Source organism: Lissotriton vulgaris, chromosome 5 (assembly GCF_964263255.1).
Source record: "Lissotriton vulgaris chromosome 5, aLisVul1.2, whole genome shotgun sequence".
NCBI classification, from domain to species: Eukaryota; Metazoa; Chordata; class Amphibia; order Caudata; family Salamandridae; genus Lissotriton; species Lissotriton vulgaris.
In genome coordinates, this window is record NC_141693.1 from 1,831,341,719 (window position 1) to 1,831,461,951 (window position 120,233).

The window sequence follows — 120,233 nt, forward strand, 5'->3', positions numbered from 1 at the left end:
TAGTTGCACATTAGATCACTGTAGTAAAGCTACTGCTCACCAGGGACGTCTGCTGCTGGTATTCAAAGTGCATGTTTCAGTCTGCATGTCAGAATTTTTTTAATGAAATAGAAGAGGATTTGAGAAGTCACTCAAAATGATCCCTAATTTTTTTTTCTGAAGCACTAATCATACTTTCTATGGCAAAATTAACCCCCTCATGTTGTTCCTTTTTAAATTGAGTGTTTTCAGACTTACCACTTCATTCCAATCAAGATGGCTTCTGGTGTGCCATACTTTTGTCATAAGTAAGACTGTTAGCGCTCTAGTTGTTCTTTAGAACACTCTGGGACATTCTGTCATTGGGCTATACTTGTTGTACATCTGGGGGATATTTGGGCTACATTTAGGCTCTTTTGTCTCTGGTGGCCATCTTGGGAGACTGTATGTCAGAATTTTTTAATGAAATTGAAGAGGGTTTGAGAAGTCACTCAAAATGTACCCTAATTTTTCTTTCTGCAGCACTAATCATAATTCATATGGCAAAATATACCCCCTCATTTTGTTCCTTTTTAAATTAAATGTTTTAAGAGTTACCACTTTATTCCAATCAAGATGGCTTCAGGTGTGCCATACCTTTGTAATAAGTAGGACTGTTAGCGCTCTAGTTGTTCTTTAGAACACTCTGGGACATTCTGTCATTGGGCTATACTTGGGCTACATCTGGGTGATATTTGGGCTACATTTGGGCTCTTTTGTCTCTGGTGGCCATTTTGGGAGACTGCATGTCAGAATTTTTTAATGAAATAGAAGAGGATTTGAAAAGTCACTCAAAATGTGCCCTAATTTTTCTTTCTGCAGCACTAATAATACCTTCTATTGCATAATATACCCCCTCATTTTGTTCCTTTTTAAATTAAATGTTTTAAGAGTTACCACTTTATTCCCATCACGATGGCTCCAGGTGTGCTATACCTTTGTAATAAGTAGGACTGTTAGCGCTCTAGTTGTTCTTTAGAACACTCTGGGACATTCTGTCATTGGGCTATACTTGGGCTACATCTGGGTGATATTTGGGCTACATTTGGGCTCTTTTGTCTCTGATGGCCATTTTGGGAGACTGCATGTCAAAATGTTTTAATGAAATAGAAAAGGATTTGAGAAGTCACTCAAAATGTGCCCTAATTTTTCATTCTGCAGCACTAATCATACTTTCTATGGCAAAATATACCCCCTCATGTTGTTTCTTTTTAAATTAAATGTTTTAAGTGTTACCACTTTATTCCAATCAAGATGGCTTCAGGTGTGCCATACCTTTGTAATAAGTAGGACTGTTAGCGCTCTAGTTGTTCTTTAGAACACTCTGGGACATTCTGTCATTGGGCTATACTTGGGCTACATCTGGGTGATATTTGGGCTACATTTGGGCTCTTTTGTCTCTGGTGGCCATTTTGGGAGACTGCATGTCAGAATGTTTTAATGAAATAGAAAAGGATTTGAGAAGTCACTCAAAATGTGCCCTAATTTTTCATTCTGCAGCACTAATCATACTTTCTATGGCAAAATATACCCCCTCATGTTGTTTCTTTTTAAATTAAATGTTTTAAGAGTTACCACTTTATTCCAATCAAGATGGCTTCAGGTGTGCCATACCTTTGTAATAAGTAGGACTGTTAGCGCTCTAGTTGTTCTTTAGAACACTCTAGGAGGCTGCAGTAGAACACAAAGGAATCAACTGACAGTCTCTGTCCTTGTTGGATGTACATGTTTTACTGAGAATGTCAGACTTCATTTTCACATGACTGAGAAAGATAATGTGAATTTACAGAAAATATGCTTTCGGTTTAGCTTATAGATCCCCTTCCAAACCACTGTGGGAAAATCATGAGATATTAGTTTTCTTTCAAACAATATTCATGATATCACAGCAGAAGGTTTTTTCATATGGTAAAATCACCTTAGAACCCACCACAATTCCTAAAACGAGTATGGTACCATCAACAAATGATTTATAATGTAACTAAAGTCCTAAAACCCTCTATTAACTACAATGCTTTTTAATGAGGTGCTATCATGTATATTGGTCCCAAGATGGCTGCCAACACTTCTTGGATGAAGTGCTGACAGCCAATCAGATCAGATGTGTGGTTAGGCTCCGCCCAGATATATATCTTTTTTTGAACCTAAATTACTCAAAATCCACTGGAGCACATATATTGAGACCTAGCAAAGGCACATCGGGCTAACAGTCCCTACAATTTTGCCAAGTTTCGTGCAAATCCATTCAGCGGTTCGAGCTAAAAGTGAGGCCAACCGCCCTATGGAAATTAACATGGGAAAAACGCGTTTTAGGACCCCCCTTTTTTCTCGGCCCCCCCTTGATGAAACCCCCCCAAATTGTCAGGGGCTGCTCAGAAACAAAATGTTCCATTTTCCTGAAAATTTCAGCCAATTCCGTCCACAATCGCCAAAGTTATTAGACATAGAATTTTCAAAAATCCCATAGAGAAAAAATCCTAACTATATATACCTACTGGCGACCGCCAGTAGGTAATATATATATATATATATATATATATATATATATATATATATATATATATATATATATATATATATATATATATATATATATATATCGCTACACGCTCGCTCGCATCCAAGGAAGCAGACGGCACTCGGAGCTGGATGTTTTCTTCAGTTTATTGACAGACCCCCGTCACCCCATCAAAAGACAAACGCGTTTCGCCGTGAAACGGCTTCCTCAGTGTCAATTGTGCATGGTAAAAAGTCGCCATTTAAACTCCAACTCTTATCAACAATAGAAAGAGGACTAAGCCAAACAGTACATAAAAATAGCGGCAGACATATTGTAAAGTGCAAATGCTTACTGCTTCTCTATGCAACATAGGAGAAATGGCGATCAATAAAGTGCTTGTGCGTTAAAAAAAACAAGAAGGCAAAAACTTCCCTCGTGATGTGTTTAGACATTCTTTGGCTCACAAACAACTTAAAGAGATAACGTTTTTGACCGATTTAAATCATAATATGTACAGTTATACATTATATCAATATAAATGTATATGTATTGTGATACTTTTAAATTTGAGATGTTGATAATAAATATCATTGAGTGTCCCCCGCGAGGTGATCTATAAGGGGAACCACTTAATTCACTGAAGGGAAATATAGATGTAATTCTACCTTCTTTACACAATTATATGTCAAAGTGCATCATGTACATTTGGTCTATCTCTTACATATTATTTCATACATGTATGTGAGTCCTAAAGTTGCTATAACGCCCTGAATGGGCATGTTTGTTTTTTATTATTATACATCTAGCCCTGTATGGGCATGTGACTCCCTGATGAAAGTATATTGTTGACATATATACTATGTGCAGGGATGAATGCGGCAGATGATGTTATCATATATTGTTTTCAGAAGTTGCCTAATATTACTTGAACAGAGACACCCCTATTGATCAATCCAGATGAACCCAAAGTTCCTCATCATTATTCAGACCTGTCGGTTTCATTGTTTGGAGGTCTATGATGTATTTGGATTCCATAGCCCTGAGGGTTCTGATCTTGTCGCCACCTCTTTCTTGTCTCCCAAGTTGATCAATTAAATAGAATGACAAGAGATCCCTGTTGCTGTTATGGTGGGTCTCGAAGTGGCGTGCCACCGGATAGTTCTTATCCCTGTTTGTGATGGCACGCATGTGCTCCAAGATACGCTTCTTCGCTGGATTGATGGTACTACCAACGTATCTCTTGGAGCACGGACAAACCAGAATATATACAACGAATTCCGAGTTGCAATTCAGGAATTTCGTGATATTCCTGGTTGGTCGTGGATCTTTCGGTCTACCCTCATATTTGGTCTTCTTCTGGCTATACTTGCACGCTTTGCAGTGCATGCAAGGATAAAAACCTTGTATGGGTTTGGATCTTGGCGTTATAGGGGGCTCAGTATAGTGACTCCTGGTCAAATGATCACCGAGTGACTGACAACGTCTGTATGTGATCAAAGGTCTGGGCGATATTCTGTTCTTCAAGATGTTGTCTGTAGTCAGAATATGCCAGTTGTTATTAAAAATTTGGACCAATTCTTTCGATCTCATATTGTAAGTTGTTATCATCCTCGTTGTGGATTCTGTCTCTACCTGTTTGTTCTTGGTTACCAGGAGGTCTTTTCTATCTTTCTGTTCCACTTTCTTTGAGGCTGCTACTAAAGATGTTTTTGAGTAGCCCCGTTCTTGGAATCTAGATATCGCTGCCTTTTGTGCATCTAGGAAATCGCTGGTTTCAGAGCAATTCCGTTTAATGCGCAATAGTTCGCCATATGGGATGTTTTTCACCATTGATTTAGGGTGGTGACTGGCAGCGTGAAGTACAGCATTTCCTGCCGTAGGTTTGCGGTAGAGTTTAGTTTGTATACTACCCCCTGCCGAAAAAACCTCTAGATCTAGATAGTGGACTGACCTCTCACTTATTTCACTGGTAAACCTCAGGTTTAGACTGTTGTTGTTGAGCGTTGCCACAAACCTCTCAGCCGAGGGTCTGTCGCCCTGCCACACAACAAACAGGTCATCTATGTACCTTGTCCAGACCATGATATGGTCAAGGCAGTACTCGTTGGTCCCCCCCCAGGCCACGTGCTTCTCCCACCAGCCCACGAATAGGTTCGCGTAGCTGGGGGCGAAGCACGTGCCCATGGCGGTCCCCCTGATTTGGCGGTATAATGTACCTGCAAACAGAAAGATATTGTTAAAGAGACAGAATTCAGTCATTCTCAGTAACATGCGATTATGTTGGTGAAATTGCATGTTCTTCTTTTTTAGGAACCATTCGATCGCTTGGAGTCCATCTTGATGTCCAATGGACGTGTACAAGTTTGCAACGTCTAGATTAATGAATAACATCTCAGTGTCCCAGTGTATCCCATCAATTATCCTCAGGAAATCTTGTGTATCCCTGACGAAGGACGGAAGATCCTTGACGAATGGAGAGAGGTAGTTATCAATGAATCTAGAGGTTGCTTCCAAGAGACTGCCAATTGAGGAGACGATTGGTCTTCCTGGAGGGTGCCTGATGTCTTTGTGCACCTTCGGCAGGTGGTAGAATGTGGGAATGATTGGATGTTCGCAATATAGGTATTCATATTCATTTTTGCTCAACATACCGTCATCTCGCCACATTTTCAAAAGTCCATGATATTCAAGGATACATTGCTCAAATTCTTTCTTATTAATCGTCTCATAGCAGTCTCTGTCCTCCAGTTGTCTGAGGGCCTCTAGTTTGTATTGATTTTTGTCAAAGATAACTATGTTCCCTCCCTTGTCTGAGGGTTTGATCTCTATTGAGTTATCTTCCTTGAGCGATCTTATGGCTTGCCACTCCATACTTGAGATGTTGGAATTTTTACTTGAGATTTCCACTTTTTGGGCAGCTAATTTCTCCAGGTCCTGTAAAACCGCATCATTGAAGACATCAATGGCGTCATGCGTGGCATGAGGTAGGAATCTCGACTTTTTCTTGAGGTTGCTAGGATCCCGTTTTTGTGTAATTTCTTCCCTCCTGAAAACCTCACTTGAGCTCGGTAGGTCTTCAGTGCCGGCTAAGGAGTGTGTAATCTGGAGGAGGGACAGATCTTCGTCCCTGAGATCGTTGGTTGTTCCATCCATAGAGTCAGTTTTCTTCGCTTGGTCTGGTGATGGACGATTGGCATGGATTTTGTCCAGTTTTAATTTTTGAACAAATTTGAAGATATCAATCCTCGTCTCCACGGGGTCAAATTTGGCAGTTGGACAGAAAGTCATACCCCTGCTCAGTACTCTTTCCTCATAGGTCGTGAGTTTTCTCTGAGAGAGGTTTATTATGGTGTTTTCGTTCTTTAGCGTCTTCCCCTCCTGCCCCTGCTTCGGGTCATCATGGGTGCAGTATCTTGGGCGACCCCTTCTGCCCCGTCTGGTTTTCCTCCTTTTTTTGTAGATTTTTTCGCCTTCTGAGGTGGGGGGCGCTGTCTTGTCTCCTGCATGACCTGAAATTCGTCTAAAAAAGGCTCCTCTTGATTGGGTCCCGTGTTTTGTAGCCCGCTTGTTCTGGGCGCCTCATCTTCAGATGCCGAGACCTCAGATTCAGAGGTAACATATTGTTTTGCCTGTTGGGTTCCCTGGGCCAGCCTTTTTCGTGTTGCGTCGAATTTCTTCGCAAAAGTAAGTATCCTGCCCGTAAGATAGTCTTGCTCGTCCCTTTGGAACTTCGTTTGCTTCCTCTTTTTGATTCCGCCCTCATATTCTTTCAGACGCTTTTGCATGATTGCACGTAATTCTTCGGTGCTCTTTGTGTCTTTCTCTTTTGCGATTAGGTCTTCTATTTTCTGTATTTCATTAAGGGCTTTGTCCCTATCGCTCCATGCATACTTAATGAGCAACAGTAACATGCCCTTGCTTGAATCAGCTGTGTAGGCTGCCCAGTCTTTTAACAGCTGGGGATCTGGATTTTCATAGGAAGGAATGGTGAAGATGCGTAGGCCTCTGGGGACCCTATTGCAGTCTACATATCTCTGTAATGACGTCGCTTCCCACCACTTCCTAATTTCTCGTTCTTGGATTTTTTCAAGTTGGTGAAACAAAGTCTGTAAGTTATTCAATGGTGCTTGGGACGACTTTGCGGTTTCAGATCTTTTTGTGACGGTATTCAAACTTTTGAAAACATCATCCGCCTCCTTCTCCCTATCCGCAATCAGGGACATAATGTCGAGGGAGTCCGTGGCACTAGCGTTGACCGCTGTGTTACTTTCAGCGATATCTTGGTATGGGGTTACTAGAGAGTCTCAAGGGGGGTCTGTCAGGTATGCTCACAGCGGGACTGAGGGAAATAATCAAAAGAACATTCTCCGGGTACTTGTGCAAGCTGCTCTTACCGTCTTCCGACGTCCGCGGCGGCTGGCGGCACTCCGCGGTCACACGGATTTGGGCAGGCTGCTCGCAGGTTCCTCCGTGGTTCCTACGTTCTCGTCGGTTTCCGAAATGCTGGCACCGTGATGAATCCTTGTTCCCTCGGGGCGGACGGCCAAATTAATATATATATGGAAGAAAAGGTTGCCCCTAGTTAGACTTGCACTCACAAGAGGCATCCACTCGTTGCAGGCAGCTTTCATGCGGCTCCCAGCCCCTCATTGCACTGCTGACGCGTTTCAGGCTGGAACACCCTTCCTCATGAGCAGTTTGAAGTTTCAATGACAGACAGCAAAAACACTACCAGTGTAATTCCCTCTTTTATTTCCGTTATAAGGCACGTCATAGCCCACAGAATTATGGGACTGATTGTGAGCATCCTTCCCCATGTGGGTCTAACTAGGGTAACCTTTTCTTCCATTAATTAGTGGCCAGTCCGGTCACGGACTAGCACCACCGTGCGACTGTTGCGGGCCGCTGCTGTTCAAGTAGACAGTACGAGTGTTGTTGTCTGTACAGTTGTCCAGAAAAAAGAAAAATATTATTTTCCAGGTAGAACTCTACCATTTCTAGAAGCATGTGGTTGTGTCACTAGAATTTTAATGGTCTATTGTCTAAAAACCACTTAACTACATGAAGACCCTGAGTGTGGTTGATACAGGTATACAGACCAGTGATGTTTAAGGTTATTAACATCATGCCTTCTTCCATTATAATCCCCTCAATCAATCTCAAAAAGTCCTGAGTATCACGCACATAGGATGCTAAATTCCAGAACAAAGGTGCTGAAAACAAATCAATATAAATCGAAGTGTTCTCCAGAAGACTCTTTATCTCTGCCACAGTTGGTCTTCCTGGAGGATTGGTCAGGTCTTTGTGGACTTTTGGAAGGTGATAGAATGTGGGCAGAACTGGATTCTCACATAGAAAGAAGAGATATTCGTCATGTGTCAACATCCCTCGCTTTCCCATTTTAGGAAACATTGGTGGAAAACGTGTATACAGTCTACATATTCAGATCGCTTAGTGTTGGGATGTAACATTTAACATCGTCGAATTGTCTTTTAGCCTCTTTGTAGTAGTGTTCTTTATCAAAGAACTATATTTCCCCCTTTGTCAAGGGGCTCGAAAACCAGAATGTCGTCTCTCTTTAATGCCTCCAACAGTCCCCATAGTTCCCGGTGAGATTAAACTGCTTTTTTTATGCTTCCTATTATTCATCAATATATGTAGATCTGATATGATTGCCTCTTTAAAAACATTGATAGCGTCATGCAGGGTTTTAGGTATGGTCTTTGATTTCATTCGTAGATTACTTCTCCCACCGGACTAGGTAATTCCAATCCTATCCTCTCCAGATAGCTGTCAATCTCTCCCAAAACTCCTGGATCACCACTCTCACTGGCGGATTCCAGAGATTGTAAGATCTTTAATGTTTCCAAAGCATGTCCAGTGAGAAGATCTATATCTGATCTTGTACCCCCAATGTTCTCTGAAGTTCTACTGGGTTGAAGCACGTGAATTTTCTGACATCAAAGAAGGCTTTACGCCATAATGCATCTGTCGGTGCGGGGGGTGGGGAGGGGCCCACATTAAACAAATATTGAAATACCAACCAGAGAGTGCGTCCATTTTTGGCTCGAACCTTGCTAAAGTGGAGGAATTTATTGTGGCTCACCACCACATGGGCGGCACCCGAGACGAGTGGTGCGGCCACGGTGACTGAAGTTGTTGGAGGTGTATATATATATATATATATATGTATATACACACACACACACACATATATATATATATATATATATATATATATATATATATATATATATATGGAGAGAGAGAGCGAGAGAGGGGGAGAGAGAGAGAGAGAGAGAGAAAGAGAGAGACAGAGAGAGAAAGAACGTATTGGCATACATGAGGCTGGTGATACAACCAAATGCGTCTCTAGGCCTGACCTGAAAGAACATAAGCGTATGCCTAATTGTAGTGGCTACATGTTTGCAATTAAAACAAGCATTGGAAATGCAATAGGTCTCACATTAGGAAAGTTTGAGCGATTGGTATTGTAAATGACACTTTTATTTATGTGTTGGTTTTGAAAATAGCAAAATTAATAGCTTTGTCAGATACAATGTCAATAGTTTTAACTTTCGCAAATGTGACACCTATAGCATTTGTAATGCAATGTGTGTTGTATTTACGTGACTTAGATGTATTGATATTACAAATAACAATGGCTTTTAATTTTGTAAATAATTAATACTTAAATAAAAGTGATTGTAATTTATAATGGCAATAGCTTAAACGTTTGTAAATAACTTTTGTGAAGATTATGTTCAGAGTATTTTATTGTGACGAAAATCCAAGAACATTGCATTTGCACCTACACACACACACACACACATATAGATGTGGTGGTGGTGGATGTGGTGGTGGATGCAGTGGTGGATGTGGTGGTGGTGGATGTGGTGGTGGTGGATGTGGTGGATGCAGTGGTGGAGGTGGATGCGGTGGATGGATGCGGTGGTGGTGGAAGTGGTGGTGGATGTGTTGGATGTGGTGGTGGATGTGGTGGTGGTGGATGTGGTGGTGGATGTGGTGGTGGTGGATGTGGTGGTGGTGGATGCGGTGGATGTGTTGGATGTGGTGGTGGTGGATGTGGTGGTGGTGGATGTGGTGAAAGTGGTGGTGGATGTGGTGGTGGTGGATGCGGTGGTGGTGGATGCGGTGGATGTGGCGGTGGATGTCATGGTGGATGTGGAGGTGATGGTGGATGTGGATGTGGTGGTGATGGTGGATGTGGTGGTGGATGCGGTGGTGGTGGATGCAGTGGTGGATGCAGTGGTGGTAGTGGATGGGGTGGTGGTGGTGGTGGTGGATGGGGTGGTGGATGTAGAGGTGGTGGGTGTGGTGGATGTGGTGGTGGTGGGTGTGGTTAAAGTGTTGATGGATGTGGTGGTGGATGTGATGGTGTATGTGGTGGTGGTGGATGTGGTGGTGTATGTGGTGGTGGTGGATGCGGTGGTGGATGTGGTGGTGGTGGATGTGGTTTTGGTGGATGTGGTGGTGGTGGATGCGGTGGTGGTGGAAGTGTTAGATGTGGTGGTGGTGGATGTGGTGAAAGTGGTGGTGGATGTGGTGTTGGATGTGGCGGTGGATGTCATGGTGGATGTGGAGGTGATGGTGGAGGTGATGGTGGGTGTGGTGGTGATGGTGGATGTGGTGGTGCATGCGGTGGATGTGGTGGTGGTGGATGCAGTGGTGGTGGTGGATGCAGTGGTGGTGGTGGTGGATGGGCTGGTGGATGTAGTGGATGTGGTGGTGGTGGGTGTGGTTAAAGTGTTGGTGGATGTGGTGGTGGTGTATGTGGTGGTGGTGGATGCGGTGGTGGATGTGGTCTTGGTGGATGCGGTGGTGGTGGTGGAAGTTGTGGTGGATGTGTTGGATGTGGTGGTGTATGTGGTGGTGGTGGGTGTGGTGGTGGATGTGGTGGTGGTGGATGTGGTGTTGGTGGATGCGGTGGTGGTGGTGGATGTGGTGGTGGATGCTGTGGTGGTGGATGTGGTGGTGGATGTGTTGGATGTGGTGGTGGATGTGGTGGTGGTGGATGTGGTGAAAGTGGTGGTGGATGTGGTGGTGGATGTGGTGGTGGTGGATGCGTTGGATGTGGATGGGGTGGATGTGGATGTGGCGGTGGATGTCTTGGTGGATGTGGAGGTGATGGTGGAGGATGTGGTGGTGATGGTGGATGTGGTGGTGGATGCTGTGGATGTGGTGGTGGTGAATGTGGTGGTGGTGGATGCAGTGGTGGTGGTGGATGGGGTGGTGGTGGATGGGGTGGTGGATGTAGTGGTGGTGGGTGTGGTGAGGGATGTCATGGTGGATGTGGAGGTGATGGTGGATGCGGTGGATGTGGTGGTGGTGGATGCGGTGGTGGTGGTGGTGGATGCGGTGGTGGTGGTGGATGGGGTGGTGGTGGTGGTGGATGGGGTGGTGGATGGGGTGGTGGATGTAGTGGTGGTGGGTGGGGTGGATGTGGTGGTGGTGGGTGTGGTGGATGTGGTGGATGTGGGTGTGGTGGATGTGGTGGTGGTGGGTGTGGTTAAAGTGTTGGTGGATGTGGTGGTGGATGTGGTGGATGCGGTGGTGGATGTGGTGGTGGTGGTGGATGTGGTGTTGGTGGATGCGGTAGTGGTGGTGGATGGGGTGGTGGATGTAGTGGATGTGGTGGTGGTGGGTGTGGTGGATGTGGTGGTGGATGTGGATGTGGTGGTGGTGGTGGATGTGGTGAAAGTGGTGGTGGATGTGGTGTTGGATGTGGCGGTGGAGGTCATGGTGGATGTGGAGGTGATGGTGGATGTGGAGGTGATGGTGGATGTGGAGGTGATGGTGGAGGTGATGGTGGATGTGGTGGTGATGGTGGATGTGGTGGTGCATGCGGTGGATGTGGTGGTGGTGGATGCAGTGGTGGTGGTGGTGGATGGGGTGGTGGATGTAGTGGTGGTGGGAGTGGTGGATGTGGTGGTAGTGGGTGTGGTGGTGGTGGATGTGGTGGTGGTGGATGCGGTGGTGGATGCGGTGGTGGATGTGGTGTTGGTGGATGTGGTGGTGGTGGTGGAAGTGGTGGTGGATGTGTTGGATGTGGTGGTGGATGTGGTGGTGTATGTGGTGGTGGTGGGTGTGGTGGTGGATGTGGTGGTGGTGGTGGATGTGGTGTTGGTGGATGCGGTGGTGGTGGTGGATGTGGTGGTGGATGCGGTGGTGGATGTGGTGGTGGAAGTGGTGGTGGATGTGTTGGATGTGGTGGTGGATGTGGTGGTGGTGGATGTGATGAAAGTGGTGGTGGATGTGGTGGTGGATGTGGTGGTGGTGGATGTGGATGTGGTGGATGTGGAGGTGATGGTTGAGGATGTGGTGGTGATGGTGGATGTGGTGGTGGATGCTGTGGATGTGGTGGTGGTGGATGTGGTGGTGGTGGTGGATGCAGTGGTGGTGGGTGTGGTGGTGGGTGTGGTGGTGGATGGGGCGGTGGATGTCATGGTGGATGTGGAGGTGATGGTGGATGTGGTGGATGTGGTGGTGGTGGATGCGGTGGTGGTGGATGCAGTGGTGGTGGTGGATGGGGTGGTGGTGGATGGGGTGGTGGATGTAGTGGTTGTGGGTGTGGTGGATGTGGTGGTGGTGGGTGTGGTTAAAGTGTTGGTGGATGTGGTGGTGGATGTGGTGTTGGATGTGGTGGTGGTGGATGCGGTGGTGGATGTGGTGGTGGTGGTGGTGGATGTGGTGGTGGTGGATGCGGTGGTGGTGGTGGATGGGGTGGTGGATGTAGTGGTGGTGGGTGTGGTGGATGTGGTGGTGGTGGGTGTGGTGGATGTGGCGGTGGATGTGGCAGTGGATGTGGCGGTGGATGTGGCGGTGGATGTGGCGGTGGTGGATGTGGTGGTGGTGGATGTGGTGGTGGATGTGGTGGTGGATGTGGTGGTGGATGTGGTGGTGGTGGATGTGGCGGTGGATGTGGCGGTGGATGTGGTGGTGGATGTGGTGGTGGATGTGGTGGTGTATGTGGTGGTGGTGGATGCGATGGTGGATGTGGTGGTGGTGGTGGATGTGGTGTTGATGGATGCGTTGGTGGTGGTGGATGGGGTGGTGGTGGATGGGGTGGTGGATGTAGTGGTGGTGGATGTGGTGGTGGTGGATGTGGATGTGGTGGTGGATGTGATGGTGGATGTGGTGGTGGATGTGGAGGTGGATGTGGCGGTGGATGTGGCGGTGGATGTGATGGTGGATGTGGTGGTGGATGTGGTGGTGGATGTGGAGGTGGATTTGGAGGTGATGGTGGATGGATGCACACATGGATGGATGCAAATGTGAATGGGTGGGTGAATGGATGCATGGATACGTTTATAGTTGATAGGTGTATACTTGGATGAATATATGGTTAGATGGGCCTGCCTGCATGCGAGGGTGGATGGATAGGAGTGGCAGCACACGGAGATGGATGAAAGTATGAATGGGTGGATTTATAGAAACTGGATAATTTCAGATACAATTTATAATAAGAGGCGCTTTGCAGGCAGAGAAGGTAGCATTTTCAATTGCCTCAGAAGACATGGTTGATAAGTAGGTCCATCGCACTAGTGTTAAAATAATTTTGAGGCTTAATATTTTTTAATAGATCGGTTGGGAAATTCATCCATCTATAATACCATGGAACGGTGTAATCATTCTAAAATCTACAGTTCTTTTTTTAAGCTAACAAATCAGCCACTCATTAAAATGCACTTCCTGTACATTTTACATGTCTCAGCAATTCGAAATAGGAAGAAAGCAGGGTGGCAGAAAAAAATTACGTTTTCTATCCCAGAGTCTGTCTGTAAAGGTGTTAATTGTATAGCAAAAACGCCTGACTACAGTTGCGAATTGCATTAGAAACCTGGTATGAAAAAGCCATCGGAGCAGTTCTCAAACGACCCTCCCAGAAAAAAATATATATACTTTCGAATTAATTGGTAAACACAACAAGCGTACACATGGCGGAAACAAAGTTATCGAGGTAAAGCTTTGTAAATAAAGGGTGCAGTCTGTAACACTTACCTCGAAAGAAACAAGACGGAGGGCATTGCTGTGGGGAGGGGGGAGGAGAAATGCGACACGGCCGCAGCAGAGGGCGGAGCAGGGAGAGCGGCCTTTGAAGTGCACTTTGCACGCCCGGCCGGCCTTGAAAGCCTTTGATGATGTGCAAAATTCCACATGCAAGAGTACTTACAGTAATCAGGTAATGCATTAGCGAGGTGCTGCTCAGCTGTCAGGCCGCAGGAATGCTAGCACGTGGCAAGAAAAGCAAAGAAACGAAAAAAAACATAAAAATCACGAGCCGGGGGCATCAGTATGAAATTACAGTTGCCATTCCTGTATGGAGATTGGTTGGTAGCTCATTAAACAAATAAACTATTCAGAGAGTGTCACAGCCCCACCCTCCCCAAATGGGTTTAGGGATTTGAGTGTTTTCCGCGCCTAGAACATGCACCGAAAAAAAACAGGCACTAGGATCTGTCCCTGGCATCCATTACACCTAGCTGCGACGAACCTGGTGGTACTTGCAGATCAAGTGTAGAAAGTCTTGGATGCCAGCTGGAAAAGCACGTTTTCTTTCCAAAATAATAATGGACGGCAGAATGGGGAAAAGAGGAAGTGCGGGCCCCCGTGAGGGTGGAAGAGACGGTATAGATGGAGAAGATAGGCCCAAAGGAAGGAGGGGTGTGGAGTGACAAGTGAATGCATTAAGGAACTGCACCATTCAGTTAGTCTTAACTTTATTCGATCAACAAGGATCATAAAGTACAAACAAGTACATATAAAACGTGTAAAACATCATGGTACATCTAAAAAGAATCTACTCCATACATCCTGGGCAAGAGGACACGGGACACTGCAGTTAAATGAGCAATAAATGTTTCACACCTGTAAGCTTTCCGTCTGAACATTGCAAACAAGCAAAACAAGTCAAATAAGGAGACACGGCCGGCCGAGCGGCAGTGAAACTGAAAGCCCGGCCGGCCGGCCGTGAAAGCCTTTGATCCGGCAGGGGGTGGAGCGGCACCAAGCCGGGCAACAGATGGCTGGCGATTTGATGCTGTGCACGCGCATTTTAGGTCAATGCGCTTGCGCATTGACCTAAAAGCGCACGGTCACAGCACCAAATCGCCAGTTAGTTAAAGTTTGTTTAAAGCCCTATAGTCTCGCTTCTCTATCAATGCGCATGCGCATTGATAGGTCACGAGACCTAAAACTGTGGGTTGCGACCCCTTGGTAGGTTGTGAGCTGATTTTTTTTGCATCACGAAAATCAAAGCAATAAATTAAGGTCCTTTCAGATTCAGTATTTATCTTGTCACATTTGCTGTGCTTCAATCACAGAGGTCGAATGTCAGGCCATGTCTTCTGACAAATTGGTGCTTATTTTCACCATTGGATTGGTGTTCACAAACTCCTGCCACTTTTGTATTCAGAAAAAGAAAAGTCAATTATGTAAGAATCTTGCTGCAGCACTGGGAGTTTGAAAGGAGTGTGTCATTTTTTTGACACAGAACAAAATACTTGTAAATGAACAGTACACATTCAGTAGTTAGGAAAGAAAAAAGAAGCACAATATTTTGTAATTCTGAACTGTAATGACAACAAAGATTTTAAAAGGATAAAAACAAATCAAGACACTTCACTTGGTGATGCACAGATGATGAATATTCACTGAAACCTGATTTCCACACATTATTTGGGTGCAATATTGTTTTATCAGTAAAACTGCATGTTTGTGCAAATTTAGTGGCCGTTTCAATGGAAAATGTGCCCTCTGTAAATGACAGCGCACTACAACATGATGCTTTAGTTACATTAAAACAAGTCGCCTGCCTCATGTCCATTAAAGCTAAATGGGTCGCAAGAGTTTGTCGTTCTAAAAACTGGGGTGTGAATCAGAAAAGTTTGGGAAGCAGACTAGACATTTCATCTTGATTAGCAGCCTTCTAGGGTCAATGAAGGGCCCTGTGACTTGTTTAGCACAGGGCATGTTAAAGAGTGTTTAAAGCGAAAGGGCACATTTAAGAACTTTGAAAAAACGGGAACACCTTGTAAGTACCTGCTTGGTGCTAGTGACGTTGATCTTCTGGCCAAATATGATGTACAAAGGGGGCTACAACATCGGACCTCCACTACAACTAATAGGTGCGAGCCCAAACGGCATTGCCGTTGGCTTGGTATTTTGAATTGCACCAGGAGCCAGGGAGGGGCATTGAAAAGTCAAAGAAACCTGGCTCCAACTGTGAATGGTGGTTGGGTGCTGCGGGGGACAGCTTAGTGAAGTAGTGTGGCTCACTGGTTAGAGGCGGCAGACCCGAGAGCAGAGGACGGCCCGGGACCAGGGTTCGATTCCCGGCGCGGCAGGTTTCTGGACCAGGGTCAGCGGACTCGATAATTCTCTCGCCTCGGTGCCCACTCTGATCAGCGATCACACTCGGCAACTCTGGGCATTAGCTTGCCTCATCTTCACTAACGGCCCCACCAGACCGCTGGGGATGCCTGGTCTCACCCTGGAGATACTCATTAAGGGACCATCTCTCAGGGAAGCCAGGAAGGGTTTTGCAGCGGTCGAAGCGCCTTGGGACCCTACGGGTAAGTAGTGCGCTATATAAATGCCTATACATACATACACATACAGGGCACCAGGGCAGTCAGCATTTAAAGTTGAAGGGCCCGGGCAGTGCCCTCGTTTCACCTGCCGGGGCACCCTGCAGCTCACCTTGGCCCGCTGCTCTGGAATTGTTCTCTTTTGTTCACCCACCCTTTGATAACTAATGCCAACTGTTTGATGGGCCCAGGAGTCTTATGTCCTTTATACCGTTGTTGTTCTGTCGTATTTTGCGGGGTAGTCTCTTTAGTTGGCCACAATGCACGTACACACCCAGGCATCGGGCACTCACTGCAGTGGTCAAGAGGAAGATGGGAGTGGGCACTACAATGACTGTCCTTACACCTCAGGGGTGTTCCATAGCACTGCTTAGGGGAGGCAGGGAAAATGATGTTTGCACCAGGGGACCAGGTATTGCCTAGTTACCCAGGCTCATCTCTCGAAGGGTGCCAATGTGGGAGGCATGGTCCTAACTAGGGGTGAGCGGAACACACGGATCTGCGGAATTCCAATGAGTTACAGAAAAACTCTGCGAGATTCGGCTGAATTAACCAATGGGTGGAAAATATAGAACTTGCACTACAAAGTAGCACTGGTAGCGTTGGCAGCGCTGAAAATCATCGCGAACAGCACTGTGTTGTGCGAGAGCGTGCAGCCATTTCTGCTGATTTTGCTGCCGTTCAAGTAAAGAATCTATTCAAGCGTAAGCAAATCTGCTCGAACTGCAGCCCTCTAACCACAACAGCTCATGAACGCCGACAACAGCCCACGTTAGAGAATCACGCTAGGGGATGCCAAATCTTGCCCATGCTGGACAGCTCCCATATTCTGGAGCCTTGCAGGAGAAGAATTCCGCCATGCGGCAATTTGCAGAATTTGGCCAGAACTCTGCGTTAATGAGTGACGCGGAGTTACCAAAGTTTTTAATTCAGCGGGCAGTATGGAATGTTTTGCCCACCCCTAGTCCTAACATGGTGTGTTTCTAGAGATTAGCTTACTAGATTGGCAGGGATCTAGTTTTGGGCACCTGCATAACAGCAGAGGAGTTTCCACAAGAATAGAGAGGGAGGCAATACACCAGCCCACACCACTAGGGAACCTCTCCTATATGGTCATGCGACATGGGTCAGGTGGCTAAGCCTTCAGGCAGCTCAACTGGGGCTCAAAATTTGTAATAACGATCTTGTTTCTTACCTGTACCATGAGATGTATAAAGTGTGAGTCACTCCATAACATGCTTAAATTGCCAGAATACCCGCATACACCTGACATACTGTATTATTGGCACAAATAAAATTATGTATCATGTGCAACTGAACGGGAAAAAAACTCTCAATAAAGAAATGTTAAACTTAAAAAAAACAGCAGAGGAGTTTCCAGGCATCACAGGGCAGTGTTTCTCATACAGTCAGTAGGATTTACTCCTGGGAAAGTAACAGTTAGCAGGATGTAACTTTTGGCACAGGCAGCAAAAAGCACATTTAGCACCAGCAGCACTCTTGGTACAAGCAGAAGCAAACACTCTTGAAACAAGCAGCAGGAATATCTCTTGGTGCAGGTAGCGAAGAGCTCTCTTGGCAAAGGCGACAGGAGGCACACTGGATGCAGGCAGCCAAAAGCACTATTGGCACAGGCTTCTCAGAGGAACTCTTGGCACAGGCAGCTGGAAGCTCTCTTGGGTAAGCAGAGTGATTTCTCTAGGCACAGTCAGAAGAAAGCATTCTTGGAACAGGCAGCTGGATACACTTTTGGCACTGGTAGCTCTCTTGGCACAGGCGGCAGAGAGCACTTTGGCACAGGTGGCAGAGAACACTGTTGGCACAGGTGGCAGAGAGCACTTTGGCACAAGCAGCAGAGAACACTTTTGGCACAAACACCAGAGAGTACTCTTGGCACAGGAAGCAGACAACACTTTTGGTACAGGCGGCAGAGAGCACTTTTGGCACAGGCGACAGAGAACACTGTTGGCACAGGTGGCAGAGAGCACTGTGGCACAAGTGGCAAAGAGCACTTTGGCACAAGTGGCAGAGAGCACGTTTGGCCCAGGCAGTAGACAGCACTTCTAGCACCGGCGGCAGAGAGCACTTTTGGCACAGGTGGCAGAGAGAACTTTTGGCACAGAAGACAGAGAACACTTTTTGGCACAGGCGGCAGAGAGCACTTTTGGCACAAGTGGCAGAGGGCACTTTTGGCAAAGGCGGCAGAGAACACTTTTGGTACAGGCGGCACATAGCATTTTTGGCAAAGGCAGCAAAGAATATTTTTGGCACAGGTCCAAGAGAGTACTTTTGGCACAGGCAGTAGACAGCACTTTTGGCACAGGAGGCAGAGAGACCTCTGCACAGGCAGCAAAGAGCACTTTGGTACATGCAGAAAAGAGCACTTTGGTAAAGGCAGCAGAAGGCACTTTTAGCACAGGCGGCAGAGAGCACTTGTGGCACAGGAGGCAGTGGGCACTTTTGGCACAGGCAGCAGAGAGTACTGTTGGCGCCGGAGGCAGAGAGACCTCAGCACAGGCAGCAGAGAGCACTTTTAGCACAGGCCACAGGAAGCACTTTTGGCACATGCAGCTGGGCGCACCTTTGGCCTGGCGGCAGAGAACACTGTTCGCACAGGTGGCAGATAGCACTTTTGGCACAGGCAGTAGAGAGCACTTTTGGCACAGGCAGCAGAGAACACTTTGGCACAGGTGGCAGAGAACACTTTTGGCACAGGCTGCAGAGTATACTTTTGGCACAGGCAGCAGAGAGCACTTTTGGCACAGGCAGCAGAGAGCACTTTTGGCACAGGCTGCAGAGAACACTTTTGGCATAGGCAGCACAGATTACTTTTAGCACCAGAGGCAGAGAGACCTCGGCACAGGCAGCAGAGAGCACTTTTGTCACAGACGGCAGACAACACTTTTGGCACAGGCGACAGAGAGTACTTTTGGCACAGGCAGCAGAGAGCACTTTTGGCACAGGCTGCAGAGAACACTTTTGGCACAGGAGACAGGGAGCACTCAACACAGGCAGCAGAGAGCTCTTGGCACAGGCGGCAGAGAGCAGTAAGGCAGGAACCTGTATGCCCTTTTGTAAGAGACAGCAGGGTGCTCTACTAGCACAGACAATAGTGCACTGTTAGAATAGACTGATGGGTGCACGCTGCACAGGAAGTGCAAGCAGCAGGGGGCTCTCCTGGCACCGGAAGCAGGAAGAACTCCGGCTGTGATGGTCTCTCTTTGACACAGACAGCAAGGGGCTTGGGTGAAACTGTCAATGAGGGTCTCTCTGAGCACAAAGAGCAGGGAGGCCCCTCAGCACCGAGAGCACGCACGGGCTCCTCCTGGCGTGGAAAGGAAGGCCTGGCACCCACGCCATGGGGCAGTCTTAGGACAGACAGCGGGGGCTCACCTAGCACAGGCTTCAAGGTGCGCTCAAGGCACAGACATGGGGGAGCACTTGGCACCGCAGCCTGGTGGTTCTTGGCACAAACAACGAGATGCTTTTGCGGCAGCCCAGACACTGGACCCTAGAGGGGGCACTCGACAAAGACATCGGGATGTACTCTGCACAAGCAGCACTTTATGTTAACTGGACCAGTCACGTCTGGAAGACATGTCGCGCGGGGGGAGAGGGTGGGGGATCTAGCACAGGCACCGAGGGAGGGGGGGGGGGGGGTCTGACAGACAGCAAGAGTACTTCTGACACACACAGCAGGGACACACACAGACAGCAGGGGGTGCAGGGGAATCTGACACAGGCAGCAAGGGTACCTCTGGCACCGAGAGCAGGGGTGTAGGGGAAACTACTGACACAGGTGGCGGGCAGGACATTTGACACCTGCAGCAGGGGTTTCTTCTGGCACCGGCAGCGAGGGTGGGGGCGGGGGGGGGGTGTACTTCTGGCACCGGCAGCGGAGGGGGAGCGGCGTCTGACACAGACAGGTAACTTTTGGCACAGAACACAGGGGGATTTCAGACACAGGCAGGAGTGGGGGTTCTTCTGGCACAGAAAAGGTGGAGTGAACAATTATGGCACAGTAAACGGGGGCAGGCAGCAGGGAAGCCGCCCCCTGGCAGGCCCCCAGGACATGGCCGCGCTGGGTTGAAAAGTCTGAAAGTAGCAGCCGCTCCGTGTGACCTTGGAGGAAAAAATCTTTAAGTCTGAGGAAAATGCCCCGGCAACCTGGATCCATCGTCAGTTTAATGAGCAATTAAAATAATTTAAATAAATAGAACACCTTCTCGCAGTCCCGGGGCGGGAGGGGTCCGCGCGCGGGCGGGGGCCGGCGCCTGACAGGTATTGATGGACACCGCGCGCGGCTCCTGCAGCCTTATCTCCAGCGCGGGGGCGCGCGGGTGTCCGCAGCCTCCGTGGGGTCCCTGATTAATAGCGCCCATCACTCACTGTCCGGGCACTGAAAGGCGGCGGGGAGGGGGCGGCGGGCGGCCCCCACCCCGGGAAGAAGATAACAAGCGGCAGGAATAATGGGCAGTGTCACTTCACTATTCATTCTGATGGAAAGTCATTACTGGAGCCCACAGCGGAGACAGGGCCCGATGAATCAACTGGTCTGCTATGAAATTACCATCACAGCCCAGTGCCTCCGAGGGGGCATCGGAGCCGAGGATTACAGCACGGGGAGGGGGTATTACAGCACGGGCAGGCGTGGGGTGTTACACCACGGGGGTGGGGAGGGATATTACAGCACAGGGAGAGGATACTGGAGCACAGAGGGTGCAGGGCAGTTGCAGCTCAGGGAGAGGGTATTACAGCACAGGGAGGGGTACTACAGCACGGGCAGGCGTGGGGGTGTTACACCACGGGGGTGGGGAGGGATATTACAGCACAGGGAGAGGATACTGGAGCACAGAAGGTGCAGGAAAGTTACAGCTCAGGGAGAGGGTAGGTATTACAGCACAGGGAGAGGGCATTACAACACAGGGAGAGGGCATTACAGCACAGGGAGAGGATATTACAGCACAGGGAGGGGGTATTACAGCACAGGGAGAGGGTATTACAGCACAGGGGGAGAACACTGCAACACTGCTAGGGCGCTATGAATCAAGTGGTCTGCTATGAAATTACCATTACAGTCCAATGCATTCACGGGGGCACCGGAGCTGGGGATTACTGCACGGTGGGAGGGGATTACAGCACCTGCAGATGAGGAATGTTACAGCACAGGGGCGGGAAAGGGATATTGATATGGAGAGGATGATGGAAGACCGAAAGGGCAGGGCAGTTACAGCACAGGGAGAGAGTATTACAGCATAGGGAGAAGATATTACAGCACAGGGAGAGAGTATTACAGCATAGGGAGCGAATACTGCAGCACTGGTCTGCTGTGAAATTACCATCACGGCCCAATGCCTTCAAGGAGGAGGCGGAGCCGGGTATTACAGCAGCAACAGATGAGGGATGTTGCATCACAGGGGTGGGAAAGGGATATTACAGCACATGGAGAGGATGATGGAAGACCAGGAGGGAAGGGCAGTTACTAGGGAGACCAACTGCATGGGTGCAAATTCAGTACAGTTAGTGTAAAAATTCAGGACAAAAATTCAGGACAGACGCTCATAATTCAGGACAAAACTTCAGGACAATTGGTACATTTCACAGGCACATTCGAAGAAGTTGCGTAATTGTATAAAAGTAAGTAAATAGACAACCACTTAAGTACGAGTCAAAAGTTTTATGTTAGGTTCAGACAGTCGTGCTCTTCATGGTTTTTCGGTATGGGTGCAGCTTTGAGCAACTTTTGTGGCATTTCATATGATAATAATCTATTTATATGGTTACTGCACTGGTTTGTCCAGTCTGATATTTTGTTTACAACTCATGGTCCTGAGCAGGCATGTTTAGTGAGAAAAGTGGTCAGGAAGATCTGCTCAGATAGACTTTGTTACTAGCATATCATACCTGAGTGCCATTGTGAGATGTAAAGCACCACACATAGGTGAACTAAAGGGAGGATTGCTGTGATGAACCAAATATAGGGAACCCATTATGGGTGTTTCAGCAAGTGAAACTTAAAATATGGAATCTGTCTTTGCTTATGGGGGCTTCGCAGAGAGTTGCACTAGCTGACGTAAGTCACAAAGATGCTTTTCCCTGCAGCTTTCTTAAAGAAGGCACCATAGATACACTATTACATAGTATATTTTTGACGCCTTGCCTTTGCTACAAACACAATATACATCCAAAGCACAGCTCATGGCACTATGAGGATCTCCCTAAAACCTTCCACCTGAAACAAAACATGACAATTCCGGACTAGGAACAGAAACCGGCGCTGGCAAACTGCTCAGCTGGCACCCCCCTGGGGTGAGGGGGGAGTGCAGCTGAGCATTTTGCGAAGGGCGGTTTCGGCTGATTTTGTTACAGGGTTCCGGTATTGCCGACCCCCGGTAACAAAACCAGCCCCACAAAAGGGGGTGGTGATGGACGGAGCATATGAACCAATCAAACACTCACACCCAGTCAACAGATCTTGGTTTAATCCATCACCGTTCTTTAGCCCACTCTCCCACCCCAGTTCAGACATGGCCATATGCAAATCAGTCTGACCCTGTGACTCATGGGAACAGTCCAGCCCGAACTGCCAAGCCATGCCTTCCCTGGACCGGAAACAAGCTTCCTAGGACCGGTTTCTGGCATTACAGCCGTCTTCAGCCAGGCATGCTTGAATCCAGTGGCAAAGTGAGCAAGGGACTCAAGTCTGAGCATACCCTGCCAACTTATGGCGAACAAAGCGGTACAAAAGGGGGTGGTGATGGACGGAGCATCAGAACCAATCAAACACTCACACCCAGTCAACAGATCTGGGTTTAATTCATCACCATTCTTTAGCCCACTCTGCCATCCCAGTTCAGACATGGCCATATGCAAATCAGTCTGACCCTGTGACTCATGGGAACAGTCCAGCCCGAACTGCCAAGCCATGCCTTCCCTGGACCGGAAACAAGCTTCCTAGGACCGGTTTCTGGCATTACAGCCGTCTTCAGTCACGCTTGCTTGAATCCAGTGGCAAAGTGAGCAAGGGACTCAGACTGAGCTGTAATATTGTCTCCACGTGCTGTAATATCATTTCTTTGGTCTTCTCCCTGTGCTGTAATAGTATACCCTTTGCCTGTGCTGTAACTTTCCTGGCATCTCGGTGCTGCAGTATTCTCTCCCTGTGCTGTAATATCAACTTTCTGTGCTGTAATACCTTGTCTCTGTGCTATAATACCCTCTCCTCGTGCTGTAATATCCTCTCCCTGTGCTGTAATCTCCTCCCCTGTGCTGTACCTGCTCTTCCCTCCCTGTCTTCCATCATCCTGTCCATGGGCTGTAATATCCCTTTCCCGCCCCTATGGTGTAACATCCCTCGTCTGTCGTTGCTGTAATACCCGGCTCCGACTCCCCCTTGAAGGCATTGGGTTGTGATGGTAATTTCATAGCAGACCACCTGATTCATAGTGCCCCAGCAGTGCTGCAGTGTTCTCTCCCCGTGCTGTAATATCAACTCCCTGTGCTGTAATATCATCTCCATGTGCTGTAATATTCTCTTGCTGTGTTGTAATACCCTCTCCCTGTTCTGTAACTGCTAGGGTGACCAACCGCCCATAAATTTCATGAACCGTCCTTAATTTGGACCTCACGTCCATTGTCTGTGAAGATCCCTTTTACGGACGCCTTTTGGATCTTGGGAGAGGCCTCAGCTCCCTGATGGGGCGCCTCCCACTTATCCTAAGAGCACAAGAGCAGCCCCACCCCGCCCATTATCATTCTGTATGGGGCTGATAGTCACATATAGAATGACAATGGGCCTGTTTGGGGTGTTACAGCATGTGGTGGCCTCCTCCCGCTGCTGTCTAGGGCAGGGCATTGGGTTAGATGGAAGAAATGTACAAAACAAATGTACAAAGTTAAAAAGAAGAGGTTATAGTTCTTACACAGTCTCATCGCTTCAGAGCTGTAGCATTTTTATTATCATATAAAACAAAGCCATAGTTGTTGCTTTTTTATTTATTTTATGCAACTAACATCCATTGACAAAGCCAATAGGCATGGCTTGTTGTACGTCTAATGTTACTGGATGAAATGATGGAAACAACAAAATACCAGTCGGGCGGCACATTATGCTCAGCACATATTTTTAGCTGGGTTGTTTTAAGCCACAGCCTTAATTACATCAGACACTCCCCTTGGAGAGACCCCCAGCTTTTTCATCCCACTTCAAGCCCTGGAAACAACACCATGTCACAGTCACCTCACATCTTGGCACTGTGAAACACGCATGACTTCCAAGTTTTCAGATTGCCTGTGCGCAGGGGCATAGTGAACCCTCCCCAGCCCCACCCCTTGCTTTAGTAGCTACAGCGAGGGTGACGTTTTTGATGGGCCTCTTCTGTCCGCAACTGGATGGGTGAAGAGTGGATGGAAGGATGGGTGGCTAAGTGAAAGGGTAAGGGAAAGAGAAAGGGAGGATGGATGGATGGATGAGGGAAAGCATGGATGAATGATTGACATAATGCATGGGAGAATGTGTGAATGGATAAGTAAAAAGAAGAATGTAAAGATGGATGAGTGAAAGAATGCATACATGAGTGAAAAAGGAGGGTGGAGAGCTGGAAGAAAGGATGGATGGATGGGTGAATGGGTGGACAGATGAGCGATGGTGGATGGATAAGTGAAAGGGTAAATGGTAGCTGGATGGATGGGTGGGAAAGTGGATGGATGAGTACAAGGATGGTTTGGGTTAAAGAGTAAGTGGTTGGATGGATGAGTGAATGAATGGTTGGGTGGAAGAGTGGGTGGGTGGTTGAAAGGATGGATTGGGTGAAAGGATGGATGGATGATGGATGAATGAGTGAAAGCGTGGATGAAGAGATGGATGAGTGAAATGATGGATGGAAGGATAGATGATGGATAAGTTTGCAAATGGTTTGGAAATGGATTGGCACACAGATGAAAGTGTATACAACTAGAAAGTCAGATATCTGGGCCTAAATCCATCGTTTTTTTGCTCACCATGCCATTCCAGTTTGGACCCAGCCATATGCAAATCAGTCTTGACCCTGCACCCAATGGGAACAGTCTATCCTGAACTGCCAGGCTAGGTCCTCGCTGGACTGGAAACAAGCATCCTAGGGCCGGTTTTGGGCTTTCAGCCCTCATCAGCCAGGATAGCTTGACTCCAGTGGCATGAAGAGCACAGGACCCACGTCTGGGCATACCCGTCCCACTCGGGATGACAAACGCAAAAAGAACCATTGATGGACAGAGTGCATAACAATGTCATACATTCATCCCAGTAAAGAGATCTGGGCCTAAACCCATCATTGTTTTTGCTCACCATGCCATTCCAGTTTGGACCCAGCCATATGCAAATCAGTCTTGACCCTGCACCCAATGGGAACAGTCTAGCCCGAACTGCCAGGCCAGGTCCTCCCTGGACTGGAAACAAGCAACAAAAAGAGATCTTTCATGTGGTAAAGAGCTTCCGAGATCCAGGGTTTTTGTCACAGGAAATACCTCCATCACAGAGTTTCTGCAATGAAATCGCAGATTATTTTGAACAAAAAATAGTTAACATCATAAAACACTTTCCTGAAGTGATTGAAAACACCGACAATCTAGCTGTAGAAACCAGCTCAGATAAAATTAGATGGAATTCTTTTACTACAATCGATCTGCATGAGACATCCCATACTATGTCAAAAATTAAATCCCTATCACCACTGGATCCCTGCCCTCCGGCACTAGTCCATGAAATCAAAAATGAGGTCAACCCCATGATTAATTCCATCATAAACGCCTCACTCCAGTCGGGGGAAATCCCCAGCACATGGAAGACGGCGATAGTAAAACCCCTACAAAAAAAACCACTACACGATCCATCCGTATTAACTAATCTGAGACCCATCTCACAACTCCCCGCGTTATGTAAATGTGCCGAAACCCTGGTAAATAAACAACTCTCATCATTTCTGGAAACAAACAATATACTACACCCAAACCAGGCAGGTTTCAGAGCCAATCACTCTACAGAAACAGCACTCCTGTCAACGACAGAAACCATTAGAGCGGCTCTTGACCAGGGGAAGAAGGCAGTCCTGATTCTCATGGATTTATCTGCAGCATTCGACACGGTGTCCCACACCATATTACTACATCGCCTAGCTGAGGCAGGCATTGGGGGCACCGTGTTGAAATCGTTCACAAATTTTCTGCTCCACAGAAAACAAATAACCAAATTGGGACACTTCTACTCAGAGAAGAAGGAGGTTAGGTCAGGGGTGCCCCAGGGCTCTAGCTTGAGCCCAACCTTGTTCAATCTGTACATGGCACCCCTGATCAACCTAATTGCCACGCATAATGTAACCACGGTTGCATATGCAGACGATACCCAATTGGTCCTGGTCTTAGATGAAGATACAGGAAAGGCTGAACAGATACTGAAAGACTGCCTAACTGCGACTTTTGGATGGATGCACAATAACCATCTAAAGTGCAACTCTGCGAAAACAGAGATCCTGCCCTTCGGGAAAAATAACATCTTTTCCCCTCTCACATGCTGGCCATCAGACGCAGAAGCCCCTCCCAATACCATCAGTGCCACACGCAACTTAGGTATAAAATTTGACGATATGCTGTCCTTTAAACAGCAATCCAAAGAAGTGGCCGGTATCTGTTTCAACATAATCAAGGGCCTCAGAAAATTTTTTGATTACCTCCCACTGGCCGCCCGCCGTACGGTTGCAATCGCTCTCATAACATCGAGAATCGATTACTGCAACAGTTTGTACGCAGGAGCAGCTAAATCTACCCTGCACAAACTGCAAATGATTCAAAATGCGGCGGCCCGGCTTGTCTTAAGATGGCCTAGGAGATCATCCGCATCAGCTGCTCTGAATGCGTTGCACTGGCTCCCCATCCAAAAGCGGATACTATTCAAAGTCCTTCTGATCACATACAGAGGCTTTCATAAATGCGGACCCAAATATCTGTCAACCAAATTTCACAGATACCTCCCAAATAGGGAACTTAGATCAGCTACTGCTAATCTAATGACCATACCCAAATTTCGACTGACCACCAAGGGTGGCAAATCCCTAGCAGTCCTAGGCGCCAAGGCCTGGAATGCCCTTCCAGCTAAACTTAGAGCATCACCATCAGAAAAAATCTATAAAAAACTTCTAAAAACATGGATTTACGGATTATCTGATGCAAAATGTAAGACTCTAATCTAAGGACATCTAAAGCTCAGCTACCATCCCAAATATTTCATCTTTGCAGTGAAATCAGCAGCGCCAAGATGCTCCATGGAGTGTATGTGCGCTATACAAAAACCAAAAAACATCAAACATCCTAGGACCGGTTTCAGGCTTTTAGCCCTGGCCTGAATAGCTTGACTCCAGTGGCACTTGAGAGCACGGGACGGGCAAAAGAACAATGGATTTAACGCAGATCTCTTGACTGGGGGTGAATGTATGATTTATTCAGCATTCCATCAATCATTTGTTTGCGTAGCACTTTTTACCCTAAGTGGGATGGGTATACCCAGACATGGGTCCCTTGCTCACTGTGCAACTGGATTCAAGCTAGCCTGGCTGATGAAGGGTAATACCCAGAAACTGGTCCCATGATGCTTGTTTCAGGTCCAGGGAGGACCTGGCTTGGCAGTTTGGTCTGGACTGTTCCCATGAGGCACAGGGTCAAGACTGATTTGCATATTGCTGGGTCTAAACTGGGGTGGCATGTGAGCAAAAGAACAACGGATTTAACCCAGATCTCTTGACTGGAGGTGAATGTATGATTTATTCAGCATTCCATCCATCATTTGTTTGCGTATCTATTGATCCAACACCACACATCAAGTTAAAATTCAGATAGGTTTTGCAATTATTTCCTTCCCCAAAATTCTTGTGGTTGGATTCAAAGTTAAAACTGGCGTCGATGCGTTTCGGTGGTGCAATTATTTTATTTAAAGCCACCTTCCTTAGGACTCAATATTAGGGGAACTGTAGCTTCTTCAACCATTAAAACAGTGATCACTCCTGATGTAGTGTTGCTTACTGGATAACAATGGTCTAGCTCTGGTTTCTTCATGGCTCAGAGGCTTTCACTTGTTGTCTACTATTAGACCTTTATTAAAGTTACTCTCGAATGAGAGTATTTTTGTATTTCAAGCTCTTCATCAATGTTTAAAATATTTTTTAGAGACTTCCAGGGAAACTATGAAAGCGGGGTTGGAAAGTTAGTGAAGTTACAGCATATGGACAGGATGATGGAAGACCAGGAGGTCAGGGCTCCTCGCTGAGTCCTACGCTTTTCAACCTGTACGTGCAGCCGCTGGCTGAGGTCGCCAGGCAATGGGGCCTAACCATGGTCTCCTATGCCGACGACACTCAGTTGGCGGTTACGATCAGCGGGGATGCCAAGCAGGATGCCCTCAGGTTCCGAAGTGGACTGAGAGAGGTGGCCATCTGGATGAATAACAACTGTCTCCAGCTGAACGCGACAAAAACGGAGGTGATGATCGTTGGAAGGGAAGCGGATCACTGGGGGGACGGATGGTGGCCTCCGGAGCTGGGATCAGCGCCGGCCCCTGTCCTGGAACTCAGGAATCTGGGAGTATGGCTTGACCACACGCTAAGCTTTGTGACGCACACGAAGAGAGTGGCGGCCTGCTGTTTTGGAGTATTACGTGGGCTCAGACCCCTGCTCAGATTTTTTGACGCTCCTACAAGACAGCTGGTCATTCAAGCAATGATTATCTCCCGGCTGGACTACGCTAGTTCACTCCTTTTAGGAGCGAACCAAGCCGAGATTCTTCGTTTACAGCGAGTCCAGAATGCTGCGGCTAGGGCGGTGGTAGGTTTGCCCCGAACCTGCCCCACCTCTAACACCCTACGGTCCCTGCACTGGCTCCCGATAAGCAAGCGAATCCAATTCAAGGCTCTTTGCCTGGTTTTTAAAATTCTTAGAGAGTTGGCACCCGTGATCCTTAACGAACTGATCTCTCCCTACGTTCCCACCCGCTCACTCCGATCCCTTGGACAAGCCTTGGTGGTTGTCCCCCGTTTTAGACTCAGTCGGATGGGGGGTCGCTCCTTCCGCGTGAAAGCTGCAACCCTCTGGAATGCGCTCCCCTTGGAAATCCGCCACTTGAATGATTTAATATCCTTTCGTAGGGCTTTGAAAACCTTCCTGTTTTAAATTGTTCCCTGTTTATCGCTTCTGCTTTTTTGTTACTGGATTTAGTGTTGTGTTGTGTTTACCTTTCCCTGCGCCAGGACGTTCCTTCGCTGGAGCAGCTGTGCGCATTAAAATGCAAATAACATAACATAACATAACAAGGGCGGTTACAGCACAGGGAGAGGAATTTACAGCACTGGGAGAGGATATTACAGCACAGGGAGAGGCTTTTACAGCACTAGGAGAGGGTATTATAGCACAGACACAAAGTATTACAGCACAGGAAGTTGATATTACAGCACAGGGAGAGAATACTGAAGCACCGAGAGTGCAGGAACGTTACAGCACAGGGAGATTGTATACTATTACAGCACAGGGAGAAGGTATTACAGACCATGGAGCCGATATTACAGCACCTGGAGACAATATTAAAGCACAGGGAAAGAATACTGCAACACTGCTAGGGCGCTATGAATCAATTGGTCTGCTATGAAATTACCATCACAGCCCAATGCATTCACGGGGGCACCGGAGCCGGCAGTTACAGCACAGTGAGAGGATATTACAGCACCGACAGATGAGGGCTGTTACACCAAGGGGGCAGTAAAGGGATATTACAGCACAGGAAGAGGATACTGGAGCACAGAGAGAACAGGGCAGTTACAGAACAGGGAGAGGGTATTACAGCACAGGGAGAGGGCATTACAGCACAGGGAGAGGGTATAACAGCACATGGAGAGGGCATTACAGCACAGGGAGAGGGCATTACAGCACAGGGAGAGGATATTACAGACCTTCTGAATACCTCCTTACAAGAAGCTACAGTTCCTCCAGAGTGGAAGAATGCTATGGTGCTCCCTCTTCTGAAGAAAGTCAACGCGGATCCTGATTTGCCCTCTAATTACAGACCTATTTCTTTGTTACCAGCTTTCTCCAAGATTTTAGAAAAACACATCTATGTACAGGTGTCTAATCTTGTAGAGTAACAAAAAATCCTTCACTCATCCCAATTGGGCTTCAGGGCGGGTTTTTCAACTGAAACCACGCTTCTTGGGGTTACAGAAAGACTGTGCCAGCATCTAGATGCTGGAGACACGGTGACCCTTATCTTGCTTGACTTAAGCGCGGCATTTGACATGGTGTCTCACACCGTGTTAGTGGAAAATTTAAGATCACTGGGCAATTTTGGCTCAGCCTTTGATTGGCTCATTTCATTTCTTGCCAATCGGACCTTCCAGGTTTCTTTACCCACAGCCAGCTCTGATACTCTTCTTTCCCCTTATGGGTTCCTCGGGGCTCCATCCTTAGCCTTCTACTGTTCAATCTGTATGTCAGACCTTTGGCTGATGTCGTCGAAAATGCTGGGTTGTCCTTGTTCTCACACGCGGACGACTCCCAGATTATCTTTTCTCTGTCAGTTGAGAATGCAGCTGAGACTTCCCTCCTCAGTTGGGCTTGGGTAAGATTGCCTCATGGATGCAGGCCAATTACCTTAAGCTCAAAGGAGAAAAGACCGAGGTTCTGATCCTAGGAAAAAACAAGGATCTCTGGGGGCCCCAACATTGGCCTAGCGAGATGGGCGCTCTTCATCAGCCCTCCCGCCAAGTCCGTAACTTAGGTGTCATCATCGATGATTCTCTAACTATGCAACAGCAAGCTGTTAAGGTAGCCGCCACATGCTTTACCATCTTGAAATGTCTAAAAAAGATCATTTGGATGTTGCAGGAGCCTGCTCAGAGAACAGTAGTCCAGGCGCTTGTCACCTCTAGACCGGACTACGGTAATATTCTCTATTTCGGGGCCAACAAAGTGGTGACTCGCAGGCTACAGATGGTTCAGAACTCGGCCGCAAGACTTCTTTAGCCGGGTTCCGAGAGCCATCTCTGTTTCCAGTCACCTGCAGGACCTGCATTGGCTCAGGGTGGAGAACTGTATCAAGTTTAAAGCCCTGAGCTACATGTTCAAAATCAAAACAGGTGTGGCCCCTCAGTATCTGCAGTCTCTGGTCTACCCATATATACCCTCTCGCTGCCTTCGCTTGTCTACCCAAGGGAAGTTTACTGTGCCTAGAGTCAAACTATCTTGGATGGGTGGACGATCATTTGCATATCTCGGTCCCTCCCTATGGAACTCTCTTCCCACCTCAATTCAGAATGAAACAATGTTTGTCCAATTCCGTAAAACCTTAAAAACCTGGCTCTTCAACCAATAATCTTTAAGCTGTTACCTATTCCTTGACTTGACCGGCACCGGGAAACTCTTTTTGGGTAGCTGTTGCACCTTATAAAAATTTAATTATTATTATTAATAATAATAATAATAATAATAACAACAACAATAATATTACAGCACAGAGGGAGAATACTGCAACACAGCTAGGGTGCTATGAATCAAGTAGTCTGCTATGAAATTACCCAATGCATTCACAGGGGCACCGGAGTCGGGGATTATCGCACAGTGGGAGGATATTACAGCACCGAAAGATGAGGGATGTTACACCATGGGGCAGGAAAGGGATATTACCGCACATGGAGAGGATAATGCAAGACCGAGGGGGCAGAACAATTACAGCACAGGTAGAGGATGTTATAGCACAAGGAGAGGATATTCCAGAACAAGGAGCAGATATTACAGCACAATGAGAGGGTATTACAGCACAGGAACAGGGTCAAGACTGATTTGCATATGGCTGGGTCCAAACTTGGGCGGCTTAGTAGGCAGAAGAATGATGATGGATTCAACCCATATCTGTGACTGGGGGTAATTGCCTGAAAAGTTTCAGCACTCTGTCCATCATCATATTGTGTTTTCCAGGGTATTACATCACAGGGGACAGGGTAAAACAACACAGCAAGAGGACATTAAAGTCGAGGGAGCGAATACTCCAGCACTGCTAGGGCACTATGAATCAAATGGTTTACTATGAAATTACCATCACAGTCCAGTGCCTTCAAGGGGGCACTGGTGCCGGCAGTTACAGGACGGGGGGGGGGATATTACAGCCCAGAGTGATGAGGGATGTTACACCACAGGGACAGGAAAAGGATGTTACACCACAGGGAGAGCATGCTGGGAGACTGAGAGGGTAGAGCAGTTCTAGCACCATGAGAGGGTAACAATGATCTGTTATTCAGCGTCAAGATTCCCTTTTGGGTGAATGTGGGCTTTACAAATACACGTCAGGTTATATTATTGCAGCACAGGGAGAGGATATTACAGCCCAGAGAGAGAATACTGCAGCACTGCTAAGGCACTAGTAATGAAGTGGTCTACTATGATGTGCTCATCCTATGAGCATTCCCCTGTGGGTTCCGGGAGTGGGTACCAGGAGGCGAAGCATAGGGAGCTACAGCGAACGAGATCAGAAAAGCCTAGAAATTTCTATTCTTTTAAAAGGCAAATTTATAAAGATTTCCTGAAACCTAAAATTGAAGTAGCAGTTTCAAGGTCCTGAGACAATTGATTCCAACTCATGGCCATGCAAATGACAAATGTCCTGCCTTCCCAGGTGGACTGCTTGAAGGGGGGAACAATCAAATCACTTGCAAAGCTAGAACAAAGAGTCCTCCCAGGTGTATACTATCTCAGACTCTCCTTCAGGAAGGCAGGGCCCTATCCATGAAGAGCCTTGTAAGCTATAAAGAAAGCTTTAAAAATCATAAGTTTCTTCATAAGCAACCAATGGAGCCTGTTGATAGCTCTGGATACAGATTGGGCTCCCTTGACATTCAAGAACATGCAGGCAGCCGCATTTTGTAGTATTTGAAGCATATTTAGGGAACCTTTTGGCAGATTTTGATATAGACCATTACAATAATCTAGTTTAGATAAGACCAGTGCAATGACTACTGTCTTTAGAAGGTTAAAATGATCAAATCTTGCTATTTTTTATTTTTATTTCGCACAGCAAGGAAGGAAGACAAAGTAACCTTACTAACATGAGCTTTAAAATAAAGTTTATTGTCTATCATAGCCCTAAGATTCCGGACCTTCTGCACTGGTACTGAAGAGTACCCCATGTCATCCGGACACCATGCAGGGGACCAAAATGACATGTTATTCCCAAAGAGAATAACCTCGGTTTTTGATGAATTCAGCTTGAGACAATTACTGTGCATCCATTTGCTGACTGCACTCCTACAATTCCGTACAGAATCCCCAGTGTTAACACAGTTCTAACAGAGCGATGCCACAATGAGCATCTTCGGCATAAGATACCAACGTTATAACAAATAACTTAATCAAGGCAGCCAAAGTTGCCACGTTAAAGTGAAACAGGGTCCGGCTCAATGATGACCCTTGAGGAACCCCACATGGTAGAAACAACAGCGCAGAAGTAAATTCACTGAGGGACACTGCTTGTACCGATCTGTAGGAAACAAGTGCAAAAGGGCCAATGCTGTTCCCTCAATCCCTAACCTTGTCAAGCGGTCAATCAAGAGAGGATGATTGACCGTATCAAATGCTGTTGACAGATCAAGTAAGAAAAAAATCAAAGATATTGGTATCTTAAATCCCAATCCTACCGCGTCCTTTCCTCCATCGTTAGGCCACTTACCACGCCCCCCGTCCCTCGCCGGGCAACCCCTCTCTTCACTACCACTCCCGGCACAGCTCGCTCCGAAGACCTTGTCAGCCTATCTTCTTAACACCCGATCCCTGGCCAAGCCTCAGCTTGAGCTCTTCTCATTTCTGGATTCAGTTAGGCATGACATGTTGTTTCTAACCAAAATATGGCTCTCCTCTGATTCCTCCCCTGAAATCCTGGCGGCTATCCCCGATCCTTATTATGTTCTACGCTTCGATCGGCCAGTTGGGAAATCTGGAGGAGGTGTAGCGATTATTATCCATTCGAAACTTCATTTTCTGCCAATCCCTTCCTTAGCCATTCCGGCAGTAGATTACCTTATTATTAGATCGGCTTCCACCACCGCCCCTTTAACCTGTGCCCTTTTCTACCGCCCGCCACAGTCTATGCCCCTCTTCTCTCATGCAATTGGGGAACTGCTGGCCACTCTTGTTGTCAATAATTCTCGCCTTCTGGTGCTAGGCGATTTCAATTTTTGACCTTCTGACCCCTGGGAGGATTCCTATTCCAAAGATTTCACTGACCTTTGTAATTTGAATTTTTCCCAGCACATTCACTACCCAACCCATATCCATGGTCACATCCTAGACCAGGTTTGGTCCACTAACTTAGACATTTCCATCCTGACCATTAGCCCTTGCCTTTGGTCTGACCACCATTTAATTTTCTTTTCCTTTGACCTCAAGGAGGTGGGCAAACTCTTGCTCCCTTCTACCACCTGGGTCCGTAACTGGGGACATGTGGACAAGTCCCTTCTTTGCTCCTCTCTCTTATCTTCTTGCCCTGACCTATCTGGCTTTTCTCTCCACGACCAGGCTACGGCCATCAACAACTGGCTTTCTTCTGCCTGTTACCAGTTGGTACCCCTAAAACTACTTAAGACTCAACGCCTTCACGATTCCAACAGATGGTTTTCACCCGAGTTAAAGTTAAAAAAAACTGGCCCTTGGGCAAGCTAAGCGTCAATGGAAGCGAAGATATTTCCCCACTTTAAGATCTGTGTATCTCACCTTACTGCATGATTACAAGAAATCTATTCTTTCTGCCAAATTGGACTATTTTACATCTAAAAGTCTTCTTTCCTCTAATAAACCTAAGGATATTTTCTCCATTGTTCAGGACCTCGCTACATCTGCAAGGGTTACCCTTAGACCCTCCCCTTCACAAGCCCTCTGTAACTCCCTCAATGAGTACTTTATTAACAAAATAAACACTATCAAAGTGAATATTCCCTCTCCCTCTCCCAACTTTTCTTGCCCTGCTCCCTAGCCCAATATCCATCATCTGGAACAGTTTCCTCACATTTCTAGGGAAAATGATCTCATCTTGCTTTCCAAAGTCAAATCAGGTTCCCCCACCGACAGCTGCCCTGTCCACCTACTGAAAGAGGTCTTTTCTGCTTGTCCTGAATCGCCTCTTTCACTTCTTAACAATTCTCTCACACTGGGGACGGTCCCCGACCTTTTCAAGTCCGCTAAAGTTATACCCATACTGAAGAAGACAGGGCCGACCTCTCCTTTTCCAGTAATTTCCCCCTATCTCTCTGCTCCCCTTCCTGGGAAAGCTTTTAGAGAGCCATGTTACATCCTGTTTAAGTTATTTTGTTGAGACTTCAAATTTTTTGGAGCCCCATCAAGTGGGCTTCCGTCCTGCGCACTCAACAAAGTCTGTTATCCTCACTTGATTAACTTAGATGCGGCTCCGATGCCAACTCTTCTCAGATCTTGGTTCTCCTGGATCTCTCGGCTGCATTTGACACGGTTGACCATGCTATTTTGGTCGACCGTGTCAAGAGTGCAGGCCTACGGGGATCCTCTCTAGCTTGGATCTCCTCATTCTTGGAGAACCGTCAGCAGGCCGTTCAGTTAGCTGGCTTTTCAGCCACTGCCTGTTCCATCACTTGTGGTGTCCCCCAGAATTCTTCTCTTTCTCCCCTCCTATTCAATCTTTATATCCTCCCTCTTATCTTGGCCCTTCATAAACTGGGCGTCACGGTATTTAACTATGCCGATGATCTCCAGCTTATCTTTAATATTTCTTCCTCTCTTTCTTCTATCCTCAATTTTCAATCTGTCATAACTTTTATCAGTGACTGGATGAGGTCGTACCATCTTAATCTCAACCCAGAAAAGACCGAGCTGGTACTTACCGGAGGCGCTCACAGTCCCTGGTCTTTTATCTTCTGGCCCCTTCCCTTGTTTCTTCCCCCCTCCCTCTAAAACTGTTAAAAGCCTAGGCATTAAGGTAAGCAGCGACCTTTCTATGCATCACCAAGTTAGCGCTGTGGTGTCCTCATGTTTTCTTAATTTGCGCATCAGACGCAAAATTTCCCGCTTTTTTCAGGAAGGCGCTTAAACTAATCCTGCTAGCCATGGTTATTTTGCGTTTGGATTACGCGAATGCTCTGTATGTCGGTATACCCGCCTACGAGCTTCGCCGTCTCCAACTTATCCAAAACCAAGCGTCAAGGTTAGTTTACAAACTTTCCAAATATCATCACACTACCCCTCTTCTAAAATCCCTTCACTGACTACCCCTCCCTGAACGTTCTCTGTTTAAACTGGGCTGCCTGATCTTTAAGGCCTTAGCCGGTTCTGCCCCTGTGTTTGTATCTGCCAAACTCAAATCCTATGTCCCTACTCGTGACCTTCGATCCTCCACCAAAAACCTCCTGCATATCCCTCGTTTCAAAAGGAAGAAAAATGGTGGCCTGAGCTTCTCTTATCTGGCCCCTTCCTTTTGGAATTCTTTACCAGAGTTCCACAAACTTCTGAAGACCTGGCTGTTTTCACAAGCCTTCGCTGAGTGAGCAGTTTTCCTCAGCGCCAAGAAACCGCCTGGTCAACGTGCGCTTAACAAATCTTTTCAACTTCACCTTCAAGGGCTGCATTACCTCCCTTAACTAGAGTAGCCCTAATTCCCTCCATGTCTACTATTAGCACGAACTCGATGCTGCGACCTTGTCTAAAACCGATTTGAGTGTCATCAAACAGATTGTTATTCTCAATAAAGGCGGCTAATAGTCGAAATCTTTTCCACAACCTTGGCCGGAAAGGGAAGCCGGGAAAATGGGCCTATAGTTGTTGGGATCGAGCACATTTAGAATAGATGTTTTCAACAATGCCAAAACTGACACAGACTTCCATTGCTTAGGGAAATAGCCTACCTCAAACATAGCGTTAAAGATTTTAATCAAATACCTAGACCTTGTTTCAGGCAAAAGTTGAATAATTTTAGGTAGACAAGGGCCTTGAGGAGATCCTGATTTTGTATTAATAATTGCAGGTTAAATTGTTTAACCGTGACAGAATCAAATTTATTGACACTCTGCTTCGTAGAGTTACCATGTGTGAGCACCATGTTCTCTTCCAGACTGAAGCAATATGAGAAGAATTTGTTAAAAATCACCTCAACCTTCTCACGAAAGAAAGTTGCAATATCCCACTCATGAGTCTCCCGATGCATTCTTCTCAGGAGAGTGGCAACGTTGTTGTCCACTCCTAGAAGCTGCTCTTCCAACAATTAAACAAAAGCAGTTTGGTCCAAAGCCAAATTTGTTGTGAAAACTTGCACAATTGGGTGGATATTCACCAACAACCAAGTATCCAAACCAACTAAGGAAGGTAAAGTTAATGAGAGGGACCAGTTCTCATAAAGAGGAAAAGTGACCAAGTACTACCCCTATTGGGAGCAAAACCTCTGTTAATGTCCCCTGACACACTCTAATAGTGTCATGCTTCATCATTGGGGCACCCCGACTCATATAGGGCAGATTGGGCTCAACCGTTTTCCAGGGAGCTCTTCTGAGAAATGGACACGGGTGGTTAAAGATAGAAAAAAACACCATTTACTCCAGGTATCTCTTTAATATGGAAAGATAGTGATTATTAAAAATAGAAAGTAGGGTATCCCTAGGATCCAATAGTCCTATGACCCTATGTATGTCAACATGTTTCAGCCCGTGTATGACCATATGGGTCCACTGCTTTCTTCAGGGCACAAACACAAGTGATGTTGTCCCTCCCTGCAATAATAAAAAACCAAAGTGATACAACTTCAAATATTATTTGAGTATCATATAGACGCCGAATGGATATACTTATCCTAAGTCAAGCGTTCTCAGATAGGGATGTCCAACCAAATTAAGGTCGACTACACACCTCTCATGAGTTCAGAAAAGAAGGGTGGTCTTGTAGTTACACAATCGTCAAGGATCCCGGCCCCGCTCTAATACCTATTCGGTTCTGCGTCTAGTTCCTGCAGCCCTTCTATTAATGGGCTGAAATAATCCTTGTCAATTCTGGCAGAATGTGGTGGCAAATTTGGAAGGATGAAATTAAACTTCAAGTAGTAACCATGAACACCAGTGAATAACACTCAGATATCGGATGATATGTCCTACCAGTTAGGGAGCTATAGCCCAAACTTCTCCTGCCAGGTGTTGAACAACTGGAGGAAATGCAGGGAAGGTAACTGATTGGCGGCAGCGCTGCCCCTTCCTTGTGCACCTCTTATCCTCATTCGCACATTGCAACAAAATGGTCCCCTGGTATACTGTCCTTGCCCAGTTTGCTGCTGTGTCCCAGGAAAGGACTGCTGTAGCAGGTACGCTGCCAGTACTTTGCGCTTTTGGTCCGGGATGGATTCTGGCTTTCCAGAGACCAGTTCTTTGCTAGTGCTGTCGGAGGGCAATGGCTGCTTTTGCTGTGTCGGTGTCTTCCCTGAAGTTCTGCATATATTTGCAGCAGGAGGCTGGTATTAACTTATACGTGTTTCTGTGTCAAGGACTTTGTGCACTTGCCTTCACTCCCAACTGAAATGCAAACATAAGGATTACTCGGTTATTCAAGACTGTAACCTTCACTGCCATAACTGTTAATGGCTTCAGGTACATAGCAGTTCCCTCTTTCCCAAGACCTACGGTTTTCTCTAATTTCTGTTTGCTACAGTAGTAGTTACTCTGCAGAAGAGGCACAATCTTATGTTAGTACAATCACTTTAAATACAGTAGTAAAGCTAGACTCTTGCAATGCTGCTTCGTGCCTCATTTCTGCAAGTGTTGCTGGTCTGGCTTTCATTAGAAGTAATGTTCATCTACAAGGCATGAAATCAATTCTAACATATGTTCCTCAATGGCAGTTGTTACATTGTGCAACTATGACTGGCTCATAACTCCTGGCTGCTGTATCTTGGCTGATAGGACTTTCCTCTTCCAGATTCAACGTCTGCCTCTGGAGCGTTGTGAGGCTTCACTAAACTCCAAGAGTTACTGTGTGAGTACAAGATACCTTACATGCAACTCAGTTCTAAAATACTTCAGTTGTGTGCATTTTGTTTTCTTTTGAAGATTTCAGCAATCTCCAAGAGGACCGCTAATGGGGCTCTGAGGACTGAAGAGAAACAGCCGCTGTGATCACCATACTTCGAACACCGGTAAGGAGCTCCCTCCTCTTCAAACTCTCTCAGTAGCAAGGGAGAGGTCTCTGGCGGGCATGGTTTAAATATTGGATCACGCTCAAGCTGGTAGGCGCTCTCCCACGATTTCCATAATCTCGTAGGGACCTTTTTAAATTCCTAGTGGACCAGAAGGTTCATAATCATGCCCGCCCCCCCAGGGAGAAATACCAAGAATCAGTGTGTTCAGTGCCCAGGGTGGTTTTCACTCACACTGCACTGCCATCCCTTTTGACCCAATTCTTATTGGGCATGAACAACAGTCCACTGTATCGAGGACCCATCTAATGCGTGCAGTGGAGCTAGTTCTTCTTTCCCGTGACCTCTCTTTAGCTCTCTTTTTGTATGTATCTACAAGTTACTGCATTATTTAATTTATTTCTTCTCACTGCGCTTTGCCATACCTGGCTAACAAGCGGACAACATTAGCTATGTGCCAAGGTAAAGAGGGGAGTGGCTGAAAAATGGAGAATGCTTACTACAAAATTGGAGGGATTAATGGAGGAAAAAGGAGAGATTAACGGTGGAGCAAGGAGGGGTTTAGGAAGGGACATGCACCCACCATCAAAAGAGTAGGCCCATTCATATTCACAAACTGCACTTCTAAAGTTACCACAGCCAAAAAGGACCCATAAAAGTATAAAAGTTGCAAATGAACTGGAGTTATGACCCATCACTGCAATGCTCTCTCTTAGAAAATATTGGAGGTAGAGACTTAAAATAAAACCCACAGGAAAAAATGCAAAATTAAATTATTAAAACAAATTCAAAATATCAATTAATTTAATGTTACAAATGTATCTAAAATAAATCTTTATTTTGATATAACATTTTAACATTACTTTTTATTAAAATATAACTACGTGACTTTTACCAAACTCTACACACCAGTTTTAATACGTTTTTAACACATAATATAAAAATTTAGTTTTACTTTAGTTTGGAAGTTTCTTGTATTTTAAACTTTACAAAAACAATGTTAATTTAATTAAATATATTCAAACTAATGACATTGTAAATAAGGTTAATAATGCTGTAACTGTCTTTATATTGCTCTTCAATTAAAACAAATATGTACAATTATTTAACATTAATATTTTACATTCAAATATTTTCTTAAGTTACTAAACATGAACACTTTTCTCTATTCTTTATCATTCGGAGCTTGTGGCCGAGGCATCTGCCTACCTGATAAGGTTACTAGTAAACTATTAAGGTATTTTTTTAAAATAATTAAGTTAATTGAGATATAATAATAAAATAAAAAATAATTGTTAAAGAACTAATAATAAATGCCACCAGAAGTAAAATGTTTGTATTTACTTAACATGTATTAAGAATACTAAAAGTTGCATTAAAAAAAATCCCCAAAATCTTTTTTAACATTCAATATAATTTATATAAATTTTCAGAAAGGCGATATAAATTATTCAGCATTATTTCCGACTGGGTTCTATTTCAAGTCCTTGCCTCCATTAGTTTCTATGGGAGGATGTTGGAGCTTTAGTGGTTGGCCGTGTGTGGTGCTGAACTTACTCCTGATCCGTTTTGGCTGTAGTAACTTTACACCCATAAATTTGGAGCCACCCCATATGTCAGATGGTGGAGACATGTATCTACACTTATGAGTAACCTTACACTCTAAATGGTGAATAGCCAAAAGTAGTAGAGTTATTCAAAAGTGTAGGAGTAAACTTACATTTGTGGATGTACTCACATTTAAATTTCATTTTGTGTGTAGCCCCTCTTGTGTTGGACTGAGCACAGGACTTTGCTATTGCGAGCAGGGCAGAACGCCAACAGCTCATTCTCCTTCCAAATGAGCCATTCGTATACAATCTGCTCCTGGGTGTTCAACTTGAATGCGTTCTGTTCAACGCAATGGCAGTCCTTTTTATGTCAAAATCTTTCTCTTTTTCATTGCAGTAGTGAAAGCACACTTGCAGAACTCCAGTTCGATAGGGGAAAAACAATCTAAGATGAAGTCTGTATCCTGGTGCGTTGTGGGTTTCACGGAAGGTACCATGAATCACCTTGAAACCAAGACTCCTTTGAACAAAAACAACTTATAATGTTCCAAGCCCAACACTCGATGCAGGAGTGTGAACAGCATGTGATCTACATCTATACATGCAGCAAACCAAAAACACTAGCCTTGTAGGTGACCGGCAATCAGGCCTCAGAGTGGGACTACTCACTAGGGAGAGGGAGAAAGAGAGAGAAGGAGAGAGAAGGAGAGAGAAAGAGAGAGAGAGACTGAGACTTTGATACATCACCTACCAGGAAGGTGCCACTACACCTACTGGACCACTTGGCAGATTTCAAAGTGAAACACCTCTAAATCTTAGAGGACAGAATTAAAACAGCAAAGAGAACTACATGGTTGACATCCTACAGAGACACAAGGCTCATCCATGAAGAATTCAACTCCCTCCAACAGGCATGTACATAATGCTCCTTACAAATCCATAACAGGATCTACACGCCACTGTCCAATGTAATCGATCAATAAACTGTTCATAAGTCTACTCTAGCCTCAGCAGGCAATATTCAGCATGAATCATCTCCAAACAGAACCAAATATGTCAACAGGCCAGGCAATATTCAGCATGAATCATCTCCAAACAGAACCAAATATGTCAACAGGCCATCTGGGGAGTATCCCATTACCATAAATTGCGCTCAGATTTAAATGCACTATGGGTCATACAATGGACCATACAAGTAATAGCAAAGAGCACTTATCATCACACGCAGAGCCACTTAGGGCTCTCACCAGCCTTCTAACATAACTAACTACCAACTGCTTGAATAGCAGCCAATATGGAGATTGTTCCTAGCAAGCACCAGTCACACACAGCTCTTCGGAATCTCAGAGAAGCCATCTAGGGGTTCACACACTGGAAACGTACAGCCATTAACATTGTCTGCCTCAACATGAAACAAGCAATGGCATAGCCAATAGGTCTCGCTTTTTAGAACCTATAAATATTTAGCTCTGCAGCAAAATATCCTTGGTGCAACAGCACCAACTGTTGCATGGCTAAACACTTATAAAGGTCCCAAAAGCGAGACCTATTGGCTATGCCAATGCTTGTTGGGTGTGTTGGCAAGTTAGGTAGTGGTGTTTGGTGCTCTCCAAGGTGACCCCTTGACACTTGATTTTCTGTCTGTATTGTTTGCTTCGTGGGGACGTGTTTTCCACATGTCTAGAGTGTTCGCTGCGTTGCTAATTAAGAATGTTACCTAATTTAAATGTTATATATGCAGGATGTGACATGCCTACACACTCCACGTTGTATTTCTATATCATTAAGTGTGGGTGAATGTGATAGTATGGTCTACGGCATCTCAGGGATGAGGCTGTGACGAGGCTGTGTGACAGAAAAGGGTATGATGATGCCACAGCAACAGTGACCTCTGGGCAAGAGAGGAGGGGCGGTGAGGAGGGGAGGGTCTGGATCCTCCTATCACACTCTTGAAGATGTGTAGCGATATAAAACGCCAGCCACAGATATTCGTAAACATAATGGGGAGCAGGAGGTGCCTCAACCTATTAGAATTCAGTCCTGATGTATTAGAGAAAAAATCTCGTTTAGCCTGTAATGCTGTCACCGACTTCCATACCATCAGACTCCGCCTAATAAAAACATTCATATAATTACAAATAACAAAATCAGAATTAGAGGATACTATTGAGAATAAAAAGTCACATTAACCCCGAACACCAGTTTTATTTTAAATGCGCCCTTCAATCAAGAGAGACCTGTGGAAAATCACCTGTGGTTGAGGTACAGCAGAGACACAAACCACGACTCTTCGGCTGCGCTTGTCAAGAGTGATGACATCCCCCGGGGTGAGGTTGGTCTGTTTGAGATGGGTTTGCATTTTTTTGTGCAGTAGAACACCCATACTTACCTATGCCCTTTACTTCATAAATAAATACGAAATACCATGACAAAGGGGTGTGGGCGCAGACAAAGAAAGGAAAGAGAGAAAGGAAAATGATGAACAAACAGGACATCAACAGAGTGAAAGGAAAAGAGAACAAGCATTTGCAATGCAATAGGTCTCGCATTAGGAAAGTTTGAGCTATTGGTATTGTAAATGAACATTTTTTTATTTATGTTTTGTTTTTGAAAATAGCGAAATTAATAGCTTTTACAATGCCAATAGTTATAACTTTCGCAAATGTGACACCTATAGCATTTGTAAGGCAATATGTGTTGTATTTACGTGACTTACATGTATTGATATTACAAATAACAATGGCTTTTAATTTTTTTCCAATAATTAATACTTAAATAAAAGTTAATGGGCCAGATGTAGGTAGGCAAATATCGGTCAGTAACGGCAGAAATTCGGTAATTTCGGCCGTTCGACCGGCATTTGGAAAATGAGATGTAGGTGGGCATTTTACTGATTCGGTAATTTACCGAATCGGTATTTTAAGGAATCAGTAAATTACCGATTCCTTAAAATACCGAATCGGTAAATTACTGATTTTGCTATGTAGGGAGCACTCAAATGAGCGCTTTTTCCCTTTTAGTATTCGTTATTTACCACCAACTACAAGTTCATCCAATCAGCAGTCAGGCAAAGGGGAAGTCCTGGAGTCGTTTGGACATTAGAGCAAGAAGTGAACAGGAAGATCAGCTGTGAGAAAGTGGTAGATTAAAATGTATTTCTCTGGACTGAGATGGGATTGGGAGTTGCAATTACCGCTACAGTCACACTGTCTCCGCTTCATGTTCTGATTATAAAACACATAGCAATATTGATTTTATAATAATTCTTTAATAAATTATTTTTTCTTTACAGATGCAGCATGCTAGTCAGTCCACTGGCATCCCGCCCCCCACAAATGATGGATAATTCTTTGGTGTGTTACTGCTTCCTAGGCCATTAGCTTATGAGCCTTAATCAAGGTAGCCTGAATGGTCACGATCACAGGTCCGAATGCTTTGGGTCGGTAGGGAGCCGAACTCTGGTAGGTCACAGGGCAGTGACATGGAGAGCCAAAGTATGGTACTTGGGAGAGGGGGGAGAACCAATGTTAAAAGATGAGAAATCACAAACGGTGACTCTAGAGAGTTCTGGAATTATGTTTTAGGATAAAGGGGTTGGAAGCACATGTTGATATGAGCAGGTGGTAGGGGTAAGGGACTGAAATTTACCAGCTCTTTCGAATCCCAGTGATGGTTTATCTGAATCTCAGTTACGTGCAACCACACTATAAAAGCAACATGCTGTAATGGGCACTATCCCTGCACTTTGGCCACTGCATTGAAAACAGCATGCCACAGGGTGCTCGATTAATCACTTTGTCTGACAATTGTTGGCCATATCTCAATATGGGAACAAACACAATGTAGCTGCTGTAGGCCTCAATGGGCGCCAGCCTGTTGCAACGACAGCTCAGGTGACTGCTGGGAAAGGCAATGTGAGATATATGATATTTTAAACACAGGTCACAGACACAAAAAAGGCTCTAATTTACATCTGCAACCTGTATGAACAAGAGACATGTGCACACCAGCAATCTCTGTGAGCGAGGGGCATGTGTGTATCAACAACCTTCACCGGGGAAAGTGGCTGCTCCATAATTCTTTTTAAATTATATGAATTACATTTTTGGTTGAAAAAGTATTTTGATGCTTGGATACACTCACTGAGTGACAAGAAGCACTCTACAAATCTACTGATAGACTGATAATTCCCTACCATGGGGAAATTACATTGATAGGGTTACCGTAATATTAAATACAAATTTATGCTAAAGGCAACTGTATATTATAGATACTATATATTATATATTCTGTAGCTGTAGATACAAATCAGGTAACCAGATAGAAACTAGCTCTTCCCTTATTAGTCTCCTCCGCTATCACAACAAGGTAGACCAGTATAAATAGATGATCCCAACAAGGGGGCCTATTACGATCACGGGTGGATTATTACGATCACGGGCGGATCGCCACCGCCGGGCCGGCGGTGGCGCACCACCCGCCAAATGTCGCTGTCACACCCCGCCTGGGCACCACGGCTGGCGGAAAGACCTTCCATCGCTTTTTGCCGGCCGGGCGGAAAAGGTAGAAAATATGGTGGCGGTGCCTTGCAGGCACCGCCATCCACGTTATGATGCATGCAGAAATAGTCTTGCATGCGGTCTTTGAAATTGAGGGCCGGTGGCAGGCCCCCAGGGTGTTGGGGGTGCACTTGGGGGTTACCTATGGTACCCCCCTTCGTTGGCATACACAAGGTGGCAGGCACCGCGCAGTGCCTGTCACGTTGTGTATGCCAATGCACAACATGCATTTTGTGCATTGCAGCGGGTGCTAAAGACAGCACCGACCGTCACAATCCATAATATGCAGAATGCGACCGCCAGAGTGGCGGGCGCATCCTAATTGGCATAGCGGGACCGACGCATCTCTGGCGGTCTGTCCCGTTTACCGTAGTGGTAGCGGGCGGACAGTGTTATGGGCCCCTAGGTGTGGTTGAAGTCTTTTTTCGTACAGGTACAGGTCCCATTGTTACAAATTAGGACTTCATATTCTATCAATGTGTATTGCGGTTTATGTTTTAATAAAAATGGGCAAGAGTTCCTTCAAGGGAGGGTGTTCCCCAAGAAACATACAACAGAATGTTTTGTTACACATAAGTGAGAGTTACTTCTCTCCTATAGAACAACACTTTAATGCGTAACAGACTGGTCAATGTCACAATGCGTCACATTGACTCCACCTACGGTCAATTTCCACAGTAAAAACTTTGTGTTTAAAAGATACACCTCCGGACGCAACCAACAGAAATGATTTGTGAGATTTACAGCATCATCAACCAACTCTTGCATTTAAGAGCAAGTCAAAAAGCAGTTATTGGGGAGGGGAACACTAATACCATGGGCCTCTTGAGGCTTTAAAACCAGTACAGATCAATTAACAAGGTTTGCCAAGAGAAGCATTCAGTGTGTTTTTCCAGCTCGAACCATCCTTGAGCAATCTTGCCTCAAGCAACAAGGGGTTGGCACAGTTGCTGAGCAAGGCTGAGGAAGACCTCCTCAACCTTATCTCATGGGCCATTGGGGGAATGCTGCTTTGCTGATTCATATTCTTGACATTTGAAGGTAGTGCCTGGCAGCTGGACCAGAGGAGACTGCAGTACCAGAGGATGCCACAGAGGTTCCCAGCAGCATTAGTTCCTATTGCCTGGAAGCCACATTTCCAAAAACTGGGCCTGCTGGCTAGGGTGGTGCTGAACACAGCACATCACTAGTGGCCTGACCAAGAGGTGTGCGGAGGTCATAGTCATCTGATGAACGCTTCCGAAGAACAGCTTTTCAGCATTGGGAGCCAACTTCACATGAGACATTTTTGCTCTGTGAAACTTAACATTTCCTACCAGCTTCGGCCTCTCGCTGACATCATGCATGACAATGCAGCGTTCTTTAATGTGCACTACTGGAAGTCCAATAATAGGACCGTGTTATTCACCTCACAGAGATCAATGAACTTCCATATACTTTCATGTGATTAATATTCACCACAGTCGTTCATTGGTATGCTTGATGACCATCTACTTATTATAAGTATTCCCAATTTTAATGCTAAGAATATATGTTATAAATCCTTTTGCCTGAGCTCTTCTGAATTTCATCTTTTCAGTCTATATTGGTTGTGCGTACTGATTTCAGTCTTCCCCAGTACCGCTGTTGAAGGTAAGCCTTTGAACTCAACCTGCGTTGCTTTGGTTAACCAAAGCCTACTTTAAGGAGGCCCTACAACCAGCCTTAACTTGCAGTCTTCTAGATGTGGGCGTTGGGGGAACTTAGATACGGCATGATCAACCTGTAGCCACTCAGCTACTTGTGCACATGCAGTTACCCAAAGGAGGTAAGGAAGAGATGTTTTGGGGAGGTCACTAAGTGATGCACTACGTAGCAATCTGGGGGTCAAAGGTCAAGACTCATAGGAGGTCACAGGTAGGGGAGTGCTTTTGAAGGGATAACTCCACAGGCCAGTGCTAGGTGACACAAAGGATTAATGGTACTAATGGTCGCCGAAAAGGAATGTGAAGATTCAGGGCAGAGAGTTCTGGCCCGTGACATGGAAGTGCTCTGGGAGAATCCAGCACGGAGGAGGACAACGAGGGCAGGGCTTAGAAGTCAATGGCCGGTGATTTTTGGGGATCATATGGCGATGCCGTGGCTGCCGAAGGGCTGTGCTGTGGGAGATCAGAGATTAGTCCCCATGAGGTTGACAGGACGCTTGTTGTACTTTTTGCTGATATCCGCCTCGATCTGAAACAAAAAAACGCAACTGAGTCAAATATTGAAATATGTACAAGCAAATGAGTGAAGAAGGAACATAACTGGCTTTACAAAACCCAAGACTGGGAAGGGGGTCACGGTGCAGAGGGGAAAATAGGGAGACCAATCCATAGAGAAAGAAGCTAATGTACAAGAGAGGAGAAATGGAACCTCAGAAGGAAGGGAGCCACACAGACAGCACAATACTGCATGCCCCATACCCATACCATGCATCAGAATGGGAGACCCCACCCAGAGAACACTAATGGGCAAACTACATCCACCAGTCAGTCTATCAGCAATTCTTTAACATGGGGCTGTGGGCTGGAGCTGCCATGAAATGTAGATTAAAACCCAAACTCTCGCATCTTCTGGCAAATAATTACCCCTGTTACTTGCTTAGGGCCTGTCAGCTTACCTTTCCATTGTGAGAATTTTAGCCAGAGGCAGGACCTTGCTTTAGCCCCTAGATCTGGCTCCCTCTGCACTGTCAGTGGCCAGCGGCTACAGGGGGGATAGCAACTGAATGCAGCGGGTCAGGGTGCAGACCTGCTTTGTCCCACTAGCAGACATTGGTAAAGCAGAGTTCAAGTTCTCATTTCAAGAAACCAACTTCTTTCTCGAGGGTCCTTGAACCTGTTTCTTTGTCAAACTGCAGCCTGGTGACTCATTTGTATTGTAATGTAATGTAATGGTGTCTTGTAAAGCGCATGTATCACCCTGCCATAGGGTATGAAATGAAATGAAGGTAAATTTATAGAGCGCGAATTGCTGCCCAGGGGCGTCCAAGCGCTAAGAAATAACAGAGGAGACCTCGTAGAGTGGCTAGCAGAGAATTAGTGGGGATGGTTGAATAGGAATGTTTTTAACTGCTTGCGGAATGAAGACAGGTTGGGGTTGGCTCTAAGATGTAGGGGGAGAGTATTCCAGGTCTTGGATGCATTGTAGGAGAATGTCCTGCCGCCAGACCTAGTCTTTTTTATTCTTGGTGCCATAGCCATAAAGGTCTGGCTTGAGCGGAGGTTTCTGCTGGGTTGGTAATGGGTGACTAAGTCACGGGTAACCATAGGACCTGTGTCCCAGAAGGCCTGATGGGCAATGCACATGGCCTTGAAGAGGATTCTCTGGCGCACTGGCAGCCAGTGAAGGCTGACCAGACCGGCTCTCACTGATTGTCTGCGAGGAAGCTCGAGCAGTGAGCGAGCCGCACAGTTCTGCACTGTCTGGAGTCTGCGTAAGGTGTAATCTGGAGCGCCAAGGTAGAGCACGTTGTTAAAGTCTAGGCGAGACTGTATTAGACCCTGGATGGCTACGTGCTTAGCTTCCATGGGTAGAAGGGGGAGGATTTTCTTTAACATCCTAAGGAGGCCAAAACAGGTAGCTGAAAGTTTTGTGGCCTGGGTATTGAATGAGAGGGATCAATCCAGCCACACCCCAAGGCTCTTGATGTTGTCCTTGGGTGCTGGGGGGGGGGGCCTAGACAGGGGGGCCACAAATAGTTGAAGAAGCTGGGGTCGGAGGGGCCCAGGAGCATCAGCTCCGTTTTGTCCCCATTTAGTTTGAGGGATGATGAGGACATCCAGCTCTTTACTTCCTCTAGGCACTCTCTAAGCCCGCCTGACATTGGCGTGTTGGACTCCTGCGCCAATGAAACCACCAGCTGTGTGTCATCCGCGTATGAAATAATCTTAACCCCAAATGGACGGACGACCTCAGCCAATGGCCTCATATAGATGTTGAAAAGTGCGGGGCTTAAAGAGGAGCCCTGAGGCCAGGCTTTATCCTTGATTCCGACACTAGACAGACGGTGCAGCAAGGTGTCGTGGCTGACCGTGTAGAATGCCGCGCTTAGGTCGAGGAGGATCACTGCCACTGATCCTCCTTGATCCAGGATTTTTCTGGATTCCTCAGTGACCATAAGGAGGGCGGACTCGGTTCCGTGTTTGGGTCTGAAACCCGTCTGGGTGGGGTCTAACAATTGGTGGTCTTCTAAGAAGTTCACCAGTTGGAGATTAATGTATCTTTCCAGGATTTTACTCACCCACGGGAGCAGGGAGATAGGCCGGTAGTTGCTGAAATCAGAGGGGTCCAGATTGGGTTTCTTTAACAATGCTCGGACCATGGCCCATTTCCAGGCAGGAAGGACAGTGCCGGAGGTGATAGATACGTTCAAGACATCCCTAATGGTTGGCAGTGTGATCTGGGATGCTGACATTATGATGTCTGGCGGGGCTGGATCATCAGGGGAGCCGGATTTGACTTTCCGAGACATGAACTTAAGGGTTGCAAGATCCAGGAGGGGGAAGTGATCCAGAGTAGGTTGAGGCTGAAGGAGGGGGTGGTGGGGGGGGGGGGGGGTTGCCATGATTGTATTGGTCTGGGCTGAGGGGGTGGTAACTATAGGGGGGAAGGATGAATATATTTTGTTAACTTTTTGGTGGAAAAACTCAGCTACGTCATTGCAGTGGGTTGTGGATTTTGTTTCGTGCAGGCTAGGTGGGGGTTTGGTTAGTTTTTTGACAATTTGGAAAATTTATTTTGGTTTTGATTTGGCTAGGATAATTCTGTTCGAAAAGTATATAGCCTGAGCAGCTTTGACTTCTGCTTTGTAGTCATTGATTGACTCTCGGTAGCGAGTTTTATTTCCTGGAGAATAGTCTAAACGCCACCGTCTTTCGGTTTTTCTGTATTGGCGTTTCTTTTCCCTGAGAGCCTCCGTGTACCAGGGGGCAGTTTTGTGGGAGCGTTTCAGCGTGGTTTTACTTTTAGGGAGGGTGTCTTCAAGAGTTTGTGTGATCCAGTCTTCGTAAGCCTGGTTGGCTAGACAAGGATCCTCATTGTAGAGGGGTTGGTTGCTGGCGAGCTTGATGGACCATTCGTCGACTGAGAGGCGAGACCAGGCTCTGGTGAGTCTTGTAGTGGGTGCAGTCGGTGGAGGCTTAAGTGTGGTCCAGGTGAAGGGGACCAGTAAGTGGTCCGTCCATGGGAGCGGAATTGGTAGTCCGGCTACAAGGTCTACGCAGTTGCTGAACACAGGGTCCAACAGGTGGTTAGCAGCTAAGTCATCCACGAGCGTAGTGACTGTATGATCCAATGCAGAATCGAAATGAAGGTTGAGATCACCTAACAGAGTGAAATTAGAAGTGGTACTCAGGCGTTCCGCCACAATCAAAGGAAGAAGATTGTGGAATTGCTTAGGGGGGCCTGGGGGACGGTAGATAAGTGTTCCTGAGAAGCAGTTATTGGGGGAAAGTTCGAGACTGAAGGCAAGGCTCTCACAGTCAGGAATGGTTTCAGAAGTAACTCGGCAATGAAACTGTTCTTTATAGATGATTGCTAGACCTCCTCCTCTCCCCTCAGGTTGGTCCTGCTGAGTGATTTGGAAGCCTGGAGGGAGGGCGGTAACTAGGGCAGGGTCGGAGTCTGTGGTGAGCCATGTTTCCGTCAGGAATACTATGTCCGGCACGCGTTCTTCTAATAGTAGGGCAATTTCCGCTCTATGTTTCGGCAGGGATCTGCAATTTAGCACAAACATGCGGTAGTCGTGTGTCAGTTCTGTGGCCGGCTTAGGTTTGAGGGTTGATTTGCATTTTGGACAGGTATGTGGAATGTTTTCAGCGTGATAGAGATGCACTAGGCAGTTCGTAGCAGGGGGCCTGAAACTATGGAGGGTTTCAGCACTGCAATACCTGGGCTCTTGTGACTGAGGTATAGGGGGTATGGCCCTGGGCCCGGACTCGGCGCGGACGAGCGCAGACGAGCTTGCCTTGAGCGCGCCTTCGGCGCGCAATCGTCACGCCCGCTGCGCTCGTCCGCTACGCTTCCGCGAGATACACAAATTTATAGGTCAGAGGAAGGGTACAGGGGGCGTGTCCCGTGGCTGGGCGTGGGTAATGGCGGCAGAAGTTGTCAGAGATTCTCCCTCTTCAGCGCTAATTCCACTGTGTGGGGGTGCCTGCACCGAGTGGATCGGGTGCCGGGAAGCTTGGTGAGTGTTTTTAAAAAAACCCTTTCTACACAAGTTTTAAAAGGTGAAAAACAAGCGATAGTGACTACTCCCGGCTGAGCCTCAGAAGGTTCCAAGGTTAAATGCGACGCTTGTATTCAGCGCGCTTTAAATACTTGTTGTGGGGGCGTGGCCTCAAAGTGGGCGTGTCCCGTGGCTGGGCGTGGGTAATGGCGGCAGAAGTTGTCAGAGATTCTCCCTCTTCAGCGCTAATTCCGCTGTGTGGGGGTGCCTGCACCGAGTGGTCTCAGCGCTGTAGACCGCTGGGGAACCCGTCCTGGCTTTCCCTGTGAGATGGTCCCTGCTGGGTATCTCTAAGGTGAAACCAGGCATCCCCGGCGTATGTGGGGGGCCGTTGTGGAGATAAGGCAAGCTAATGCCCAGAGTTGCCAAGTGTGATCCCTGGTTAGAGTAGGCACCGAGGCGAGAATTATCGAGTCCGCTGACCCGGGTCCACGACCCTGCCGCGTCGGGAATTGAACCATGGTCCCAGGCCGTCCTCTGTTTCCGGGTCTGCCGCCTCTAACCAGTGAGCCACACCACCACACCATTTCATCTTACCTCTTCTCAGAATTTCTCAATGGCAGAAGAATTCTGCAGATAACCTTGTTCCCTAAATTATTCCATGGCTTTACATCTTATAGACTGCATCTGTCCATCCATTTTCTCTGTATTCCCCACTGACCAAGCTGTTATTCCACAGTCCTTCTCTGTGTCCTGCTTGAAACTTTAAGCTTACCACCACTGCAGCCTTCAGCTCACAGCTGTCAGGAGTCTGCCATGCTACCTACACGACCGGTTGATGTAAGAGCACTTTCCAGGACACTGCACACCTTGCTTTACTCCATCCTGATGCACTGCCGTCTCTTTTGTTTATGCTAAAATCTTTACTTATTTTCACCTGAGGATACCAATGAGTTCCAATGCTTGGTACCTCTGGGCCAGAGATTTAATCAGTGCTCTTCATAGAAGCTGCTGGGTGCTTTCCAAGACTCTGTGAGATTATCTGGTCCTTGCCTTATTCTTAGGTGTACTCGGCTACAGACAGAACATTATGCACAGAGTATTCAAACTATCATTTATGGTAGTTTGTCTAGTGTCCTTCTGCTTCTCCTTTCTTATTGTCTTTCTGTTCTTTGTTGTACAGTATTTACTTTGTCTTTCTGGTTCGGTCGTAGAGAAGCATTGCCTGGTTCCAAGCCATTCTTTAATAACCAGTCCTCTCTCTTCTTCAGCCCTGTTACTGTATTTCTCCTTCCAGATTTCAGGCACTCACTTGTGTGTAATAACCCCCTTCCTACAGAATGACCTTGTCCTAGCAGACAGCAAGTTCTACCTGTCTCCATTAGTCTAGTACCATCAGCAAGAGTCTCACAAAAGTCTTTGCAGGCATTCCCTCAATTAAGCCTACCTATCCTGTTATGAACTTGTGCGGTGTTTAAGGCAGACTAAGCCACCTTTATGTTGGCAACATTCGATATTCCTGGGTAATTTTGGCATTCTCAGCTTTTGCCCATCAGGAAAAACAGAATCGGAAGAAGGTGGATTCATGGTTTGACATTATAGGCTTCAGTTTAACCTCATCAAGAGTCATATTGGCTCTGCTTGACGCCCAAAAAAAACCAAGATGATTTTCTGAACTAAACTACTAGATGGTGGAATAATTCACAGCAAATAGTTGATGCTAAACAACATTACAGGCCAGGCAATTGCCTACACTCACAACTGCCTAAATAGCCCAAAGATTAAAGAAAAAGGGGTAACCCTGTGTCCCTCAGAACCTGGGTAGTTAATGGTTAAATACAATAGTGGTTCTGTTGGGTAAGACACATCACTTTGACAATGCTAGTGAATGCAAATTGAAGTTTAGAAACTCTCTGAAACACATATGCAATGAGAAATCAATGCTCAAGCAATCTACTGATAAAGTTCATATAGCCAAGTGATGATTTCATGCAATTTTATATCAGAATTCATTCATGTTCCATCTGATTTAATTCATTCAATGATGACATTTGATTCTTAATTAGACAGTCAATAACAAGTGAAATTTTTGTGACAATTGGTGAAAGGTGCTCGGTGCATGAAGCAATGTACAGTGAAAATAAAGTAATACATATATACAATTATGTACGTTTCGATCCTGGTGCTGCGTCCTTCCTCACAGCAGAGAGGAAGGACGAAGCACCTCCTCCCAGAGTGACCGGTTTTCAAAACGAATGAACACGGATTTGACCAAGTAACTGTGCGGCACCCCATCAGGCAGAGACCAGTCCTCCTGATTTACATACTGTCTACCCCCACACACCTGTCTTGAAAAAGACCCGCCGCGACCACCAACTGGGGCGCACCAGGGTCGAAACGTCGACGCTCACCTGAGGTCCAGAACCTCCAGGATCCATTATAAGAACACTAGGACTCCTTGGATGTGAAATAGCTTCTGGCCAAATCTAACCCTTGTACATAATTGTATATATGTATTACTTTATTTTCACTGTACATTGCTTCATGCACCGAGCACCTTTCACCAATTGTCACAAAAATTTCACTTGTTATTGACGGTCTAATTAAGAATCAAATGTCATCATTGAATGAATGAATTCAGATGTAACATGAACGAATTCTGATATAAAATTACATGAAATCATCACTTGGCTATATGTACTTTATCAGTAGATTGCTTGAGCATTGATTTCTAATTGCATATGTGTTTCAGAGAGTTTCTAAACTTCAATTTGCATTCACTAGCATTGCCAAAGTGATGCGTCTTACCCAACAGAACCACTATTGTATTTAACCATTAAATAGCCCAAAGCCCATGCAACAAGAGTCCACGCTTAGGCCAAAGGGATCTCTTATATGTGCAATCTAAGGAATGGAGGGCGGGGGGGCTGAGGAGAAAGTATAGAGGTGAGATCCTATGTTAATGTCACGAGCGTCCAGCTCATACCCAACACCTACCAGTCTCTGAAGTTCTTTGGTCCTCTGTACCAGGAGGTCCAGTCTCGGCTCCAGCGTCGCTTGCTCTTGTAGTGCCTCTTGCCTTCGCTGCACCATTAGCTCCTTCTTCACCTCCAGAAGTTCTGCCTGTTTGAGCCGCTGTCGTAGGCGCTCACACACCCGGTCTACGTATCTACAAGTTGAGAAAATGAAAGAAAGAGCCACTCGTGTCAAGATGCTCTTATTTGCATGTACTTCTCCATCTTAATCCAGGCACAGATTGGGTTCATTCACACCCTCTGGAAATTACACTTTATCCAGAATGATCTCAGAACAGACTCCCTCCTTGATGGACTCGTACCTGCGAAACCCCCCTCCCCCAGCGCCTCACAGGTGAGTAGTATCGCTTAACAAACACTTGATTGATTGATTGATCTTGCTAAAATTGTAGGGTGGCGAAGTGTATTCATGGTCAGCGCAAACAGATAGGAGCACGTGCCAGCACTCAGCAGAACTAAATAAGTTTCCTGCCACAAAAATGCCTGGTCCCCGTAAATGACTTATTCCAGAACATTTCCTACTCTTTTTAATTCAAACACTTCATAGAAGGCATTTCAATTATGAACTGAGAATGCATTCCTTTACTCCAGATCCCCCAACATACAGCAGAGAAATAGAGAGATTATTATTTATTTAAAACAAGATTTTCTTGAGCGAGGCTAGTTCAGCCAGGGAGCCGCTAAACAAATTATTTCATTATTTCCAACTGTCCATTGTTAATATATAAGTACCAATCTTTCCGGTTCAACATTCAACAATAACAGAAGCATGTGTAGGTTGAGCCTGGCACTGAAAACTCTTGGCATTGTCAAGGTGTTCATCTGCATTGATCAGGTAATCAAGTGCCCCAAGTGGCATTTAAGACGGCTATGCACATCATGGGCCGCGCACCCTTATCCAATCCCACTGCACAGGCAAGTGTGAGCGAAGGCCATTGCAGTTTGATGTTTTATTCCCAAAGTGTGAATTGAGCCATCACACAATAAACTTCAGCTGACACATACACTGATTATGTAAGCAGCATGAGGGGCTCAGACTGGAGTAAGAAAGGTTTGGGTACATAAATGTAACACCACAGGATTACTAGCACACCAGACACCCGGGGTACACACCCTATTGAACATCTCACTTTAAACCTTCATCTGCATGGTTAGTATACAAACAGTGCGATTACTACATTACAAAACATGCATTCTGTTTAAAGGCGACTTGTCTTCCATGGCTCTCTGCCTCCCGCGCTAGATGTGCATGATGGAACACAACGTTGAAATAATTAGCAGAGTAGTAGGCTGGCACATATATAAATGTATATAGTTAATTGTGCGCTGCAGGGTACCATGTTACCATAGGTATTGTGCATTAACAACAGGAAATAGATTTATTTGCAGAACTGATGCTTCATGTATTGTGTCAGTGTCTTGGATGGCAGCCTTAAGACTCACAGGTGTTAACTGTGAGTGAATAACATGAGGGGGTTTTAAGACACTGAGCATTTAATTGCAGATGTGGAGAAATAAGAACATCAGCAATGTACAATAAGATAAGCCTCATTTGTGAAAATGAGTGATTTCAGGTTTTTCAACAAATTGGAAAACGAGCCTTGAGGAATATTTTTGAGGACTGAGAGAAAAGGGTTTCTTTAAGAATATATGGGTTTGCAGATCAAGAAATTATTTGCTGTGCAATAAGTTTCTATATGGACACATTGTATTGTATCATATTGTATTGTAATTGCATTTATATTATGCTTACTACCCCTGAAGAGGTGTCAAAGCGCGTTTTTGGTGAGTAGCTCGCTACTCCGGACCCCATAAAGGATTAGTGGTGAATTATTGTTGCTTTTAGGTAGTCCCCTTAGTTTGAGGCTGGCTAATGAAGTGATTCCACGGTCCACTCATCACTTCACTAGGGTCAACACAAATGGCAGATGGTCATTATATATTTTATGCAAAAAGCGCTCAGCAGAAACACCAAGTGTCTAAAGGAAAACTGTATTTTTCCTTTTTGGATCCAGATCCGTGAACGCGAGATCTCATGTATTGCTAGAGTTACTACCCAGCTTTAGTCAGTGACTTTGTAGGGGGAAACCAGATCAATTTTAGATAGTTCAGTCGTGCAGCTTTCAATTAGAGCAAGCCATTTTATTAGATGTGAAATGTCCTTGCTTGTTGTTACTATGAGGTGCAGTTGAACGTGATTGGAGGATTGATACGTTGACACGCTCAAGCTGCCAACCATGGCATACAAAATGATAAGTACTGGACAGACTACAGGATTCCATCTAGCATCCATGGAGTGGTTAGATTCAGAAAGTTCGTTTGTAGCTAGGTAGGACCCAATGGAGTAGAAAGGCAGTCAAACAGCAATGACTTTCATGGCTTTGAGAATGGTCCTGTAGTCACTTGTTACACTAGTTGATGTTCAAATGGACATACAGCCTCACCGGCCCTTTGTACAGTGATCATACTACAACACAGACCGAATCAGAACGGATATTAACCGAGGCAGGAGCTCGATTTCGATTACAGACTACATCGAGAGAGTGTTTTATAGTTACCGGTAAGGTTTTTTTTTAGCAGGAGGTTACTGGTAAAGGTAAATACTCCTGTTCAAAGGAGGGGTCAATGGCACGCCACAGCAGGGTGGCTATGCTTGAGGCTGTCTTCAATCAGAGTTTCAGATTTGAGGATTAGAGGTGTTCTGAAGAAAACTCCTCAAAGATAGCACTGTTGAGGGATCTCGGAATCTTGCGTTTATAACCAGTAACCCCTAGCACTGCACTGTTCTGTATCATGTGCATAGCACTTCATACATTTGATGGGGATCGTAATGCGCTCCTATTTGAATCCTGTTCCTGTGCACATTTTTCAGAATGCATGGTTGAAAAGGATATTGTCTGTAGATTGTTGTACATGGAGGTGTTTGTTGACGTGTGCTTGGATTGGAGACGTCCTACAAATATGGTGGCCGACATTGCTGTGCTTCAATAGGAAGTGTTACCTAGAACGGGAGGGCAGATGCAGTCGTGAAGGCAGACACTTACCATGCTCCATAAAGATAAGTGGGTTCCAATAAGATATATACAATGTGCACTACCCAGTTGTGACAGAGGCTCCTCACTGGGGGTAGGATAAGTGACCAGAGAAAGATATGTGGAGTACACCTATGTGCGACACTGGCCCAAAACCTAAAGACATGGTTAATTGAAAAGAGATACTACAATATGGAGTCCACGCAGGCCCATCCCCTGCAGGCCTCATTAAACAACCAGAGAATACTATATGGACCCAAAAACAATAAAAGCCCAAAACCTTGGAGGCACCACATGGAGTCCACCCAAGAGAGATAAAGGCCCCCAATCACTGGGCGCATGTTTAAGCAACACGAGAACATTATACGAGTCCACAAAAGACTGTTACAGACCCTCACCACCAACCCCTGGAGGCATGGTTAAGCAAGCTGTGAATACTATATTTGATCCACCCTCAAGCGATACAGGCCCCAATCCCAGGAAGCATGCTGAAGCAATCACTGAATGCAATATGGAGTCTACTCAAGAGTGATATAGCCACCCAGCCCCTGTAGGAATAGAAGGAATTATGACCATCTCTATGCCGTGTGTACAAGACAGCAACATTGTCTTCAGTGTTTTTTAAATTAGACAAATTACCAAGACTTATCAGAGCTAATTCATATCAGTATTAGTCATTGATTAGGTGCCCAGTTACCACCTGTTACACCTCCACATCCTCCTCACCTGGGGGAAGCGAGAATCATAAAGAGATGCTGCATCCTCAGGCCCGTCAAGCGGCCGATAAGATCCTTCACCAGGCAGGCCATGGTGGTTACACTCTCAGTCGTCTGACCTTGAAGGATATTGGGGGCAAGCTGAAACTGGCTGACGGACACCACATCAGCTTCTTCCTTCATCTCTGCGAGCCGCTGCGACAGGAAGACCTCGAGCTACAGAAGAGTGAATATCAAGATTTGAGAAATCGCTCTCACTCACACTGCATCTCTTCATCCCATTCTTATTGTCATTTCACAACACAGATTCTGACTGCATCAACCATCAAGTAGTCAATCACTTACCCCGTTAAGAACAGGAGGCAGTCTATGGCCCTAGACGTGAACCACTTATGCCATCAAGTTGAGGGGGGCTGTATACAACCAGACATTAACCACTTATGCAACTGAGTAGTGGAAGCTGTGTAAAACCCCGGAAGTGAATCGTGTTTGCTTTTAACAAATAAAAAAAGACCCAGGGATGGATAATTTTATAGTATTATGATGCCTTTGATTTTCTCAACTGAGGGCAAAAATAGGTTCTCATTTCTATATTTAATCCATAGTATAACTTTATCTCTAATCTTGCACAGATGACATCAGGTAAATCCCCCGAGAGGTAAGATGAACAGAAGAAGAATAGAGAAAAGAAGGTATGCAGACTTCAGGCTGCCATTCAGCAGCAGGATATTTCACACCCTGCACTCAACCGAAGAAAAGAACAGCGCAGCAGTGGCAGGGGAAAAATGTCTGAGGTAACAGAACATAAAGCAGTAGGAAGGATGTACAGGGGGCACTTCAGTAAAGTTAAAAAAAGAAGTTCGGGGTGGGCCACAAAGGAAGCACAAGCATTGGCATAGCCAATAGGTCTCGCCGTTAGGTCTGTATATGTGTTAAGCCAGGCAGCAGATTAACCTGGGTGCTACAACATCTTTAGTTAATAAATGAGCAGCGCATTATCCAGTGTGTGTGTGTTAGGGTGCACTATTCCAGTGTATGTGTGGCCTACCCCTGCGGTTCCTTCTCTGACTATTCTGTGACCCATGCCAGTGATCCCTAACGAGAGCAGCGTGGCAGGTGCTCTAGTGTCTCCAGGATGTTTGGGGTAGCGCAGGAGTGTCTCTGAGAATCTTGGCATGATGCAGTAGAGCCTCAAGGAATCTTGGGATGGAACAATAGTGCATATAAGAAGCTTGCGATGGCGCAGTAGTGTCTACAGGTAGTTTGCAATAGCGCAGTAGTGTCCCCAGGAAGCTTGGGATGGCACAACAGCATCTTCAGAAAGCTTGTGATGGTGAAGTATTGTCTCCGAGAAGCTTGGAATAGTGCAGTAGTCTTCATGAAGTTTGTGATGGCGCAGTATTGTCTCTAGGAAGCTTGTGATGGCGCAGTAGTGTCTCTAGGAAGCTTGTGAAGGTGCAGTAGTGTCTCTAGGCAGCTTGGGATGGTGCAGTAGTGTCTCTGGAAAGCTTGGGATGGTGCAGTAGTGTCTCTAGGAAGCTTGCAATGTAGCAGGAGTGTCTCCAGGAAGTTTGGGATGAGGCAGTAATGTCTCTGGAAAGCTTATGATGGCGCAGTAGTGTCTCAGAGAAGCTTTGGATGGTGCAGTATTGTCTCCGGGAAGCTTGCGGTGGCATAGTAGTGTCTTTAGGAAGCTTGTGATGGCACAGTAGATCTCTAGGTAGCTTGGGATGCGGTTGTAGGACTTCTGAGAACCTTGGGATGGAGCAGTAGTGTCTCTGTAAAGCTTGTGATGGTGCATTATTGTCTCTAGGAAGCTTTTGATGGTGCAGTAGTATCTGAGAAGCTTGGGATGGCACAGTAGTGTCTCCATGAAACTTGTGATTGAGCAGTATTGGCTCTAGGAAGCTTGTAATGGCGCAGTAGTGTCTCTGGGAAGCTTGTGATTGTGCAGTATTGTTTCTGTGAAGCTTTGGATGGTGCAGTAGGGTTTCTAGGAAGCTTGAGATGGTGCAGTAGTGTCTCTGAGAAGCTTGAGATGGCGCAGTAGTGCCTCTAAAAAGCTTGGAATGGCATATTAGTGCCTCCAGGCGCTTGGGATGGGGCTGTAGTGTCTCTGGGAAGCTTGTGATTGTGCAGTATTGTTTCTGTGAAGCTTTGGATGGTGCAGTAGGGTTTCTAGGAAGCTTGAGATGGTGCAGTAGTGTCTCTGAGAAGCTTGAGATGGCGCAGTAGTGCCTCTAAAAAGCTTGGAATGGCACATTAGTGCCTCCAGGCGCTTGGGATGGGGCTGTAGTGTCTCTGGGAAGCTTGCGATGACACAGTAGTGTCTCTGAGAAGCTTTGGATGCTGCAATAGTGTATTTGTGAATCTTGGGATAGTGCATTAGGACCTCCAGGACGCTTGTGATGGGACAGTAGCATCTCTGTGAAGCTTGGGATGGTGCAGTAGTGTCTCTGTGAGGCTAGGGATGGTGCAGTAGTGTCTCCAGGAAGCTTGGGATGGCGCAGAAGTGTCTTCGTTAAGCTTGGAATCGCGCAGAAGTGTCTCCAAGAAGCTTGGAATGTGCCATTCGACATTAGTGCCTCCAGGACACTTTTGTTTGGGCAGTAGAGTCTCTGGGGCACGTGCCGCCTTTGGGATGCTTGATGGCGCAGTGTTTCCTGGACACTCGCCTCTCTGTTGCTTCCGGGGTCCTCTCTATTAGATGTATGAAAAAGAGAGGTACCCCTTAAACTAGCCAAGGGAAATGAGGTTCTACAACCAAAAATTACAAAAATTCCCTTGAGTCAAATTGAATACAGGTTACATAAACATAGCTCAAAATACAAAAAGTACAATCATATTATACACCAAAGATTGAAAGTTAAAAATGCATTTATTATGTATACATTGAAATAAAACAATAGTGTAGGGCTAACTAATCTAATGCCCTAATCTAAAATACATGAAACGCAACAAAAACAATCAATTATGGCCTGCACAATTGAGACTAGAGACAGAAAAGGTAAAACATAAAAATTGTTAAATACAGGTTGTACATTCGGACTCCATTATACTTCCACCAATGTTTTGCTACTACAGAATCTGTGCGTCAACATCAATGTCGGAGTTTTGAATTATACCAGGAGTAGCGTCGACGCGTTCGGTGGATTCTAGTATTTTAGATTAGGGCATTCGATTAGTTAGCCCTACACTATTGTTTTTATTTCAATGTATACATAATAAATACATTTTTAACTTTCAATCTTTGGTGTATAATATGATTGTAGTTTTTGTATTTTGAGCTATATTTATGTAACCTGTATTCAATTTGACTCAAGGGAATTTTTGTAATTCCTCTCTATTAGAGCCACCAGCAGACGTGAATTGATTTTTGCGCAGGAAGCTTCCATTCGGGATTTTATTAAAAGCCTGTCCAGCGCAGCAGCTGACATGCTCAGCGCCAGGCTATGAGTGATGCCACCAGAGCTGCAAACAAAACAGGTGATGGACCGAATGTGGATCAATGTCACATATTGCAAATGCCACCAGAGCTGGGCGGCCTCACCGTGCCCCCCTTCGTACCCGCCAGATGATGCAGGCAGAGGAATCACTTCATGGAATTACCCCGGTCTGCATGACGCAGAGAAATAACTTAACAAGGACAAATCAAGCGGAATAAATAGCTGTGTGTGTGATCCGGGGATCAGGCACCCAAGCCCAAGTTTATGGGAAAATGTAAATTGTTTGCAATCCGCGCTGAATCTCCACAGTCCGGCCTCATCCCCAAAGAGGCTATTGAGCCTGCCTCGCGCCTACAAAAAGGGGGGATTACAGGGCAACAGCAGACGGAGGGTGGCGGAAAGGGGGCCGAGAGGAGAGGCGGGCTGAGAGGAAACCAAAGAAAGGTGAGAAAAGGGAGAGCAGAAAAAGAAAGCGGTGCAAGTGGGAAGGAGAGAGAAGGAGGAAAGGAGGAACAGAAAAGAGGAATGGTTTAGGGGTTAGCTGACAACTTCACACTGAGAAGGAATGTTGAAGAGTGGGGGGGAGAGGAGAAGGAGTTGGGAGGCAAAGCAAAACGAGTACAGGAGAACGGCTGCAATAGGAAGAGATGAGAGAGGACAGAGAAGAAATTGACAGACTGAAGAGAGGCAAAGAGGAGGAAGGAACAGGTGGAGACACTGAAGGGCAAAATGAGTGATGAGAGTTGGGTATAAGAGGGTAAAAAGAGAGGCGTGAATTGGCGACAAAAGCAACAAGCATTGCAGCGCGGAATGGATAGATGGGGGCTGCAGCGGAAGAGAGAGGCTGAGGGAGTTGTGTGAGCGCGAGCTGCGCGCGAAAGCACTTAATGAGCCATGGTGGTTTGAAGGCTTAATGAGATAAGAAAGGCAGATGGCAGCTGCGCGTGTTCACGCGCTACATGCACGCAAACTTTAGGCCAGGAAAAGCTTGTGGGAAGCACTTTTTTTACCCCCTACCAAAAGTCGAGCAAGCAGCGCATGCGCTGCTATAGGTTCGACCTAAAAAAACACCGGAGTCTCGGCCCACTCCCTTCCAACAATGCAGTGGCGGTCAATGTGACACACTTGCCAAAATACATAGAGGGAAGCGGGACAGCAGCACGAAAACATAAGCACTGGAAAAGTTAATCGATCTGGTTTTAGCAAGCGGAGCAAAGTTTACTTTTTTTTTTTTGATTGCAAGCATATGGCACAAAAATAAAAAAAACATGAAAACATTCCTTCTTCTAAGTGTGGTTTATATATGCTTGTGTTAAAAGAGTAACTAAATTTCACTGAAGCAGCTTGTTTACTAATTACTTTTTTTAATGAAAAAGTTCTCTTTATTTACATTTGTGATTGCACGCATTACCCTGCCTACATCTTCAGGCTGAAGGGTGACACAAAAATTCAAACAAATAACCACAAAAGCATTTGGCTCTCCATCCTTACAACCCAACTATCCCTGCTCTACTCTTCAGTAATAGGCTAGGTGATGGTTTTAATATTTATTAACTTATAAAGCGCCCGAATCACCCCAGTAAGGGTATCTCCTTGCTGTGACTGCTACCATCAACCAGGACGACAACCATCCATCAGAACAAAGAGGTTTTAAGCAGCTTTCTAAATTTCAGGTAGTCAGGGCATTGACGTAAATTAATGGGGAGTTGGTTCCAGTAGAGGGAGGCAAGGTGGGAAAAAGCTCTACCACCCAAGCGAGCTTTTTTTAAATTGTGGGGTGTAAAGTAATAATTTTAACCCTGACCGAAAGGACCTGGAACGCAGGTACTATACACAATTATCTGATGGGTAGCTGGGACCCATGTCATGAAGAGATTCATAAACAATACAGCAGATCCTGAATTTAACCCGCTTCCACACTGGGAGCCAATGCAGTTCGAAAAGGGGTAGGGAAGCCGTTCTGGGAGGGGTATTGGCAACAAGGCGGGATGCAGTGTTTTGGACTACCTGCAGTTTATTTAAGAAGACTTCGTCGGCTGAGATCAGCAGGGCATTGCAGTAGTATAGGTGGCTTAACACTAATGCCTGGATCAGAGATTACCAGGTAGAATAGGGTAAGAAGGGGAAGACTCCTCGAAGTAGATCAAGTTTGTGAAAGCATGCACCCGCAGTTGTGGTGACATGTTCTCCTAGTGTTCGTTTCTGATCTATGCGGACACCCAAGGTTTTGACCAAAAAACAAAAGTTTTTGATGAACTGTACACCTCAATAGCAATAGTGAAGGCACCTTCAGTATCAAACAAACCAAAATAAGCCAATGTAGTCCTTCAATTGTCTTTATTTACAAGGAGTCCTATGGTTTGTGCTGAGATTTTTGATACTCCTGAGACACTTGGATAAGGTTATTTCCCTGAATTCCATTAGGAGTAGTGATACAAGAGCTTTCAGCCACATTTCGAACACTTTACTCTTACGCTCGAGTGTCATAGCAAATTTTTCAACACAGATTATCTCCCACACCTTGTGTAGCCATACCCTGTAGTCCGGTACCTTAGCCGCTCCACATGCAGCCGGAGTGACATGTTTTGCTGCACCAATGACACCATAGCTAGTTTTCCCCTTGATGGCTTGAGTGGATATGAAAGACTGTCAGCCATCCTTGGAGCATGTATGCTGGTCTCAACAACTTATGTTCAGACATGGAATCAATGCCATATTTTGTAAGCTTAGGGCAGAGCCATCCCAGGTGTAAAAGAATGCCTGTCCTTTCGCTACCCCGTCAACACTCTTTAGATCCAGAATTAACCCATGCATAGAGTCTCTCTTGGGTGTGACAACAGTATGATGTTACCCCTAGAACAGTTTCTTTAAAAGTTGCGCTGGGTGTAGATAATTTTGCCCTTTGATATACAGAGATCCATTCTTATGGGGTCAAAGTTTAAAGTTTGCACCAGCTCAGTCTCCCTCGTCTGTCCAGGTGTTTTTGCACATGCCGCACAGCTCAGTAGGAATTTGTACACTTCGGATAGCATAGGTTTGCACTCAGATTAGGTTATCAGAAATTTCCTGAAGGGCAACAGTGGGTAGCCCGCTGCTTTCCTAATTGAGCTATGTGCCACCCAGTGCTTAATATGTAAATATCTGTGGCTTTCCTTTTCTGTGGTGATTTTTTTTTTAAATAGCAAGTCTTTCATCTGAGCTGTGCAATTTATTATTATTTTTTCTAAAGGAGACCAGAATAAATAATTACCCAACCAATGACTCAAATCTTGTGAAGCTATATGTTAAAATGTCACTTAAAGACTTTAACAACTTTAAAAATGCAGCCGAAAATAAATTGCCATTTAACTGAGCACCAATACTGAAATCAAAATAAATAGCTAGTATTTCATGGTAATAAAATTCGAATAAGTATTTTCTGAATTGCCTTTGTCTTTGAAGAGAAATGTACTATTTTTAGGCGGATGTGAACAATGTGTGCAGGCTTTGTTCAGTCACTGAAAGTGAAGGAATTCAATGGGTAAAGCACACTGACCCACTGCATGCTGTGTTGAGCTGAAGCAAAATGAGAATGACAATTTAACAGACCAGTGGATGAAGCCCACTGAGCAAAAGTCCGCCTTAGGCTGTCTCAAAGAGCAGACCAAAAAAGTTCAAAACATGTGTATTTTTTTAAAGGCGCTATGCAGGGAACTCACGCACACCAAAAACCTACGCAAACCAGGCAACTATTAATAGTGTGTGGTGAAGTATCCTAGAATCAAAAGTGAATAGACAAAAAGAAAAGGAGATGACAAGAAAATGGAGTATTCCAAAGGCAAGTTCAATTTCAGACAATAAGTTGGTGTTTTGCAGCTAACTGAAATATAGCTGCGTTCTATTCTGAATTTATTATGATGGGCACACATGGATCTAACCCCAAAAAACTTGGTCACCAGTTGGTAGAAGACCACAAGATACTGGTAACGGGTACCATACCACCTACAAAGATCTTCCTAGGATTTCTACTATAGCCATGTTTATGTCCTGTTGAAAGCACCAGAAGTGTTTAAATGTACATAAATATATCACCCATCTTAGAGTTAACTCAATATTATGTTGTTGAGCTCACTGTTTCTAATCTGTGAAGTGTGTTATCCTGGTGGGGGAGGTGTGGCACCACAGCCATGGCGACTGACGCTGGAATCTAGGGATCACAGTTCGATCCCCAGCGCCGGCGGCAGATTAGCCCAGCACCATGTGACTCTGGGCAATAGCTTGCTTAATCTTCCCGACGGCCCCCAGCGCCTGGAGACCCTTACAGGTGATTGTTCGCGCTTTACAAAGGTGGATTATTATTATTATAATGTGTGGTGCCACTAACAGTTTCAATGAGCTCAGGGTAGTTGCTTAATGAAGCAAAGAGCTTGATACTGAATACAAAGCACTCGTTGGTACAGTTTCAGCCAGAGACACAGTATTAAGGCAGCAACAACACCATTGTTTTTGTACTGTAAGGACAGTGGAAGCAGGAGTAAGAGGGAGGGCCAGGACCCTCACTTGTATGGTATTTGAAAGCACTTTGCTAAGTCTGATGTTGACTCTTTGGTAACCCCTGTTCAGAAATACGGAAACGATGTGCTACCAAGGATTGTGAGGTACCTTTTTTTATCTTCTATTCCACACTTCTTGTCTTTTCCTTTCTTTGGTCAATTTGTATTCCTCTTCTGTTCCTCTTACTTACCTCTATCGACTTCTATCTCTTGGCTTCCAACTATCATTATCCAGACAAGAGATGGAACAAGGATATACTGTGGATTAAATCAAGTCATGAGACACTTTTCAGTTTCTTCCTCGCTGAGGATATCAAAGACTCCCCAACACTATAAAATGTATCCACCCCAGGTCATTTTGTATTTGTTATGATTATTGTGGGAAATAACATGGAGTGTATAAAATGCCCTCCTATGAGATACACTTTAGTGTTTGAAAGCCACTGTCACATTCTACCCCGCGATCATCACTTACCTCCAGGAGCTCGTCGATAAACTGACTGCGCGTCGCTGGGTTTTGCAGGATAGTCAGAGCATCAGGGCCACGAGCCACACCGTCTTGGTCTACAAGATGGGCAGGAGTATAGAAAGGATTGAGGAGGGAGAGACAATGAGGATTGATGAAGTAAGAGTAACATTGAATTAGCAATATGAAAGTGAACTTCAGGTGGCCAACACACTGCGCTAGGACGCCTAAGGGTAGCTATCGCGCTCTACAAATAGTCTTTTCATTTGATTCATTCATTCACACTGGAAATTGACCGAACTCCAACAAAACCGCGCTCATCAGGAATATGAAGTGCCATAAAACCTCAAGACTCAGGACTGATTGAACCCACAAATCTGTGTGTGAAGTCAATCACCAGGAAAGCACACTACCCTGGTCTTGTCATCACTAGAAGCACCAATCGCTTAGTACAACTGCCATGGGCCCTAATGCCAGCAAGGGAAAAGGCCTCTCATCCATTGGCTCTGTAATAACAAGCACTGGCAAAGCCAATAGGTCTCAGCAATGCCCAAGCAATTGGCCTTGTCAATGTGAATGTCTTTTAGTCATGTTGTCTAGCAGCACATCTGCTGTTCAGCATGGCTGAAAGTCACTGAAAGCCCAGAATCACAGGATGTTGAGCCGACGCCGAGTTTCTTCGCCCCCTCCATGCTAAGTTTATTGTCCTGACCCTCCCAACACAAATAAGTGCTATGACGTGGCCTACGCTGGCCACTTCATAGTGCTTTTTTCAGCACCTAAGTATTGTTGTATGTGGGAAGGTTGCAGATGAGACTTTGCGTGATTTACTGTGAACCCTAAGTTGGTGAGTAGTTGAATAGTGGCCTGAGTGTGATGTACACACTGACTGTATGAGCTGGCTTTTATTAGCCAGTCGTCGAGATATGGGAAGACGTGAATCTGTTGTCTTCTGAGATGAGCTGCAACTACCACCAGGCACTTGATGAATACTCTGGGTGCTGTGGTGACTCCGAATGGGAGTACTTTGAATTGGTAGTGTTGATCGTCCACTACAAACCTGAGGTATCTCCTGTGAGATGCATGAATGGGAATATGAAAGTAGGCGTCCTTGAGATCTAAAGTGGCAAGGAAGTCACCTTGTGAAAGGAGAGGAAGAACCAGTTGCAGTGTGACCATGTGGAAATGGTCTGATTGTTTGTACGGGTTGAGGGCTCTCGGGTCTAGAATAGGTCTTAGATAGCCATCCTTTTTTGGAATTAGAAAATACAGAGAGTAAACTCCTGTGTTTTGTTGGTGCAGGGGAACTGGTTCTATTGCCCCCTTCTGCAGGAGTGAGATTACTTCCTGTTTGAAAAGCGATAAATGTTATTACATCAAGGATAAGAGGGCTAGAAGAACATTTGGCTGAAATTACCAGAAAAGAAAGTGCAGGGGCTTCTCACAACCTAAACAAAGCTAAACTAGAACTTAAGCTGATAACGTTACGATGCGAGACTAAGACATTTTTAAGAGACAAAGTTACGACTAAACTACATAAATATAAATTCTCGCAATAGGAGAGCGGCGATAGAATAGGTAAAATCCTCGCTTATAAAATCGCTGACGATAGATCTACTTCTTTAATCAAGAGCATAAAAGGCGCAAATGGTATTAAACCTACTAGTCCAGAGCAGATATTGCAACAATTTGTAGAATACTATACTAAATTATACACCCCAGAGGGCGTCCCCCCGATAGTGGAAAATTATATTAGAAACAACTGGCGGCTAGAGAAGGACATAGTAGATATGGAAGAACTGGAAAAAGACTTCACTAAGGAAGAACTAAAATCAGCTATCTTCTCTCTTCCCTCCGGGAAGGCTGCGGGGGATGACACATTGCCGATTGAAATTTATAAAATATGTTGCGAGGAATTACTTCCAATATTTTGCACAGTTATTAATCAGATAGGTACAACAGATAGGGCCCCGACCTCTTGGAACACTGCTAAAATTATTATTTTTATTTTTTTTTAAAAACCACCTACGGAATGCGGGTCTTACCGCCCAATCTCCTTAATTAACGCTGATGCCAAGGTATTCGCTAAACTAATCGCTACAAGACTTTCCCCCCTCATGCCTAAGCTGGTTAGTGAACATCAGCATGGCTTCGTAGTAGGCAGAGATACAACTTAACACGTAAACACGGCTATTACTCTGTTTGACATAGCAGCCACTAATCCCTCCCCACTCGGAATGATACTACTCGACGCTGAAAAAGCTTTCGACCGAGTGGGGTGGGATTATCTCTGGGTAATTCTTAAAGAAATTGGGTTTAAAACTAAATTTCTAACGAAAATTCAAGCACTTTATGACTGTCCTAATGCTGTAATTGGGTATGATTGTTTACTTTCTTCTAAATTTTCAATTTTGAGAGGGACCCGGCAGGGATGCCCGCTCTCTCCCTTATTATTTGCTCTTGCCATGGAACCTTTTATTAATGCTATACAAGAGCAGGTGTTGATAAAACCATTCACATCTGGGACAAGATCGCTTAAAATTACTGCTTACGCGGACGATTTGGCAGTTTATACAACTGATGTGATGGAAGCTATGGCAGGAATTATCAAAGAAGCAGATGCATTTGGTGAAGTTTCAGGATACAAGTTAAATCTAGGCAAGACTCAAATTATAGCCAACTATAAACCACAGATACCAGTAACGGGAATATGCCACGCTGCCACCTATCTAGGTATCAAGATAACATCTAACATCAAGGATATAATGGCATTGAACTATGATGTTTTACTAAAAGACACTCAGGCTCTTTTAAAAAAATGGCATAAGGTGCCTTTAAACCTTATTGGGCGAATTAATCGTATCAAAATGAATATTCTGCCAAAATTCTTATACTTATTTAGAAGTATTCCTTTGAAGATAAATAAAATATTTTTTAGGAAGCTAGACGGCTTATTGGGCAGTTTTATATGGGGCTTTAAAAAGAATCGTAGAGCACTTTCTTCCCTGACACTACCTTTTATTAAAGGAGGGCTTAACTTTCCGGATTTCAGAATGTACTATTTTGCATCATTTTTGCTACGGTTACAGAGCTTGTTTAATTCTAGTAAACCATATTTCTTCCACCAATTTATGCAAGGATCAGATTCCTCACAATTGTTGGCCAGAAATAATGACCCAAATTATTTTAAAAGAGTTAAGTTCAAGACTGCGAAAGATATAATCAGTATATGGAAGATAGTAATGACTCAGAATAAAGCAACATTCTATCATTCTCTTTTATCCCTTTGGAATAATCCGGGATTGCCATGTATTTTTAGTGATTCAGGATGTAAAATATGAGCGAATCGAGGTATAGTAAGATTGGGGGACTTATATGGGTCATCAGGTTTCTTGGACTTTGATACACTTAGGCTATTATACAAATTACCTGCAAATGCTTACTTTAAGTACATACAAATACGCGACTTCCTTATAGGGAAATTAAACCTTAAAGAGATTGTTGACTCAGACTTATGGCTGTGCATGTATAAAGGAGTGGGGAACAAGAAAAATATCATTAGTCAAGGGTATAAATGCTTTATGGAAGGCAAGATAGATGATTGCCCTAAATTAGCACAGAAATGGGCTCTAAGGTTTACGACTGGTATTTGTTCAAATGACATTTCCTCTTTTTTAAATAAAATTGATACATTAGTCCATTCTTCAAGCTTAAAACTCCAAGCATATAAAACGATATGTCAACTTTACTATACCCCTTTACTAATTAGTAAATGGGCCCCCATCAACGTTCTCAATGATCGTACCAAATGCCCAAAGTGTCATACTCAGGCTACTGATTTAGAACATATGCTGGTTCTCTGCCCTGTTCTTACTCCATTCTGGGACGGCATAGAATATATTCTGAAATCAAAACAACTGATTGAGGTACCATTATCATCAGACATGATCCTTTTAGGTTTGCAACTTAACTCTTCACCATTCCAAGACTTAATTTTTATTTTATTAGCATGTGCAAGGTTGGTCATAGCTCGAGCATGGATAGCGGAACAATCACCTCATGTAAATGAATGGTGGTGCTTGGTGACAGAGATACATCATATAGAACTACTGTTAGCTAGAAAAATAGGTGCTAAAGCACTGGTTAAAATAGGTAGAATTTGGGGTTGCTTGTTTCCTACTAGTGAAATGAACTAATGTGAAATTGAGCCCAGTTTCTTTTTACTATTTCTTTTTACTATTTTGTATCCTCATTTACTTATCTTATTCTTTCTTTTGCTTTCTTCTTTTACTGTTTCTTGTAATATTTATGCAGATTTTGGAATTTCTGTTAAACGAAATAGTCTGTATGTGTTTAAAATGCTTGTGTCACCTTCAAATAAAAATGTTTAAAAAAAAAAAAAAGAAAAGCGATAAATGTTCTAACGTCATTGGACGCTGTTTGGGTGGTATGGTGGGGGGCAGAGGTAAGTTCTAGACAGTAACCTGCGTGAATGATTTGTGTCACCCACCTGTCTGTGGTGATGTTGTCCCAGACAGGAAGGAAATGCTGTATTCTTCCCCCGACTGGAGTGGGATGGTCTGGGGGGAGCGGAGGGAAGTCATTGGGTAGGTGTTGTGGCAGATCTGGTATTATTGGTCTTGTCTCTACCTTTGTTATTGTTGCCTCTGTACCCACCTCTCTGGTAACCTCTGGTGAATGTAGACTGGGTGGGAGCCTTATAAGAGGTGGAGGGGTTGTCAGAGGAGTATCCTCTGGAGGTGTCCTTGTAGAAGGAGCGACGAAAGGAACATCTGGGAGCTTTTGATTGCAATGCTCCCATGGAGTTGGCTGTGTCTGTGTCCTTTTTCATTTTTTCTAGTGATGAGTCGACGTTAGGCTCAAATAAGTGTTCCTGATCGAATGTTGGTTTAGAATAGAAGTTTGTACTTCTGGTTTAAGCCCAGAAATGCATAGCCAAGCATGCCTACGCAGAAGGATACTTGTGTTGACTGCCCAAGAAGCGGTGTCTGCTGCATCCAGAGCACAGCGAATGGAATTGTTGGTGATTATTTTTCCTTCTTGTATAAGGTCATTGGCTCCGTTTTTATATTTTCGTAATATGCCCTATCGTACCTGGCTAACAAAGCTTGAGTGTTGGCAATACGCCATATGTTAGCAGCTTGGGACGCTGTTCTTTTGCCAGAGGCGTCCAAGAGTTTAGACTCTTTATCAGGGGGTGGAGCATCTCCTGATGTCTGAGAATTGGCTCTTTTCCTAGCGTTGGAGACTACTTGTGAATCTTAGGGAACAGGGCCTTTAATATGAGCTGGGTCCGCAGGGGCAGATTTGTATTTTTTCTCGATCCTTGGGTTGATAACTCTAGCCCTAACAGGATCTTTAAAAACTTCTGGTGCATGCTCGATGACCCCTTTTAGCATAGGTAAGGTAGAGGTGGCCCTTTGTGACGTGTCAAAAGTGTCCATTAGGAAATCCTCTTCCAATGGGTCTGTATGTAAGGTAACCCCATGGTATTGTGCAGCTCTGTATAGCAGCTGATTAAATGCTGTGGTGTCCTCTGGAGGTGAAGGTCCAGAGGAGTATACATCCTCCTGTGGAACATTAGGGACATCTGGAGTGTTGTAATCATCCCAGGGGAAGAAGGTGGACTAATGTCTCCTAGTGGGGCTTCCCCTGCACCCTCCCCTGTGTAATTCAAGCTATCATCATCATCCTGTGGTGGGGGGGGGGGAGGGGGGGGGGGGTGGTTTGTAGGAGAATTGTGTGGTGGGGGAGGTGGAATAGAAGGTGGAGGAGGAGGAGGAGGTGATGGAGAAGGAACTGTAAGTGGAGATGTGACAATGTCCCGTTTTTTTGGTGGTTGAGCCGGAGCAGGCGTATCAAATAGTCTCTTGTTTGAGCTTAGGATAAGCTGACAGTTTTGGGGTCTTCGATAAGAGTCTTTTGTTTAGGATCTGGCATAAAAAGCTCTTCTGATGGATGCTGGTCTTTCGGCGGCGACTTTTTAGGTTCGGCTGCTTTACGGGGCACCAGCTCTGGAACGGTTTTGACTTTTGGCTTGGAGCCGTGAGGTTTTACAGTCTCTGTAAGTGGAACTGGTGTTTTCTTGGGTTCCGGAGGTTTTTTCGGTACCAAATTTTTCGGCTCCCAAGGTTGTTCTGAACCTTTAGGGAGTCGAAGGGTCAGTGATTGGTGGTTTCAATGCGGAGTGCTTCGATGTGGAGGCAGTGTTTGGCACGGAAGTGGAGGGCGTTTTCTTTTTCGGTGCCGATGAATGAGTTTCAGTACCGACTGCAGGCTGACTCGAGCCAGAGTGGCCAGAAGGCTTAATAGGCTTCTTAGCCAAGCCCAAGGGCGGGGCATGGGAAGCAGTCTCTTGGTGTGCACCTGGGCCCGAAGGTGAGGGTGTGACCGAAGCCTTTTTGGATGGTGTATGGAGGGGGTCGGAGGCAACTTGTCTACTTACGACCCGCTGCGCCGGAGTGAGGTATACGATGACGGAGTCCTCTGCTTCGAAGGCGCTGTGTTCTTCGACCCACTCCTGTTCTGGAACATTGACGCCCTCTTGGAAGATGTCATCGGGAATGGATGTCGACGAACGAGCCATTGTTCTTCGAGGTCAACGATCTCGAATGGTCTTCTTGGAGCGGAAAGAGGCACAAGCTGCACAGTCTCTGGCCTCGTGCTCCGGTGAAAGGCAGAGGTTACACACCTCATGCAGATCAGTGTGGGGAAACTTCAACCCACATTGAGGACACTTTTTGAATGGAGTCCTTTCCATGAGCCAGATGCTAAGGCCCAGGTAGGCCAGAAGGCCCTCGTCGACGATTGGAATCAAGGACTTCGCCGTTGGAGACTAGGTTTTGCGATCGAAAACAATACCATAGAAAGGGTGAAGGATTGTGCGTCGAAAGTTGCATCGGTAACAACACCAAACTGGAGTGCGATAAACACATCAGAGCCCAATGACAGAAAAATACAATCTGAAGATGGAGCCGATGCCCATGCACACTATCATTCAAAGGAGGAGTCACCTATCTCTTGACTTCCAAAGAATTCTCCAAGACAAAAACAAGTGCAAACATCCGGGCCCAACGCCAGATGGCAATCTATGCATAGTGTGTGATCTGCAGCTCATATGCCTCGAACATATAGCTCCGCAAACCGGGAGCCGTGTAAGGAGACATGCACTTGGTCCAGGAGCTATTGGAGGGCCAAACACAAGAGGGAATGACACCCACATACCATGACAAATGGCATCAACGAAAATGTGAGCAATGCTAAAGTTTACCAATGGTAGGCGATGGACGGCCAGTAAGCCCACAGATAGAACACAACATGTCTCTTTGAGACGGCACATGAGCTGTCTAGACAAGCAGCTAAAAAAAATAGATTTCGCACAGGTGAAAACTATTGGCTTTATCCAATACTTGTGGTGTTTGAAGCTTTAGGCTGGAAAATGTAGTTATTTGCAGTTTAAGACACTAGTGGTAGTGTTGGCAAATTAGCCGTGTATTGGTAATCCTGGGGTAGGGGAGAAGACTTTCTGACACACAAGAGCAAAAAAGAGAGAGCACTGCGGATCCACAGCTTTTCACATCATGCAACGTTTTTATGCGGGCGCAGTGCGTTCACCTGTTATCAACCATCAGAATGTTTCTCTGTTTGATGTGTTAGGGCCCCCGAATCTTGGACAACTTTGTGCCTTGCGAATGGACGTTGACTAATGTGCTGGAAACGGTTTAGCAGACAGATGTGACAGCATTAATAAGCATGACAGTGTACTAAAAAGGTAATTTTATTAAGCATTAATAGCAGCATAAGCATTGGAGTAACAAACCTCACATACCGATTTTCCGCTCGTTAACAAGCAGCAATGCACCAGCTGTTAGCAACTGCCCGCAACGAGGGACTTGGACTCTCCTGGCAGCCCTGCCTGCGGCAACGCATCTGGACATGATTGATTCGGAGGGCTGCTGGTGTGCTCTGTGGCAGGCTGTAGCTGAGGAACCACTCCGGCGGTCAGGTTCACTCAGCAGCTGGTGTGGGGTCAACTTGGGTCCGGTCACAGGATTCATTTAGATTCCCGCGCAAGTGCGAGCTGATGCACTGACTCATTGCCGCCAGTAGCCCAAACTTTCTCATGAACTGCTGGCGCCCACTCGCACTGCAGGCAGCAGGAACCTTCTTTGAAATGTGTCTGACGTCACTCAGTTGCATCAGTAATGCCGCGGCGCGTTGTGCAGGGTGAATGTGTGACATTGTAGCAGCTAAGCAAGCCTCCAAGCCTGTCGGGAGGGCTCAGCAGCGCGCACCTTGAATGCGCGCGCCCACTCTAGCTTAAATTTAGTCAGCAATAGTGCATTAGCAGCGCTCCAGCTTTGACAGCAGAGGAGGAGCTACAATTAATGACTTTTCGTTTCAGTGCGGTGATGCGGACCACCACACTGAAATGAGTTTGTCCAATGCCTGATGCGTGGTACTTGGCAGGACTGGACTCATCCCCTGTAAAAGCCTTCCCTCAGGGGCATAACACAGGCCCATGCAGCTTCTGTGGCATAAGCGGGCCCACAGCCCTTCAGATGGCAAAACAAACCTTCGGGGAGCCATTTAGCCTATAGAATATTTGAGAGATATTGGTGACTTGGTGGTCTGTATCACATTGGGTGGGGGGTGGGGCAACATTTCCCGCTACGCCACTGCCTTCCCTGGTTCTATCAGCATGCAACCTTCACTGATTTGTCAGTTGACTTTGTGGCATTGTCATCAACACCCGGGCCAGCATTTTGAGTTGACATGGCATGAAAATACGTAACATTTGTATACAGTGGCGACAGGTATGGAACGGGGTAGCGGTACGCGGCAGGGAGTGGGCTGGAAAAAAAAAAGAACATTTCCCTTACCTCAACAGTCGAGGTCTCTCCTTCATTGTCTTTCCTCCACTTCTCTTCCCAGAAGCAGGAAACAAACAGGCTCCCCTAAGCCAATCATGACGCTGCTGTCACCAGCATGACCGCAGCGTCACAATAGGTCTGAGCAGCCTGGGACGGCCCTCAGGCAAGGAGCGGGAGCCTGTGCATGTTCTCTGCCCAGGCTGTGCAATACAGCCGGGTGGAGAACATGCTAAGTACGCATGATAGTTTGGCCGACTGGTCAAACCGTTATGCACACTTAAGTGCACCAACCACTCTTCCCACTGACAGCTGTGACGACAGTCAAGCCCCACCCCAGAACTGGCTTCAGCACAGAAAAATGAAATGATAACATTGTGTGATTATCATTTTATTTTTCCTTTTTTTGACTGCTGAAAAGCAGTGGGGTGCGATCCTCTGCCTTAGCGGAGGAGCCGCCGCTGTCTGTATATGTAGGTAAAGATGTGGTCTTTCTTTAACTTGAGCCAATATTTAGGGAAAGAAAAGCCCTACTTTTGCGATCTGCATCAATCAGATGTTCACGTTGTAAGTGATTTCGCCATCTAGTGGTTAAACTCTGAACGGCATCTGGGTTTACCACACTGAAAATAACGGACTGAACAATAACTGACTCACTATGATGACGTCAACCCGCACTGGCAGATATGAGATTAGGCTAAAGAGATTTGTCTAATTGTGGTTGGAGAAAGGAGCAGAACTCCCGATCCCGAGCACCAACACACACCAACTTAACCACTAGAACAAATATAAACCATGAGCTGGATTGGGCACAACCAGCCATCAACTCGGCAGTCTGGTGAATGATAGGGTTGTCACCTTTCCCACAGGAAAAATACCGCCCATTTCTTTAAGTTCTAAGATTCAGCAAAAGCCCTAACACAACAAATAAATACAACTTTATATAAACTCGTCTGTTTTAATTTTTAATACTTTTATTGTTTTGTTTACTTTACCAGGGATCATTAAAGCAGCTCTAGAACACATTTTAAAGTGCTTTCTTCTTATATTTACCGTTTTAAGTACTGATGAGGGGAAATTACCAGCTTTAGGTTATTTTCCTATTTTTTTTTTGCATGGGGCAGGGCATTAAAATACTGGTCATGCCAGTATAAAAACAGCCAGATGGCAAGCCTACTCGTAATACATTTCAAAATCCAAGCCGACATAATCGAATAAAGCAGCATCTTACGTCTGTTATTTGTTACTGTTAATGATGCCTGATGGGTAAAGATAATTTTTTTTCTCTACTCAGGGCGCCCTTTATAAAAATAACGTCACCATAGGTGCAAAAACCATACAACCTGATGACATTGCATTCTATGTAGCGCCTGCACGCAGGCGTTCTCGGTGTAACAGACCATATTTTGTAGTCGAAGGGTCACGTCTCTTTCCTTAGGGTGCAAAGAGAAGACATTCTTTAGGAATCCAATGAAGCAAGCGGCAGCCTACAAATAAGGTCTGTTTGGTCACCAGATAGGATCCTGGAGTTATGATGCTTTTGGAGACATAACCCGCATCATCGAGTCAATAGCTTTGAATATCCTCCAGAGCCATCTCTATCCAGGATGTCGTGATTACAACGAAACACATGTTGGCTAATGCAAAGTGGACTAAAGCACTCTTAAGAGCAAGATTGAACACAACGACTGAAGATGAATTATTATAAATCGCGTATCCCATAAGGCTGTATAGATGTCTATATAGAACCTGCTGGTCCTGATTGCGGATGTTGGGTGTGCATCCCTCCTTTGTTGTGCACCGCATAACTGATCAGACTATACTAGAGCGGAGTGAAATTCAAGTGAGCACTAGGGAACTCAATTCACCGCTTTTTTTATGCCATCTCTGTACATTATTCCCTGGATGTAAAGTTCTATGTGCCATCGATGCAATCATTTTCTAAACGGAGCCCAAACTGTGCAGAACACTTACTTGTCACTACTATCTGTATATAACAGTATACAGCAATTGAACAGCTTTCCCTTGACTTCTCAGTGCAGTAACTATTGATCAATCAGTCTAATGCCATATAACCCTGTAAAGGGCCCTACAAATTACACATTTATCATATCAGAAACCATAGGGGATGAGAAGAAACCAAGATAAGGGTCAGCGAGGAAGGTGGGTAGAACTGAATTGTTTTGCACTTATAATTGTCCAAGTGATTGAAGGCCTTCCCGCTTGCTTGCTGTCTTTTTAGGTCGAGCCTGTCGATGCGCTTGCGCATTGACCTTGGGAGAGATATTGGGGCTTAACCATCGGGCGATTTGATGCTGTGCCCGTGAAAAGCAAGCTCAATGCACAAGCGCTTTGACCTAAAAAGCACGTGCACATCAAAGCCACCAGCCTCCCTCCCACAGGCATCCCCCAGCGTGCGCTGTGCCTCAGGTATTTCTCCTCCCCTAATTTATTCACTGCCCACAGCTTTTACTTTGACGGCTGCCAGGCCGTCTCTCGCCTCACGCTTATCACACCCCCCCTTCTCTCTAGCATGCTAACACTCATTACACAGCCTCTCTCCCATTGGCTCTTCACTTAGTGCACGCTCTTTTCAGCTGACTCGCGCGCTTCGCGCTGATCACACCACCTTTCTCTCCAGCACGCTATCACGCATCCCACAGCCTCTCTCCCATTGGCTCTTCACTTTCACTCAAAACATAATATTCACAAAATTAAATTACAAACGTTTAATCTAGTGCCATTATAAATTACAACAACTATTAGGTAAGTATTATTTACTTTTAACATTTATAAGCCATTGTGATTATAAAAACCAAAAACAAAAAATTAACTACTTTCAAAACGTCAACATAAGTGAAAAAATTATTACATTTACAAAACAATTAGCTCCAACTTTTCTAATGCGAGACCTATTGCATTTCCAATGCTTGTTTTTTCTTTTTAATATATGGAGATCTGTAACCTGCTCTAAATCTTCAAGCATCACCTTCTGCCAGTCACCATTTTTATACTTCTTATACCCTTTTTACTTTTTGTAACTCATCTGTTCCGCCCTCAACTCTTTATTCACATATTACAGTAAAAAAAAAGTCTAGCTTAGCATTCTTCCCAAACACATAAGCAACACGGTTCATGCGACACACTCAAATATATGGACTGGTTATTTGCTTGTTCATCTTCATGTTATTACTGGATATTAGCTACATTAATCAGGGTAGGACTGGCAAACTAATTTAATACCCTCACACACCGTACATTTGACCACATACTAAACCAAGTGACTTCACTCACCAGAATTTTAGCAGTGAATTTAATTCTTGGTCTATCTCCGCGTAGTCAGGTGTGCATTGTTTGGTTGCTGTTATGACAGGTCATGCCAGCGGGAGGGGCACAGTACAAGCTAGTATGTAATGCGAGAGTAGAGGATATGGGGCTTCTGAAAGTGTACATGCACACTGGCAGGGTTTTATGTAACCGTACTTATGTACAAGCATGGACATTGATTCACCAAAATGACAGGGTTGGTGGAGAAGACATCCCCTACCATTTGACCTTGATAGCATCGCAGGAAGTAACGTCCTATGACCTTTGGCACTGAATTCCAGTGAGTTATGCCACAAGACCTTGGTCACTGAAGCCTGGAGTATATCTCAAATTGAAAATATACTGCTAAATCTCATGGAGAAACACCAAAATGAGATTTTAAAAACATTAGAGGTCATGCCCACCGGTATTAATTCATATGGACTACATATTGCTTATGAACTATGTTATTGGCTTGATTTACTACTCATTGCTGAAAATTGTATTGCTTATGATCGCTTGTAAGGAAAGATTACATTTGTGGAGCACAGAGGTGATTATTATGTTCAAACACAATTTTTCATGTATTCACAATGATGGAACTTGGCAACAAGTTTAACAATGTGTGTTTTCTATATTGTTTAATATTATCTTGTATTCTAAAGACTGCACTACAAAATGTACTGATTGAAAAAATTGAATGTGTAATCACCCAGTGGAAGTTGCAGCAAATAAACAGTGCTCACCAGAACATGGTTTACCTTCTGTTCTTGGTACTGCTTTTGCCACATCTGAGGTCACAAAAGCAGCACCATGGGCAGCAAGCCAGGGGTGGCCGCTGCAAACGCACATATGTCCAAGGCTTGCCACTGTACAGCACAATAGTATCTCACTGTGTCATATGGCAGATGTTCAGAACGTCACAGCCTCTACTTTATTTAGCCTCTAGACCAGTGTGCTCCAATGTCGGTCCTGGAGGTCCGGATCCATGCAAGATTTTTAGCATATCCACATTTAGATGAATGTAGTTATCATAAATATGTGGCATGGATCAGGCCCTCCAGGACTGACATTGAAGAACCCTGCTCTAGACAAATGTGTGTTGCTCTTCGCCAGACGCCACTCACCAGGAGTCCCAGATTCCAGTACTGTTATCAGCTCGGGGGCACCATCCTCTGTGATGTTCCAATCTATGGCTCCAGTGTCCTGGAAAGAGACAAATAAGAGTCATGAGGGTCAGAACACAACAATGGACAGCCTGGTCCAAACAATAACCTCCAAGTAACCGAACCCTCAGCTGGAGGCTCAGGCGCACGAACCACCTTTAGGCAGTCGCGCCCTCAGTTATAGACCTGGGCTCCCTTATCATCTTTAGGTAGCTGCGTCCTAGGGTGGAGAACTGGGGCCACTAGCCACTGTTAGGGGCTTGTGTCCAGAGCTGGAGACCTGGGCCCTTAGGTAGCTGTGTTCTCAGCTGAAGACATGGACACACTAATCACGTATAGAAAGCTGCATCCTCGGCTGGAGACCTGGGTCCACTAATAACCCCTAAGTGGCCGCACCCGCAGCTGGAGACACAAAGGTCCAGTATTCCCCACTAGGCAGCGGCGACCTAAGTTGGAGACCTAGGATCCTTCACCACCTCCAAATAGCCGCGCCCTCAGCTGGAGACCTGAGCCTACTAATCACACCCTAGGACCTGCAACCTCAGCTCACTAGTCCTCTCTAGGTGGCAGGACACCTGGGTCCACTAATCCCCACTAGGAGGTTGGGGCCTCAGCTGAAGACCTGGACACACTACTCACCTCTAAGCAGCTGTCCATCAGTTGGGGACTTGGTCCCACTAATCACCTCTAGACATTCATGCACTCGTATGGAGATCTAGGCCTACTAAACCACATCATCCTTAGCCGGAAACCTTTTCCCATTAATCATTTCTATGCGGCCGTGCCCTCAGCTACTACTCTTGACCGCTGCACCTCCAGCTGGAGACAGGATCCTACTACCATCTCTAGGTTACTGCGCCCTGAGCTGGAGACCTAGACTCACTAATCACCTCTAGACAATTGTGCCCTCAGCTGCAGGCCTCTGCGCTCCCACTCAGCTGCAGACCTCTGCGCTCCCACTCAGCTGCAGACCGCTGCGCTCCCCCTCAGCTGCAGACCGCTGCCCTCCCCCTCAGCTGCAGACCGCTGCGCTCCCCCTCAGCTGCAGACCGCTGCGCTCCCCCTCAGCTGCAGACCTCTGCGCTCCCCCTCAGCTGCAGACCTCTGCTCTCCCCCTCAGCTGCAGACCTTCGCGCTCCCCCTCAGCTGCAGACCTTCGCGCTCCCCCTCAGCTGCAGACCTCTGCGCTCCCCCTCAGCTGCAGAACTCTGCGCTCCCCCTCAGCTGCAGACCTCTGCGCTCCGCCTCAGCTGCAGACCTCTGCGCTCCCCCTCAGCTGCAGACCCCCCCTCAGCTGCTGACCTCTGCGCTCCCCCTCAGCTGCTGACCTCTGCGCTCCCCCTCAGCTGCAGACTCCCCCTCAGCTGCAGACCTCTGTGCTCCTCCTCAGCTGCAGACATCTGCGCTTCCCCCGCAGCTGCACTCTGCGCTCCCCTCAGCTGCAGGCCTCTGCGTTCCCCCTCAGCTGCAGACTTCTGCGCTCCCCTCAGCTGCAGACCTCTGAGCTCCCCCTCAGCTGCAGACCTCTGTGCTCCCGCTCAGCTGCAGACCTCTGCGCCGCCCCTCAAGTGCAGACCTCTGCGCCGCCCCTCAGCTGCAGACCTCTGCGCCGCCCCTCAGCTGCAGACCTCTGCGCCGCCCCTCAGCTGCAGACCTCTGCGCCGCCCCTCAGCTGCAGACCTCTGCGCCGCCCCTCAGCTGCAGACCTCTGCGCCGCCCCTCAGCTGCAGACCTCTGCGCCGCCCCTCAGCTGCAGACCTCTGCGCCGCCCCTCAGCGGCAGACCTCTGCGCCGCCCCTCAGCTGCAGACCTCTGCGCCGCCCCTCAGCTGCAGACCTCTGCGCCGCCCCTCAGCTGCAGGCCTCTGCGCCGCCCCTCAGCTGCAGGCCTCTGCGCCGCCCCTCAGCTGCAGGCCTCTGCGCCGCTCCTCAGCTGCAGGCCTCTGCGCCGCCCCTCAGCTGCAGGCCTCTGCGCCGCCCCTCAGCTGCAGGCCTCTGCGCCGCCCCTCAGCTGCAGGCCTCTGCGCCGCCCCTCAGCTGCAGGCCTCTGCGCTCCCCCTCAGCTGCAGGCCTCTGCGCTCCCCCTCAGCTGCAGGCCTCTGCGCTCCCCCTCAGCTGCAGGCCTCTGCGCTCCCCCTCAGCTGCAGGCCTCTGCGCTCCCCCTCAGGTGCAGGCCTCTGCGCTCCCCCTCAGCTGCAGGCCTCTGCGCTCCCCCTCAGCTGCAGGCCTCTGCCCTCCCCCTCAGCTGCAGGCCTCTGCGCTCCCCCTCAGCTGCAGGCCTCTGCGCTCCCCCTCAGCTGCAGGCCTCTGCGCTCCCCCTCAGCTGCAGGCCTCTGCGCTCCGCCTCAGCTGCAGGCCTCTGCGTTCCCCCTCAGCTGCAGGCCTCTGGGCTCCCCCTCAGCTGCAGGCCTCTGGGCTCCCCCTCAGCTGCAGGCCTCTGCACTACCCCTCAGCTGCAGGCCTCTGCGCTACCCCTCAGCTGCAGGCCTCTGCGCTACCCCTCAGCTGCAGGCCTCTGCGCTACCCCTCAGCTGCAGGCCTCTGCACTACTCCCTCAGCTGCAGACCTGTGGTAGGACAACGGTGCTGAGGCACCTACACAAACAGCACTAACAAACCCCATCTGGGGGAGCACACCCAGTAATAAGGTGTATCCGTTAACCCGATCTTTAGTGAGATAGGCCACACACCCTCTGTCCGCATTCCCCCAACTCTGGAAATAAGCACTAAACATACGCACTACTGGAGTACCAAAAACACAGCTAGCCTTTGCCAATATTGCCTACAGGTGGCTTCCTGGGAAAAAGCACCCACACCTGCTCCCCGAGGGATTACTCCCACCCCTGAAAAGCAACACCACCATTTGACTAGCCGGTCCCTCACACTTACCTCTGGGTCCTGCTCCAGGGAGATACCCCAGTCAATGTCATCTTTCTGGACCTCCTCGCTGACAGAGATGCCGTAATCGATGACTTCTGGATCAGGTACAGACTCAGTGCTGAAATCGCCCCAGTCAATCTGCAAAGACACAAGTGGTGTGGTCAAGTAATGCAGAAATATAGAACCTAGCAGCAGATGTGGATGTGCGTTGTGTTACCTCTGACTATCTGCATGTCAGCATTCTGCTATCTTGCCTTGGGGCTGAATTTCAAGGACGCCTTCCAAGAAAGTGCCTGCAGCATGAAGACTAGTCTGAAACTTCTAGCACATCGCAATCTTTATTAACATGATAGCCTGTCAGTACTTGAAACCAAATCATTCTATCTGTGTTTCTGGTTTTCCTTTTTAGGTCGAGCCTAGGCAGTGCGCATACGGTATCTGCAAGACCAGTTGTTATCTCCTCTATCAGCTTTTGGCATGTCCATGAATTGCCATTTGTTTTCTGTTGTGCAATGTAGAAATACAGGGTTTTTATTGGTGCATTGTGTCTGGTTCTCCCACCTTTGCATGCTTGGGTCACGCCCAGGCGATTTCATTGTTTCCTTGGGTTGGTCATTCCGATGCGTCAACAGTTCCTCCTGGTCAGCCTGATCTTTTTTATTTTACAGGCTATCAACATCGTTTCACGGAGCAATGCTCTGTTTGACACCTGCAAAGTGGCAATTTCTGTCCGGTAGCTGTTAAGCTATGCTAATAGCTCTAACTCAAAAGCATGCAAGACCTATTGCATTTCTAATGCTTGTTTCTCATTGCATTTGATTAGGAGGTCTGCTTTTTTTCAGTAAAACAAGAGCTGTTGTTTGAACCTTCATTTTATCAGGGCAGACTCCATAACGTGACACACCCAGACAACTGACCAGGGTGGCAGGAGAGAGGCAGCAAAGCCCTTTCATTCAAAGAAATATTTCACACAATCGGTTTCTTTATTGGCAGGGTATCCACTTCTTAAATGCACTTTTTAAATGTGCCAACCAAGGTACTGTGCTGTTTGTTTCAAAATGTTTTCATTTGAGTGAATTTAAGCTCATCATTCCCTTACATGTAAAGAGATGTGTGTGATTTACAATAGGTAAAAAGGAATAATTTTCTTATCAATATATGTAATATTATTTACTATAATCTTTGCTTTCATATAGCGCGCAAGCAATCAAGAAGGGTGCTTTCCTGCAAAAATAAACACGAGTCACATTACTTTTTCTATGTTCACCTGACACCATGCTGATTATTGCACTAGTTTAAAATATCAATGGTAGCATGAAAGAGTACATAGTTGCTTTATACAATCGGTTCATTCATTAAGTTTCATCACTGCGAGGCAAGCATAGAAAGGGGTATCTGCGGAGATATGCTTACTTAAGAGCTATTAAGTCACATGACATTTGCAGAATATATTTTTTCTAAATGCCCTGGTTAAAGGTGCAATGTTTATGTTATTTAACTTGCTGATCTGCATTTGGTTGTGTGCGTTTGTGCGCGCACGTGCCCTGACGTGAGAGGCAGGATGTACAAGCTCATTTGCACCAAGGGTAGCAAATACTATAAAAGACTCTGATTGTTATGACCTGCCCTAGGTTTCCTCCAGACACTTTCTGAGTCTATTAGAGCTGGAAAGACGTACTTAATCTGCTTGTTACCTACAGCAGTAGTTCATTTACCTACACTGGGAGTGCCTTTTTTTATACTTAAGGCTACCTGTTTTCCGTTTTTACTGATTTTTACAGATATATACAGACAGAAAACATTTATTTTCTTGTCTATATTTATTTTTAAACGTGGATAAAAACGGAAATTGGGTTGCTTTTTGAGTAAACCTAAATACTGTCTGACATGACTGCCAGGTCAATAGCTGTGTAGATTGATAGGTAAGGGGGTTAAATGAGAAAGGAATTTTAGTAAAGAAGATTTAACAGCAGTAGATAAGCAAGAGGTTGATACTGAAATTGGCATATTTTCAAATAAGTTCATTGATTTATCTTCTGCAAATTTTCACAGCATGAAACCTGCCAGGATTTCAAGCATGACTGCATATTTATCAGTTAAATAAATGTGGAAATATACTAATTTCAGCTACATTTCTCCAAAAAACCCAAAATAAATATGGATAAATACATATAAAATTAGCAAAAAATAAATATTGATAAATACAGACGGAAAGTTCAAAAAAACAATTACCATAAAACCGGAAACCCTATTTATACTCCAACCTTCAGCATTGTCTCCACTCATCGAAACCCTTCCTTCCTATAGAATCCAGGCTGCTCTGGCTGCTTCCACAATTTCCCGCTTATCTGCTGGTTGCCTTTTTCCCTGTTTTTGTCCATTGGCTTCTTTCCCAGCCTCTTGCATCATCTTTGGCCTTTCCATTGATCAGCAAGACTTTGACTGCTTCCATCTCCCTTTACTGCCCTTAATCTACTTTCCCTGGGGCTTATATTAGAACTTCCTCCCTTTACTCTGGTTTTGTTCATGGTTTTCCTGGGTAGTGTGAAGCTTTCAAGTAGAACTGAGTGGGCACCTGCTCCTGGATTAGTGGTCAGGTCTTGTATGCAAGTGACCCCTTCCCTTCAATCTAAGTTGGCATACCTGTTTTAGAGAACCTGAGTCCATCTGTAAGTCTCCTGTGCCAGCAGCCTTCTCTTGCTTGTTTTATGGCTCAGTCTTTAGGTTCACATTTCAGCATTTCTACTCTCGATGTCTGTCATGCTTTATCTGATTATTGTTTTTACTCTGGTGTTCAGTCTCTTTTCATATCATTCATAGTTATTATCTCAGCTCGGTATGCTTAAAAAACAGATTACACTGTTGCTTCCACACACAGAGGACCTTATATTTACATACAGACCTTTCTCTGATCACACCTTTTACTCAAAGCATTTGTGTGGTTGCTTAGAGATAGCTCAGACTTCTGGTGTTCATGTGACCACCAATTTCAGTTTGGTAGGTTGTGTGTTGTGGGGTTAGCTCCAGAATCCACTGAACTTGCCTCGTTGACAAGAGAGGCCCGGTTGGTCTTTAGATATGTATATCACTGCACTTGTTTGAGAATCCTCCGCTGTTTGGGTGACAATGGCACTTGCCGTCCCTTTTACATCATTATAGGTTTGCCAATACGGCTGGGTGAGTAACTGACTCTGCCCTTGTCCACCAGCTTTGAGGGAGTATAGTCGGACTGAAGATGAAGTGTTGTGACTAACCCTACCTATCCTACCCTCCATCATGCCACTGACACCCCACACCCCTCTCTCCAACACTTCAACAATTAGAGGTTTACCGCTCCCTCTTCAACTGGCTCTGCAACCTCCACTGTGGTTGTTGGTTCAATGGTGGTGGGTGGTGTCCCGGTTCGCCACTCGTACACCGTGGCGTCACCCTGTTCTTTGACAAACCTCAGCAATGGAACCACTTCTTCTGAGGAGCTGTGAGAGATGGGTGAAAGCATATTAAAGGAAGGAGGATGCAAGGGAAAACAAAATTCATAGCAGGAGTACATCCAAAAGCTTCTACACGCACACACACGGGTTTTGATTCACCCTCATTTTAGGGGTGTACCTCAGTCTCCTGTTGTGTGAGAAGTGATTTTTTTTTAAACTCTCCCACTAATAAAATTGAAGGCCCCGTTATGGTGCTAGGTGTTGGTAGTTAGATTCTCCACCGCTAACGGGTTAATACTTTCAGAATTGGGGCAAAGTAAAGTTTGATGAAGCTCCTACTGCTACCGTCTTGATCGCAGCATCAATCCTTTTAATCTCTTTATCAGGTGGCGGGGGTATCCTGCATACCCTGCATAGATAGATGCCTTTTGCCCTTTAACGTGCCACGTGAACTCCAGTGCAATGTGCTCATGAATGAAAATGGGAGCTTGCAGTGCCAGCTTACATTTTTTTCTCCCCCCTCAGTGTGGGTGTTTTGACAGGGTGGTTGGATCTGAGCATGCTTTTACACATCAGCAGGATACACATCTCTTCACTTTAGAGATTGCCGCGATAATGAAATCACCTTCCTCCATCTGGGGTTCGACTTTGTGGAGATCCACTGTGCATAGTATGACCCCATGATAGATGGATTTGTCCTTTGGGGCGGAAGGATTTGACCCAAAGAGAGGTTGTCTTTAGAGTTCACATTACAATCATGCCAAAGGTCATCGAAGTCATCCGTGGGCAGTGGATCACACTATGGGTGATGATGAGCATGTGAATAAAACAGTGGGTGGTGGAGTGGGTCAGTTGTCCTCTTTTTGTGGTAAGTGGTAATCCCTAAGCACTTCTGAAATTACCTCCTCTTTATGGGTGATGGCTCTACTTGTTAGAAAGTTGGTTAGTATGCGGAAAGTGGTGTATTATATTGTGTGGGTGAGAGAACTCACTGTGCCCTGTACTCTGGCCCATGTCCGTGGAGGGCTGCATGGGCCAGAGTAAGGGCTTTGAATTTGACTCGTTGAGCCATGGGGAGCCAGTGCAAATCATGCAAATGTTGTTTTATGCTTGATCTTTCCGGTATGTTAAGCAAAGCCCTGGCCACATCATTTTGTATTACCTGCAGTTTCTTTAACTGGTACCCTGGTAAGCTAATGTACAGTGCGTTAGCATAATCAATGCGTGTGAGAATCAGGGCGCAGGTAACCATTTCCTTGGCTGCCCTGGATAACAAGGGTAAAAACTTCCTAAGAGATTTCAATTTATCAAAGCACTGTCCTGCTACTTTCTTTATCTATGTGGAGAACCGGAGATCTTCGTTAAACCAGAGCCCCAGGTTTTTGACTGGTTGACCCGCAGAATTAGGTAGAGGATAGACTGCCGGTCAAAGTGACTCCCTAAACTGCGGAGGAAAAGACCCATACAGAAGAACCTCCGATTTGTCCTTGTTACACTTAAGCTGAGCAGATGAGAGCCATTTAAAGACGGCTTTAAGACAGGCTTTGGCCCGGGCCAGAGATATGTCATTTTCCCTCCAAGTAAAGAGGAGCTGGGTATCGTCCGCGTAAGCAATGATCTTAGCACAAAGCTCCTCCACGAGACAGATCAAGGGGGTACATATATGTTAAAGAGAAGAGGGCTCATGGTAGAACCCTGCGGTACTCCAGTAGTCACCTTTTTAGGGGCCAAAGAAGTCGGAGGTAGCCACACTTGCTGTGCTCTATCTTCTAGGAATGATTTAAGTCAATTCTACCCTAGTCCAAAAACACCAATGTTCGAGATGTGCCAGTAGTTGGGAGTGTGGCACTGTGTCAAAGGCGCAAACGTGACCCGTTAGGGTATCAGAGCGCTTTACAGGGATAAAACTTTGCATACAAGTTTGAAATCGACAATAAAGAGAAATTGGGATAGAAGGAAGTGACTACACTCAGGAGTAACAGGGTAAATACAATATTCAGAGCAGCAAAATATTGCTAATCTGCTCATTCTAGCAGTATTGCTACCCGAGGGCTACAAACCCAAGTGAAAAACTGGTTTGGCTACTGGTCTCACCTCTCTGTCTAACACTAGCCCATCTACCTTAACAAAAGAGCAGCCCCTCTCCTGGGCATTCACCATTTGTCCTACAAAGGCGGCTTCCCCTTTGAAGCTCGCCTTTTGGGCTCACACCCCTGGTGGCTTCCTGCCAGGGAGAGGTCACACCTCTTCCGAAGGCAGGCCTCTATTGTTACCGCTCCTGGGAGTTGTTCAAATTCTACCCAGGAGGGCAGAAGGCTGTCTAGTGGCCAGCATCTCCAAATTGCCACTGGAAAACATGGGCAACAAAATGGCAACTTTCTAAAAGTTGCATATACTTCAAAGTTAAATTAAATTTAACTTCGGCATTAAGTCAGGTTTAATGCCTCGAATAATATGATACCTAGAAGTACCAACTTTAGTAGTGCCTTCCAGAAGTTAGTACAACAGAGCTATAAACTTGTACTCACTAACGGGGTTATTAGCTGGCCCACAGTAAAAACAACAATTTGGGGCTTTTACGGTTACGACACATAAACAAACATGTCCCACTTAATATTTAACAGCACCCTGACTTAGGACTCCCTAGGCCTGCTGTAGGGGTGACATACATATTAAAAAAGGGAGGTTTGGGCTTTGTGATTGGTTTAAATGCAAAAAGTTGAGTTAGCAACTTTAAGCTGCTCTTCCAGGCTGCCGTGGCAAGCTGGGAGACACGTTTTACTTTGTCACACTCAGGCTGGCACAATAAGTACTTCAGTCTCTGGGGGACATTTTAATTTACAGGCAATGGGTACCCCTGTAACCATATATTAGGGACTTATATGTTAACTTTTACCAATTGTGTATGATCCAATTAACCATTCATATGCAAGGATCAGAGAATAGGCACGGAGGTCTGGTTAGCCGTTCTCAGTGCACTCTGAGTCGAAAAACCAGCAGAATCAGTTCATAACTTTTGGGGTGGTCATGCAAAGAAAGAGGCATTTTCTTATAGTCACAACATGAAGGCCATTCGAGGATTTGGAGACTGGATTATGTAAATTTTCATCTGCCGATCAGACGGGTTTTCTTTGTCTTCAGCATTGAGTGGGTCGCTAAGAGTCAAGTTAGAGGCAGTCTTTAAAGAGTCAAGTTAGAGACAGTCTTTAAAGTCAACTTTGGTCTTGATATGAGTTCCAAGACAGGCTCAGCTGGGCTCTCTGAGGCTCAACGTCTGGAGCTTGTGGAGTCTCTGATGCCGAAAGTCTTCTTTTTTGGCTTTGAGTGGCTTCTGGAACAGGGGGTGGCACCAACTGCTTAGTCCTTCTCACATGTGATTCTTGGGGTCAAACTATGGTGCTCTCGGGCCGTGCCTTGCCCTGGAGCAGAGGCTCCATTTGAGGTCAAACTGCAGAGGGAAGATCTTTGGTGTATGGTGTGTGTGAAATATTTGGGACTCCATTCCCCATGGGTCTCTATTCTACTAGAATATCAGAGTCAGCGGCTTTGGCATCTTTAGTGCCCTGTCTGGACAGGGGATCAGGAAAGCCCCGGCGCTGCATCCTATAATATGCCCACAACCTTTCCCATTGGTGGTGAACAGTCTTTTTGCAATGAAAGGCTTTCCATACCAGGTGACCTTGTCATGGTCCCAAAGGAAGTTGTAGTTACAAACCCAAATATGGCCCAACCAAAGAAACGTATTATAACAGAGAATGCATACTTTTAAAGGATGTGTTCTCCATACCCTGCAAAAGTCATTCAGGTACAACCTGGTTCCAGGCTTCTCGACACAATTTACCTCCCAAGCTTCCAATTGTCCTCATGTGTCGAAAGTGTCTCACTGAAGCCTCGTCTTCTTGGGGTCATCAACGTTTTTACGCTTCTGCTTTTTCCACTTGAGGGAGCATATCAGCAATGCATTAACATCATTACAGGCCAACACTGCACTGCCTCTGAGTTACAGGACAGCACTGCACTGGTTTTAGTTGAGCACTACACTGTTATAGCCACAAAGAATTACACTGCACTATCCAAGACATACACAATAGGATTGTATTAACAAGTAGAATAGACATGGATTGCATCACTAGTAGGGTACAGGAGACTGCACTACACTAACACTAAGATAAAAACCAACACTTTTGTAACACTGAAATACAGGGTGACACTGTCCCAACACAGATGTAGCCCAGCACTGCATTACAGTGAGGAACAGAGTGCCACTGTACAAACATTGAATTAGAGGTACAATTGCAGTGCCACGCAGATACACCACTTCCACATCCCAGCATCCACCTGAGTAGAAGCCTTACCTGTCACATATGAATTGCACGCATGCCTGATACAAATCGATGGCACCGGAGAGCACACTGGCGGAATCTCCAATCTCCTTCAGGTGAGTCGGGAGGTCACTGACCAGGGACTGGAGCTCCCTGCGCATGTCATTTCCCTGGACAGAAAGAAACAGTCTGTCAACCCTAAACCCATCAGGAGCTTTGAGGCAAGAAAATGCACATGGTTTAATGTTGCACATTCAAATGTCTCAATGAAAGGAAGCTGCATAGTTCTAAAGGCAAAGAGGTTGTCTGAGTGATAGCCACACCCATTGGAGAGGAGGCAAGAATCACACTTTTGACCGAAGATATAGCTGACTTCAGCTACAACAGTGTTGAGGTAGGAACACTGCGGGAACAGGTCTCTCAGTAATGGTGGATTCACACCGGGTTAAATAGGATGTCAGTATCCCGGAAAGGTGAAGAGTGGTGCATCAAAAGATGGACATGCAACCTGTTAGATGTACTAACAGAGATGGTGAAAGGCCTGCTGGTTTGGAGAGCCCATAGAGCTGGGGGAGATACATATCCCTCATAAAAGAAGGTAAATTGCCCTGAGAGTTTGTGAGGGGCCACCGAGTTGTAGTTTACTTACAGTGATGGTGAAGGGCCCCTGGGCTGGAGGATAGATATATGACCTACAGAGATGATGAAGGGTATTTTTCCTACAGTGATCGTCAAAGTCCACTAGAGATGGAGAAGAACACCGGGGTTTAACAACAGAAGTATAATCCTCACAGTGATGCCAAATGACCCACAGGGATTTAGGGAACGTGTATATTGCCTTCAGTGATGGTGAAGGGTCCTTAGGATTTGGAGAGGGGTATGCTGCCTACAGTGATGGTGCAAATTAGGGATATATTGCTCATGGTGATGGGGAAGAACCCCTGAGGTCGAAGCGTGAGAGTATAATGCTCCAACAGATAGTGAAAGGCCCCTAAAGGTGAAGGCTCTCAGGGTTTGGTACAAGGGTATACTGCATACAGTGAAGGTGAAAGGTCTCAAGGTCTGGGACAGGGTATACTGCTTACAGTGATGGAAAAATGTCACTGGGGTTGAGAGAGCGATGGACTGCCTACAGTAATGGTGAAGGACCATAAAGGACCATCAAGGTCTGGTACAGGGGTATACTGCATACAGTGATGGTGGAACACCCTCAAGGACCATCTAGGTCTGGGTCAGGGGTATACTGCATACAGTGATGGCAAAACACCCTCAAGGACCATCAAGATCTGTGACAGGGGTATCCTGCATACAGTGATGGGGAAGGAGTCTGGGGGTAGTGAGGGAAGGACTATATTGCTGACAGGAATGATGGAGGCCTGGCAGCACGTGCAGTGGGAGGGCAAACAATGCTCACAGTGATGCCGTACTGCTTGCAGGAGGTGTAGAAGCGCTCCTTCATGTCAGCAGCCCCCAGCAGGTGCTCCTCCTCCCTTCTGCTGTACTCCTGCTGCAGCTGCTGGCACTTCCCAATCTGCTTCTTCAGTGATGGGATCTCATAACTCACATTGCGCACTAGCAGGCTTGCCACCTCCGCTGGTGATGTAAGGTCGAGAAGGGTGGCATAAATGGAAGGCCAAGCGGGGGGGGAGGGGAGGAAGAAAAAACAGAAGACAACAGATTAATCTAAGGGATCAGAAATACATACCCAGCACAAAAGCGCAGTCCAGAGAGGATACTAGCACACAGAGGGTAATAATAAATGGGTGGCACGTACATACACATCCTCTCCCCCTCCATCTCTGAATCCGCTGCAGGGCACAGGCAAGTGGAAATCAGAGCTCAGACATGTCAAAGGATGCTGACTTACCAAGGTAGGTGTTCTCGTGATCATACAAGGACACAATTTCCTGCCAGTCCTGGGGGGAAGCAACCAGAGATCAAGATGGGTGAGAAGATTTGTGAACCACACAAACAACAAACTGATGATCCAAAGAAACAATGTATGAGACAGTCAAAGGTCACTGAGCGGTGCTCAGAGCAGGTGTGAACAGCCAGGTAGCCACCTTTTTTTCATTTTCACCCCTTGATATTTGACCATTTCCGATATTGGACTATCCATTATGAATGGATTTTGATCAGCTCTTGTTCACACATCAATATGTTATTATCAAGAACTCGCAATGGGAAACACTCTGGTCAAACCCCAAGATTAAATACAGAGGAAAACCACTTGACATAGAGTCATGGAGGAAGCTAGGAATCCTGTACCCAGCTCATCTGGAAGCAGAAGGGAATCCACACACTTTTAACAGTTTGAAAACAAGACATGACCTCCCGGACATAGAACTATACAACTTCCTGGCAATCAAAACAGCCTTAACAATGTCAAAACTCCACAAACAGAAACCATCAATCTTTCAGTTAATGAAATCATAAATAAGACAGGGCGCCAAGTCTCGCTCCTATACAAACTTCTCCTACCTGTCTCTACCAAACTTAATGCTAAAAGCACCGACTACCGGGAAACCCAAATAGGATCCAAACTCACAGAACAGGAAATACAAACCCTCTGGGCGTCCCCATCGAAAAACATGATATCCCCAGTGCTGGCACAGACTAAATTCTGGATACTCCACCAAGCACACTTGTCACCAGCCCGCCTCGCTTCAATAGGCCTAAGGGATAACGATACCTGCTGGAACTGCGGCACAGAAAGGGGGGACCTAGAGCACCTCATCTATCGCTGCACTAAGGTCAAAAACTTCTGGAAGAAGGTGCTTGACTTCACAAACAGAACTTTAGGTTGCAGTTTAAAACAAACATTTGCCACAACTGTCACAGCACACATTACATCAGACATCACCACTCAAGAGGAAAGATCCTCCTCGACTTCCTCCTCACATCAGCAGTCAAAACAGTATACTAACCAAATGGAAGGACACCTCCAAAGCCACATTCAAGGGGTGGCTGAACTGGGTGACCTTCCTTAGAGGAGCCGATAACACCGCACTCAGACACACACCCTGGAGGCACTCCAATAGAGGGATGTAGTCAAAACTAGACAAATTCCTAAACACCTACAAACCCCCATAGCCAACGACCAATCCAGCTCAACTCAACCTCAGATATTGATCCAGGGATCTGTCGCAAAAACAACTGCCACTCACATTTATGTTCTATGTACTAACCAAACATGCGCCAATTGCAACAGACTATGTGTGACGTATGTTATACGTGGGCCAGTCTATCTGGGGCGAACAAACAAAAGACCGATAAATGAACCACTGCTGCCCTACATGACCATCTACGATATGTTGTTCGTATGTATTTTTATTGTATGTAACTTGTAAATACCAATTAACATTTTTTTTAAATAAAAAAATTCTTTGAAGTGCTTCTAGAGTCTGATTGCTGCTCCCGTTAACTCTCTATTGGCTTAGCTGGCAAATTTAAAGTAGCCTGCACAGCATCACCTAGACTCTGGCACTGTCTTATTTTCTTTATAGCATACTTACGCTCACAATTTTACAAAGACCAACCCTGATTAATGTGGATAATTTGCTACTGGCCATCACCATTTCTTCTGTTTAAAAAAAATAAAATTCTTGTTTTAACAACATTTTACCCAGATATTGTTGGTCCAATGACTGATCCATTACGCCCTCATGTCCATTCTCTCCTAATTCCTGACGGACTTAAAAATTCCTAATGTTGCCTCTCTTACTTTCTTTCAAATTAACTTCCCTTTCCTTTCTATCCTATGCATGTCTCCTATGAGCACAGCCTACTCCAAGTCACATGCATTTTCACTGTAATCCCGATTACCGTATTTCTGCAAATTGATCAAACCTCATCTCAAATCTCTCCTTTGAGGTCATATCCCTGCAACCTAACAATAACTAAATAACTAATCTCCTGTAGCGCATCTGTTAATACCGCCAAATATTTTACATTAATTGACATACGTCTTCACACTAAAGATTACACCTAACTTTTATAAATGTAACATACCATATAGAAACTGGTGCAAATGTGCACTGGTTTTCTTAAGAGCACACGACTAACTCCAATGACCACTGGAAAAAAATAACCTTGGGTTCCAGATCAGTATACTGCCCGTCATAAAGTGCTTCAAAGCCTCATAAGGGATCAAAAGCACCATATCAATGCAATTACAATAGTATGTAATCCTCCTAGCCCACACTAATACAATAACTCTCAGAGGCCAGGCAGCAGATTGAAGTTCCTATAGACTGCATAAAAATGTCCTTCCACTGCTTGATAGTATACCGTCTCATAAGACAAATCTGCTAAGGATCATGTCAACCACTCAGTACTGTACCAATTTCGCATAAAAAAAACACCCATTACCAACTGAACAGACATGGAATAACTGAAGAGATCTACTAAATGCCGCTGGCCAATGTGTCTTTAACTTAGTCCAACAATGGAGATCCCAACAAGCGACATACTACGATGCTTCTTGACATCTCACAACAACAATCAGATGGGATGACATTACTAAACTCCATCCCAGAAGATCTTTCTACTATGTCTTCCTCCAAACTATGTCTGCTTAGGACCATAAACTTTAAACAAAATATCTAAGAATGGACAATCCAGTGCATTAGCCAACTAAGTGGACTATGATCATAAGAAATACCAAAAAGGTTCCTGCTGAGCTGTTCAAAGCTGCCAGCATACTGAAAACCATAAACTGCTTCACACTTCTGCATCCATCACACTGATAAGCGCTGCATCCTGTAACACAATAACTGCACCTTGGTGGTTACTGTGAATGAAATACAAACACTTCCTATATAGCATCAAAACAAAGACAACGCTCTTCCAACCACACCCCCTACATGCTGTAGCAGGCTACTCATGTAGGCAAGAGCTTCAGCACCTCACACAGGGGTAGTGAACATTATATCAAGGTTGTAAAACAATACAATCAGAGCTCAAAAAATGCACTTGCCAACTGGCTATGGCAAGCCAAATTTAATCAGGACAAGCTATTTTTAGGACCTACTCGCCTGTTCTGGCGAGCTGACAAAAGGTGTTCTGCTTGCTCACAAAGTGAATGAGCAATAAAGATGCCTTTAAATCTTGATAACTTGCCAAATTTTCTCGTCTTTCAGAGACGGAGGTCAAAAGTAAGCTCGTCTTCCTACATTTACTTTTCTTACTATGACTAAAGTTAGAGGCTTTTGTAAATTAAACTGTGTGACAATCGTGCTGTGCAAAGCATGTGAAATGAAAGGCTGTAAGATGTCAGGCTTTTTTCTAACACAACATTGAAATAGCTAGTAAGTGAACTGTTTAAACATTTTAAATATATTTTACTAGTTATGAAGACACATTTATGTAATTCTGTTGTGAACAAAACAAAGATTTCTATAGGATCCAAACAAATCAGAACACTTTACTTGGTGATGTGCAAATTTAAATATTTTTGCTGAAACCCAATTTTCAAACATTGATATGCTTTATAAAGTTTTATGGGTAAAACTACATGTTAGTGGAAATGTTTTGTGGACATTTCAATGGAAAATGTGTTATCTGTAAATGACAGTTCACTACCACATCATGTTTTAATAATTTATTTATGAAAAGTGAGTTTTTAATCATGAACTGGGAAATATCCCTGCTCCTGCCCAGATGACAATGTATAGTAAATAATAGTTTTTTGTACAGCAGAAATAGAAAAGTTGCATATTTGAAGGTGCTTTTTCATGTGATAATGAACTAAAAGGCTGCTTAAGAAGACAAAATATTTGCCTAGAATCCCACAATTTGAGAACATTTCACGGGTCAAGTACATTACAATTAGGTTGAGTAGATTATTCAAGTTACTAGACCTTCCAGTCTAGCAACATTTTTATGATTTTTTGAGCCCTGATAATACAATTTCCAGTTTTTTGTTAACCACACCACACACATTGTCCTTTCCAATACAGTGGTGATTTCATTAATTAATACATCTTATTTATATAATTGCCATAATACTTTATTGAGGTCCTTTTGATGACCCCCACAGCTTTTCACCCAATTTACTCTTTTCATCTTGTTCTGTTGATATCTTGAGCTTTCCTGTTATTTATAAATGGTCCTGGATTTAAATAGGTTTAGTATAATAAGAGATTACCATTAAGCCATTAATTGTATTTCTGCCATCTTATTTCATTAGCAGATTACTGCAAGCTTATTACTACATGTGCTTGGAATATCTTCTCTACCACTTAAAAGCACCATTTACGATACCCTCTGCCTAGATGATGTCTATTTGATACTACTAGGTAAAATATTACTAGACTAATGCAACACTAAGATTGCCCAACGCCCGTTGGTAAGTCCTAAATATTAGCCAATCCACACCACAGAAATGGTTACCCTTGCTTATCTACACCCTATGGAGTCAAACCTTTACTCTATTACTTCTTATTCTGCCTGAATTAATACGGTATTTCCATATACCCTTTAGATTTTGTCCTCATCTGTTCCTTACCAAATACACTTTTCACACAGTTTACATAGCTTCTCTTTGCCTCAATGCCACAAGTTTCCTTTCCAACTAACCCATTCCGTTCCAACTTTAAATAACTTGAGAATGTTATCCTTTAATAAACATAATACCCTTCCCACTTAGGTTAATAACAAACTTGTCCCTACATCTACTACTCTGCAACCTTGTTTTACTTTGGTGACTCTCAACATCCCACTTGGTACCTCTGTCACAGTTCAGCACTTGGGGCCCGATGTAGGTAAGTAAATTTTACCACTTCTTAAATACCGAATGATACCGAATCGGTATTTAAGAAGTGGTAAAATAGAGGGGGGGGGGGGGGGGGGGTGTAAGTAATACAGAATCGGTAAATACCGAATCGTTAAGATTCTGTATTTACCGATTCTGTAAATACCGATTCGGTAATGCCGATTGATTCCAATGGGCATTGAAGCCCATAGGAATCAATGTTTATTACCGAATCGGTATTTACAGATTCGGTAAATACCGATTTCAGCAAGGGTGCAGGGGGTGTCACTTTGACACCCTCTAGCACTTCAAATACTGGCATGTGTGCCATGTGGCACACAGACATGCCCTAAGGGCATGTCTGTGTGTCACATTGCACAGGTGTGCATGCACACCTGAATTCGGTATTTTACCACCCAATAGGATTGGGTGGTAAAATACCGATTCTTAAGGGCCTGTGGCACTCTTAGGAGTGCCACCTACATGTGGATTTACCGAATCGGTAAATATACCGATTCGGTATTTTACCGATTCTGTAAATTTACCGATTCGGTAAATTTTCAGAATCAGTAAAATATAGGCCCCCTACATCTGAAAACCCATTTACCGGTCGGTAACAGCCGAATTCGGCCGGTAAATGGACACCTACATCGGGCCCTTGATGAGGTAAATATCTTATATTTCTCTTTAGATATGTAACTCAGGTTCCATTCTCAACATACTTTCTACTCTCTTGTAGCCTTGAAAAAGTTCCTCAGCCAACGAAACATGCATTAGCTGTTTCTTGCTCCTGGCCATGTACCAGGTCTGTTCAATTGTTTCTTAGCATTTAAACAAACCTTTCAACTTTGCGCAACAGAAGCAACAAGTACTACTTCCAAGCAGAACATACAATACATGGACCTTTTCTTCACTGAGTCCTACCCATGGGGCCGGTGTTAGCGGCGGAGGCAACCGGTGTGCCAATCTTTTTTGGTGCGCCCCCCCCCCTCCTCCTCCGATTCACTACCCCCTGGCAAAAAGTTCCCCTCATCTCTGCATAGCCCCTCTCTCACATACATTTTATTTGTTTTAAAGTGCGGGTAAAGCCTGGCTGTACTAATCCACTCATCTATCCACATAAAATACAGATTCCTTCTTTGCAGCGGGTATATTAACCATGTGCTACTTTATGGCGAGTTAAAACTAACACTAGACTCCGATTTCACTCTCCAGCAGGAACATTAATCACAAGAGTTATCTTGACATTTTTATTGCTGCCTTAAAGCTAGATGCACAAAGAACTCTGCAGCAGGTGCTTTTAAATCATAGAAAATTGCTAAATACAGTGCTCCCCCTGAGGCCAATGCTCCCCCTCCAGATCAGCACCCAGTGTGGCCGCATCGCCCTAAAGCCGACCCTGCCTAATCGTTGGATTGGAGGAGTTTAAGTTTATATTTTTGCTTCATGGTCTAATAGACTAGAGCATTCTGAGGCAAAGATTAGACAACACAAAGCCATGGAAATCAGGACAATTGTAATGTACTTTGTGGACTAGGTCACGTGATACACTTTGATTGCCACCTTATCTAATGCAGGACAGACACTCACCTTCATACGCTGAGAAGAATAGCGGCCAAACATATTCTTAGAGGAGGCCTCTGTCCCTTTCAGGATTTCCACAATGCGTAAGCAATGGAAGTAGTGTATGTCTAAGAAGAAAGAGAGAATGGTAGGGTCAGACCCAGCTCTGTTCCTACATCAAGAAAGGGGTCAGCTTTCCCAAAATGCTCTCAACCAAGACTTTAATGTATGTGATACTCTTACTAGTTGACAGCAATGACTCAAACCCCTAATTCATGACCATTTCCTGGGGCAAAGACCTCCGCCGTGAGAGAGAGAGGGAACGGCATTAACTGTACAGTGATCAACCAACCCCACAGAGGAACACTTGCAGTGGAGTAAATATCAGGCCCAAAGTATTTAGACTTCCTCCTCTTTTACCCATAGCGCCTCCGTCTCTGCCTAGCACCGGGCATCCATTGCAAGACCCCAGCACTGCCAAAGAGAGGGGGCAGGCCTACTCATTTCTGCACTGCAGGAGGACTCCAGATTTGCCCTGGAGAGGGCATTGACCCAAGCGTGCTATTAACCTAGAAATGCAGAGCGATCCAAGCCATGCCTCCTGGGAAGACACCTGCCTCATGCTTTCTGCTGTGCAGAGGTCCTCCGTCCGTACTGCCGACAGACGCCAGCCATGCCCTAGATATGGCTTTGTGAGTAATCATTAGCTTCCCTCTCTTTTTGTATAGATGCCCCCGGTTCATCCTGGCTGCTGCACATTAAAACTGTGTACGGCTTAGCATAAATGACTATGCTCTAAAAGAAGGGGTCTAGTGAGGACGGCAGATCCCTTCTTTACTAGGTTCAAAGTGTTACTGAAAGTACTGTCAGTATACGTTCACAAGCTCACTCACAGTGCTTTGCAGACAGCAAAAGAGACAAAAATAAAGAGAACCAGTCATTGTCATAATTTCTGCCAGCCCTGACTTGAGGAAGCAAGGCTCTAGATTTGGACTAACCCCAATGTAGCACCCTTAACGGGTGGCCCGTTTTATCCACCCTTTGTACCCTGTGTGTTGTTGTGATTACTGTGCATGCTTAACTAGTGTTTGAAACCAGATATACTTTATTTTATTGCTTTTTTGCTGGGAAAGTACGGTAGGGGTATTCATTGAGCAAACTTGCCACTGTGTCTAAGATTACCTACACTATCAACAGTCCACAAAAAAGGCAGACCTATTGAGTGCTCAAAGGTAAACAACTAGTCGTGCTGTGGATAAAGCTTGGTCCTGCCATGGAGAAACTCAGGGAATGCCTGCAAGAGGACCCAATCAACCTTAAAGTAGATCTTACCTGGTGATTAGCACGCTCTACATAGCGACATAACATCTTACAATGCACCGTGCATGGTAAGCAAATTCCAAGTAACAAAGCATAAGATCCCCAAGACGACTAGAGCTGAGTTGGAGAGACCTATGTACACCCTTGGAAAAAGTCAATTGCTTCCTTGTTCTGCCCTGGTGGAAGCCTAGCCCCATATTGGGTTCATCCACGCCCTTGGCTTGATGGACCCACTTGACCACAGTTCAGAGACTCTGGGGTTGTGTTGAAAGAGGTGGTTGTGGTCAGCCTCTGTGTTGGCCTAAGCATTCACTATCACCCAGGGCACAAGTCCTAGAAAAAGAAGTGGGGGATGCTGACGTAACAACAGGAAGTGACGTCACGAAAGGTGGCTTGCACCATTGGGGTCATTGCCTCCCCTCGTTCCCCCCTTAGATGGGATTGCATTAGCGAAGCCAGCGCGTGTGCTGCGTCCTGTGAGCTCCGATCTAGTCACAGAGAGGCTAAAGAGTGAATTCCAGCTGTTTGGCAGGGGGGGGCGGCGTCCACCCGGTAGAATAAGTGGGGGGACGCCGTCCACCCACGTGGTACCCCGAATCGAGCCCTGCTATCACCGATCATGTAGCACTCACAGGACCCGGCCAGCAGCTGTTCGATCTCCTCGTTCTCTGGCATATCTTGGATTGCGGCATTGATCTTCTCCCGAATCGTCAACACTTGGGTCTGCCATTTCAGGGCGCAGTGACGTCTATCGACCAACCAATCTGTGGATAGACACAAGATGCGTGAGTAGACAAGGTTGCCTGACATGTTTACTTCCTTCAGACTACATAAGAACCATAAAATGGAATAAAGAACCCCTAAGCATCAAAAGGCAGCACAGAGAATGGGTTACCAAGAGCATAGAGTACACAAGGTGGTCGGAACGGGAGAGAGACAGTAGGAAGGAAGGTGCAGGTGCGTGGGGAGGGGGGGGGGGGGTGAACCAAAAACTGACCATAAACAAAACAGGCCAGAAGAGGGCAGCGCAGAGACTGACACGCAATATTAAGAACCCAAGTTAGAGAGACTGAACATGTGCATTGTGCACCTAGAGGAATTAGATTTACGGCATCCAAAATTGATGATACAGCATCCAGAACAGCAGTGAGAGGGGGTACTGGCTGCCCCTAATGCTCCCAACAGAAAGCCTGCGCCCAAAAGATAAAGGTAGCTGCTAGGCATTAGCTGGAGCACCTCAAATATGGACTCTCTGAGCCAAGTCCTTTACTAATGGGAGGGCTAAAAAAATACCACAGCATAGGTTTTCCAGACAAACCTGCACAAACACCTGACACATACAGTGAGGTCTACATCAGACATTCGCAGTTAGGTAGGCACCAGTACAGCCACCTCTGACCAGGCATACACTAACCACCCTCGGTACAGCCTGCAACAACGCTAACTACTCTCAAACAAGTCTACAACACCATCAACCAACCTCCAACCATGCCAGCATCAAGACTAGTCAGCCACAATCAAGCCCAGACATTTACAGCCAAGTCTACAACAAAGCCAGTTACACATCCAACCAGGCCTGCATTAACACCAGCCACTGCACCACACCTTCACAAGCACTACTCGCCTCCAGGAGGAATCCCTCATAAAACACATTTATAACTAGGCCTACACATACACCATGACCCTTGGATAAAGCTGGTACTAACAGGCAAATCCGTTCAGGCCTACACCACCATCTAGCCAATGAACTTCCAACATTTATAACCTCAGCAACTAAAAAGTGACACTATCAGAGCACAGGTGACCATCTCATCAGTCACGGGATCTGCCCACTTCATCGCTTCTCCTCAAAGACGCAGCACTACATATTGCTTGATTACCTAGCAGCTTGCTTGTCTGGATGTCAATCGGCAGCGTCTGATGATCCTGTAAAAAAACAAAATGAAACAAGAAATCATACAAGAGAAAAGGAGAATTTGTGTTACAATTTTGCATCTGAGAACGCAAGTCTAGGGCTGAGAACTCTGTCTCTGACCAAAGCACTCACTTGTGAATTGGCCCTGTTCCACAGGGTGCACGGCAGCGGGGACAGCAGCTGGGAGTACCTGTACGATGTGCTGCCTTTTAGAATTCCTAATAAAGCTTAGGTTAGGTTTTGGAGTGCTACCCTCTAAGTCAAGTGTTTTGTGTCTGTATGTTTTCCTTATCACGTGGAAAGGTAATATCATAGAAAGTATGACAGTTATATGTTCAAGAGGTAACACTTATTTTGTTCATTCCTATTTTTCTTCGGATTTTTAGATGTGTGATAGTTTACATTTAGCGCTATAAAGAATTTCAGTTGCCGTGCCCTTCGTAAAATATAAATTATGCATAGATGAAGAAATGCTGCTACAGAACCCATCTCGACCACATTCAGACAATTTGGCGGGAGGCTGCTTCGACCAGATTTCTGGGGTATATTGTTATTACGAGTAAGGCAACAGATGCAAAAAACAAAAACAAACCACATTTATTACAACTCCTGTCTCCTTCAACTAAAGCAACACTGTGTATAACATAGTGCCCCAACGCTGTTTGATACCTAAGGGTTATGTTTCCATGCGCTACAGAACAGGGCGTCTTCTGCTGGTGAAACTGCAGTTCTATCCTGACAGGGAAAAGGTTGTGGGTGAGGGCTCTTCCTTGACACACCGCGCGGAAACTGAAAGAGTCACGAAAAGCAACATTACATAAACGCACTCGTCTTTTATTAGTGCAGTGTGCACAGACAACACAGGCTCACATTTCAGCCAATGCACGGAGTGTAATTTAAAAGATGCATTCAGGTATTATACATAATGGACATACCATAACAAACGCTGATAACGTCAATAGGTATGCTTCTTGTGAAGTGCTTTCACATACAAGAATTACCAGAGATAGACGTTCTGACCCAGCAAAGCACATACATAAATGCTCGCAGAGCCCCAGACATGCATGCACAGACAGCAACACACGTAGTAGGCACTCAACATATACACATAAAGACACATGTGGATACAACAGGATGAATGAGTGTACTTCTGCTGTCAAAATGTACGATGGTATAGGTAGACTGATCACAAGATTCACCATTGTGGGTGGAAATATGGATGATCATAACATAACATAAGGAAAATGGAAATGATCAAAGTCTGCAAACTTCATATTGACACATACTGACAGAGTGCAAGTAAAAGAAAATGCAGTGGTTACAGGCGAGTGAGTGTGCTGTATATGTAGAGGGATTGTGAAATGAAGGAAATATAAGGAGGTGCATGCAGGAGAGAGTGATATGAGACATCCCACCTTTGCAAGACCTGTGCGACTCCCTTGCCAACTACTTCTATCGTAAGATTACAGACATCCACAACAGCTTCATCGTCTCGACCACCTCGACAGCCACTGATACCTCAGTCCCCACGACCACCCTCAGCACCAACCCCCTGCTCTCTGGACCATCACAAACGACGACCATATCATCAAAATCATGAACACCATTCACTCCGGCTCTCCATCAGACCCATGCCCACACCACATCTTCAACAAAGCCAGCACCACCATCGCACCCCAACTCTGGTAAACCATCAACATCTCCTTCGAGACAGCTACCTTCCCAGAGAGCTGGAAGCACTCCGAGATCAACTCCTTATCCAAGAAACCCAAGGCCGACCATAGGGACCTCAAAAACTTCCAACCCATATCCCTGCTCCCGTTCCCGGTGAAGGTTATTGAGAAGACCGTCAACAAACAACTGACCTGCTACCTCGAGGAGAACCGCATCCTGGACCCATCCCAGTCTGGGTTCCGCCGCAACCGCAGCACCGAAACTGCCCTCATCGCCGCCACGACGACATCAGGGCCCTACTGAACAAAGACGAGACCGTGGCCCTCATCCTCCTGGACCTATCAGCCGCCTTCGACACCATCTGCCACCGCACCCTACGCACACACCTCCACGACGCTGGAATCCGGGACAAGGCTCTGGATTGGACCCCCTCCTTCCTCTCCGGCAGAACCCAGAGCGTCCTCCTCCCCCACTTCCGCTCCGAAGCCACCAAGATCATCTGCGGCGTACCCCAAGTCTCATCCCTCAGCCCGACTCTGTTCAACATCTACATGGCTCCGCTCGTCCACGTCGCCTGGCTGCACAACCTCAACATCATCTCCTACGCCGACACCCAGCTGATCCTCTCCCTCAACAAGGACCCCCTCACCGCCAAAACGAACCTCCACGAAGGAATGAAAGCCGTCGCCGAGTGGATGAAGAGCAGCGGCCGGAAACTCAACTCAGACAAGACAGAAGTCCTCATCCTCGGCTCCACCCCCTCGGCCTGAGACGACTCCTGGTGGCGACCGCACTGGGAACTGCACCAACACCCACCGACCACGCACGCAACCTCAATCAATCAATCAATCAGAGCATTTATATAGCACACTACTCACCCAGAGGGTCTCAAGGCGCTAAACCTGGGATTCATCCTCGACTTCACCCTCTCCATGTCAAAGCAGGTCAACGCCGTCCCTCCTGCTTCAACACCTTCTGCATGCTCCGCAGGATCTACAGGTGGATCCCCACCAAAACTTGAAGAACGGTCACCCAGGCCCTCGTCAGCAGCAGGTTAGACTACGGAAACACCATCTACGCAGGAGCCCCGGCCAAACTCCAGAATGCCTACGCACAACTGATCCTCGATATCCCTTGCCGCAGCCACATCACACCCCAACTTAGAGACCTACACTGGCTTCCCGTCAACAAGAGAATCACCTTAAAGCTCCTCACCCACACACACAAGGCACTCCACAACACCGGACCGGCATACCTCAACACACGACTCACCTTCTACACCCCGAACCTCCAGCTCTGCTCCGCCGACCTCTCCCTAGCCTCCGTCCCCCGCATCCGAAGAGCGACCCCCGGCGGCAGATCGTTCTCCACCTCGCCGCCAGGACCTGGAACACCCTCCACATCCTCCTACGGCAGACCCAACCCTGCTCACCTTCAGAAAACTACTCAAGAACTGGCTCTTCGAGCAGTCGCAGCAACCCCTCCACCGCCTTGAGAGACCCTCACGGGTAAGGAGTGCGCTTTACAAATTCTCTAATTGATTGATTGATTGATGAACGATATGCAGAGGGCGGTTTACAAAAGGATGTGGAGAGAAAAAGGGCATAAATGTCAAAGAAAGACTGCAGGGGAAAGTGAAGGGAAGAGCGGGAGTGACTGAGACACTCTTATGACTATTACCCATTCCTCAGTCCTCAATAATGATAATGTTCAATTCATAATCACATAATTTCCAGAATTGAAACGTTTTCAATACAAATGATTTTTAACAATTCCACTGTTGTTAGTCATCTGATACTGCTAGCAAGCATTGTCAAAGCCAGTAGCTTTGGCTTGTCTTAGGTGCATCATGTACGTTACTGTGTCCGGATGCAATAAAGAAAGTTCACAGAGAAGCTCCAAAATACTGTATGGAAAGCACACGTTTCAAGTCTTAGCATAATAGTTCCTCCATTTAGACTCTGGAGCTGCAGAAGGACCGACTCTGATATAAGAGGACTCTAATGCTGTCGGGTGCAACTCGGCATTTGTAATTACAGATCTGGTTATAGTCCTGTTGAGATCCAGCCTGCTGTGTGTGTGGGATTTCATTAAGGTCGCTAAACGTGCGATTCTAACTTATAAGTGACACTTGAGATCATCAGCAGTAATCACAAAGCCTACAATATTTTTGGGAGCATAAATACTTTTCACAATAAGGGCTACTAAGGATAAAGTAAACCCAATAAAAGAGTCTCATCTTCCGGGAGTTGCAGAATAGAAGTCCCGAATTTGCCAGTATGTGCCTGCTATCCGGTGTCCATCGGGACATTTTTTTTGTACATGTAACATATGCCCTGGCTTTTTTAAGGGAGGTAAGTGTTCGTGTGTGCTCTAGTGGGATTAGATAGCAATTTGTGTAACCAGGACGATACTGTGTATCAACACTCAAATTCATTGTGTTTTCTATACTGGCGAGTACAGTTAGTAGGTAAATAGAGCAGAACTACATATCCCAAGATACTAAGCGCGGAAATCAAGCACGTCTTCCCGTACAAAGGCACAGACGTACAAGGCTCTGAACAGTTTCAGGCTGGAGGTGGGCGTACGACAACCGCGTGGGAAATTGTCATTCCGCTTGAGTGTTAGCGCAAACTTAACCCCAAATCTCCATGTACTGACCTGCATTATATCAGGAATCTTTTCAATCAGATGTGCCCGAGGCAAAGCGGCAAGCTGATTGGCCAAAGTGGACGTGTAGCGATGAGACGTGTAGCGTGCGACGTTCAACGTGTTGATGACATTTTGGTCGTCATCAGTTTCGTCCAATCACAAAATCCAAACTATTTCTAACCAATAGCGTCGTTTCATTCTTTGGCCAATCAGAATGTGCAGTATCAGCGCTTATATCTTCCTGTTCCAACTTGCAACCTTATCTACGTAGTTTATGTAATTTTTCGTCCCCGCTTTTCAGCAATCGCTTCAGCAACAAAATGTACTTTTTTGGTTTTATGCATATCGGATAGGGAGTTTCCATAATCTGAGACAAGATCTCCCAACTTTTTAAGAAGAAACGCAGTGTAGTGTTTGTTACTGAGCGGGGGTCAGTGGAGTGTATACATAGAAATGTCAGCGCGCTTCTGGGATAGCACATCTACACGAAATCGCTGACGGGATGAACATAAAGACAAGGGAGTTCTAACAGTTGCATGGCCTAAGAAGCAGAACTAAGAATATTTTCCAAGAGGCATGACCTATGTAAATAAGGGTGTGACTGTTAATATGTAGCCTACATTTAAAAAAGTCTACAATTCCATCAAGAATGTTCCATTCCATTAAAGACTCAGAGACTTTTTATTTTTATCTCTACTGCAAAGTAAAAAGTCTAGTGGTCAGGAAAAAGGGGGTAATGGGACCAGTTCCTTAGCAATCCTGCAATATTAGAGCTAAATGGTTGTGGTTCACTTGTTCATGACAATGGGAGACCCCTTCCCTATTGGCACTGAGATTAAAGGTGTGCTAGAGTCGGGGTTACACGGCGTCCACCCACTATTTTTACAGGGTGGACGCCGTTCCCCCCGCGAGGAAGTTAGGCCACACACAAATAAGCTGAACTTTTCCCAGTGTAAATTTGTAGTGAGTGTAGAGTGCAGAGTAGTGAGTGTAGAGTGCAGAGTAGTGAGTGCAGAGTAGTGAGTGCAGAGTAGTGAGTGCAGAGTAGTGAGTGTAGAGTGCAGAGTAGTGAGTAGTGAGTGCAGAGTAGTGAGTGCAGAGTAGTGAGTGTAGAGTGCAGAGTAGTGAGTAGTGAGTGTAGAGCGCAGAGTAGTGAGTAGTGAGTGTAGCGTGCAGAGTAGTGAGTAGTGAGTGTAGAGTGCAGAGTAGTGAGTGCAGAGTAGTGAGTGCAGAGTGTGAGTAGTGAGTGCAGAGTAGTGAGTAGTGAGTGTAGAGTGCAGAGAAGTGAGTAGTGAGTGCAGAGTAGTGAGTAGTGAGTGTAGAGTGCAGAGTAGTGAGTGTAGAGTGCAGAGTAGTGAGTGCAGAGTAGTGAGTGCAGAGTAGTGAGTAGTGAGTGCAGAACAGTGAGTGCAGAGTAGTGAGTGCAGAGTGCAGAGTAGTGAGTGTGCAGACTAGTGAGTGCAGAGTGCAGAGTAGTGAGTGCAGAGTGCAGTGTAGTGAGTGCAGAGTAGTGAGTGTAGAGTGCAGAGTAGTGAGTGCTGAGTAGTGAGTGTAGAGTGCAGAGTAGTGAGTGCAGAGTAGTGAGTAGTGAGTGCAGAGTAGTGAGTGCAGAGTAGTGAGTGCAGAGTAGTGAGTAGTGAGTGCAGAGTAGTGAGTAGTGAGTGTAGAGTGCAGAGTAGTGAGTAGTGAGTGTAGAGTGCAGAGTAGTGAGTAGTGAGTGTAGAGTGCAGAGTAGTGAGTGCAGAGTAGTGAGTGCAGAGTGTGAGTAGTGAGTGCAGAGTGCAGAGTAGTGAGTAGTGAGTGTAGAGTGCAGAGAAGTGAGTAGTGAGTGCAGAGTAGTGAGTAGTGAATGTAGAGTGCAGAGTAGTGAGTGCAGAGTAGTGAGTGCAGAGTAGTGAGTAGTGAGTGTAGAGTGCAGAGTAGTGAGTAGTGAGTGCAGAGTAGTGAGTGCAGAGTAGTGAGTGCAGAGTAGTGAGTAGTGAGTGTAGAGTGCAGAGTAGTGAGTAGTGAGTGTATAGTGCAGAGTAGTGAGTGTAGAGTGCAGAGTAGTGAGTGCAGAGTAGTGAGTGCAGAGTAGTGAGTGCAGAGTGTGAGTAGTGAGTGCAGAGTAGTGAGTAGTGAGTGTAGAGTGCAGAGAAGTGAGTAGTGAGTGCAGAGTAGTGAGTAGTGAGTGTAGAGTGCAGAGTAGTGAGTGTAGAGTGCAGAGTGTAGAGTAGTGAGTGTAGAGTAGTGAGTGCAGAGTAGTGAGTGCAGAGTAGTGAGTGCAGAGTAGTGAGTGCAGAGTAGTGAGTGTAGAGTAGTGAGTGCAGAGTAGTGAGTGCAGAGTAGTGAGTGCAGAGTAGTGAGTAGTGAGTGCAGAGTAGTGAGTGCTGAGTAGTGAGTGTAGAGTGCAGAGTAGTGAGTGCAGAGTGCAGAGTAGTGAGTGCAGAGTAGTGAGTGCAGAGTAGTGAGTGCAGAGTAGTGAGTGCAGAGTAGTGAGTGCAGAGTAGTGAGTAGTGAGTGTAGAGTGCAGAGTAGTGAGTGTAGAGTGCAGAGTAGTGAGTGTAGAGTGCAGAGTAGTGAGTGCAGAGTAGTGAGTGTAGAGTGCGGAATGCAGAGTAGTGAGTGCAGAGTGCGGAATGCAGAGTAGTGAGTGCAGAGTAGTGACTGCAGGTGCAGAGTGGTGTGTGCTGTTGAGTGCAGAGTGGTGTGTGCTGTTGAGTGCAGAGTGGTGTGTATTGGCAATTTAAATGACAATGCCATTTATTTATGATTTAAAGAAAAAAAGAAATGTCATGAGCAATGCCAATCGCTCCACCTTTAATGATGCCGAGACCATTGCATTGTAAATGCTTGTTACTTTATTCAGTCCCTGCACAGTAAGAATGCCACATGTGTTGGTCGAATCTGCTTTAGTTATTTTATTCCAGTTGCATCTGGATGGTAATGGGTATAGTCTGAGTGGTGTGTTGATTCAGTGGTCCATCCAGGTGAACAGAATGGTTTGGTTGAATTTGATCTTGTCGCTGGGGGTGAATATGATGACCAGTGTGGGTCCAGCATTGTGCGTTGGGCCCTGGATGAACTGTGCAAGTCTGAGGTTGTTGAGGCTTTTGAGCAGGGATGAAGAGTTGGGGTCCATGGGGTCATCAAGCGGGAAGTTGAAGTCGCCAAGGAGGATGTAGTCTTTTGAGCTGATGGGGATAGTGGCCACAAAGTTGGTGATGTGTTTGCAAAAAGTGGTGCGTGATCCGGGTGTGTTAATATGCGAGGGTTTCTTTAATGGTGTTTTTTTTTAGTTTGTTTGAAGTGTATGTGTTCAATGAATAGTGTGTTTTTGTCCGCGAATGAGATGTAGTGAATCGAATCCTTGTGGTTGACAGAGAGGCCTCCTCCTGGCTTGTGGGGTCTGACTTGGAGCTTTATCTTGTAGCCATGGTCCCTCCTCTTTATTTGCCCAACCAGACAAATGTCACCAGCAATTAACTTGTCAATTTAACTCAAACCTCAAATAGAATGTAAGAGTCAAAGCGCTTAAATTGTGCACTGATATTCTTGAACATCCGGAACACCACCAGTTCATAAAGCATTCCGAAAATAACTTCCTCCAGGAAATCGCTGTCGCAGACTTCATCCATCACACATAAATTTCTTTCAGGAACTTAACTCTTGCCTTTAGTCTGACATCAAACATGAACCTTTAGACCCTCAGGATGACCATTACTCCTATTTTTGATTGTTTCCTGAAAAAACAAAGAATGAAGTCACCTCTGTCCACAAATATAAAACTTTAACAGCAGCGAGGGTTAATTACAGCAAATTTAGTCCACAGGCATACAATGGTAATAATTACATAACACTGAATGATCTTAACAATTACAACATACAGGTGGGAAATTATTTCTTCTATCTCCTGAATAGCTTTGAAAATTATTGATTCCATCACTAGAAAATGTTTCTTTTTATAGCAGGACGAGCGGCTCAGATTATGCTTATTCGTACAGCTTTTTCACTGCCACATTAGCAATCAGCTTATAATAAAACATTTTGAAAATAGAATCGGAGGACCAATCTGCAGTCTTCATAACATCTTTCAACTTAAAACCAGCAGTAACGCCTTTGATGCTAACGTAACCCTGACAGAATGTGTCCCAGACTTAAAACAATTCCCGCCTCTGTCATAACCGCTTGACCCATCCTCCTAAAGGGGTTGATGTTACCGGCTTAAGTGGTTTTTGCAAAGCAATCAACAGTTGCTCTTTAGAATTCTGTCCAAACTCTCTAGTACAATCCGTGTATGTTTTAAAACATTGTACTATGCTAAGCTCGGGCTTATTAAAAAAACTCGGATAAGACACACGTTTGGAAAAAGTTTTATTGCGTCTAGAAATATGAAAAAACATACTTTTGGTGAAAATACTGTGCCTGTTAAGTCCAGTGCTCTCAATTAAGCCCATCTACTTCCCAGCCCAATCGGATGCCCAATAAATATTGTGCCTTTGAAAGGACCTGCTACAGGGGAAGGCTACCCCATTGATGTTTGCAGTGTTTGATGAGAATTGTGTCAGAAAGAACATTGAATTAATTTTGGGCCAATCAGACTTCAACAGGCGTGTCTCCTGGAAAAGGCAAATATGTCCCTAACTCTCCTTCAGTTGGCTAATGTTAACCTTTATCTTAACTGGGGCAGTAACCCCCTTTACATTCTGGCCAGCTACTTTCACCTTACTCGTGGTATAAGTGCAACTTGTGTTTTAGTCTTTACAACCAAAGGTGGTGTTTTTCTATTTGTCCTTCTCTTCTTGTCTATGGTAACCCACTTCTCTTGTGCACACCTTACTATGTATATTTCTGCGATGCTCATTGGCCAGGTGTCCTTTGCCAGACTCCATGCATGTTCCTCTCCCTCTTGGATGCCCTAAAATCAATATTAGTTCACTTAATCCTACTCACTCAATATCACCACTTCTTAAATCCCTCCCTGATCTCTTACATTGGAGTCCAAACAAACAGACTTGCATCTCCTTCCTCTTGGTCTTGGTTGTGGTCATCTTGAGTTTGTAGGGATGGTATTGACCCCAAACTCCGTCATCTACAAGCATGTTTGCTCCTTGGCAGCCTCCCTGTCGATCCCCTGGATGCGTTTTCTAATTCGTAGGGCTTCTGTTGTCAAGTCGGTCGTTGCCTTCTTCCTGCCCTTCTTCATTCAGTACTAAACAACAAGAAAAAATGCCAGTACTGATCCATTATTCAAATCATTTTAACCATAGATGCATAGACCACAGGACAATACATCCAAAAAGCTCATTAGTAGCTTTTATTTAATTGCACAACTATTTTAGTCAAAAAATTCACTCTTTAGAAAAAAACACACAACTTTGTGTAATACACAATCATAAAATAAGAATAAATATGGACACAGGGACTAGTGATGAATCCACTTGCATTCACAAACTTTCATTAAATCTCACAAACACACGCTTGGGGTCGCGTAACTAGTTATCAAGGAGGAGTCTTGTTCGTTATCGGAATTAACCAGAGAAACCGCTCCACCAACTAAGAACGGCATTGCACCACCCCCCACAGAATCGAGAAAGAGCTATCAATCTGTCAATCCTTTCCGTGTCCGGGCCGGGTGAGCGGGTGATTCCTGATTACCTGCATTTCTGCTCCCTTTGACACCCTGTGTGGCAGAGCCCTTGTGTGCTGCAAAAAGTCTGTTCAGGGTCCTTTTCCTCCCACTTGCTCCACTGTTTTTGACCCTTGCTTCCCTCTGGACACCTTAAGAGGTTGAGTCTCAGCTCCTACTCGTTCGGAGTGTCCGACTAGGAGCAATTTGAACAGGGCTATAAGGGCCTACAGGCATGACAAAGACTATTTTCATGATTAAGGTCTAGTGCAAGTAATCTATCATGCGCTCCAACGCTCACTTGATAAGGCTCTTTCTTCAGCCCTTCAGCCTATAACTAAGCCCCTTGACAAACTTTCTGGTCATTCTTCTGCCCCCTCTTCTGCCCCTTCTTCTTCCCCCTCCCCATGCTCAGACACCTCTCAGCCCCCTCCTTATCCAAATACTAACACCCCCCCGGACACCATTCTGACACCACCTCCAAATTATCACAATGTGTTATTGAGGAACACTCCAATGGCGCCAAGACTCGCCCGCGTTCTCAAACGCATGACTCCCTCCAGGTACTGATTCCTCTGTTTCTCCTCTGTCCGATGCCAGCAAACCTCATCCCAAAAAACATAAATGTTCTTCCTCTTTTCATTCAAGCTCCCTTCCCCAAAACCACTTTACCCTTGAACCCACTGATATTGTTCACCCTAGATCCTCGGAATGGGTTACAGCCCCAGCTGTGGTAGAATGCATGCAGACACATCTCCGCTACAGTTTTGAGAAGGAGGTATGCTCTAGAGTTAGGGCGGAGTGCCCCATGCCAGGCCTTCCCAATAGATGGCGCAAACCCCCAATATGCTGACTTTTTAAAAACAATACACCAGAGATCCTAAAAAGGGGTTATATAGGGCCCTCAAGGTGTGCCAAGACAAATTGTTAGATGTATCAGGGCCATTGGCAAGGATCTTAGAGCTGGCTCTCAACGCACAAGATACAGGCATCCCAATTAATCTTGAGGTCTTAGCGAGGTGGACCCAGCAAGCGATCTGTTTGCTTGTTAATGCCATTTGTGCTCTGGCCTTAGAATGGTGTAAGTCTGTACTCATGAGGATTGATCCTCAATTAGTGGAACTGGCCACATCCGAAACCGACGCCCCCTTGCTGAAGTGTTGAACATTGCAAGCACTCACCCCCAGTCAACTGGTCTGGGTTTAATCCATCATCATTCTTTAGCTCACTCCGTCACCCCAGTTCAGACATGGCCATATGCAAATCAGTCTGACCCTGTGCCTCATGGGAACTGTCCAGCCCGAACTGCCAAGCCATGTCTTCCCTGGACCGGAAACAAGCATCCTGGGATTGGTCCTAGGATGCTTGTTTCCAGTCCAGGGAAGACCTGGCCAGGCAGTTCGGGCTGGACTGGTCCCATTGGGCGCAGGGTCAAGACTGATTTGCATATGGCTGGGTCCAAACTGGAATGGCATGGTGAGCAAATAAATGATGGATTTAGGCCCTGATCTCTGTACTGGGGTGAATGTATGACATTGTTCTGCATTCTGTCCATCAATTGTATTTTATGCACTGATGGTGAAGTGGACTATTGCCTCGCCACTAACCCATCCCAGGGGTTTTTGCAGCAATGTTTTTCTGGTACAGAAGAGTAGTGGAGGTCTTCGAGATTTCAATTAGTGGAAGGTTTACCACCATTTCAAAATGGAAGGTATTCATCTCCTATGAGATCTACTCCAAAAGAGGGATTTGTTGGTTCGTCTGGATCTCAAATACTCCTACCTCACGTTCCTCATCTTCCCTCATCAAAGCCATTTTCTTCAATTTTTGTGGCAGAGTCAGTGGTTCGAGTATCTGTCCCTCCTCTTCAGGCTTTCTTCAGCTCCATGGGCGTTTACTAAACTGTTGAAACCTGTGATCGAGAGTCTGAGGGAGAAGGATGTTCGGATGATTGTATATTTGGACAACATGATTCTGATGGCGCATGAAATTTATCAATGTCTGACGCATCTCTTCTGGAAAATGACCTTACTTCAACAGTTGGGATTAATAATCAATACCAGAATGTCAATGACAGGTCCCTCTCAACAAATGGAATTTCTGGGATTTCAGATCGATTCGATCAAGGACCAGTTGCTTCTCTCCAATTGAACATAAAATCCATCAAACGAGAGTTGAAGACAGCACTGTGCAAACAGATGGTCTCTTTGAGAACCTTAGCTTGGATTGTGGGTCTCTTAGCTTTTTCTATTCTAGCGGTTTTCCCAGGCCCATTACATTACAGAGCTCTGCCAAGGTTGAAAATCCACTCTTTCTAGAAAGGTTTGACTTACGACTGTCAAGTTCCTATTTCTCCCGAAGCGCAGGACGAGCTTAAACTGGTGGCTTCTTCACATGGAAGCTTGGAATGGCAGAGCCATCTTCGGGGCTCTTCCATATATCATTATTGAATGCAACTCCAGCTGTTGGGACTGGGGAGCAAAGTGCATGTAGTTTTCTACTGGAGTTTTCTGGTCATCAGAAGAGCTCAGCTTACACAAACTACCTGGAACTTCTGGTGGGAGCCTTTGCAATAAAATCCCTCTCTCCCAAGAAGAGCAACGGCTATATCCTCCTTCGGCTGGACAAAGTGTTTGCAGTTCGTTACATTAACAAACTGGGGAGCACCAGGTCCCGTCTTCTAGCAAACATTGCTAAGGAGTTTTGGCACTTCTGCCTTCATCAGAAGATCACAGTTCTTGCGGAATATCTTCTGGGCAAAGACAACATAGTGGCGGAGTGGAACTCCGAGCGGATTACAGCTACTGGAAGCTCCATCCTCGAGTATTTCACTTGATCCTTGTCTGGTGGTTCTTTTTGCATCCAGACTGAATTGTTAGTGTAAGGACTTTTACAGCTGGAAGCTGAATCTGATGGCTCTCACTACAGATGCATTCATCAGAACTGGGGTATTCAGGTAAACTATGCTTTTTCGCTGTTTGCAATGATTCCCAAAGTCGTAGCACAATGCTGACAACAGCTTGCAATGTTGGTCCTGGTGACTCCGGTCTGGAAGACTCAGCCTTGGTTCCCATCCCTTCTAAAGATGTCTATTTGCTTCCTCTTCTTCTTCCAATCTTCCTGAATCTTCATTCAGATCCCGTTGGCTTGTCACACCCTCTTTTCCTTCATAGCCAGTTGGTTCTCATGGCTTGAAAAATATCGGTAGACACTGTCAAGCCGAAGGCATTCAATGTCAGCTGCTGATTTTATATAACGGGTTTGGGCTCCATCCACCCACAAGCGATATTCTTCCGCATGTAAAAAGTGGGTGGGTTGGTGTCTTCAATGACAGGTGGAACCTGTGGGCTCCAAGCTGAAGGATCTCCTCAATTTCCTCTCTGAGTGCACTGAATGTGGATTATGTTACAGATCAGCTTTGTCAGAAGGGCACAACCATATTGATGGCAAACAGGTGGGAATGCATCCTTTTGTATGTAAATTGCCTAAGGACATTACGGTTGCTAACCCTCTGAAACCGAAGTATGCTCCGTTATGGGATGTGAATTGTGTCCTATCTCTTTTGATAGATGGCCAAATAATGCGGATTTATCTATGAAACAAATGTCTGCTAAATTGACAATACTTCTTTGAATGGTTTCCTGACGAAGGGTGTCCAATGTAAAGGCACTTGACTTAGGGGTTAGGTCTTTTTTCTCCTGAAGGTGTTTTTTCAGTAATTTTGAGACGGGCAAAGACTATGTCCAGATATATTGATTGCAGGGCTTTTCCTCATTATGAAAGATTATGTGTTTTCAAATGTTTAAAAATGTATGAAGAATGTACGTTGTATTACTGGGCGGATCCTCTTGATCCTCTGCTTTTGGCACCTCAGAAAAAATGTAAAAAATGTAAACTGGTATTGGCCACGACCCTGGCTTTTTGGGTCCGGTTGGTCATAGTGAAAGTTGACATTTATGTTTCTGTTTATGGGACTCATTCTGCTTGGGGGGCTATGTCTCTAGGCTTTTGTGCTAGGTTCTAGGTTAGAAGTTATCTTACGTGCAGCTGATTAGTGTTCTGATTCTGTAGTTAAATCATTTACTATAAACCTATTGTACATGCAACTTCTGTTGTGGTAAGGCACCTTTGAACCAGCATAATCGGAGCCTCCGGTCCTGCCATAGAATAAAAACGTTTCTAAAATTTGGAACAAGAATTTTAGATTGTATTAAGGACATGGAGGCGAGGATTATCCCACACGCTGGAACAGGTAAGTTGTGACAAAAGTTGATGATGTTGATGTTATGGATCATGACTTGAATATGTCTGGTTTAACCTGCCCTCATTGTTATTTTTTATTTTATTTTATTTTATTTATTTAATATGACTTTATATAGAGCGAACATTACCCGAAGGTGTCAGAGTGCTTTACAAAAGAACCAGTTGCGTTACATAAGGACTTTGGATGACATGAGTTACATAAGAGATACACACAGATTTTTTTTTTGCAAATGTACAAGTTGTAAAGTCACTCAAGGAAGAGATATAAACAGAAAAAAATTTGCAAATGTACAAGTTGTAAAATCACTCAAGGAAGAGATACAAATGGAAAAACTCAAAAATCACATAGGAATGGTAGTGAGTACAAAGGTCTACTACCAGGCGTGGTGCGTCCATTGGGGCGTAGCCGCCCCGCCCGCCCGCAGCCGCCCGCAGTTTCCTCGGCGATGGCGTTAAGTAAACTGAATCAGTTCAGTTTACAGTTCAAAGTAAAGACGCCAAGGCAGGCGGGACTCGGGAGAACTGACATTCCAATCATCATGTCAGTCAGCATGACATCACATCGCCCACCCTCTTCAGAGTCTGAAGGGGGTGGGCGGGGTGGCGTCATGTTGACTGACATGATGATGTCATGTCACCAGGGCAAGCAACACAAGTGCGCATGAGTGGGGACGGACGGTGAATTATTTACCCATGCCCACTCATGCGCACTTGCGTTTGAACTTTTTTGCACATGCCCATTAGGAGCCCTTTTGGCTCCTAATGGGCGTGCTCCGGGTGTAGAGAAACCCGTGCCCCAAGCGCCAGGATTGGCTGCGAGGGGCTGCCAGTCCGCATACGTGATGAGGCGCCAAGGGGTCGATGAGCAGAGGTGCTCTGACCCGGACCGGCGGTGACTTAGGTAAGTTTTAAAAAAAATATTTAATTCCCCCTCGCGCGACATCAAGGGCCGCGACTGTGCCAGCCTCTGCCCCCCTTCATGGTGGCTGCAGCCGAGGGCTGCGTGCTCTGACAGACTGCAAAACGTGTTTATAAAGCAGCTAAACTCTGGATAAACTTCAGAAAAAAAGTTTGTGTCTCTGTCTGCCCTGTTGTTATTTTCCAGAAATCGGGATTGCAGGAAATATTTTCTTTTAAAACTAACAAAGACCTAAACAGTCTGGAAGAAACGTGTGACATGGGTTGCAAGCCCTTCCCCCCCTCAAGAAAATGCGGTGGGCGGAGCGAGTGAAACATGGACTGTTTGGCAAAGTAAGGGGGTTTACTCAGCCTTTCACTTCTCCAAGTTCGAATACTTGAGTACAGTTCTGTGCGAGTCGAGGTATTAATAAAATATATTCTTAAAGTGCCAAGACGCTGTTCAGATGGCACAGAGCGCTTTATACACCCTGTCATGACCATAAGTGGCGCCTTTATTTTACTACCCAGCAGGCGCGGTGCGTCCATTGGGGCGTGGGGGTTCTATGTTCTGCATTCCACCAATGCCACCCTTCCATTTCGATATGTACTACCACTTCCTATCTATATCCCAGAATAGCCTTCCGTATCAGCACGAAACGTCACAGAGAGAAAAGGTGCTGAAACACCACAACAATGGTGTTTGGCACTACATATATGCCCACAAAATGCATGTAGGAAGGGGGAGTCTCTAGTTGGCGCAGTGCAGCATTAGCGACAAGCAGGGACTCTCTCTTCCTCGTCAGGGCTGAGGGTTACCTTCAAGACAACCTCTGCTTACCCTCTAGGTAGTGTGGCTTAAGCAGTCTCAGGCTAATCTCTGGGGCACATAGGGTTAAACATTTGCAATATTACACCATCACAACCAACCCACCACACAGGTCTAACAATGCATAACACGCAAATGCTAATGGCTTGATGACGAGGAAATGTGGTAGGTTGCTGTTGCTGTCAAGAGTGGGCTGTTGCTAGGAAGTGATACCAACGGGAGGCTGGCAATGCTTCTGCTTGCGATGCTGTTCCGTTTGAGCTAACTTTGTTTAGATAATGGGGACCACTACCTATCGGCATCTTTTGTTAGTTAACTACTAGTGCTTTCTCTTGCCATTCAATTATGTGTATCAAAAACAACAATGGGAACTTGATTTTCTGTAACCCTCCCTGCCACAGTCCTGTGTCTGGCAGCGCTGTAAATTGTTACACATTTAATATGCACATATAATTTACTATGCGCACATATTTAGATGAAAAAGCATAATACGAAGTTTTAAATGTACTTTTCAGCTGAAACGTTTGCTGTCTACAGTGGCAATCACTACTGTGTAACTATATATTTCGAGAGGGACAATAGCTAACAGGTGACCTGCTGGTGAGATCATAGACGTTGGAGTTGAAATTGTAGAATTCATGTATTCATTTGGTTATATATAGCGTTGTATGCCACGTGAGTGGTATCGATATGCTGTACTGGTACCTGTGAGGCAAAAGCTTTGGGTTTTGAGGCAGTCCGCGGGTCGAGACACGTCGTGTTAGGGGACGGTGGGGGCAATGCAGCCTGTAGAAGTTGATCATTGTAAAACACGTGCAGGGCAGGGTTTATTCTGTTTATAAGCACAGTTGTACAAGTTAAGGCATCGCGCAAGTCTCAACATGTAAGGCTGCACTGTTAGGACCATGTTATGTCCCTTAGTTAGACCTTGCAAAAGCCCCTTGTAGGTTGTTCGAGCTCACTTGCTCGCCGTACTGCAGTACGACAATTTTACGCCTCACCACTTTTAAAAGTCACTAGCCACCACTGTCTACTACATATACTAGTGGTTAGAGTTCTATATATACAAATAGTACATTCACTCAGGATTACATTTTAACAGCTTGGAAAATTATAAATTACATATTTACATATATATATTTTTAAGTTACAGGAGCATGGCTCAGGCATATGGAAACAAGCATTTACAATGTAATGGTTTCGCCTTTGGAAAAGTTAGAGCTATTGGCATTGTAAATGACAACATTTGTATTTATGTGTTGGTTTTGAAAACAGATAAATAAATGGCATTGTCATTTACATTGCCATTAGCTTAATCTCTCGCAAATGTGAGACCTATTGTACCCTACGGACGAGCTCAGCAGATAGCAATTACTACCACACACACACACCCAGAGCCACACACACACACCCAGAGCCACACACACACACACCCTGAGCCACACACACACACCCAGAGCCAGCCACACACAAACACACCCAGAGCCACACACACACACACACTCACACCCAGAGCCACACACACACACACACACCCAGAGCCACACACACACACACACCCAGAGCCACACACACACACACACACACACACACACCCAGAGCCACACACACACACACACACACACACACACCCAGAGCCACACACACACACCCAGAGCCACACACACACACCCAGAGCCACACACACACACACACACACACACACCCAGAGCCACACACACACACACCCAGAGCCACACACACACACACCCAGAGCCACACACACACACACCCAGAGCCACACCCACCCACCCAGAGCCACACACACACTCAGGAGAGCAAGCACAGCGAGGGGGCAGGGAAGCAAGCACAGCGAGGGGGCAGAGAAGCAAGCACAGCGAGGGGGCAGGGAAGCAAGCACAGCGAGGGGGCAGGGA

General features: G+C 45.7%; 1 protein-coding gene across 1 annotated transcript; it reads right to left on the bottom strand.

Annotated features, from left to right (window-relative positions):
• Nucleotides 1–44,117: 44,117 nt before the first annotated feature.
• CDK5RAP3 (CDK5 regulatory subunit associated protein 3) lies at nt 44,118–106,837 on the bottom strand. The gene is made up of 14 exons (XM_086924287.1): nt 106,730–106,837; nt 102,360–102,405; nt 101,112–101,243; nt 99,187–99,287; nt 92,710–92,758; nt 92,257–92,435; nt 90,876–91,012; nt 86,421–86,565; nt 83,099–83,227; nt 80,173–80,251; nt 66,858–66,946; nt 58,415–58,620; nt 54,619–54,790; nt 44,118–47,642 (listed from the first exon to the last, which is right to left on the bottom strand). Exons 1-14 carry the CDS (start codon nt 106,733–106,735, stop codon nt 47,577–47,579), a joined length of 1,536 nt encoding a protein of 511 aa, XP_086780413.1. The 5' UTR covers nt 106,736–106,837; the 3' UTR covers nt 44,118–47,576.
• Between the last annotated feature and the right edge of the window lie 13,396 nt (nt 106,838–120,233).

What these genes read in the sequence shown, in the direction of transcription:
- CDK5RAP3 (XM_086924287.1), bottom strand. An exon ending in CCAGACAAGCAAGCTGCTAG is followed by an intron (nt 101,244 to 102,359) that starts GTAATCAAGCAA and finishes GTCTATCCACAG; the next exon opens with ATTGGTTGGTCGATAGACGT. An exon ending in GTGCAATTCATATGTGACAG is followed by an intron (nt 86,566 to 90,875) that starts GTAAGGCTTCTA and finishes CATCTCTCACAG; the next exon opens with CTCCTCAGAAGAAGTGGTTC.